The sequence below is a fragment of the Alexandromys fortis genome, unplaced genomic scaffold (assembly GCF_014885135.2).
Source record: "Alexandromys fortis isolate MF-2015 unplaced genomic scaffold, M_Fortis_MF-2015_v1.1 scaffold_1, whole genome shotgun sequence".
Lineage (NCBI taxonomy): Eukaryota > Metazoa > Chordata > Mammalia > Rodentia > Cricetidae > Alexandromys > Alexandromys fortis.
Genome location: NW_026067927.1, coordinates 27,589,938 through 27,734,116, shown reverse-complemented (window position 1 = coordinate 27,734,116; position 144,179 = coordinate 27,589,938). Strand labels below are relative to the sequence as shown.

At 43.5% G+C, this 144,179-nt stretch overlaps 4 long non-coding RNA genes across 4 annotated transcripts in view; 3 read left to right on the top strand and 1 right to left on the bottom strand.

Annotated features, from left to right (window-relative positions):
- Window positions 1-33,118: 33,118 nt before the first annotated feature.
- On the bottom strand, window positions 33,119-87,822 carry LOC126502780 (uncharacterized). The gene is made up of 2 exons (XR_007592057.1): window positions 87,770-87,822; window positions 33,119-33,286 (listed from the first exon to the last, which is right to left on the bottom strand). It is a non-coding gene; the product is annotated as an uncharacterized lncRNA (long non-coding RNA).
- On the top strand, window positions 75,500-81,049 carry LOC126502778 (uncharacterized). The gene is made up of 3 exons (XR_007592055.1): window positions 75,500-75,547; window positions 77,290-77,336; window positions 79,031-81,049. It is a non-coding gene; the product is annotated as an uncharacterized lncRNA (long non-coding RNA).
- On the top strand, window positions 81,299-94,452 carry LOC126502779 (uncharacterized). Its single transcript, XR_007592056.1, has 3 exons — window positions 81,299-82,102; window positions 92,043-92,238; window positions 93,639-94,452. It is a non-coding gene; the product is annotated as an uncharacterized lncRNA (long non-coding RNA).
- Window positions 94,453-116,805: 22,353 nt separating this feature from the next.
- The window catches only part of LOC126502776 (uncharacterized), a 51,625-nt gene continuing 24,251 nt past the window's right edge, over window positions 116,806-144,179 (top strand). The window contains exons 1-2 of the long non-coding RNA XR_007592053.1: window positions 116,806-117,343; window positions 143,384-143,474. This is a non-coding gene — a long non-coding RNA (uncharacterized lncRNA). The remainder of the gene's footprint in view (window positions 117,344-143,383; window positions 143,475-144,179) is intronic.

Genomic DNA, 144,179 nt, shown 5'->3' with positions numbered 1-144,179 from the left:
CAGACAGCCCAGAGTAGTAACAGTGCAGTTAAGAGCATGAGGTTTTGGGGGAAACTATCGGGTCCCTGAACTGGAACTGGAGAGGGATGGTACAGGTTGCTGCCCTGAGATTCCTGACACAGCGCACCATGCGAGAGCCACTTTAACCCTGCTCCAGAAAATAATATTGATCTTGATAAGATGTGTTAATTTCATTTAATTTTGTGTTGTTTTCACATTAAATGATCTGAATTATTAAAAAAAAAAAAAACTACCACCACCAACAAAACCCAAAAAACCCTCCAAACCACCCCCCCCCAAACAACCTTCCATTGACCATGGACTATGGAAACTATATTAAGTAAGAAGAGAAAGTATAAATTGGGGTTAGGCTCCATCTGGATGAAGGGCAGCCATGAGAGAGTGGAAAATAATAACATCCCAAATAAAAAATGACGCTAGAATTAAGAGGAGGCCACATGATTAGACCCAGCAGCTAAAAGTACTTGCCAGGCCCAGTACCTAGCTGGTGACGGTCTTGCTTGCACTGGGATTGAGGTCCAGGGATGCTGTTTCTGAACCTTCTGAGCTTTCCATAAACTGGTGCTGTGATTCGTTGAGGGAAAGAAGCCAAGGACTGAAAGATGAATCCTGCATGATCTCACTGCTATGTGAGACCTGAAGAGGCTGATCTCCTAGGAGCCGGGAGGAGAATGCTGGTCCCAGAGCTGAGGAGGAAAGAGCGGAAGGAGGATGGGGAATGGTATAGAGTCACCAGGTTCCAGCTGGATTGGAAGATTCCATTGTGGTGTTCTGCTGAGGAGTATGGTGACAATACTTAGCAGTATCCTGAGGATATTCCAGAACAGATAAACAAGCCTCTTTCAAACATTTTTACCATAAAGAAGCCACACGTGGAGGAGGTGATGGACAAGCTTATTCCTCAATTTGAATTATTACACAATGTTTACACATATGAAAAGACCACACTGTGGCCCACGTGTGTGTACAATGATTGTATACCTGTGTAAAATAGCAACAATGAAAGTAGCCATTGGTGTACCCACCGGTTGGAGGAAGGACACCTCTAGCAAATGTGAGGGGGGGGATCCTCATTTTGCTCAGTGTAACAAATGGGATTAGTTCTTGGAGTCACCTCCCTAGTGTCATATAATGGCTCCTGAATTCAAAGCAGAGGACTTTGGGGGGAGTATGAAGCTCTGTGTTTGGGGAACCCCAGAAGATGCTACCAGAGTCTGCAGGAGGTGGTGAGTGTTTGGGGGAGGCCCCTTCAACTTCGATGCTACCATGCCTTAAGACTGACTTTGTAGTGCCGCCTGAATTCTTTCTTCTCTAAGGCCGCTCGGCAAACGAAACAACACCAAAAACCTTGTTGCCTATTCTGATTTGATTAGTGTACCTTTTAAAATAACACCCAAGACTCTCGGCTGACCTGTTTTTTTCCTCCTTCAGCCTGGCTCATGAACTTGTGTCGAGGAAAGAGAGTGGCTGTTCAAAGCCTAAATCAAAGCCCCATTTCCCAGTTTGCCTGAGGCTCACCAGCGCTTGTTCCGCAGCATTGACTAGGGGACTGTCTCCAAGAGGAGCTTTGTGAGACAACTGCGTCTCAAATCATGCAAAATTGTTTAACTTTCTTTTTCAAGATGCCCTGTTCAACTGAAGGAGAGCTGCGCTTGCTGGCCTCCTGAGGAAGAGGAAGGATATCAGAAACTCCCACGGGTGAGCTCTAGAGTCTGCTGGCCTGGAATTATTGCTGAGAGTTGTAGGGAAGGGGGATTTAGAAGGTTTTAGAGTCCCTGGGGTCTCTTTCTGAAATGAGGAACACAAGTTTTTGATTTATTTTTCCTGAGTGAATGAATGAAAACCTTGCTCTAAATTAGCACTGTCTTCTTCAAGCCATTTCCTTTGGAGAAACTGACTGATGTCTCTTCAAGACATTTGCTATCCACTCTCCCCCATCCCACCCACCTGCACTTCCTATGACTCTTCAGTCAAGAGAAAAGGCCCAGGCAGCAAGGTCTGCAGGACTCCTAAAGGACTTGCACATAGACAGGAGCTAGCCAGGGGGTGAGCACCTGCGGATCTGAGCTGTGGCAGTGGCGGTCACAGCTGTGTGGCCTTACCTGAGTAGCTTAACTTCTCTTAAGTTTCTATATCTGGAAGTTGTGTGCGATGATTTCATGTTTTAACGATGCATTTCTTTTGGTTGTGTGTATACCTGTGCACCACATGTGTGCAGCGCCCATGAGGGCCAGAGCAGGGCACTGGATCTTTGGACCTGGAGTTACAGATGACTGAGAGCTGCCATTCCACTCAGAATGGAACCTGGACCCTTGCAAGAGCAACAACTGCTCTCAATCGCTGATCCATGGCTCCAGTTCCTTCTTTTCCTCCACCCACAAATAAAAGGGTTTCTAGTCTTCCTTCAGAATTTCCAGCTACATTCAGGAGATCCCAACTTAGAAGCTTAAAACTCATCCTGAGAGGAATGGCCTACACTCACGTGGCATCAGGATTCACTCAAAGAGGTCAAGACTGGATGATTGATGTGAATTAAAAGAAAAAGGGCTTCATCCCCAAAGTTGAGAAGTCAACCCATCAGCTCAGCAATTCGTGGTTGGAAGTCCATTCCCACGCTATTTCTCTTGTCTCATGATTCTCTAGTTTCATCTGAGACTCTCTTTTGCACACTCTTTAGTCAGCCCGCAGACCAGTGGATTCTCTACAGAAGCATACTCCCCCCCCCCCCCGCCCCCGTGTCACGTCTACCCTCGACCAGCAAGGAAAAACGCAACACCCGGAGCTCTTCTTGCAGCAGTTTTCAGGACTTTATTCACAGCAATCTATCTCCTTCTCCTTCTCTTTCTCTCTCTCTCTCTGGGCAAACCCTCTCTCTCCGGGCAAACCTCTCCCAGCCCTTAAGTAGGCATGGGCTTCCAATCCCGGATTGCCAGGTGGGCACTGCCCATAGGCCCACGCATATGCAAGCAGCTGATGATCATTGCGTTATCACAGCATAAGTCAGGTCTTAGCCATCTCAGGAGTTGATTATACATCTCCATCAGGTGTGACACCACGCAGCTCGCTACACCCCCGCATCTAACAACAAAGCAGTGGTTATCTCAGGGAGTAGAGTTTGCTCTGCTTTAATGAACGCACTTAAACACACACAGAAAAGAACGTGTCATCTGTATCTTTGCCTTGGGGATGTGCTGATAAGGCTCCATGGCTGGTAGAGACAGAACCAACACAAAGCTCTAAATGGCTCTTCTCTATCAGGAGGAGAAATTGGGAACCCAGGGCTCTAATGAGCCAAGAGGGAGAAAATTTGATCACTTGATCTCATATGAGTTTTGAAGGCTGCTAGGTCCAGCGTGCTGGGAGTCAGATTTCAGGAAGTGAGAAGGAGGGAGAGCTCTGAACAGCAAGGAAGAGATGACAAGAGAGATGATGGACAGCTAGGTCAGAAGTGACACACTCCTACCAGGAGGGTCTGTGCTCCCCCTGCCCCTCCCACACCGCAGGAGGGGAAGAGGAAGAGGATGAAGAAGAGAAAGAATAGTACGAGTAATAAGAAGGAGAAGAGGAGGAAGAGGAAGAAATGGAAGAAGAGGGGCCTGGCCTGAGCTTAGCTTCAGCCCACACGAAGCCAGTGAGTTTGCATGTGGTGCGTTGGGGACTTTACTACTCAGAATCATAAAAGAGCTGGGCACCATTCCCAGAACATTGCTAACTTTTCCTCTTCCTTCTTTGGTCCACATATTATAATTGTATTTTTTCCCCAAAGCCATTTTCAACTCAAGAAATGGAGAGAATATGGAGTCCACGTGTTACCCGGGTTTAGAAAGAGTTTTCTCCCACCAGCGCTTTTCTGACAAATGGCTATGGGAAAAGCGGTGGTTTACAGGATGTATAAGGATGACCTGCCTCAGTCCAAGAGGAATGGGTGCCAGCTCTGTACCTGGAATGGGGTCCTATTCTACTCCAGGAGGTTTTAACCAAACTTGAAACCCAGTCCTGCCCCCGTCTTGCTCTTACCAAAGAATCACAGTAAGAAGTTAGCTGTGGTCTAATTCACCTTTCTTTCTCTGTACCCCCAAAGTCGTGGGAACCATCTCCATCAACACCCCCTTTCCTCCATCTCTATTTTCCTGTAACCCTCACCCAGGGTTTGCGTCCTGGGTACTATCTCTTCCTTTTCCAGTTCGCAGTGTGATTCATCATGTACTTGCGGGACTGACCCAGGGTTTTGGGATTCTGTTTCCTAACTCTCTCCTCTGTGGCCCGCGAACACCATGTTAGCTGGCTTTTCAGAATTGTTGCTTGAGTTTAGCAGCCCTTGCTGCAGTCACCTTCTCAGCTCTGTGCTTGGAGGCACCCACAGGGCAAAGCCAGGAAGGGAAAAACAGACACCTGGGAAATTCATTTCTTGCAAGTCACTTCTCCAAGTTTCAGTTTCTCTTTGCCGTCTGCAGGCTTTGACCTAGTTTTCAGATTTCTCTCTAGCGTAGCTTTCCTTCATCTCTGAGGGAAACAAGCCATCCTCATTTAACCTCTCCTCAGGGTCCTTGCTCATGGCCTTTAAGCAAATGGCCTCACCCACCCCTTTCTAGGGACATCCTTCTCTCTATCTTGATTCCTTACCAACTCACCATCTTGTGGGTTTTTTTGTTCCCTTTCCTTGGTAAAATCCTCAGAAATAAACTTTCCGTATGAGCTCAGACTCCACAACTGACATAAGCTAGCCCACCTTGCCTTCCTTTTGCACGGAGTTGAACTCTGAGCTCTAGACATAATGCAAAAATCAAGTTCTTTGGTTCCCTGAAAATTAAGCCGAAGAGGTTGAAGCTTGGAGAAATGACATATAAGACAATTGATTTTCCAATTGCCCTTTCTGTATTTTCTTATGGCTCTGCCTTGGGGGAGCTGCAAGCATAGCTTGAATAAGGTCAGATATTTAGGCTGCTAAGATCAAGGTAATATCCAACTTTCTGGACTAAAGGGAGGGGGAGGAGGGGCCTTATGTGCCAACAATTATGAAGAGGAGAGAGCAAAAGGAGAGAATCCCATGATGCTGTTTATGAAGCTACTAACCGCGAGTCCTAACCTACACAGCAGAGGCTGTGGAAGCTGAACTGATTCTAAACAGCTGGCCAGCTTGCAGTTAATCCTGGCAAGGCACCTGCCTGAGGCGTACCGAGGGCTTGCAAGGTTAAGTGCCTTAGAAACACCACCCACAAAAGAACTTTTCATGAGAACATAACTTAGTTGATTGTCTCATTAATCAAACAAACCCCAACGTTTCCCAGAGACATGTATATATTAGTGATAATCTATGAGCATTATTTTATAATGAACATTATTTTATAATTATATATTTTATAATCTATGCTCCAGATGTTGACAACGTCTAAGGCAGAGACTTTGCACTGTCTCTACCTAAAGCAGGCCAATTTTTGAGGAAAACAACAGTTATATGTGCCATTTGGAGATGACCCAGATGTTAAAATCCTCAGGCAAAGGTTATACAGCAGCCATTATCACCATTGTCCATGAGGCACAGTTCATCACCCCTTAGAAGGATGGAAGGAAAAGAGTTCTCTGCAGAGAGGCAGTAAGCATAGAAGGGACTCACTGGAGACAATACAACTGAAAAGCATACTTAAAATTTGAAAAACAAAACTATCGGGTAAGTCAAAGAGAAGAAGAGAAGCGCAAAAGAAAAACAGAGTATAGAGTTAAAGACAGGTCAATAGAGATTACACAATCTGAGGCCAGTGATCAAACACTGTAAATAAGACAGAGCCTTGGGAACTGTAGAAAACTGGCAAATGCTCTGACAGATTAGTCACTGGAGTTTCAGAAAAGTGTGAGAAGCAAACTGGAGCTGAAAACTTCTACAGGTGGGGAAAGATAACATAAACAAAATTAGCAATATTTTAATTTATTTTACATGCATGTTTGTGTATGCATAGGTGTGTGTGTGTGCATGGGCATTCGTATGTGCATGTCTGTGTGCATGGGTATGTGTGTGTGTGCATGGTCATGTGCATGTGTATATGAGCATGAGTGTGTGCATAGGCTGTTTATGTGCATGTGTGTGTGCATGGGCACGGGTGTGTGCATGAGTGTGTGCATGTGTGTGTGCATAGACATATGTGCATGCATTGGCACATGTGTATGCATTGGCACATGTGTGTGCATGGGCATGTGTGTGTGCATGGGCATGTGTGTGTGCATGGGCATGCGTGTGTGCATGGGCATGTGTGTGTGTGCATGGACATGTGTGTGTGTACATGGGCCTGGATGTGTGTGTACATGGGCATGTGTGTGTGCATGGGCATGTGTGTGTGTGCATGGGCATGTTTGTGTATATGAGCAGGTGCTTTCTGCAGAGCGCACACATAGGTCAGAAGCCAGTGTATAACAGTTGCATCTCTTCCCCTAAATGGGTCTTGGTGACTGAACTCAAGACTTCATAGTTGGAAGCAGGTTCTTTTACTCACTGAGCTATCTTGCAGCCCTGAAAAGGATAAATTAATGATTAAAGTGACTTTATAGATCATAGCAATTCAGTGAATGCCATTGGGTTAAGCAGAAAGGAAATCATGTCTGATATATGATAATCAAAGTGCTAGACCCCAAAGGTTAAAAGAGAGAGGCACACACACAGAGATACATACACAGATCCCCCCCCACACACACACACACACTGGGAGAGAGAGGGAGGGAGGGAGAGGGAGACCTTGAATTGAAACCTGCTAGATTGCATACAGGGGAATAATGAGTCAATGGGCTGTGACTCTTTTATCAGAATCCTTGGCGGTCAGGAGACTGTGAGTTAATGTATTCTGTGTCGAAAGCCCAAGAATAATTCAGGGCTAATATCTAAGAGACAACTTGGCATGGAGGAGGATTAGAGAGATAAGGTTCAGGACCAGGAAGTGGGGCAGAAATGCGGAGGGTAGGAAGGGGTTGTTACTGGAGGGTTGGCTGGCACTCTGAAAGTCAGATTGTCAAAACTGAGAAGGGACGCACACCCCACACACATGCACACACAGAGTCTGAGTGGCCAGCCTGAAATGGGGACAGCAGCCATCAGACAGCCATGGCTGGAGGAGAGCAGGGGGCCTGGGACTGTCAAACCTGGCTGAGCAGGAGCTCTCTCTCAAACATGTCCACAAAGTCTCCCTCACCTTTGTCCACACAGTTCCCTCGGCCTTTGCCTCCCCTTCCTACCCCCCTACCCACCCCGCTCTCTCGATTCAATATGATCAATTCCTATTTAAACTCAGGGCCTAGTCACATGGACCCTCACTTACTCGGCAGGAAAGAATGCATTGGCGCCCTCTGTTGTGCCCAGGAGCCGAGCCTACCCATACAGAGTTCCAGGATCTTCCCACTGAAAGTCTTAAAAGCCATTTACCCACTGAGTCTTCAAATCAGCTCATTCAACTCATTTAATTTGCATTCTTAGGCCATGGACCTGTGCACTCTGTATTACCTGAGAATATGAGCGTCTCATCTCTGGCTTACAGTGTCTACAAACCTACCTAAAGACATTCGTTTGGGGGCTGATGAGATGGCTAGGCCAGTAGGCTCTAACCTGCACAAGGTGACCTGAGTTACATCCCTGGGACAGACACGGTAGAAAGAGAGAACTAACTCCCAAGGGCTGTCCTTTGATCTCCACTCATGCACCAAGGCATTCAATAGCACCCTGTATCCCACGCAGTAAATATAGAGAGCAAAAAAAATTAAAGTCACTTGTTGTTTTAGAACATCTAGTGGAAAGAAATAAGAATCATTTTTCTCCTTCTAAAACTATTAGAATACTACCAATCATAAAGAGTAATATGAAGGGAATTGTTTGCAATTGTTTTAAAAAATCACCTACAAAAACAGTTCTTTTTTTTCTAATTAGCAAATGATAGAAAAATTCAAAAATAAATGCACCGATATTTCCCAGTCATCATTTTGGAATGTATTCATGCTCTGAAGAACCACTTAATGATGAGAACTCAGGAATGAGGGCTTAGCTTAATAGTAGATTAGTACCTCTCTAATACTCAGGAAGCCTTGGGTTTGAGCCCTAGCATAGCACAAACATAAAACTCAAGCCCTTATTTTCAAAGTAACACTGAGAGTTTAAGAATCTCCCCCTAAGATGACACTCACTGGACTCAGCTAGACTCCAGACCTTCCAGGTAGCCTGAAGTTCCCACTCCCCTTAACCTGGCACTGAGTATGAGGTGCAGATTGAGGTACAGTAGTACTGGAAACAGTCGTACCGGAAGCCTGGAGGACCAGAGTCCAATGGGGGAAACCTGGAGGGTGGCTGACATCACCAAAGATGCTGGCCATCTCCTCCCAGAAGATTAAGGCACTCTCCTGAGAGGGGCCTTGTCACTCAGCAAGTTCTTCCTGCGTGTCTGTGGCTGCACGCACCAGACACTCCTACCTCACCACCCACATATTCTATTCACAGTTTATAAACCCATCGCTTAAGAGACCGAAGAGTTCAGAGGGAACTGGTTATGAAACAAGAGGGAAAGCAGAGTTGGAAAGAAAAGTCTGTGTCTGATCTTAGTTCTATCAGAACCCGAGACAAGAACAAGGCAAAATGGTTTAGTACCTCTAGGACTTCAGTGTCTTCACTTGGAAAATGATGTCTGAAAATCTAGTCACCATGGATACGGAGGTAGGCCACAAATCAACTGGCTACAAGTAGCAGATTTTAGGTTCCAGTAGAAGCAAGAGTGTGTTGTGGGAGGGGGACTATAAGGAGTTTTATACAGAAAAGAAAGAAAGCTAAAAAGATGATCTTTAAGAAGTTGATTTTTTTTTCTTAGTCATCCCTAAAGAAAGAGGGCCAAGGTGATACTGTCAGCGTTTTCAACTCAGAATAGATAAAAGGCTCGAAAAAGAAGAAGGCAGATCTATTGGGGGGGGGGAGTCTGGAAATAACCCGCCACTGATGTTCAAAAGTCATGAGGTCATCATTCATCTTTATAAAAAGAGACAGAGGAACAAAGACAAGCAAGGAGAGAGCTTGCTTTTACATAACAGCAGCACAAGAGAGAAACAGCTCTGCTTCCTCAGGCCTGGAGCCCGGCAGCTACATGGAAAGCTTTGGGAAGGAGCGTATGAAATGCTGTTTCGAGTTTCAATAAATGCGTGGAAACATCATGAAAGTCTTTTTGATAAAAAGATAAGGTTTTATTTATCATTTTCTTCCAAATTCTTTAAAAAAAAAGTTTCCCCAATCCTGCATTCTAGTCTATGTTGTCCTAAGATCAACTCAAGGGAACAAATCACCATTGTGCAAGTTTGTAATTAATTTTTCTGCCCGGATGTCATTGATTTCTGAGCTGGCTCTCTTTGTATCTCAGACTGTCTTTGAACTGACAGTGATCCTCTGCCTTGGCCTCCCTGTTGCTGGAATTCTAGCTAGAAGCCACCACCCCATTTGCCTAGATTCTATTATTTGTTAACCTTCATACAAGGCAGTGTGTTATTCCAACAATAATCAACATGACCAATGCTCCAAGCTCCTTTTCTGGCTTTTGATCATGATTGCCTTCCAACTATTCCATTACACCTGCCTGTAAATACACATGGACATATTATTAAATAGAAAGAAAATTACTGAGCTCGTCTAGAAGTCCCTTGTCATGGAAGTACCACTAATCACATCAGTATTGTGTAAGAGATCCAGGTCATGGGGTCACAGAATCACCTGCGGCAAGGATAAAATACCTTCAAAAGCCTGCATCACCCAAACTCTGTGCCAAATTTAAATCATGCACCATTATCCTTGATCATTTAATATTGGAATAGTGTTTTCCCCTTGAATTTTCCTACTCAACTGGAGTTCAAGGCTTGAGAGATGGCTCAATGGTTAAAAACACTTGGTATTTTTCCAGAGCATCTGAGTTTGGTTCCCCGCACGCACATTGGGTGGATCACAATTGCCTGTAACTCTAGCTCCAGAGGACCCAACACTATCTTCTGACCTCTGCAGGCATCTGCACAATGTGGTATAGGTACACACACGCAAACACACACACACACACACACAAATGCATGCATGCCCTCATAGTAACAACAGAAATAAATCTTTAAAATGGCACCCTCCGGTGTAGCAAGACATGGAAAGAAAGAAAACAATAGTTTTGGTCTAATCTTCTGGCTCTTTGAAGGCAAATTTGTTTTGTTGTGTTCTCTTTTTTGAATTATCCTCCAAACTACTTATGTACTTTGCCGAAGTGTAATGTTACTAAGAAAATCTTATATTTTAAAAAATTACCTTGTGGGTTTTTCTGGGTCAGGGATGCCATTTAAGTATTCTTATTCTCAAAGGAAAACCCCAAAGAGGGGAATTTTTTCCTAAGGTTTCCATTGTAGCTTATGGTGAATGGAGAAATCACATCTCACTTAGATCTGCATGGCTGTTTGTGAGGGGAAAATGGCTTTAATTATTCTTTCTGCATAACAAAAATCCCAACTTAATCCTTTTCAATAAATGTGAGTTTGATCATCCATACGGGAAACTGGCCAGCTCGTATTTCCGCAGAGGTGATTAAAGTCCATTGTAGAAATGGCTCACTGCGGCATTATGGGTAACCGTAAAGAAATGGAAGCAAGCTAAATACTTCTAAGCATGTGTTTCCTTTACTTTTATGTTGCCCTTGTAAAACACTAACCAAAAGCAACTTGAAGAGGGAAGGATTTATTTGACTTCCACTTAACTTCTAGGTCAGGACCCACCGTTGAGAGAAGTCAAGCAGAAGCAGAAACAGAAACCATGAAGGAACAGTTCTCGCTGACTTCCTCCCAGGCCCAGGCTCAACTAGTATTTTTGTTATAGCCCAGGACCACCTTGTCAGGAATGGCACAGCTCATAGTGAGCTGGGCCCTTCCACATTAATCAGCAACAAGACAGTTCCTTGCCGACGTGGCCGCAGGCTATTCTGATCTGGGCCACACCCCAGTGGAGGTATTACCCCAGTTAGTGTTGGGGTATCTCAAGTTGACAAGCCAAAGCTAACTTAACTTATAAAATAGGGAAACAGCTTAAGAATCTTGGGTACATCTAAATCATGCCATTTCAGGCCTATCAGACTGATCTCTGTGGAAAGCGTCCAGGAGACACTGTTTGTTGAAAATATCAAGTCACAGATGTTCAGGGTGCTCTCAGTTGTGTCGTGACTGCAAAGGTTATACGGTCTATGTGAGTGATGGAGTCCATCCAGTGAATCACGAGACTTCAGGAGACTCCAGGTGATGATGTGGGCAAGCTGAGGCTGCAAGGGAACATGTCCCAAGTGCCCAGGATACGCCCCAAAATCCCTGGTCCGTACCAGAAGATACAGTAGACGAAAGCAAGCCAGTAGGACTTTTGGCTGTGTATAAAATTGGGTGAAAGGTTACTGCTCACTTTTCCCAGGATCAAAGGCTTTTGGGGCCTCAGCCAGTGGGGTTAATGTTGGTTTCCGGGGTTCTTCATGGTCACGAGAAGGAAGTCGTGTATCATCATCTTCTCTGCCGGGACATTATGACATTTCAGACAGATTTCCATCCAGCTACCCACAGAGGAAGTTGTTGGTTGTCTTAGAAAAGCTCCTGCATCCAGGAGTGGAGAACAAGAGGGAGGGGCCACGCTCGACCAGCGTGCTCCTAGGATGACCCAGCTTCTACTTTCTTCCATCACTTTCATTAATTATTTCATAAAGATTTCCAAAGTTAAGGTAAGGTGAGCTAAAACCTAATTAACTCTTAACTAGAAGTTTCTTTTTTATTTTTTTTTCACACTTGCTTGGAATGATGCATTATCCGTTAGTAAGTAGTATAAGTAATTATCTTTGGCGTGGAAGCGGTATATTTTAGGCAACCCCACTGAAATGGCGTAAACAACATTTCCTGTGTCAAAAGCAGAGATCCAAGTCTGTTTTAGAATGGTCCTTAATCTCCATCTCTTATAATTCCTACCAATAACTTGTCTTTTTATATACGCTGGCATCCGTGTGGATGACAGCATCCCACATTGACCAAGTCTCCATCTGGTGACAGACGGGGAAACAGGAACGTAGACTGTCACTTCATGCAGATGGATTTCTATTAATACAAGCAAGTGACCCTAAAAGAGAAACCGGCTATCTCCAGCATAGCTTGCAGGAGATGGTTCTGCATTTCCTGAAAACAGGTTATTTCTAAATACACGGTGCCTCCTTTCGAACACTGCCTGGGCATTTTGTCCTTCTAAGAGCAGATTCTTTCTCCCCTTAAGTGGGCCTGTGGTTCTGTCTCTTCATTTGGAATAGGAGGCAAAGGATAAGGAAGAAAGGAAGGAAGGAAGGAAGGAAGGAAGGAAGGAAGGAAGGAAGGAAGGAAAAGGAATGCAGGGGAGCAATGAAAACAACAGGTGTCTTGAGGGTAAAGCCCTACGTTTTCCTGGCTGCTGTTTTGCACCCACATATCAGAGGTAAGTATGGGTGTGAGAGGATGAAGATGGAGAGAAATGGATTGAGGTATCGTTTGTCTGTCTTCCCTTTCTTCACCACGAAGACAAGGAGCTTTAAATATAATTAAGGACACACATCAGGTAAATTTGCATTTTTAAAATGTATACAAGTGATCCCTTAGTATTATGGGTTGAGTATGAAATGATCCCATGGACTCATGTTTTGAATTCTTGGCTCACCATGTATTTAGGGGTTCTGGAAACTTTTGGAGGCAGGACCTACCTGGAGGAAGTAGGTTACTGGAGGTGGGTTCGTAGGGTTGTATTACTGCTGGCCACTTCCTGTCTCACTCTGCTTCCTGATTGTCTATGAAGTGAACAGCCCTCCTCTACCATACACTCCCATTACCATGTTCTACACAAGCACAGGGACCAGGAAGCTAGGGACTGGAGCCTCTGGATGTTTGGGCCAGAATGCAGCTTTCTTCCGTTAAGTCTTTTATTTTGCCACAGTGATGGGAAAAGTGGGCAAGGCATCTCTTAGTCAACACTAACAAGGCTCTAAGTGATGACTTCTTGAGCTTGCAGTGACCATTCATGGCTGATCAGGACCAGGAGGACACCAACTGAGATCTGCAGAGGCTTGACAGAGAATAATTCCTGATGACCAACAACCCAATGATCCATCAAGAGAGACAGAAGTATGGGGTATAGGGCTGGAGAGATGGCTCAGTGGTTAAGAGCGTTGCCTGCTCTTCCAAAGGTCCTGAGTTCAATTCCCAGCGACCACTTGGTGGCTCACAACCATCTGTAATGAGGTCTGGTGCCCTCTTCTGGCCTGCAGGCATACACACAGATAGAATATTGTATACATAATAAAGAAATATTAAAAAAAAAGAAGTATGGGGTATACATACAGCAACATACTGCCCTACCAGTAAGATAACCCAGAATGTAAAATCACTTTCCATGTGGACCCAAGGACTCAAGTTCCATCTCCAGATCCTACCCTTGAATAACATTTTGTCAACCTAACACAAGCTAGAGTCATTTGGGGAGAGGGGTTTTCAATTGAGAAAATGCCTCCATTAGATTGACCTGTAGGCAAGTCTGTGGTGGTATTGTCTTGATTAGCAATTGATGTGGGAGCCTGCTGTGAACAGGTTCTGTGTTAAGTAAGAAAGTAGGCTGAGAAATCCATAAGGAGCAAACCAGTAAGCAGTGTTCCTCCATGGCTTCTGCTTCAATTCCTGCCTCTAGTCTCCTGTCTTAAGTTCCTATCCTGACTTTTTTAGATGATGTGGGAGTGTAAGATCTCATTAACCCATTCCTCCCTGACTTGCTTTTGATCATGGTGCTGCATCACGGCAATAGAAACTTAAGCACCCATATGATATAACCCAGCTTCTTAGTATTCATTTTTATAGCGCTCAGTACTACCGAAAAAGATGTTAAGGTGTAGTACATCATCATAAATAGAATGTTTATATTATATATACCTTGACAGAATGAGTTTATATAATTTTAAATGGAAAAAAGGGGAATTTTTCAGGTTATAAAATCTCTCCTTCCTAGAACAAACTGTCCTTTAGAAAATCACTTTTCAGCCATGCGGTGGTGGTGCACAACTTTAATCCCTGCACCCGAGAGGCAGAGCAGTGGATCTCTGTGAGCTCGAGGCCAGCCTGGTCTACAGAGCTAGTTCTAGGACAGTCAAAGAAACCATAACAGAAGTGGGGCAGTGGTGGTGCACGCCTTTAATCCCAGCACTCGGGAGGCAGAGGCAGGCGGATCTCTGGGAGTTCGAGTATGGAGAAACCCTGTCTCAAAAATCAAAAAAAAAAAAAAAAAAAGAGAGAGAGAGAGAGAGAAACCATAAAAGAAATTCACTTTTCTAAATGGGTCAATGAGACGAAAGTACTCAGTGGTTAGTCCTAAGTCATTCCTACCTTATTAATAAAGCTCCTACTTACGTTTTGTTTATTTAGTGTGTGTCTGTGTGTGCATGTGTGTATGTGTGTACATGGGAGGGGCACTCTGTGTGCCATGGTGCATGCATGGAGGCCAAGAACAGCTTGTGGGAACCAGTGCTCTCCTTCCACCATGTAGGTCCTGCATGTTGAACTCAGATCATCAAGCTTGGTGGCAAGCGCCCTTATGCCCTAAGCCATCTCACCAGTCACTGCACTATTTTAAACTGTATATTGACGTTAAAATATCACTGTGACAATGACGTTCATGCATACGATGTATTTTAGCCATGTTTACCCCTCTCGGTTACTCTTTCTTACCCCGGCCTTCTACTTCGATCTCCCCGATCTACGTCTCTAGCGGTCTCTCTTTTAATTCCATGTCCTCTTAAGTTCCAGATGTGAGATAAAGCTTGAGGTGCCTCCCCCCAAGATTATGGAACTAGAATTACCATATCAAAATATTCAAAGTTTCTATCGTAAATTTCAGGGTTTGCTGTCACGCCCCACCCTCGACCAGAAAGGAAAACGCAACACCCGGAGCTCTTCTTGCAGCAGTTTTCAGGACTTTATTCACAGCAATCTATCTCCTTCTCCTTCTCCTTCTTCTCTTTCTCTCCTCTCTCCTTTCTCTGGGCAAACCTCTCCCAGCCCTTAAGTAGGCATGGGCTGCCAACCCCGAACTGCCAGGTGGGCACTGCCCATAGGTTCACGCATATGCAGGCAGCTGATAATCATTGTGTGATCATAGCATAGGTCAGGCCTTAGCCGTCTCAGGAGTTGATTATACATCTCCATCAGGTGTGACACCACGCAGCTCGCTACAGTTTGCAGTTGGTTGACACAGCTGTGCACTGCTAGGACTTTCTCCATCCCCAAGTTGTGTGACCATTATCAAATATTCTCCAGTGCTTCACCTGTTCCCTCCCATGGCTGAGAAATTATCAAACTTCTCTCTAACTCTGTAGATTTGCTTAAAATGGAATTTTCATAGAAAACAGAATCATACAAAACATGATCTTTGTGAGTGGCTCCCTGTGTTTAGCATAACTTGGGAAGGTTATGGCCTCTGCCGCTCACTTTATAAAGTGCCTCAGATCATAGCAGGCCATGAATAAGACATTACACATTTTGTCTGTGCATCTGTTGATGTGGGATGCCCCTCTAGATGCTGTACATATATTTTATTACCATTGGTAAATAAAGAAGCTACTTTGGTCTATGGCAGGCCAGAATACAGTTGGGTAGAAAATTCAAGCAGAGAGACAGGGAGAAATAAGACGGAGTCAAGAGAGTTGCCAGCAGCTGCCAGAGGAGTAAGATGCCGGAGCCTTACCAGTAAGCCACAGGGCATGTGGTGATATACAAGTGATTAAAGATGGGTTGATTTCTACGCAGAGATAGCCAGTAAGGAGTCTGAGCCATTGGTCAAACAATTATAATTAATAGTAAGCCTCTGAATGATTATTTTAGAAGTAGCTGTGGGGACTGGTGAGAGGGAGAGAAACCGGTCGAGCCAGACCCCACGAGTGAAACAGAGAAAAGTCTCCAATTACACGGGAATACAGGGCATCTGCATTTAGCTGAGCCTATTTGATTCTTCTAGCAATATCCTCTAGTTTTCAGTAAGTTTCATACTTCTTTCATTATATTTTATTCATCAGTATGTTATTATGTTGTCTCTATTGAAAATGGATTCAAACCTAGTCTCGTCTTTTTCTATAACTGCAGTTGGTTCACAATAAAAACCTAAGGCCCTAATAATTAGAAACCAAGGAAAATAATCATCTTAGTTTTGTGACAATCTGGGAATCCAGACATGCATCTTCTGAAGATGCTTTTCAATGTTTGGATTTGATTTCATTTGACTTTAACAGTGTAACCACCAATGAAGGTGAAGAAACTGGCCTCGCTCTTCACTTCCGTTTGACACCACTTAAAGTCAGGAAGGACAGATTTGTTATGCAGAACCTCTCAAGATAGGGCTTAATGGAAGTGATGCTTTATTGAAAATTTACTCAACAAATTTTTGCTTCCTAGCCTTGAGTCTACAAAACAAATCAGAAGGAAGACGTTTTTGTATCCATACAGTTGGGAGGTGTGGGAGATGGCTTCACTAAGAAGGGAAAACCACACACTTGTTTGTTTCAAATCATGGACACAGCTGTCTGAAAAGGAAGCGCAGCTGAATCAGGGGCCTGGATTCAGGTAGGCTATAACATACCTTACCATTGCGGGCTTGAACGTTGTCTATAAGACCTCACAGCCAGAATGCGCTAGTCATTATGTGCATCCTATGACTTCTATTTTGACTAGGCCGTGTGGTCATTGGTCTCGGGGAGTCAATGTTGTTCACAGTGCTGTTGGAACCCACCTAACAAATGCCAGCCTGAAAATCAATCCCTTCTCTCTAAACCTAACTTGAAGTCTCACATATTTGCATGCTTTCTTGCATCACTGTACAAAACAAACAAAAACCTTAGCTAGGATGGCAGTGCATCTTTAAGGCAGAGGCAGACATTGCCCGGGTACCACTCTTTGTAAAACACGCAGTCCTTCCTTATATAAACAAGACCCTAACCAGCAGGCTGAAGCTCTCTGAGGAATGCAGAGCTCACATCCAAGCAATGCTGAGCTCATGTCCCAAGAATGGAAACTGAGTCAATGTGATTGAAGAAGAGGTCAAAGTGTCCTGATGAAAGCAAGCCAAAGGCTTGAAGGAGAACAGAGCAAAACCAGTTGTGGCTGTAACCATAGTCTCTACAGATGACTCTCTGAGGTGAAGTCTTGCGTGATGACATTCTCAGCAGCAGAAACTCTGAGACAAATTGTTCAGCTGCTCATCCCTCCGCGAGAGGCATCACCAGAACCCTTAGCCATTCTATTTCTCAGCAGTCACTGAAAATAGCCAGATCTCATCTGGTGCGCCTCCTTTGCAAGCCTATCATTCCTTGCGTGGCTCCCGCAGACCCCGTGACTTCCTCTGAACAGGCATCTGTGGGCTGAGAACTTCAGGCCTCACCAGTCACAGGTCAACAACTAGCGAGCCATATGAGGCCAAGTCCTGAGGGAGAAGTTATTACCTTTCTTTTGTTTGATTTTATTTACCACTATCGAGTATGTAAGCACATACCAGGCAGAGAGGGTAACAGCCTGTCTTTTCTGGAATCTAGGCCAAGGGAGAGCACAAAGACAAACACATTCTGACTTCCAATGTTTTCCAGACTCTAACGTCACTCACTGAATGCATCCCAGGGCTTTAGAAAATGCTTCTTTCTCAAATGCCTGGTTTGTCTTACGTTCACACTTCAAGGCAAGAGGATCCTTGTGAAGGCAGGAGCTCCGGCTTCGTCGGATGTTGTCTTTGTTAGAGGGTCGGATTGTGAGATATGAGGTAAAGTGATGCCATCCACTCTGCTTTCGAGAGTTAACCCTCTCTCACGGCTCAGCATCTTGCTGGGCTCCTGCTGGTCTGTCATGTTCCGGGAAGCCTACCTACTGATGGGAACACACATCCCTTTTATGTGTGGAAACACGTTCGACAGTTTTCAGCATATGCTCACTTACTGAACACTTGTTAGGGGAATTGAGTGACAGGCTTGGCAATGGTTCTGCTGGAATTTCATCTGTAGAAAATAAGAACCCTGATGGTTTCTCTTAGTGGCCATTTTATAATGAATGTCTGTGTGTATTGATGAATGAATATTCCGTGATTCCATGACGACATTTTGGGTGACTTTAGAGTCAATTTTACTTGGATCACCAATCAAGGGCAGCATTACTGATTTTTGAGAAATCCTCACCATTGGATATTACACTGTATTATTAATGTATAACCCTAGCTGGCCTGGAACTCATGGTGCAAACTAGGCTGCTCTCAGATTAACAGAGATCTGCCTGCTTCTGCCTCCTAAGGGCTAATAAATGGCATATACCACCACAGTCAACCCTTTAAATTAATATTTTAAGATGATTTAAATATCATTAGTCTTCCCCTTAAAATTACCCCGATCACAGAAGCATCCACTTACTAATAATTTTTAAATGTTAATTGAATGAATAAGTGAATCACAAAAATGGAATTATCTTTAAAGCACAATGTGAGGAATGTAGAGTTTAAACTGTAGCTTTTATTTAATCAATTTGTAATATATGTGTGTGCATTAAAGCGTCAATTTTACCCGATAAGCATATGCAATAAAATTTGAAGATAAAATTATAGCTATAATATTGCTGTAAATATAGAAAAAGTAAATGTGCATATTGACAGTGTTAAAATATGCCACAAATACATGGAAACGTTGACTTAGTTGTGCAATCAAACTGAAAGGAATGCTCCAACAGATCCATCTAAAGTTCAGCCCAACAAAAGACAGCTTAAAACTGAATCATCCAATTATGCACAGAACAAGATAGTTAAGATTATGAGCTAAGGGACAGAGCTGGAGTTCAGTGGTTAGTTAGCATACCTGAGGACATAGGTTCAATCCTCAGCACTGGCTTTTAAAAAGGAGAAAAGAAAAAAAGATTAGGTAAGAAAACAAAATAGCTAGAAACAATCCAAAGACTGGACATTTGCTCTGAAGATCGCTACCTCCATCAGTATAGCCAAAACCTATAAATAAGTGGATCCCACCTGGGCTGTTCTCTTTGGGTAACCAACCCATGCTATGTCATAGACTTTTAATAGTGTAAAGTAAGGGAAGATGGATGTGGTTTAAAAATAAAGCACCTGGATTATGTGCAGTTCAAGCATAAGACATAACTGCCAAGATTAAAAAGAAAGGAGAGGAAGTTGTAATCACCTCCAACATGATTCCTCCCAAAAAGGTAACAAGTGTTAATCAGTTACAGAAAATAAGAGGGTCTAATCGTAAAAATAATAAGCTAAATACTGGAAATTTTTGATAAAAATAGACATGCCAGGTTTTCTTGACAATTTATGAATTCCTTCGCTTTATTTTTAAGTCTCTCATACTCTTTTAACATTTGTGAATCCCAGTTTTGACTCTGGAAAAAATAATCTATCGTAAGCATCTGCTCTATCATCGAAAGCTGAGAACATTCCAGAAATAAGTCAGAACTACTGTAGTCCCATCAGATCTGGGTGGTCCCCAATTTAGTGATCTTGACAGTTTTGATGAGTGCTGTCACAATTTTCTCTCCGTGTCATTTTTTTTTTTGGTCTTTTTTTGGAATTTTATTGAGATAATTGTGGGTTCGTACTCAGCTGTAAGACACGATCTGGAGAGATTCTGTCTCAGCCTCATTCCCACGACTGAGAACGAAATCCCACAGCCTGGGTGTGTTACGAAGAAAAGTGGTTCATTTGGGCTCCCTCTGACCTAAGGTGGAAAGACCATATCTGATGTTGACCTCCTAGCTCACAGAGATGGGAGGCAAAATACCGTCTGTAAAGATGGCAAAGAGGAGAACACAAGAAACCAATCTTTATAACAGGCTCTCTCTCAGCCTAGGAACAGCTTAATCCTTTAATCACAGAAATGTGTTAATCCATTAATGAGGTCAGTCAGAATCGAAGCTGTTTCTAAGGGAACAAGCTAGTCCTGCCCTGTCATATCTTACTGTAACACACACTGTACTGGTAAGTTGTCACGTGCCACTACAAATGTCTGGACATCGTGAACTAAAATAAATAGTTCTTCCTTTGAAGTTGTTTTGGGTATCTTGGTCACACTCTACTCACGTCCAGGGGTCAACACTGGCTTTCTTTTCAACATGACAAAAGACAAAAATCTCTGGACTTTCTGACTGAGCATGAGTCAGCTGGACTAATAAGGTCCATCTGCATGCAACCAGATTTTTCATGGTTTATTTCTTCACTCAAAATAATATTTCCTGTTGGTTACTGAGCCCTTAAAGAAGTTTCTTAAGAAAGAAACCAAACAGGGTCTCTGCTCTCAGGAGACTAACAGTCCACCGGACAGCCAAGGTGGGGCTGACCACGAAATTGCTACAATTGAGTAAATGCAAACATCGGCTCTGTTCTTAAGAAATTCAAAGCAGTTTCCTTACTTGGCTTTCCAAGTAAATGACCTTAATTTGCTCCCTCTGCAGATGTAGCCGAAGGAAGATTGGAATGTATCACACACACACAATTCAAAGAGAAACACAGTTGCAGCCCTCAGTCGCCAACAGAAAGATCATGTAGAGAAGTATAAGGCAAGTGATCCAAGGTGTCATCTTCAAAAACTCCCCAGGCTGGCCTGGAACTCGTGATCCTCCTGCCTCTGCTTCCTTCAGCAAATCCTGCTGGCGTGTGCTACCACAACCTATAAACAAAGGATATCGAGCCTATAGTTCATGATCCTAGAAAAGCTAAGTAACAAGGTGAACCTTAAGAAAAACATATAGATCCACATGGAAAGTCAAAATAGACAAGATTGCTTGGCAAAATTGGAAGCATGGGGGTGGGGGGGGGAGGGACAGCAGATGGGGGAGAAGAGGGGGAAAGGGGAGTGGGGAAGAGAACTTGAGGGAATGGGATAGTCAAGATGGAGGAAGGACAGGGATGAGAGCAAGGAAAGAGATATCTTGATTGAAGGAGCCATTATTGGGCTAGCAAGAAACCTGGCTCTAGAGAAATTCCCAGGAATCCACAAGGATGACCCCAGGTAAGACCCTAAGCAATAGAGGAGAGGGTGCCTGGACTGGCCTTGCCCTGTAGTCAGACTGATGAATATCTTAAATATCACCATGGAACCTTCATCCAGCAACTGATGGAAACAGAGGCAGAGACCCACATCGGAGAACTGGACTGAACTCCCAAAGTCCAGCTGAAGAGTGGGAGGAGTGAGTGAGAATATGAACAAAGAGGTCAAGACCATGATGGGTTCATCCACTGAAACAGTCTACCTGAGCTAATGGGAGCTCACCAACTCCAGATGGACAAGGAAGGAACCAGCAGAGGTCCAAACTAGTCCCTCTGAATGTGGTTGACAGTTGTGTGGCTGGGGCAGACTGAGGGGCCACTGGCAGTGGCACCAGGATTTATCCCAACTGCTTGTACTGGCATTTTGGGAACCCATTCTCTTTGTATGGATACCTTGCTCAGCTAGATATAGTAGAGAGGGCCTTGGGCCTTCCCCAAAGCAATGTGCCTTATCCTCTCTGTGGAGTGTATGGGGGAAGGGGCAGTAAGTGGAGGGAATGGGAGGAGGGAAGGGAGTGGGAACTTGGATTGGTATGTATAAAGAAAAAAAGATAGTTTGTTTTCTTTTAAAAAAATAAATAAAATACCCACTCCTTGCACATGCTTTCCCTTGGCCCTTAGTGGTTGTGTTTGGTGAGAGACTCCAGTTACAGAGTTCTCCCTGGATGCTCTGTGGTGGACTAATTTTATAGGGAGAACCTGTTAGGGAAAGAGTGGCGAATTCATATATTTTCTCTCTGTGTGTGTGGTCTATGCATGTATGTGTATATGCATGTGTACGTGTATATACATGTTTCTGGGTTTGGGTAGCACATGTGACACACGTGTAGAGATCAGAGGACAGTCTCTGATGTTGGTCCTCACCTTCCACTTTATTTGAGACATGGTCTCTTTGTTGTTAACCACTGTGTATACACTAGGCTAGGTGAACCAAGCTTCAACAGATTCTCCAATCACTGCCTCCCATCTTCCTACAGGAACACTGGGATTATAGGCAAGCATCATGGCACCCAGCTTTATGTGGGTGCTGGGGGATTTGAAGACAGATTCTCATGCTTGTATGGCAAGCACTTTACCCAATGACCCCAATAATTTATATCATACATCAACATTAACAGTCTGAGTGAAATTTGTTATCTGGCTAGTAAGAATTGATTAGTAAAAAGTATTGTTACTACAGGCAGGCTCAAGTAAATCTTTAGACTCAGACTGACTTATTCTAAATCTTGGAATATATTTATCAGCTTATTGATCCGAAACATCCCTTTTATAAAAAGCATTATTCAACTTAGACTGTCCTTAGGTTGTTTTACGATAGGAAACATTGAGCTGTTTTAAAACTCTTGCACATTCTTGGGGGCAAGGTTTGGAACCAGTTTGTTCATGAAAGGGCTGACCTGACCCAAAGTTCATTATTTTTTCAGTTTTCCCTTGCTTATATTCTTCGTTTCTTTTCTTTTTTCTTTTTCTCCCTTTTCTTTTTTTCTTTTCTTTTTTTGTGAAATCTGGCTTTGTACGCATGCGCAGTTATTGACTGCTGTGCACAAACAGAATAGCCCTCTCTGGGCTGGCATACAAGTCAGGATACTAAATTTGTACAACAGAATGTCGGCTCTGCCACCTGCACACCTGTTATCGCAAGCATATGGCGCCTTCTTTAATCAACAACACAAAATATAGGCATCTCAGGCTCTCCTCAGAGACGGCAGGCCTGCCTCCCATCTAGCGCTTGGCAAAAGCTAACTTACAACATCTGATATTTGAAGGAGAAATTATAATACAAACTAACTTCTCATCCCTTTAGGTACCTAAGTTAAATGTTTTTTGCTTAAATGTAAATATTTCAACAACAAGGGATCTCTGCGAGCCTCTCCCAGAGACTCTGGTGCAGAGATGAGCTACAATCAAGGTAAACACATGCTCACCTGGGGGCTGTTTTGACATCGCTTGTAATTAAACATGTGATAATCGTGTTTCAAATTAAGAAGTGAAATACAGAGAACTGGCAGGGCCTTAATTCCTCTAAAAAAATTAGGGAGCTACTCAGTAGCCCTCAATTTTCTTATCACCAAACTTTTTTATTTTTTTAGTAAGAAATAAACTTCAGACCTCTTATTTTGAGTAACGTAGAATCCTGATCAATAGTAATTCTAATAGTCATTGTCTTGTTTACTTTATGAAATAGATAATCTGTGTCACCATTATATGTTGAACATTGTACTAAACACAGATAGATAGGTTGTATGACTCCTCAAAGAACGAGGAATTGATTTTTAAAAATTAGGCAAGATGCATGCACCGTTATTATTTGTAAAGTAGCCACAGCTACCAACAATCAATGACAATAGGTAAGCGTATTTAGGTATGTGTTACTTTACCCATTAGATAAAAATAAGAGCTGAGCTCTCCAACCAACTCCCCATGTCACTTGCCTTTTGTTTAGGGATCAAGCTGCTCTTGATTTCTGTGCAATGTGTAAAGTATGGCTCAATTCTGTATAACTTAACTGCATCTCTTCTGAGATGATCTTCCTTCCTCACAGCCCCACCCCCAGCCATTGCTAACAGCTTGAATGTCCTTATACTTATTGTTGTTTCTATTTCTGTGTTTGATCCATTGGTCTAGCATAGAACCACAGGGCTTATTTAATAGTTTCTTATAGTAAGATATTTGATAGAGACAGGATTCTCGATATTTTCTTCTCCAAAAGAGTTCCATTATTCTTAATCTCTGTCGTGTCTATATGAAGTTAGCTGATTTTTTTTCTCTGAAAAAGACTGCAGGAGAGAGTTGGAAAAGTCCAAACTTTTAAAAATGATGATGATGAAGAAAAGCATCTGTGTATGCTGTGGATGTCTTAGTTAGGGTTACTGTTGCTCTGATGAAATACCACGACCAAAAGCAAGTTGGGGAGGAAAGGGTTAATTCCTCTTACACTTCCACACCAAGGTCCCTCCCTGAAGGAAATCAGGGCAAGAATTCAAGCAGGGCATAAACCTGGAGGCAGGAGCTGATGCAGAGGTCATGGAGAGGCTCTGCTTACTGACTTGCTCTTCATGTCTTGCTCAGCTAGCTTTGTTAGAGAATCTAGGACCATCAGTCCAGGTATAACACCACCTGCAATACACTGCCCCCCCCCCCCTGCATCCACCATTAATTAAGAAAATGCTCCACAACCCGATCTTTTGGAGGTTTTCTCCTTTCAGGTGACTCTAGTTTGTGTCAAGCTGGCATGAAATGAGGCGGAACAGAGAGTGTGTATGTGCCAGTGTGTGCGGAATTCTGAGGACAGCCCTGTAGAGTCACGTCTCTCCTTCCATTTATATAGGCTCCGGGCATCAAACTCAGGTTATAAGATTTGTGCAGGAATCACTGTTCCCACTTGCCCAGCCTTCAGGTTTTTAGCTGGCATTGAGCTGCTTTCTAGATCATTACGAAGAACATTGACATTTTTTTAAAAATTTATTTTAGTTGTCTGTGTGTGTGTGTGTGTGTGTGTGTATGTGTGTTAGCATTTGTGTGTAGATGCTCACAGGTATCCCTGGATCTGGAGTTACATTTGATTAGTAGCAGCCTGACATGGTTCTGAAAATTGAACCCAGTTCCTCTGCAAGAACAGTACCCATTCTTAACCATCTCTATAGCCTCGGACATTGACATTTTATCATAGATAACTCTATCATCTGTGTACACTGTGAAAATTTCATATTTTAAGATTCTCATTCAAGAACTGTATTTTAAATTTTTCCATATTTTTAAATTGTATTTCTAAATCTAAATATAGCATCCCCTGGTGTCATGAGTAGTATTTTAAAAATTGCATTATTTGTTTATAGCCTGTTGTAGGAGGCTGCTTGTTTGTTCCCGGCTGCCCAGACCACAAAATAATCACAGAGAAACCATATTATTTGCAATACTGTTTTGCCAATAGCTTAAGCATATTTCTAGCTTGCTCTTGTAGTCTAACCCATCTCCATTAATTTGTGTATTGCTACATGGCTGTGGCTTACCGGCAAGGTTCCAGCCTGCATCTCTCCCTGGGTGGGGGCTACATGGCTTCGCCTTACTCCACCTTCTTTCTCCCAGCATTCAGTATAGTTTTCCTCACCTAGTTCTACTCTGCCCTATCAACAGTCCAAAGTACTTTCTTTATTCATTAACCAATAAAAGCAACACATATACACAAGGACCTCCCACACCAATAGCCTACATAGTTAAATATAGTTGTTTTTTTAAATGTAATTTGTAGCTCCAATAATTAATCCACAGGTCTTTTGCATATAAAACATATAAAATTAATTATGACACTTGTGATCAAATAACAGTTTGTTCTCCCCTCTCTACACATACAAGACTCTGTCCTTACTGACTGACCCAGACTTGTTCATCATCTTCATCCTTTCTTCCATACCCCTTTTCACTCTGAATTTTGATATCTTTATGCATTATGTTTAACAACTTTTTCCTTTCTGAGAAGCTCTACGCCATTTGCATTCAGTGTTAATACTCATGGACTTGAGTTTGATTGAAATTTACATTTGAATTATGTTCTTCCTATTTGTCTCAAGTCTTTAGTGTTTTATTTTCTCTCCCATGGTTTTAACTATTTCCCTAGAAATCACATTAAGATTTTACTGTCTACAAAAATCCAATGTTTCATAATTAACAGGTTTCTCTTGAAGGCACACAAGAATGCTGACACTCCAGCTTCTCCTGTCCTCCCCAATACATGCCACTTCACTCCGGAATTAATTTTATGTCTAGGGTGATTGTGTGTGGAACTTCCACAAAGCAAAGCTCACAGCACTTTGTTGTAGATCAGCGATGACTTTGGAGTCGAAGTGTGTTTTGCTGGTACACCTACTTCCCTGTATCTCTGCATTTTTGCCTTCTTGTGGTCTTGATCTAAAGTTTTACCAACCTTCTCACTGATTTTTAATGTCTTGAAGTATTTCCTGAACACATAAATAAAATGCAATTTGTAGGTGATTGATCAATTTAAAACTAACCTAAGTTAACGTGACAAGACCTGTAGCTGGAAAGATGACTTGGGAGTTAAGAGCAAGGACTGCCCTTGCAGAGGACCCAGGTTTGGGTCCCAGATCCCAGGTTGGGCAGATCCCAACCACCTGGAGCTTCGGCTTCAGCAGCTCCAACAGCCTCTAGCTTCCTTGGGCACCTGCGGGTACACAGCACGCATAAACGAATGCAGGTGCACACAAATACATTTACACTTCAGCAAGTCTCTTGTGTGGAATGACACAACAATACTAAAGAAACCTTTGAAAGGATTAGTTTGGATCTCTGAATTCATATGAATTATGGGCAATAAGCGGTTACTTTATAATAATATAAACCTTAAATACTTCTGGGAAACTTAATGCCAAGAAAATTTTATCTACCTACCATAATTTCTGTTCTTCTTTCCCCCAAGTTAAAATAATAGTGAGTTGTCTTTCTGTGGATAGCCAGGGCACAAATCAATGCTCAGTTTAGCTCTGCTTTTATATTTTAATAGGCAATGTTCAGCTGCCAGATAATACCTAATATGGTTTACATATTTCCAAGGTAAGGTTTCATATTTTTAATGTTTGAACATTCTGTGAATTATTTTCAAAAACAAACATGAAAAGTAGCAAATAATAAGTTTTGAGATAGGTCTGCTGACATAATTCAAACATGAGTTTCAAATATTCATTGCTAGATGGCTCATGCTAAGGACTTGTTCAAACAAAATATACACTATGTAAAAATAGATGCATGAGTCTGAAGGAACCGGGTTGTGGTTCTGTATTTCATTTTCATTTTAGCCCAGCTCCACAATGACCCTCATGAGAGTTCTTCCCACCTGGGTAAGTGAGAACATTCACAAGTCTTGACTTTGCCAGTGTGCTTATAAGGAACAGGTCCACAAGGCTTTTCATGACTTTTGTTTAACTATCCTGGCCTTTAGCTTGTGAAGATCACACTTGGTTCTCTTACACATCTGTCTTACAGACACATAAATACAATGCTTCCTCCTCCATCCTCTTCCAGTATTTGTGTTTTGATAATATAATAATTGATCCTTGTTGTGAAATACTAAAGGTGAGACCAGTTGGAGACTTTAAAAGATGAGGCCATCATCTTTATTGTCGTAAATCAGTAATTTCATGGCTATTGATTATCCCAAAATTAGGTGTATAGTAACAACAAGTTTGCCTCTGCCAGACTCCTCACAGTAAGAAAATTCTCAGCAGAGCCAATCCCCTAACTTTGCCTTCCTATTACTTAGAGCATTGAGGTTAATAAACTTTTATAATGATAAATTGCCCAGTCTCTGATATTTCGCTACAATACTAAAACTAGGAATCAGAGGCACACAATTGTGTTAAAATTGCTCAAACTGAGATACAGAACTTGATGCTTATTCTTTTGAACAACTTTTTGTTTCTGTTAAAGTTTGTAGTTACCTTGATTTCTTTATTAAATGGCTTTATTTTTGAGAATTTTATTCAATATATTTTATAATAATGCCTTGTTATTTTCATGCTCTTATCTAAACACCATATTTTATCCCTTAGCACTCCTATATAAAATGTAAAATAAATGTTTTTTGCATGAATAAACTATAAGGAATTATAATCAATCCATTGTTTTTCTTGAGGTAATTGCTCTTGAAAGCAAAGTTCTTCCTGATTGGATCTGAACTTCAGGCCTCTTAAGCCCTAGTGCAGCTTCTATCTGGGGTGGTCTCTACCTCATGATCATACTGGCACCATAAACTTTCTATTCTGTGTTGACCTTTTTGGCCTGGAGCCACTGCAGTCCTGGCCTGGATGACTGAACGGCTCGACTTTGGTTTACTTTCTTATCCAGAATGGCCACATCTTGTAGCACCGTTATAGGAAATACATAAAAGTAGAACTTGAGTATTTGCCTCTCCCCAAGGGTCTATTTCTTTTGCAACTTGATCAGCAATAGCTTCATTCTCTGGGAGTCTAGGCTGAACCAATCCTTCCTCGGACCTGTTAGGTATCATCGTGTTGTATCTAGCTTTCAGTTTTGCTCAGCTCTGTGATAGTACAAACGTCCCCACTGTTCGGCTTTGCCTGCTCTCTAGAAGTTCACTCTCTAATCAAGTTCTGAGATTTCAAAGTAATTTGATTTGCTATGTGTTTCTCCCCCTCTTGATAGGTCTTTTTAGCCTGAAGATATATGTTCTTTGATATTTAACATTTTTTCTTGTACAACTTGATTGGCAGTGCAATCTATTTCTTTCTCTTGTCTTCCCTTTATTACTGGAATGTTTTTGCTCTTTAAATGTAATTTTTCTCTTTATTTACATATTTATGTTCTTTATGATCCACTCTGAGAGGTTTACTCAAATTTACTTTCCATATTTACTTTTCCAAATGTATTTTTTATTCCGTATTTTAGTTCTTTAATATCATTTCCAAAGCTATTCAATCCAATTCAATTCTACAAAAGTTTATGAAGCATTTATCAAATGTTACTTACTATATGTAGGCTGTTCTTGGGGCGAGAAACAAATACATTTGTCGGTTTAAAAGTTTATAATCTGCTAATTTATGAATAAGTATCTAGAAAACAAAACCCGTGTTATTTAAGTCAACAAATCTTAAAAGAAGAGAAGAAAAAATTTTATCACTCTCATTTTAATTTCTAAACCAGAAATTCATTTAGTGAGATCAACAAATTAATTTTAAAATATTGCTAGTGGCCATATGCTCAAAATCAACAAATTTGCTATCCATATTGACTCAACTCAGATAAATCTTTGATTGAAACTGGTTGAGTGATTCTAATATATCTTAGAGCCCATGATGGACAGGACATAAAATTTAGTTNAATCATTATTATTGACCCCTATGGCTGTGTCCGTCAGCAAGGTGACAGGTGTTTCGATCTTCAAAGTATGAAGACAGGCTCTCCACCTGCATGCAACTCAGTGCTAGGACTGCTTCCCATACACCCAAGGCACTTGGAAAACATCCAAACCCAGCTAGGGACTACCTACCCCAGTGGGTACCACCAAGGAGATGCAAGAGCATGAACATGCCCAGCTCATAAACTACATAGCAAAACTTGGCCAGCAGAGGCCCCTGGAATGAAAAGAAGAAAAATGACTGAAGTCAAGCTCAGATGGATGTCACACGCATGCCTAATACAAGGTTAACAGCAGTACCACAGGAAAGATTACAAAAGCCGGCAGGTTCAACCATCACCTGCCACCCTTCTCCAATGTGTATACTGAAGGTTTATGCTTTTTTAGCTAAGAAAGAGCCGACTCTACAGTTTCATTTATTTTTGCCTCTTATGCTCACCCACCCTTAGAAATTTTTGGCAGCATCTTAGAGTATATTGTGCTTAAAAATCATATTTTAATTTTTATTTCCCTTTCATAAATTCCTCTAATTTTGTTTACACCATTCATTATTGAGTAATTATTATTTTTTATTATTTTTGCTTGTGTCTCTGGGTTCTCCCCTCCTGTCTGTCTTTATTTCTCCCATATGTTTAATGGCATTTCGGCTTACTGGAATGAGTTTATAAATAAATTTGCTTTTTAACTTGATGTTCACAAAATACAATTTTGTGGTTTATTTTTAATTTCCCTTTTTATGTTTATTTAATTTTGTATTTAGACTTTATGATTACTGGAAAAATCTCTTTTTTTGTTTTAAAAATGTCTTTTTAAATCTCTTGTTATCCCTTCCCCTAACATGGCTCGCTACTCTTTTACTCTATTCAGCTTTTTATCCTCTCCATTTCCCTTTTCTCTGCCTCTTTCCTTTAGTTAGTTCCGCATTTGCATGACGTAATTTTTAATTTCATGTCACATTTTGCACTAGCTTCCCAGTGTCTGGTTTATGGCCATTGGTGGCTTTAGTCAGTTCTGAGTGGACTTCTACATCTTCGGGCTTTGAAGGGCCTGCTGTTGTGGCATTCGTTTTTTTCCTCACTAAGTGGTGCTTAGGAGTGAAGCCTCAAGAATAAGTTGCTAAATAAAAGATCTCCAAATAAAACAAGAAGCGGCATTCAAGCAGCAGACATGCACGCTGCATCACTGAAGTCCAAGAGCTCTGGAAAGACAAGGAAAGCAAGCCCTGCAAACAATCTCTGTCACTACTGAGTTCAAAATAAGTAAAGCCCCAGATGACTATTTCAAAGGCTTAACTAGTAAAAATGACCAAAGACCTCAAAGAGGGCACAGAGAATGATCATCATTTCAATCCAGACCTTAGAGAAGAAAGTCAGCAGTGTGGGGTGGAAATGTCAGCAAAACGGATGAAAATGCTAGCAAGTTAGAACAAAGTTGCAGCAAAGGAATTTGAGTTGGGAAAAGCAGTAGAAATGATACTCAACAAACCAGATGAAATACAATAGAAAACATCACCAGGGGCTTAACCAGGCAGAAGAACAAATGTCAGGGACATAGGACAAGTTGGAGAAATCCTAACCAATGGGTCTGACATATACACACATAGACACAGACACACTTACACACTCACGTGTGTGCATGTGTTTATATTGTGTTTTTGGAGGTGTGTGATGACCACATCCTTTCATGTCCTTTAGACACGGAGGTGGCAACAGCTTCCCACTGTTGACAGCCTGCAAGTTGATCCCATGTTGCCTCTCACCGCGTCAACAACACAACAGTAAACAGACCCTCTATAAAACTCCTCCAGACCCCTCTTAAGGGTGCCATCTGCTTTCTGCAGGAAACCTAAAGGACATAGTTGCTCACAACCATCTCACTGGGCCAGCTGAGAGGACACAGGACTTCAGACACCTGACCTCAAAGGCACCTAAAGACCCATTTCTAAATGGCTAGGCTCCATGCTATGCTATCCACTAGTGTGTCCACCCCCCTTACCTTCATGAAGTCTAGTATGACTGGATGAAGAATGTGACTAGCTCTTTACAACACCTTATATGACGACATAAGAGAAACAACGGACATACTTTTATCTCATACAGTTTTTATTTTACTTTAACGTTGAGTGAGGTGAGCATAGAGACTTAATACTTAAAATCCCATTTCATGTAAAAGGATGAGGCAGGAGGATTGTCATGAATTTGAAGATAGTCTGGAATTCAGAGTGAGTAGGCCAGCCTGGATTAGAAAGTAAGAAACTTTTAAAAATAAATAAATAAATGAAAAGAGTTTAAAAACCAAAATAAATAAATGCAGCCAGAAGACAGGTTACTTGGGACTTACTACTGTAACATGAGGGCCAGCTTATTGGGGTTTCCATCCTGCCCAGTTCCCACAGCCGGTAGCCCCAAAGAAAATCACACAGAGAGTCTGCATTAATTATAAACTGATTGGCCCATTAGCTTGGGCTTCTTATTTACTCTTATAACTTATATTAGCCCATTATTCTTATCTATGTTAGCCACATTGCTTGGTATGTTTTTCAGTGGGGCAGGTCACATCCTGCTTCTTCTGTGGTCTGGGCAGAACTCCTGAGGAAGCTACCTGCTTCCCAGAATTCTCCTATTCTCCTTGCTCCACCTCTACTTCCTGTCTGGTTGTCCCACCTATACATCCTGCCTGGCTAATGGCCAATCAGTGTTTATTTAAAACATGATTGACAGAATACAGACAATTTTCCTGCACCAGACTACCCATATTTTAATCTTTTGTGAACTTCAAAAAGACAGTTAGATATAAAACAAACAAAAAACAAAAACGTTAAGTAGAGAATCCTCTTCTTCAGTTTTAGTTGCAATATGGGTTCAACAGACTTTATATTACAGCCAGTTCAATAGTGTTATTTTTAATGTAAATGCATTTTTGGTTGCAAACAACTGGCTTTCACACTTTTAATGTGCTCTCTTTGAGGTTACAACTGTTTATATAGGGAGAATAGGATACTCAGCTCCACAGGGCAACGCCTTAATCCCATTTATTTCATATCTGAAACTCCAATTTTGCGTCTACCCAAGGGGCTATGAACATTTATTACATGGATGAAAGAATGAAGAAATGGCAATGAAGCATAGGATGTGACCGTTTGCACTGAGAGCAGTCGGAGCTAACCTTGGGCCCTTGGGCGGCACGAGAGGAAAAGCCACCGGCTTCTTCCCTCTTCACTGTGCAGCTCTGCCCCTCTTTCTTTCCAGCCCACTTCCTGTCAATTACATGGTAAATTTCCTTTAAACCGGGTATCGGTCTGTGAAATGATTCAGAAATGCAGTGGCAATGCTCATTCCCGCCCTTTGTTTGGCAGTCCACCTTTGACCTTTACAAGCCAAAGTTTTCTATCACCTTTTCTATAATTATGAATGGATGAATGGATGGGGAGGGGCTGAATGGAAGGACCAAGTGGGGAAGTGGAAGGAGACTGAGGAAGGAAATACGGAATTGTCGGCCTTTTGAGGTGTAGAATGGAAACTTAATACAGTAGACACTTCTTAAAATTTATACTTTTATAAAGGTGATCTAAATGAAATTTCCAAATAATGAGGGAGACAGTCTCACCTGGCTATCTCTAGTCACCAAAGACAGCTTTCAGTACCTGGATTAGATTACATCTAAGTGAGTTGTTAGCCAAAGAAGTGCCGTAGGAATCTCCAGACAACCCAGGCTATTGCCAGAACAATAGTTTGTTCTCAACAAACTGATAACACTCACACAACTTTTTGAACACGAAGAAGTTAAGCTTTTTCCTACATAGAGCCTTCAGCTATATGTCCTATTATCTTTGGTATTAGAAGGTACCCCGCATGCTACCAAAAGAGAGATGTAAATGACAAATCTTTGATCAACAGTAGTGTCCTACCTGCAAGATATACTAGGGCAATTTTGGCACCAAGCTTGTGGAATAACCAATCAATAAGTAACTTTACATAAGGGCCATTCCATGAAATGGAACCTATACATGATCCTGCTTGGGTGACCAAGAACCAGAGACTAGACAGCCCATGGACCTAGGGTAAAATCAAATACTATTACTATAAAAAAACAAATAATAACAAAAAACACAATTACAAGTGACCCCTTGTACCAATGCCTTGTTCATAATCAAAGAAGCTTCTTCCTGCAAAAGATGGGAACAAACACAGAAACTCACAATCAGACAGTATGCAGAGAGTGAGAGACCTTGAAACGCTCAGTCTTAAATGGAATGTCTTCATCAAATCTCTCCCCTTAGAACTCAGGGAATCCTGTGGAAGAAGAGGTAAAAAGAGTGTAGGAGTCAGAGAAGATGAAGGACACTAAGAAAACAAGTGTAATCAGAGATGCTTGTTCATTTCCTGGTCACCCAGACCCAAATAATCACACAGAAACTCTATTGATTACAACACTATTTGGTCAAAACTTAGGTGTATTTCTAGCTAACTCTTACATGTTAAATTAACCCATTTCTATTATCTTTGTATCACCATGAGGCTGTGATCTACCAGGAAATTCCAGCATCTTTCTCCTTCTACATGTGCCTCTCTGCCTTTGCCTTCTTTCCTCTTCTATCTCTACTTGAATTTCCCACCTAACTATATTCTGGACTGCCATAGGCCAAAGCAAGTTTTTATTGACCAATGGTTAAAAAACCATATTCACAACATACAGAGGGGAATCCCACATCATCTCCACTTTTCTGTCTAAATAAAATGGAATATTTTTAACTTTAACTAGTAAAATTACATATAACAAAACAGGTATCAAGCAAGAATTAGTTATAATATTTTTGTGAGTCTAAAATTTCATATCATTTATTTTTATCATAACTAAAGAAAGCTATAACTATCTGTTTTCAATTCTATCAAAAACCCCAGAAGGATATAATGCTACCTAAGTAAACAGGAAGTGCCATGTAAGCAACTTCAAAAACTAGAATTGACAGAAATATCTCATTGCCTGGACAGTCAGCCAAAGTTTTTCTGTAAAGTTGGGGCATCTATCTTCAGACTAAAGGCCCATAGTATCTGTTAGACTTTTCCATGAAGTGGGAAATTTGAAAGACTGTTTTGCCTATACTGGCAGTTTGTCAGTCACTTTCTTCTGTGTCCTGCAGAATGTCTGGCAGACTCTTTGATGAAGCAGGAACCCTGAAGGATTATGTCATCGTCTTTCAGGAAGTTCAGCAGTCATTTTTCTGTGGGTCCTGCATGCCCAGTTTATAGAGCATACCGTCAAACAAGAGCAGCTTCTTGCCCAAATGGCTGGCCTTATCACATTGAAAGTAAATTCCATGAGTTTCTCCAATGCCCATCAACCTCTTGAAGTATACTGGTATAGGAGGGAGGCCACTTGCTGGTTCCCAGCCACTTAGCCCTGAATTAATCACACAGAAACTGTATTAATTAAATCACTTCTTGGTCCGATAGCTCTAGCTTCTTATTGGCTAACTCTTACATATTTAACCTATTTCTATTATTCTCTGTATCACCACATGGCTGTGGCTTACCAGCTAAAGGTCCCAGTGTCTGTCTCCAGTGAGCTTACTGTCAAAGTTTCAGCATGTCTGACTCTGGCAGCCCCATGGCATCTTTCTCCACCTTCCTTCTCCCAGAACTCAGTCCAGTTTCCCAACCTACCTAAGTTCTGCCCTATCAACAGGCCAAGGCAGTTTCTTTATTCATTAACCAATAAAAGCAACACATAGACAGAAGGATCTCCCACACCAACCCTGTAAATATTTGTCACTTGTACTGGTTTCATAAAATGCTGATTGGCCAGTAGCCAGTCAGCAAATATAGGTGGAGCGACCAAACTGGGAGAATTCTGGGAAGTGAAAGGACTCAATCTGCAGTCATCCACCAGATGCAGAGGAAGCAAGATGAGAACACCTCACTAATTAAAGGTACCATGCCACGTGACCAACATAGTCAAGAATTATGGTTTAATTTAAGATGTAAGAGTTAGTTAATAAGAATCCTAACCAGTTGAAAATTAATGTAGACCTTTGTGTGTTTCTTTGGGACTGAATGACTGAAGGACCAGGCAGGACAGAAACCTCTATCAACACACTGTGTCTTGTTTAGAGATCTTTTAAGTCTGAATTTATCCTTTTGTGTTTCTGAAATCCTTTTCTGACAAAGAGCATTTTAAAATGGTAAGCAGTGTGGTTTCAGCTGCCCTGGATGCTGGCTCTGCTTCTCTTGGTCTTTCAATATGACAGAGTTATGTTTATCACTAGCTCTGGGACCACTGGGTGGGAGCAACGCTCACCACCTCAACTCTGAGAAGCAGTTGGCCCATGCTGTCACCAAGTAATTTGAGCATGCTGCCCACAAACTCCATCCAAGTGCTCCATAACAGGACCTCTCAAAAGAGCCAGAGCCATGTATGCCACCAGCATGAACCAGGAAGCTATCTCTTAAAGGAGCCATGCATGTTTTGCTGCTAATGCTGAGTCAGGACACCATTTTTTAAAAGGAACTGCCAGCAATCAGAGCCTATCTAAAAATATAAGGCTACCAAGAAGCTCAAACTTCTGTGTCTGTGAGTCTAGGAACCCCCATTCCTTTTAAAGCTTTCTTTAGGTCTTATGTGGATCCATGCCCCATGTTGGGCACCATTTTGTAACCAGAGACCACTTGTTTGTTTCCCAGCCACCAAGACCCAAATAATCACACAGAAACTATATTAATTACAACACTATTAGGCCAGTAGCTTACAGGTATTCCTAGCTAACTCTTACATCTTAAATTAACAAGTTTCTATTAATCTCTGCATCACCATGAGTCTGTGGCCTACCTGTAAGGCTCCAACATCTTTCTCCTTCAGCAGCTATATGGGATGAAGTACCATGGAGTTGGAACCATAAGCAAACTGTAACATGGCATGGCTTAACTCAGCAGGAGCAGTTGCTAGCCACTAGCCAGTCCAATAATGGCTTTTTTAGAAGATGTGAAGATTTTCCACCAAGACAAGCCAGGGACATGGGCTACTTCCATAGCATGGCTCTCTCTTGCCACCAGAGTCCTGAGAGAGCATCCAGCACACTGGAGGCAAGTGTGGAGGGTACCACTGGAGAGATCCCAATTTACTTGGCTTTCTCACATCTTACTGGGAAGACTTCAAATATTTCAACTCAACAATGAAATTCAAAGAGTCTGGAACATGTGGGCCATGGGTAGGCAGGCAGACAACTTCCCGATAACAATTAAACAGTGCAAAAGAACACAGATTGTTTCTGAGAGCAGGAACTGACTCAGCCATGGAAGTATAGGCACATAGGACTGCAGATAGAATCCTTCTGTGATGCTGAATGAGAAAAGAAGCAGATATCAAACTTTGAAACAAAGAAGTGGTGGTCCCATCCACTTCTTGGCTTACAGCTTGGCTAAGTTCTCACATTCATGGTATTAACACTCAATTTATGGAAAGAACCAAGAGGTTCTGTCTCCCAAATTATGGGCTTATGCCCACGACTGCCAACCACCATGATGATTTGATTTAAGGATGGGGCTTTCCCATCACAAAGTCCACATGCATTATTCAGAAACTGTGATCCAGACTTTGAATTAGGACCTTTGCTGGCTTAGCAACGTATCCTCCAATCCTTCTTTTTGATGCTAAACAGAAGTAGTAAGACATAGCTTTCCATGTGCTCACAAGAAATAAAAAATTGACACTACAGCATGCTGTATTGCTAAGCTACATTTTGAGTTATCTAGGCACATACACACATTTTTGATTTACATGTTTTAATTTATGATAAATTATTGGGATGTAACCCCACAAATAAAGGCATGCCTGTGTTTTCATATGCATTTGGAATTCTCCATCCTTCCTTCTTAGAGAGCTGTATACTGTTTTATCTAATAAAGTCTGATGGTGTCAAGCCAGCTGAGTAGTCAGACTCCCATTTATTGTTTCTACCTCTGCTCACGGTTGAATAGTGTAAAAGCAGTTAGCATTAGGTAGAAACTAGACTCCAAGTTTTGAATTTAGAGTCTTTCAATGCTAGTGATATGCAGGGCAATGCCATTTCAGGACTGACAGCCACTGTGACACACAGCTCCAATCTGAAATGTGAACACAAGGGAAACAGCTGATACCACACTACACTGTGGGATCAGATATGATGTTCAGTAGGATTGGATCAAATACACTTCAGAATTAATGATAGTTTTAACTTCTAGAGGCATTTATTGTGATAGAAATCCCCTGTAATTTCAGAGGAATCAATATTCTTTCTTCCCTCCTCCTTGGAGCTCAATTACTTGTATTTCAAACTTCTTGATAATTTCCCACAGGTTACTGCTTCTCTGCTCACTTTCTTTGGGCTTATAAAAATGCCTATGTTTTATCTGGAGGAATTTCTCGCTATGATTCCAAACACTGCCATGTTTATTCTGCTTTAGTCTGGCTCACATCTAGTTATTTTCCCCTAGAGTTTTTTCTATAGGGTTTATTTTCTTACTCTTAAACTTTTCCTTTCTCTCTTCATCACGGACAGAATGTCCTTAAGATACTTGCCCATGTGTATAAAACTCACACATTAATAGTGGCTTCATGTCTTTTTCCAGTCATCCCACCACCTGTAGTTTCTGTAGCTCTTTCTATGAATGACATTTTCTTCTTGCTAAGGGACATGGTTCCCCGGAACTTTGAATCCTTGTTGATATTTTATGAGATACGGGGCACTGAGAACTTTATATTTCCAGATACCAGGCTGTATTCATTCCATGTTGTGAGGTTAAGTGACTTCAGTTCAGTTTGATCCTTTAGAAGCCTTGGATTTAGCCTTACTAGGACAAACCCAGAGATGCTGTATTCTCGCTACCCGGGGTGAACTCCTTCTGATCACGTGCTCATTCATTACAGCATTGCTCCCGCCTTACAGCTGGAAATGTGCTGTTCCCAGTTCTATATGAGCTCAGAAAATTTTCATCCTTCTTCCTTGTATTTCTTCCCATTTCCCTTCCTGCTGACATTAAGCTCACAGTTCCCAACCTGTAGGTTGCAACCCCTTTGGAGGATCTAACAAAGGGATTACATATCAGATATTTACATTATGATTCATAACAGTAGCAAAATTAGTGATGAAGAAGCAAGGAATATAGTTTTATGGTTGGAGGTCACAATGGGAGGAACTGTATTAAAGGATTATAGCATGAGGAAGGTTAATAACTACTGAATTAGGGGAACTTCTCTGGATATCTGTCTTTTCCCATCCTTACTGGTTTGTATTGCTAATATCATTCAACTTAGACTCAGCTGGGAGGAAGAAACTCAATTGGAGAATTGCCTAGATCAGATTGCCTTATGGGCATATCTGTGGGGCATCTTTATGATTTCTAATTGATGTAGGAGGACCATGCCCACCATGAGAAGTACCAGCCCTCGATAGGTATTCCTGGTGGCATGACAATGCAGGAGGAGGGACGCGGTCATCAGTGTTCCTTCATGATTTCTACTTCACGTTCCCCTCCCCGCTTCCCTTGGTGATGGACTGTAACCCAGAAGTGTTAAGATGACATAAACCCTTTCCTCCCCAACTTGCTTGTGGTCAGAGTGCTTTGTCTCGCACAAAAAATCAAATTAGAAAACCTCTCTTTCATCATCTGTCCCATAAATTGTATCTGCCTTGTCATCCCGAGTCTCCAACCTTTGGTTTTCTCAAGAGAACTGCAGGGTTGGGCTGCATTTCCCCTCCTGTATTCTGGCCAGTGAACTGCTCCAGGATATAAACTTCAGAAGCCATGGGACTCATTTACATCTGTGCTCTAGGGAGGTCACAGTCTGATACTCCCCGTAGCTCAACATCTAAAACCAGTTCTTCCGTCTCACCTAAGCTGAGGATTTTCTATTGGCCATGGTGGATGAGGACATCTTTACAAATTCCTCCTTCAGAAGCTCTGTACCCTGCTATTTATTGAGTTTTGCTATTGTGGGGACTGTTTTCTTCTGCATGCTCTCTCTCATTGCTTTCAGTTGTGTAATGACATTGCTCTGAAATTGCTATGATCTTCTTGTACTGATGAGCTGAGGAAGAAGGGAAAGACCTGTAAGTAAATTTTAGCTCAATTTGGATGAATCACTCCAATATATTAGTTTAAATGGCCTTCAAGCAACTCAAGCCGAGCCTGGATAAAAAAATAACATCCAGCCTTTCCGTTTGGCTACCCATGTAGGTGATAGGCTGGTGTGTTCATGTGTCTCAGTATGGGCACTAAAATTCCCACATCTTGACCATGACTCAGTGCCAGGCACACGGGGACAGTTGGTCGCTGTATCTTTCCAAGTCCACTCTAAGACAATGTCTGGGTTTATACTCTGTCCTTCATATTCTCATGAATATAAAGGCTGAGTAATAATCAGGTGACTTGTCAGGGCTAGTGGCCAATGACCCCAATGATGTTTCCTGGATACCGTTATGGCTGAAACACTATGCCCACCTGGCCTTAATGGTGGGGCTTTAACTCCCATTGGTCCAAGAAGACTAAGGATTCTGATAGGGACTCCCAATCTTTCTTCAGGATTAGCCATTAGCCCCAGACCCCACAAGAGCAGGCTACTGCACAAAGAAAGACCCTGCAAGGCAGGTTGCTTAGACAATACTCTTGGCTACCTATGATATTTCTCCCTAGGGAATGTTGGAAATTCCTTAGTCTGTCCATAACATATGAACTTTTATACAGCTAAACTAAGTTCCTTCATTTGCTTACCCACACAATGTGTCTGACTTCAGTTTCATGGGTCTCCTTTGGTTTGCTATGGAGACACAGTCTCAGTCCCTAACAGCTTATCAAGTCCTCTCCATCTCAGAACTCAGCCTGGGAATTAGGACACAGTTGTACCACCCATCTCTCCCTTCTTCACTACCCTTATTTTTTCTCCATCTTGGGGAAATGAGAGGAATGACTGTTTTGTTTTTCAATCCCTCTGTGTTGAATGCTTCTTCTTTGGGTTCTATGCACAATGCAAAAATGACCCACCAATTCTAACCTTTGTTGGGTTTAGGAAGGAAATTTATAGACAGTGCAATACTTTTCTGTAGCACAAATTCTAATTAGTATTAATAATAAAAACTCAGAGTCAGCTATCAGGGGTGGAAGCTTAAGGATCAGAGAAACAGAGCGGCCAGACTTTAAAGAGTTCTTACCTCTACCAATGCTCAGACCAAAGGGTTAGGCGATTCTGGTCCTCAGACTGACTGCCTCAGACTGCACTGCTCCTCAGACCACACTGAGCTCCTGTCTCCTTCAGCCTTACATTCCTCTCTCTGCCCAGCCATATTGTTCCTGTCTCCACCTCCCTAGTGCTGGGATTAAAGGCATGAGATCTCAAGTGCTGGGATCACCTTTGTATGAGCTGTTTCTCTTTTAGACTGGATAAATTTCGTGTAGCCCACAGTGGCCTTGAACTCACAGAGATCTGCCTGTCTCAGAGTCCCGGAATTAAAGGTGTGTGCCACCACTGCCTGGCCTCTAGTGGCTTAGCTCTGCACTCTGACCTTCACTTTTTCCTGGCAATATAGCTAAGATTTCTATAAGCAAATGTTAGAAATTCAGCATTAATTTTTCTCTTCCATTTCAACTATTGCCTTTTCGTATCTCCTCAATTATCTTAATGCCCAGGCAAAAACAAATTCCAAAGCAAGGAGCATTTGGTATACTTCCAAATGTAATCATTTACATGCTATTTCTAAAATAGTATTTTTTAAAAAATTTGAAATATGGTTCTCATTAACATTATTATTTTGGAATTAATTTTTAGCATCTTTTGTCTTTCTGTAGGGAGCTGTGTCCTTTATATTTTGACTTAACTAACTATGGAGCTTTCTAATTTTAGAGGGACCTTTGATATGATTTTTGCTTTATGAATTTTTGTTAGTTGTGATTTGTAAAGTGGAAAGCGCTATCTTGAACCTGTTAATATCATATTTCCCCAAGTCCCACAGCTATGAAGAGCTGTCATTCAGGACAAATTCTACCATGAAATACATTCTAGACAGTCAGGATGAATCAGGGTAAGTGGATCTTACACGGTAGTTCTTACATTTTGTCTAGCACGGATGAATGGTAGGCTCCAAACATAGGAAACACACCACAAGTCAAATTGATCTGCCTCATTTCCTCTGTACCTTTAGGGAGACAGTCACCCTAAATGGAGGAATCTATTGTTGGTGCTGGATGTCCTGAGGTTACTCCTGAGGTCCTCGTGGCTCAGAGACTGACCTCCAAGGATGTCAAGAGGGCTTCTCTAATCACAGGTTCCCCTTGCATCTAGCCACCGGCAGGCTGTGGCAGAACACGGAGAATGTGAAAAATGGGAGCTCAGCATGACCACTTTCTGTCCCACTTCCTGAAGGATCCCGAGTGTGTAGTACCTTATTCTTCCCCTAAAGATGGCTCCGAATGGGAGTGCTCTAGTGCATCTGTGGCTATAGCCATTGCTCCCATATTACAACAATTCCTCCCTTCTTCCTGGAGAACCTTTCCAACAGTGGTTCTCAACCTGTGGGCCATGACCCTTGTGAGTTTGAAAGACCCCTTTGCAAGGGTCACATATCAGATATTTACATTATGATTCGCAACCGTCACAAAATTGCAGTTATGAAGTAGCAATGAAAATTATTTTATAGTTGGAGGGGTCACCACATGAGGAACTGTAGTACTGATGGGTTTCAGCATTCGGGAGGTTGAGAATCACGGATTTAAGGCCTAGGGGTTAGCTGTAGTCACCTGTTGTGACCATGTCAAGGGTGTTTCATCATATTTTACTGAGTTCCATGTAACCCTAAGCATAGCTTCAAACTCTCACGAGTTACAGCACTGGAGTGAACTACCTCCTTCCCATCAAATCTGTGACTCCTGTAACCTCCCCACCAAATGCTGTGATTCATATATACTTTCTCACCCCCTTCCCCTTAAACTCCATTTGTGTGACTTAATATGGAATTTTATGTCATCGTTTAAAAACGGTATTGGTGCTACAAATGTTATTTCATGCTGAGGATATTTTAGGGCGCATTGATGACACCTTACATTCAATCCCCTCAAAAACACTTCAAAGTGATAGAGAAACTCTTGTTTAGGCAGTTTGAGGCTCACTCGAGGACTTTCGTGCCAAGAATGTCTGCGTTCTTGAGGGCTTGCATGCCTTCAGTCAGTCACTCAGGTGCCCAGAGTAGCTGTCAAAAAGAATACATGAGTTGTATGTTTTTTAAGTCATTGCGCAGCTTTAAAAAATTGCATTCTGTTCCCTTCACAGAACAATGATCTGGCTTCATATAGAATTCATGAATCACCATCCTCTCTGCAGCCTTTAGCTGTTGCTTCCAATAGCGCCTGTATTTTAAGAGCGTGAAGACAGAGTCTGGGGCCGACCCAGTTTTCCCTCAGGCCCAGTACGGCCAACCTGCTCCCCGCTGCCGTCAGCCAACAGTTTTGTAGTTCAGAAACCTCTCCTTCCCACACACATGCACTTTGAAAGCATGAAAATCTCCTCCTTTTTGAAGTTTCCTATGAGATTTAGCATTCAGCGATACTTCTAGTCTGTTCCAGTCTGCACCATAATGCTTACAAAACCATGATTTTCTGGAGTTTGCCAATTGGTCGTGAAGACTTGGCTATGGGCACGAATGCTTTTTTTCTCTTTCAATCACTTTTCCCCTTAAGATCAGCCTGGACGCAAGCTTTTGTAATCTTTCCCTAGTGATTTGTGATCTGTCACTTTGCTTTATTTTATTATTCAGATTTCCCAAGATCTGAATAGAGCAAATCCCTCTGCTCTGAGGTGCTGTCCTTAGAATCCTGCTGTCCATTTCCAAGATGACGAAGGGGCACAGAATCAAATGTCTGTTTTCAAAGGACCCAGCCATGAAATGATGTCATTTTCTCACAGTACGTATATAGCCGGGATGGCAATTAGGCAATTGCAGTATACAGAGTTGATTACATAGGTCTTCAATCACCCCTCGAGGACACATGCTTTTATACACTGAGAGTCAGTCATTAGGGTCTGGATTCAGCCATAAGTATATGCATATCTATGGACAAACTTTGGGGAGGGCTTAGGTAATCTGAAAGTAGGGCGTGATCTATTTATTATTGTAGTAGGGACCCAGGACCCTGGAGAGCTCCTAGGCTCACAGCCTTTTTGTAGCCACACTGAGCAACCAACCTTGACTTTAGAATGTCACTTTGATCCATCGCCAGATGAAGGTTCTAAGGTGATATGTAAGATATTTATCAGTATGGCTATAGGATAGGGTCCTTTCAGATTCCCTCCGCTCAGTTGCTCAAGGTACTCGCTGGGGACATCTCTGGCGATGGATCGAGATAGAGACAGAGACCCAAATTGGAGCACCGGACTAAGCTCTTAAGACCCAAATGAGGAGCAGAAGGAGAGAGAACATGAGCAAGGAAGTCAGGGCCACGAGGGGTGCTCCCACCCGCTGTGACAGTGGAACTGATCTATTGGGAGCTCATCAAGGCCAGCGGGACTGGGACTGAATAAGCATGGGATGAAACCGGACTCCCTGAATTTGGTGGACAATGAAGGCTGATGAGAAGCCAAGGACAATGGCACTAGGTTTCGATCCTAATACATGAACTGGCTGTGTGGGAGCCTAGCCCGTTCGGATGCTCACCTTCCTGGTCCTGGATAGAAGTGGGAGGACCTTGGACTTCCCGCAGGGCACAGAACCTGGACTGCTCATCATTCTCGAGAGGGAGGGGGAATGGAGTGGGGGGGAGGAGGAGAGGGGTAGGGGAATGGGAGGAGGGGGAGGGAAATGGAAACGGGGAGGAGGCGGTAATTTAAAAAAATAAATAAATAAAAACAAACAAAAAAAGAATGTCACTTTGATCCCTTCTGTCTAGAGTCTCGGAGTACTAACAAGCCTCTATCCCCCTCACCTCCATCTTACCTCTCTCTATAAGCAAGTAATCATTTCCATCCTTTTCAGAGCTTTTGTAGTTACTGTGCTGAGGGGGTGCGGCTCTCAAAGGCGACTCAAGTCTCTAGAGGGATCTGTAAAGACCAGAGTGGAGACCCTGGGATAACACATAGAAACCGGGGGGGGGGGGGGGGGGGGGGTTTTGGGGGGGGGGGGGGGGGGGAGGGGGGGGGGGGGGGGGGGGGGGGGGGGGGGGGGGGGGGGGGGGGGGGGGGGGGGGGGGGGGGGGGGGGGGGGAATGGTGTTTTCCTCTTTACCTTCATGTGCGTGTTGTCATTGGTGACCGCTCAGGGCACCTTTTTGAACGTGTCAGTAATGTGTGTGTAATGCACACGTGTCTCAAAGAGCTGTGCACAAGGACACACAAGCCCATACCTTAGCCCCATCCTGCCATTCAGCTTGTGACGCATGGTCGTCAGAGCTAGCACCCAGTGTCCCTGGGCTCTGCCTTCCCCACAAGGCTGCCACATGCCACCAAGAGACACAGTTCCCTTTCGCTCGTTTTGCATAATCAGTTTCTATTCTGTCGTGTTCTCTCGCACATGGTGCTCTGAGACTGTGCTGGAAGACACGGGGGGATTTTTCAGTTCAGACGAGTAGCATAATTTTACGTTGTTCTCAGCCTGTTTGGTAAATGAAGTCAATTACTCATGGATCTGTCAGAGGAAGAGAAGCCTCCCCCTCCCCCGTGGAGGCATGGCACCTGCTTTTAGATCCAGGCACCATCTCCTTTCTCCCGTCCCACTGAGAATCATTACAAATCAAAGCGTTGTCCTGAGAGTTAATATTTTCAGACGTCTGTCTTTACAATCCACGGCAGGGGTTTCTTCGGGCGCTGCTGACGAATCCCCCTACTTTGAATACACTAAGATTCTTCAAGCCACTTCTCGATCAGGTTTCTGCAAACACCGCTGAATTCGTTTCTATTCCTGTCGCTGCGATAAAATATCCCAGGAAAGGCACTTTAAGGAAGAAAGGTTGATTTTGGTTCAAAGTTGAAAGGTACAGTCCGCGTTGGTGTGGGAGTGCTGCTGGCGGGAGCTTGAGGCAGTTGGCTGTGCTGCATCTACAGTCAGGGTGGTGACTATCCATGCTTCCTTCTCTGTGCTGTGCCGTCCAGGACACAAGCCCAGTTTTACCATGGCCCTTCTCATCCCCATTAACTTCATCAAGGAAAGCCCCTCCTAGGCTTGCCCAGAGACTGAACCGATCTAAATCCTCCCTCACAAGTGGGCCTGGGGGACCTGACTCCTTGCTGATTTCAGATCCTGCCGAATTGAAAACCAATGCTAACCATCACAACCACGTACTATTTGGATCAGAGGTTTGGTTTTTGTCATTGAGAATACTCAGGATAGCAAAATCACACCTCCCTGAAGCCTGAAAAATAACAATGGAATAGCGACAACATCTCACCTTCCTTGAGAGATCATAAGAAAGACGAAGGACAGTACAGGAAGGACATCAGGCCATAAACCCCTCAGCAATGGTCCTTTACTTAACACAGTGTTCCTATGGTCCTGCAATTTCCTAAAGTTCACAGTCTGCTTACCAGAACCTTACAATCCAGACAAGCACATTTTTCCATTTATTTCTCCTCAGTATGGATTTCCTTTTTTAGTTGAGTACGGGTGTTTGCTTTCTCACTGAGTGTGGTCAGCATGGAATGGCAAAATCCAGAAAGCTCCTGACAATGAGGAAATCAGACAGGAGAGCCAGAAAGGTTAGCCAGCCTTGCATGTCAGTAAGTATTTCAGATGCAGGATTTTGTGTGTGTGTGTGTGTGTTTGTTTGTTTTAGTCAACCCAGGGTGGCCAAGTAGACAGGCTTATCCCTCTTCTGGAAAGGCTGACTATGGCTGTGTTATGTCTGTGACATTTCCCGGCTGGGTGACTCCAAGACTCTCCCTTATAAACACTTAGCAATTTCTTTTCGTTCACTGCAAAAACTTTCAAACTGACGAGGCAATTGAGAAATGCTCATGTGGCAACATGCATCTTTAAAAAGGTTCCAAAATGCTGAAGATTTGTGCAAATGTTAGCTCGTCTTGATGGAGCACTGTGAGGGACTAGCAAATCCATGGTACTTGCAAGACCTGCAAAGTCGACCTGATTCTCAAATCCTTGTGAGATCAATAGAAGTCTCCATTACCACCACAAATACATCTCTTCTCAAACGGCTCCGGCAGCAGAGCTCTAACAGGAGATGAAAAGTAAACAATCTAAAAATAGCCGCTCACTAATTTCCCTGTGTCGAGAGAGGCAGATCTGACCCTGGAAGGGAGTCTCTGGGCTGCCGGGAGCTGTGGGTGGTTGAAAGCTTTCACCATCCCCGGTGAGCTGGTGGTCATCTGGGGTCTGTTTAATCAATGTGGGGCTCTGGTTTTCTTCCTCTTCCTGCCCACGGCCTCCTTCTTGGTCACCCCACTTCCCATGAACATGCCACCAGGTGGAGGCACCAGGAAAACATAGATTGATTAACTCAAGCAGGTCAATCGAAGGACTTTCAGAAGCACCCTACACGGATGTAAGAGTGGGCTAAGTGGAGTGTGGTCTGTGAGCCCACTGTGAACTTCTCATCTCTGGCCATCTTTTCCCCTTTGCTACAGCCACAAATAACTAGGCGTGGACCAGACCAGAGTGTCTCTAACAAAAGTCAACCTTTTCTCTCCTTCTGTGTCTGCATGTGTGTATGTGTGTGTGTGCAGGTGTGTGAGTGTGTGTGTATGTGTGTAGGTGTGTGCATGTGGGGGTGTGTATAGGTTTTGTATGTGTGTGTGTGTGTGTGTACAATCTGAGGCTTCCCATATCCACTGGAGTTCTAATATGTAGATGACAAGACGCTGTCCTGTCTATAGGACAGGGGATAGCAGATACAAAGGACGCTGCTCCTTGGAAGCAACCGCTCCAAACAGAATGGGGCAGGACTGAAGGTGAGGAGGACCTCCTTCAGTCGCCTCCTAGCTGGGATGGTGCACTCTTCACCTGAATTGCATTCGGGAAGCGTCCTTCCACTCCCCTGAAAACAAGCTGCTTCAAACATCTGCGGGGAGACAAAGGCAAGCATGAGGAAGGGACCCAGAGATGAATATTTCAGCAGAAACGTGGGAAGAAATACGCTGCAACTTGCAAGCAGCCTTCTGTACCACATGCCATAAATTAGCACAATATAAATTTATACATATTTACACCACAAAGTCTCTAACTATATAAATCTTCAATACTCAAACTTGTGGAGTAGGTGTAAGGGAACAGTCCATATGCTTATTCATGTTCCGTGGAGCTCTAGGGAACTTTATCATTGCCTTCTCTCGCCTTGTATAATTGGACATATATTACATAGATTGTGTTTGGATAGATACACAAATGATATATATTTCACAATTACATATAATCATATATTAATTATACAATTATAGGTGCAATTGTGTAAATAATTGTACATGGGTGCAATTTGAGAGAAATATAAATATACAAGACATGTTGGTTCTAGTGTTTAAACTAATACCTAAAGGCAAAACTATTTTAGAAAGCATTACCCTTTTTATCCTAAGGCCTTCACGGGCAAAGAAAAAGGTAGCTTGCTTCAACTGAGCACTTACCTAGATGACTTGAATATTCTAACACTGTCCATCATGGCTCATCTACCCAGAGATGGCGTTGAGTAAACGTTTCATAAAAGGAAAAGATAGTGAGGGGGTAAAAAGGGGATGCTGGAGAGATGGCTCAGCGCTTAAGAGCATTGCCTGCCCTTCCAAAGGTTCTGAGTTCAATTCCCAGCAACCACATGGTGACTCACAATTATCTGTAATGAGGTCTGGTGCCCTCTTCTGGCCTACAGGCACACATACAGACAGAATATTGTATACATATTANTATATCATGAGGGGACTGTTTCATCCCTTATCCCCCAAAAAGCAAATAAGGTATTAGTGGCAGGCTTCAGAGCTGCTGCTTGAAATCTCTTTGCTGGGGAGAGAGACCTTGTAGGTACTGGGGCAAGGCAATGGCTGAACTCGGAATCAGAAGAGTTGGGTTTTGTGCCTGAATCTGCCATTTCCTTAGTCCCCTGATCTCCCTGAGGCTAGGCGGAAGGGACTATCAGTTCTGATATCTAAAATATGGTACAAAGGCACGACACAGCATTGATAGGAGAGGCTTTGGCAACTGCCTTGTCTTTATATGTACTTTCGAATCATTGTTATGGTTTCTCTTCTAGTTTGTTCAGCAAACAAAACACATTCAGTTTCTTTTACACTTACAGCTTTCTTGAAAGCAAAGCTACAGCTGGGTTGCTGCTGACACTGTTTCAGACGGAAGCTAGCCAGGGGCTGGAGAGATGACTTAGCACACACTATTCTTGCAGAGGCCCTGAGTTCAGGTGTTAGCTCTATGCTCATAACTGTCTGGAACTCTAGCTCCTGAGGATCTTCTGTCTTCTGGCCTTTATCAGCAACTGCACACGCATGCACATACATGCACATACATGTGCATATACACACACGCACACACATGCACACACACATGTACTTACACACTGACAACAACAACAGTCTCTATGCAGTTCTGCACCCTGATTCACTATGGCTTATCTTTCCTCCTTTGCTCATGAGAGGATACTGCTAACAGCTCATATGATAATCAGACAGGAAACACTCCCTCTTCTGCCCACATCCTTATAGTCACGGAGCGAGGCTCTACCTCACAGAGATGCCTTTAAACAACATGTGCTGGTCATGATACAATCTATGGTCATGGAAAAACTGGGGGCAGCTAGGTCCTCATGGACACCACCCATGCACCCTGCCAGCCTCAATGCCACCGTATCCAGCACAGCAGAGAGTGCAGCACAATCCCTCAGACCCCTGCTCAGTAAACTGATCGGTAACCATGGCATTCCTCTGAGGACTAGGCTTTGTATGGGTAAGGAAGAACAGTGTCTAAAGGGCACAGAGGAACACCATCTTAGAGGAAACCTCACCCAGCCTCCTCCTCATGTCTGTAGGAAGGATCACCAACAAAGGACAGCGACTCTTCTCTTTTTCGCCTGTTTCTTTCTTTATCCTCCATCACACTCTGCTGGGGATAAAGCAGGAAGTTGAGAGTGCCCAGTCAAGACTGACATTTCCAATGCTGAGATCATAGATCGCTTTCAGCGGCTCATATGGATCCTTTCCCAGAAAAAAAAAATGTATATGACGTAAAACTGTAAATACAGTTTTAGAAAGCTGATTGACACATGTGCTGGATAGCTTTGTGTAAGTTTGACACAAGCAAGTGTCATTTGAGAGGAGGAAACCTCAATTAAGAAAATGCTTTCATAAGATCTGACTGTGATGTGTTTTCTTAATTAGTATTGATGAGAGAGGACCTAACCCATATGGGAAGTGTCGCCCCTAGGTTGGTGATACTGGGTTTTTATAAGAAAGTGGGTTGAGCAAATCATGAATAGCAAGCCAGTAAGCAGCATCCCTCTATGGCTTCGGCATCAGCTCCTGCCTCCAAGTTCCTGCCCTATTTGATGGAATTCTTGTCCTGACTTCAATGATGTACTATGATGTGGAAGTGTGAGCCAAATAAACCCTTTCCTCCCCAACTTACTTTGGTTATGATGTTTCACCACAGCAGTAGTGACCCTAAGACAACACTGTAGTCCAATTGAAGGGTATAGTCATTACACTCTTTAAGGGTATATAGTCAGCTAAAGTTACAGAATGGGTAGAGAGTAGCAAACAGAAGCCAAGAGATAGAAAGCATCTCAAACCAGGTGCTCTGAAAAACCAGCATCCTACAACATGCAGCAAAGGTGACTGGAGCAGCTCAGCTGAGCAAGCAGGCAAAGGGTACCATCAAACCAGGGTGATGTAGAAATGGTGGAGAAAAGAGTAGGTTACTGAACTATTTTAATCTAAAAAACAACTACTAATCTTACATATTTTATATTGGAATGGATTTTGGTTTATTGATACAATTTTAAAGTTAATTTTGTTATACTGTATGTAAATTTCTACTCTTGTTTAGGGTATTGTGCTTATGCAGTTCATTTTAAAATGTAATGTAAAAAAAAAAACAAAAAAATGTAATGTATAACTAAGAACTCCAGATTACTAGTCATCTATAATAGAAGGTTTTTCAAGCTCATATAAAACTGTATTCCAGGTAGAAAGGCAATCTTCAAACACTTACTTCAAAGACCTACAGAATATGGCATTTGAAATATTTTAAAAACTTAGACTTTTCTTGACAGTGAGACACTTCTGCTCCTGGCAGCACCAATTACTTCAAAGAAAATGATGGTCACAGAAAAAAAAAAACTCCATATAGAGTTTGTTTTCTTTATGGCAAAAGCTAGCCATGTGGGTAAAGAAATTGTCCCTGCCTCAATTGCTGACAGTTACTCTCTAAACTGGACCAAAAGGATGCAAGAAATGTGACTACTGAACTTAGCCAAGATAAGGTAGGATAGTCTTGCAAAATTCCCACTTTCATAGAAAAGTCTTTTAGATATTCCAGGGCTGTAGGCCATAGTTAGGTGCTTGAACATTGCAGAGGAACTTTGGTTGATTGCCTAGACAGCTTGAGGTCCCTATTGTTAGGTAACATTTCACCCTTCTTGGGTCTTTGATGGAGTTGAAGACTAAATAGTTATAATTATAGTTTTCTTTAGTTATAATAGAAAGTAAATTAGATACAAAACCTTAGACTCAACAAGATAAGAATAATAATCAAGTCTTTTCTCTAATTTTGTCAAATGCAAAATTGGATCAGATATTGTTGCTGCAATTCTTGCTTAGTATCTTTTGTTGTATATAGTTTTACTATATTAAGGTCAAAACCTTCCTTTTTAATTAGCAAAAAGGGGAAAAGTGGTGGTATAATCCTCTTGTACATTGTAAAAATTTGCCACTCAAATTAGTTTAATAAAATGGTGATTAGCCAGTAGCTAGACAAGAAGTATAGGTAAGACAACCAAACTAAGAATGCTGGGAAGAAGAAGGGTAGAGTCTGGAGATGCCAGCCAGCTACTGAAGAACAAGACGTATTACAACACAGGTAAAGCCACTGGACATGTGGCAAAACATAGATTAGTAGAAATGGGTTCATTTAAGTTGTAAGAGCTAGTTAGTAGTAGGCCTGAGTTATAAGCCAAACAGTTTGTAATTAATATTACACCTCTGAGTGATTATTTAGAAGCAGCCATGGAACAAGGTGAGACAGAGAAACCTCTGTTTACATCAGGGCTGGGGTACCAATGTGCAAAAGAGATCCACTGGGAAGTCCCACTGAAGAAGTCAGCAGAGTGCCTCCTCCCTCCATGCTGCTTCCAGGGGAAAGAACAAATGGCAGCAGATAGATGACATCATCAAATCAGGCACCCATGATGTTGAGCAGAAACCAGCCTGTAGAGTGGTGTTTCTTGTCCCAACTGCCTGGTCCCAAACAACCAACTCAGAGGGGGAATATGAATTATAAACGCTTGGCTGATAACTCAGACTTGTTACCAGCTAACCCTTACATTTAAATTAACACAGATTTCTATTTATGCTTTGTCATATGACTCATAGCTTGTTACCTCATTTTGTGCATGTCCTGCTTGTTCAGCGGCTGGCTGGCATCTCCCTGACTTGGCCCTTCTTCTTCCCAGCAATTTCAGTCTGGCTTTCCTGCCTAGCTGTATTCTACCTTGCTATAGGACTATCAGCTTTTCTTTTAAATTAATCAATGAGAATAATGCATATTCACGCATACAGAAGGATTATTCCACAGCACGAACCAGAGTAGTCGAGCTGAGGTTCCTAGTCGAGCTTTCTTTCCATGGGTGAGAGTCTCATGACAGGACTTCCAGGTTTCTGCTTTACTGCACGAATTCTTATATTTTGGAATAAAATTCCAACATCTAGGTTATAAATCGCTGACCTTCTAGTTGTTCTCAAATAATTTCAATACTCTTAGCAGTTTGCTGTCTTCCCTTCTCCTTGTTACAGAGTTAGGGTGCCAGCCTGCTTAAAGACAGGGACTTTCGGCAAAGGCAAGTGGGGACCTCTTTACTCCTCAAATCCACTTTCAACAACCTTAAAACAGCATACGATGGTTTACCAAAATAATATACCTTGTACTGAGAAGGGACAAGATTTCAAAGCAGAAAAACTGACTGAAAAATGGAAGTGGCTTCTTAATTGACACATCTCTTTCAGAGTATTTTATTACACTGTGTGAAGATATGTCACTGTAAGTAGCTTTATAAAGAACTGAATGGCCAATAGCTAGGCAGGAAGAGGTTAGGCAGGACTTCTGGGGACAGAGAGGACCCTGAGAAGAACGGTGGAGTTGTCGGACAGACACAGATAAAAAACAGGAGGTGCAGGATGGAAGAGAGGTAATGTGACCTAGCAGAACATAGATTCATATAAATGGGTTGATTTAAGTGGGACAAGCCTAAGCTAATAGCCAAACTCTTATAATTAATAAGAAATCTCTTTGTTGTTATTTGTGTGCTGGTGGCCAGTGAAAAAACATGCTAGACACATTTCCAACGCTTCTGTTGTTGAACGTAAGGAAAGTGACGAAATAGTAAGAAAACAGAGCTCTGTGCTTGAGAAGAGCATAGTAGTCTTTCAGTCCCAGAGGGAAAACTCAGTGGGCTCACTATATATACAATGCTGCTTTTAAGACCTAGGTAACTGATAACTTCAGAGGGTAACAGCAATGGAGATAAGAGGATTAACAAGCAAATGGAGCCTGTATGCTAATCAAAATACATCCAGGGCTGGAGAGATGGCTCAGTGCTTAAGAGTGTATAGGTCTCCTGGTCAGGACCATACTCCTAAAGAATTACCAGCACCTATACTGGACCATTCACAGTTGCCTGTAACACCAGATCCAGGGGATCTGATGCCCTCTTCTGATCCCCACAGGTACCTGCACACATGGGCACCCACACAGACATTTTTAAAACTTACATCATTTTTCCCACAATTTTCTGGATACATAGAAGCCATTTGAAATTCTAAATTATTCAGATTTCCTTATCTATCTTCTGCTGTGGGATAATGCTCCTGTATATTGTAAAGATTTGTCATGCATATTGGTTTAATAAAATGCTGATTGACCAGTAGCCAGGAAGGAAGTATAGGTGGGGCAACCAGACTAGGAGAATTCTGGGAAGAGGAAAGGCAGAGACACAGTCTCAAGCCAGACACAAGAGGAAGCAAGATGAGAATGACTTACTGAGAAAAGGTATCAAGCCATGTGACTAAACATAGATAAGAATTATGGGTTGATTTAAGTTGTAAGAGCTAGTTAGTAATAAACCTGAGCAATAGGCCAAACGGTCCGTAATTAATGTAAGCCTCTGTGTGTTTCTTTAGGACTGAATGACTGTGGGACTGAGTGGGACAGAAACTTCCATCTACAATCCTCTTAGATAAAAATATCTACAGTATATTCAAGCAAGTGAACATGTATTAAGACTTTACAGTTCTTAAAACTTTTGTAGGTTTCAGAGACTGCTAAAAAGCCACAATCTTAACAAAATCCACACTGGGTATGCTGTTTCAATATGAACTCAATATTTGAGGAAAAGGAAATTAAATCAGCACTTAAGTTGTTGTTTTCTTTTTTTGATCTACACCAGACTGGTGCGTCTGGATCCTGCGATCAAGATAGAATGTCATTATCCTGGTTTTTAGTCTGTGACCTGTCAGAGCGGACGCTGGGGTTTGAATAGAAGGCAACACATGCTTCTGAGATGCCTAATTGCGGCAACACTGAAATGTTGAATAAGCTTCGCATTGAAAATGTTGTCAGTTCTCTGTCTAAGCCTTTAGTGTTAAAAAACGGGCAGAAAATAGATGGTCGGGCAAAGGCTGTTATTTCCCTGGTGTGCTCACAAGGCAAGTCCCTGCTCTCCACTTTGCCTTGCTGCTGGTTCTGAACTGAGACTGGAAAGCAGATGAATATCACCTGTCACACACACACACACACACACACACACACACACACACACACACACACACACGACCCCAATGGTAGGCTCTAAATTTTGCTAGAGTTTGCCCTGGAGCTCTTCTCCCACGCCTTTAAGTGGAAAGCCCTCCAGGGGAGTTTTGTATACTATAAACAAGATCTCCGTAGGATCAGATAATAGGGTCCACGTGAGTACAATACAAAGCAGAGAGGGAGCAGGAAGCCAGCATGTTAATGCTGATGAGAAATTATTCAACAGAGACTTGTATTTACAGAGGTTCATAATGATAAAATGCCACTCTCAACTGCCATTTCCTCCAACGATTGAAACCCAAACTGACTTAATTCTCAAGAAGTATTATCTAGACGCAGAACCTAATGTGTCTTTGCCACAGATAACTCATCTGTAATGTCTGTATACTTGAACTGAGCTTGTGTGAATGCAGCGTTGAGGTGAAGAATGAGGATATCATTCTGACTGGTTTTACTTGGGTAACCAAGAAAGGTCTCGTTTTAAAAGAGAGTCACCTGAAGAAGAAGAAAAAATAAAATGGAGGAGATAGCTCAGAAGGACCTGAGTTCAAGCCCCAGAACCCACATAAGTGAAACAAATGTGGTAACACATTTTTATAAACCCAGCACTGAGGTGACAGTGACTGGAGGAACCCTGGGGCTTGATGACCACCCAGCCAAGCCTATCAGATAGCCCCAGGCCACTCTGCTAGAAGCACACCATTTTAGAGCACCCCATTTAGCTGCACCCCATGATATATGACACAGTAGCTTTTGCTTTAGGGGAGGAGAATGGAAGTCACTGGAATGATGAATGATGCTTGTCGCCAGAAACATAGGCACGATTAAAAAAATAAAATCTGGGAACGAGAAGACAATATCACAACTTCACTGGTGAGATATATTATCTAAGATATGCAGTTCATCAACAGCAAGTCATTAGATCTGTAAAGAAGTAGTAACTCATAAACCATAGACTAGAGAAATACATGGGCAACATAAACATGCTTTAGGAGCAATGAATTGTTGGGGTTAACAAAGACTTCCAATACTCACTGCAAAAGAAATTAGAGGAATAGGTAAATATGAAATCGCAAGGAATATAGAAAGTTAGTAAAGAGATGGAAAATATAGTCAAATGAAAAGTGTGTACCTGAGAAAATGGCCTAGTATCCCTCAAATGTGTTTTTAAAAAGCTGTTTTCTATATACTCAGGAAAATTGACAGACTCCTAGTAACACAAATACCATGCAATCCACAAATACATGTTATACTGGAATGCTGAAAGCTAAATGTGGATGAACTCTCTAGAGCAGCAAGAGCAAATGGCTTATTTCTTATCAAGGAACCCCAATGAGATCAATGGATGATCCAGCAAAATGAGGTGAGAGAACCAAAATGGAGCAAGGAAAAGTTTGCTGCTGGGTGTGGTGGTGCACATCTATGTTCCCATGAGATAGAGAGCAGAGGTTGGAGACCCGGAGTTCAGAGTTCAAGGCCAACCCAGGTTGCACAGAAAGACTCTGTCTCGAGATACACACATGCATGCATGCATATATACATACATATTAATGTGTGTGAGAAAGAGAGGGAAAGAATAAAAAATTCTATAATCAGCAAAGTTCTCATTTCAAAAGAAGATGGAAGGCGAAGAAATTCTGAAATGAACAAACATGGAAATAAGTTTTTCCAGCGAGCAAAACAGCGAAAGCAGTTTAGTGTTCATTTTGTACAAGAGGAAAACGTATGAAAGAAATTGCTGCAGGTTGAAAGCGGGAGACCCCAGAAAATAACTCAAGTTCTTACCAGTAAACAAAACCTCAAATAAAGGTAGCAGCGTGTTTGCAAAGACAAAGGTCTCCTTTCTTCTCTCCACTGGTTTAAAAGCAGTTGCCCAGCACAGTATAGAATGCCTTGCTGGGCCTTCACCATTACTGGAATGTATTAACTTTGCCAATAAGAGCAAAAAGGATGTGGGTGGAAACAAAACTACATTGGGCTAAGGAAATGGTGCCAGATGGTAACTTGAATCCACAGGAACAAATGAAAAGAATCAGAAATTATAAATAAGATGTTTAATATTGAAGAAGCCACAACCACGTAATTGTTATCTTTGATTTTCTTTTTTTTTAAAATATTTATTTATTATGTATACAATATTCCATCTGTGTGTATGCCTGCAGGCCAGAAGAGGGCACCAGACCCCATTACAGATGGTTGTGAGCCACCATGTGGTTGCTGGGAATCGAACTCAGGACCTTTGGAAGAGCAGGCAATGCTCTTAACCACTGAGCCATCTCTCGAGCCCCCATCTTTGATTTTCTTAACTTCTTTAAAAGATATAAGACTATGCGAAGCAATCATCATAGCAAAGTGTGTCTGACTGTACAGCATTTCTAGACATGCTATGTCAATAGTAATACATTAAAAGTGAGGGAAGGAAGTAGAAATATGTAGGAATCACATTTTTATAACCCAATTGTATTAAGTTAATTTGAATTTCAAGCTGATTTGGCCAAGTTTAGATTCGAATAGAAAGGCTTGAAGGAAGCAGAAGGAAATAATGCAGAGTGAAAGAACTACCAGGGATTAAAATGTAAAATTGCAAAATATTTACTTAACCCAAAAGGGACCAGCTAAAGAGAGAAGAGGTATGAAAAGTGGTATGAGAACTATAAAAATATAAAATAAAGGGCCATATGGGGGCATTAACTTAATACAAATTAATTAAATGATTCTATTAAAAGCAGAGGTTGTTACCGAGACTAGAGACTACAAAATTTCACAACATGCAGTTTACCGAAAGCATAATTTAAATTCAATGATAAATATATCTCTGTGAGTTCAAGGCCACCCTGGGTGACACAAGATTGAATCTGTCTAAAAGAGAAACAGAACTCACATAAAGGTGATCCCAGCACTTGGGATCCCATGCCTTTAGTCCCAGCACCAGGGAGGTGGAGACAGAAGTGATGTGGCTGGGTGGAGAGAGGAATATAATAAGGCAGGAGGAGACAGAAGCTCGGATGCAGTCTGAGATGGCAGGCTGAGGTCTCATAGAGATAAGATCTCTCCCATTTGGTCTGAGCATTGGTAGAGGTAAGAACTCTCTAGTGGCTGGCTGCTCTGCTTCTCTGATCCTGCAACTTTCTCTCCTTAATATCTAACTCCAGGTTTTTATTATTAAGAACAATTAGAAGTCATGCAACACCCAAACATATGAATATGTGCATATGTGTATTTAGGTGCACATTCAGGGGTGTGTGTGTGTGTGTGTGTGTGTGTGTGTGTGTGTGTGCATATATGTACAGAGGCCATAAGTTGACATCAGATATCTTCCTCAGTGGTCCTCCACATATTTAGTGAGGCAGGGTCTCTCCCTGAACTCAGAATTCACAGTCATCAGGTTTAGCTAGCCAGCTTCCCCCAGTATCACTGTCTCTGTCTCCCAAGTGGAGTTGAGGGCTGAGATTCCATGGGGATGCCACACCTGTCTGGCTCGTATGTGGGGACTGAGGATCTGAACTCTCATCCTCATATCTATCCAGTTAGAGCTTTATCCACTGAACTACCTCCCCGTCCCTAACAGGGAGAGTTTTTCACAAGGACATAAAAGGAGAAAATGCCATAGTGTGTGAGCAAAATTGTCAACATCGGCTAGCAACCTTTGAGTGAGGGATTGGTTGTTAACAACATCAGAGAAACAGGGAGGCATTAAACCTTTGTCTCTCCCAAAATTTCATCTTTAATTTTAGTTCTATACTGTCTATGCATTTAAAAAAATGATCTCTCTCTCTCTCTCTCTCGTGTGTGTGTGTGTGTGTGTGTGTGTGTGTGTGTGTGTGTGTGTGAATGTGCAGGTGCCCACAGCAGCCAGAAGATGGTTTTGGATCCCCTAGAGCAGGAGTTACAGGCAGGAAAGACCTGCTATGTGTGTCCTAGGAACTAAAAGGTCCTCTGTAAAGACAATATGTTCTCTTAACCTCTGAGTCCCTTCCAGTACTAACTGTCTTGCCTTAAAGGCCTGGAGAGGTTCTTCTCTTTTGCAGTGTGCTCTGAGGATCTTACATGGCTCCATTGAACATTACACTCACACTGTGGTTTCCTCTGACTTTCTATCTTCCAACATTCCTCCTGTGAATTCCCTCACTTCCCACCTCTTTCCCTTCTCACATTATGTGTATTTTAGCTGCCTTTCCCATCACTCGCTCTCCTAGACTTTATTTACTCCATTCCCAACCACTTCTTCTTCTTCCTTGGAATTTATTTTAAATATCTGATGTTGATTAAACAAATAAAAATAAATAAAGCACACACATATAGACTCTCTTATAACTTTCTTATTTCCCTGGCAACTGATCTCACTGACAACTTTTTTACTTCCTTGGAGTGAAGACTATGTCTTAGACTTCTGCTCTGACATTATGCATTCATTTAACAAAATCGTACCATGTATCCAACAGCACAGGACAGTAGGTATAGTCTGTTAAGTCCTTTATTTCCCAGCTGTGCGGCAGATGTGGCAGATTCAAGGTCGTGTAAGACAGAGTCCTTATTCTTGACATACACTCAGCCCGACGGGAGACATGGGTAATTGCACAAATGTTACAGCAGAGTGGAGGGCCATTTCCTTCCAATTGAAGTCTAGGAAGTATGTGTCACAGGTGGAGAAAGAGTCTAGTGGGCCACACACCTACTTGTCACCCCTGACAGTCCTAATCCTATGGCTAGAAAGAGAATTGTTGTAGAGTCTAGGTAATGGCCCCATTCATGTTGCCAAAGTGTTGTTTTAAGGCTTTCAAAGGTAACTCAAATTTCACTTAAGTTCAAGGGAACAAGAATTAAGACCAAATGCAATGTCTGTTGCTTTATGCTCACATTACACAAACAAACAACAAACCACTTAAAAGCAGTCATCAGTAATTATTACTCAGCCATGATAGCAGCATAACTACATGGTAATATCTGCCTACAAGCCCACAATCATCCCACTCTTTAAATTCCATTCTCTATAGTTCTTGCTCGGAAAGACATTGGTGTTGTTGTTGTTTGTTTGTTGTTATATAAACAGGTGTTGCATTTTAGCAAATGCTTTTAATGTATCTTTTGAGATACACGTGGTTTTAGTTTTCTATTATTTGAATGGGGTTCATTATCCTCATTGGTTTGGGGTAATAGAACCTGATGTCGTTACTATTCTGTTGCTGTGAAGAGACACCATGAACAAGGCACATTATAAGAAAGAGCACTTAGTTAGGGGCTTGCTCACAATTTCAGAGGGTAAGTTCACAACCATCATGTTGAGGGGCAAAACAGCAGACAGGCATGGCACTGGAGCAATAGCCAAAAGATTGTATCCATATCTGCAGGTAAGAGGCAGAAAGAAAACTAGTCTTGCTTGGTATGGGCTTTTGAAACCTCAAAGTACATCCCCAAGTGAAACATCTCCTCCAACAAGGCCACACTTCCCAATCCTTCCCAAACAGTTCAACAATTAGGAACCAAATATCAAAATATATGAACCTAACGAGGCCATTCTCATTCAAACCACCATATAACCCATCTTGTATTACTGGAAAAAAATCCTCCTGGGTTGTGATGTATAGCCCTTTTTATATCCTGTTAGATTTGGTTTGCTAGAATTTGGGTAAGGATTGTTGAGTCCTGAGTTGTAGACATATTATATGTGGTTGACTTTTATTGAACTAGCTTTGTCTGGCATTGGTAATTTTGTCTCATAGGCAATTGCAAAGTGATGTTTCTCTTTTTAGTTTGGGGAATTATCCCTAGTGGATTGATATAAAATCTTAATGAAACACTTGGAAAATGATCCCATGATGACATCTTGGTGTAGACTTCTTTGTGGATAGCTTTTGATTGCTAATTATTATTTTGCTTGTTTTAAGTCCATGGCACCCTTTTCCTCTTAAGTTTTAAAAGTTTGTATCATTTTGGGAATTTTTCCAATTGATGTAAATTATTTAATAATATGTAATTTGCTATATAATTGCTCATTGTTTTATAGCATTTTTTATCCTGTTATGTTGGTGGTCATGGTCCCTCTTTCATTTCAGATTCTGATCACTTTCTTTTCTCTTTCCTCTTTGTCAGTTCTGGTTTTTCTTGCAAAGACTCAGCTCCAGTTTTTATTCATATTCACTATAAATTTTCTATTTTCATTATAGTTTTTCTTTTTTCATTTGTTATTGAACTATATTTTTCTCTACATTTCTCCACCTCTTTCTGGTCCCATACATGTGTGTTCTGACTAAGGGAATCTGAGCAGCCTGGTGGGTTGGAATGTTGAAGACATAGGTGTTCCAGCTAGATAAGGCAGCAACAAAGCCTAAGAAGACGGCATGTTGGGCTTCCATGGGTGATACATAAACTTCATAATACCTAAGCCACTGTTCAGCACGGTCTAGCCACCCTAACAGACACAGTGTGAGCAGAAATCAGAAAAGGCTTCTCTAAAGAGGCAGTCCCAATGAAGTCCAATGAAGTGGAAGAAAATGAAAGAAGCCAATCAAGGCATAGGCTAGGCGAGGGGACAGCAGGCGTGAGAATTGTGAGCCAGGAAAGGGGGACAGAGTGTCAGGCCATGAGAAAAAAGAAGCTGCTGGACAACACAAAGGACACGGATAGATGGGATTGAAACGAGGCGAGGTAGAAGACGACCCCAGATGCATGCTCATTCTCAGCCCCTTTCTCCTCCAGGAAGCCACCATCTCGGTCCTTCCTTCCAGAGCAACACCATGTCCAGCCTGGTGACCATTGCTGAGCTTCCACATCAAGTGAGTCTGTTGCTTACCCCCGCCCCCTCACTTCATCATTGTTGTGTGACGGGTGGGGCACTGCTGTGGTTTTGGTGGGAAATGTTCTCTTTGGGTTCATGAGTTTGAACACATAGTCCCCAGAGGGTGGAGCTGTCTGGGGAGGGCTGTAGAACTTTCAGGAGGAGGAGGAGCCTTGCCGGGGTCTGTAGAGGTGAGCCTTGAGGTTTACAGCTCACTCCATTTGCTGTTCCTTGTTCTGTCAAGACAGAAGGAGATGGAACGAGCCAATTGCATGCTCCTGCCACCACGGAGGCACTTGCTGCCCTGTCTTGCCTTCCCTGGTGGGCTGCACACCTCACAGTGAACCAACTCCCGTAGGTTGCTTTGTCGGGTACTTGGTTACAATAACAAGAAGAGCAACTCATAGAAGTACCCTCTACACAGTGATGTTTCTGATTTTAGAAACTATTTCAGCATGCACGCAAGCTTGTTTCGGGTTTTGATGGTGATATTACAGGTCTCTATGTCACAGTGGCTGGGACTGGCATGATGACAATTGTGTCAGGGAGCAAAGAAGGATTCTTGGAGACACGCCATCTCCCTAGTCACTGGGACTTTGATTGTTAACAGTGTAAAGTGACCTCCTTTTAGAGACTCCTTCACTTTCTCAACCTGCTCCCCTCCCCCAATTCTTTCTAAGGATGACCCATTTCTAACTAAGATTTCTTCCTGATAACAGGTTGTGGCGAGCCTTCATTAAGGAAGGAAGTTTCTCCTTCAATGGAAAGGACTAGAAACTGTGAAAAGACACAGTTTGAAGCCAAGGCCCCCTGCCAGTACGATGACCCAGTTAAGAACCAAAACAAAGAACAGATAAACCAGGGGAATACGGGGCTCCCCACCAACCCCTCCTCCCAGCGTCTGCAGGTTATGTCTGCAGGTTACGAAGGGTCTATGAAGCTTTAAACATGATAAGCTAATTCCACTCTGCAGAATTGGAAAATGTCAGGCTCTACCACAAGGGTCTTCCCCAAGAAGTCAGGTGCGGCATGATTTGCACTAAGATGAGGGGTTTCTATGTCTGGCTGTTGAAGACAGACTTCCCCACTGTGTCGCATCCCTCTCTCCCATTCATGGTAGGAAAAAAGCCATGCCCGCTGCTGTCATCCCCACCACTCTGCCATGATTCTCTCCCTGCTAACACGGGGATGAGTAGGTGTTTCCGCCACAAGAAAGATGGATGCAGTGGCCGGAGGAAAAGCGCTTTTCAGGGAAGTGTGTTGGTTGGTTGGTTGGTTGGTTGGTTGGTTGGTTGGTTGGTTGGTTTGGACTAGTTTGGTTGCTGTTGTGTTTTAATTTCTTCTGACTTATGCCCTAATGACTAATGAGAATAAAGAATAAATATTAACTTTCTGTTTCTGTGACAAAATGCACTGTGAAGAGGTGGTGCTCTCATTGGTTTAATAAAGAGCTAAAGGGCCAATAGCTAAGCAGGAAATGGTTGGGCGGGACATGCGGACAAAGCAAAAGCACTGGGATGAAGGGCAGAGTCACTGGGAGATACAAGGAGAAACAAGATGAACATACTGTGTTGAACTGAGCCACATGGTGGGACATAGGTAAGAAATATGAATTAATTTAAGTTGTAAGTGCTAGTTAGTAACAAGCCTAAGCTATTGGCTGAACATTTATAATTAATAACAAGTTCTAGGTGGTTATTTGAGAGCTGACAGAAAACTATGCACACAAGTACCTGAGGCAATTAATGCAAAAGAATAAAGATTTATTCTGGCTCACAGTTTCTGGCCATTGGCCTGTTACTTTGGGTCTGTGGTAGCAAGTAGTTCATGACTAGAGTATGTGGCAGGGGCAATCTGGTCACTTAACATAACCAAGATGCAAAAAAATGAAAAGACTTGTTATCCCTTTCAAACCAGGTACCCACTAACCCAACTTCCTTTTCCTAAACCTCACTCCTTAAAAATGGTCCATCTTTCCTAAACCACCAAGTTGGTGACCAAGCCTTCAACACATGTCTCTGGCAGGGACATTTAAGACCAAAACTATAGAAAATCTCTCTCACAGTCTGAGGTCAGAGCTTAAAGCAGGCAGAGGAAGCCATGATTTTTTTTTTTTTTTGTAGCTTCTTATTTCATCTTCCAAATTCCTGCCATGAATTGGAGATGCCCGGTGGGTAGAAATTTACCACCCTTAATTGTTCCAGGTGAGAATATCTCAGTAGAATCCCCATCTCAACTTGTGGGGGCACAGGCAGAACTGTCATGTTCAATGACATTTTTAGTGTATTTTTGTATCTTTCTTGAGGATTGTATACATGTATATGATCAAATCCACCTCCTGCTCCATCCTCCAACTCCTCCCAAGCTCCTCCTACTAGATCCCTGTACCAACTTCGTGTTCTTTATTTTTAACCCACTGAGTTCAATTAGTGCTATGTGTGCACACATGCGTGCATGTACCCATGCGCTTGTGGTGTGTGTGTGCGTGTGTGTGTGTGTGTGTGTGTGTGACCATTCACTGGAGCACAGACCACCCACCAGGAGCCACAGCTCTGAAGAACACTGACACTTCCTCCCTTAGCAGCCATCAACTGCCAATAGCTCCACAGCAAAGGGCAGGATAAATTCAGTATTTCATCATTTCCATTTCTCTTTCAATTTGGTTTTCCTTCCAGTATTTTTATCTTACGATATGCCAGCCTGTCAACTCTTAGTCCCATGCTTCAGGCTATTTCTTCTCTAGACTGCGCCATGAAGGGCTTTCTCTTTAGTCACAGGTGCTGGGGACAATGTGTCTGCCTGTGAAATATGTTCCTTTGTGCCACAAAATAATGGCAGAGGGGCTTTGTGTTTCTCAGTGGGATCACGTCAGCCCCCACCGCACACACACAACACCCTGAGTTCTAGCACTTAATGCCTCACTATTTTGTTCTTACTTTAAATGTGGAAAAGCACCTGCAGGTTGTAGAATTGTAGTGAGCTGAACGACGCCATTACCGGTCCAAAATGTCATTCACTAGAAAGACTTCCAAAAAGCCTGACAGAATACCAATGTTCCAGGAAAGCCTGCTTCGTTTTAAATACCATTTGCTTTGTAATTCCTTGACAATAGTATCCATTTCTGTGGCTCTGTAGCAGAAGACAGATACTACAATACACTGGGTCATGTAATATAATTCTGACAAACGCTCGAATAAAATCAATAGATGAAAACATTAGCTTCGCCATACTGGTGCAGAACGCTATTTGTGCTATTTCTGCTTTAATTAGGGAAATAAACGGGCAGCTCTTTTTCAATCTCAAAGGGTAGGAAATTTCTTGAAATATCCTATAGTCTCTTAGTAACTTTGTACATTGAGAGACTATTTTATAGTCATGTTGTATCCTGTGTTACTCTGTGAGTGCAACTTTGATATCAACTTAGTATTCCTTGTATTACTGTAACCTAAGTCTAGACAGCTTACCATTAAACTCAAGTTATAGCTTATGTCTCTGGAGAATCAAGAAGGTCTTGAGAAATGTCTTTTATCAGTGTCACTGACTACTTGGGCAAAAGTTACTATGAAAAAGATGAAGATGAAGAAGAAGGTGGAAGGTGGAGAGAAGGCGGAAGAAGGCGAAGGAACAGGAGGAAGCAGTAGATAAAAGAAGGGAGGGAAAACCATAAATTGTCCCCTAGGTTTGATTTTCAAATAGAGCTTTCAGAATCCATTTCATGGACTTTTTTGAGAAGGTCAGTTTCCCACAAGAACACACATCAGAGACTTTTCTCTGGGAAATACAGCAGTCAGTGACCAAGTTGGGGCTCAATGATTTCCAACTGACCAGGAAGAAAGAAGGGTTAAAGAAAGGAAGAAAAGAGACAGAATTTGGCACTTTTTTCATAATGGGAACACTTTCTATTTTACAAATACTATGACATAATCCCCTGGTTTCCATGGGGTTCAGTTCTAGGGCCTTTCTAACAAATACCAAAACCCAAGGCTCTCCAAGTCCCCATGGTAAGTTGCTGACTGCTTGCAAGTCAATTGCACACATTGTCCGTGTTCTCTAAACCATCTCTAGAAGACTTGCCACATCCACAACAGTGCATGGGCCCTGGAAATGGCTGTCATCTATTTTTAGCTCAGAATAATGAAATGAGAAGAAAATCTGTGCATATTCAGTATAGAAGCAATCTTCTCGGTTCTTGTCAGTCTATGAGTGTCTGGATTCATGGGTGCAAAAGTCAAAGAGGTAAACAAAAGACTATTGGTATATAGTTGAGTTCCCAAGGCTGAAAAGAGTTGCCATAAATCATATAATGCACAGGAATCCAAGCTGGTTGTGTTCCATGGTTTGTGTTATTTTTATCACATCTGGGTGTGTCTCACAGAAAACCTTTGGTGTGCCCAGCAGAGACAAGAGCCATAGAATTAAAGAGAAAATGTTTTAGGTACTCTTGCATCTGGAAGTTGCCCACACATGGCAACTGAGTCAAATCAGAGTACTCGGGACTGAATATTCCTGTGGGCTAAGAGATGAGAACCCCATAGATCCTGAGAGCCCCTTTAAGAGCTATGGGCACTTTGGCTGAACACTCCTGTGGGCTAAGATATGAGAACCCCACAGATCCTGGGAGCCCCTCTAAGAGCTATGGGCACTCTTTTGCTGAAATATCTTCCAACACTCTGTGCCATTTAGGTATAAGGGAAGCAAAGTCATTAACCACAGTCTTCTTGTTGTCTGGTATCTTAGGCAGAGAAAATGCAAAGAAGAAAGGCAAAGAATCTCTTCCTATGCTGGAGGTTGAGACAAGAGAACTATAATTTTGAGATGAAGCTGGGCCACACAATAAGTTCTCATTCAACCTGGGCTACATAGAAAGACTGTTTCAAAAGTGAACAATAATTATTCAGTAAATAAGGATGGTGTGTGACTTTACCTGGGGAGACATGATTAAATATATTAAATGATTAAATGTATATTCATTCTAGAGAAGGAACCAATGGCAGATCAAAGAAATTATTCCACCCAAGTCCAATGTGGTGGATGAAGTAATGGTTTATTCTGAAGTTTGCTATTTTGAGCTTTAAGGATTTAGGGGTGGGGGGTGAGGAGCTCTTTACCTGTATATGGTATGTGTTTACTTTCTCCAGGTAAATCGCCTTCTCATTTCATCTACTCAAACCAAGAAATTCTAAGAATTTCAGTCAGGCCTCATGCACACAGCATCAGGACCAGCCCTTATAGTTGGTCCCCATGCTCATCCATTACTCCGTTTAGCTGCTCTGGATGGAGTAGCCTCAACACATCAGGATCCACACCTTAATGTTCCATCACAAGGGACTAGGGCAATAACTGGCAGGCAAGTGCTGTCTCTAGTCTTGTTGGATTGCATTTGATTTTTAACAGCAGCGTGTAATTGGAAAGAAGCCAAGTAGATTTCCCATTAATAGGCAGAAAATGAATAGCTCAGACAGTGCTTAAAGCCAAGCAGGGCCCATCACTCTTCCACACTGCTTCAAAATGTAAGTGGGTTCAGTATCATTGAGAATTGTCTCTGATCAACTGTGACTTGTACTCTGGCTTGCTAGTGACGAAATCATGATGGCATTGGTGGAGCTCCTCTGGGAATGTCGATGATGGTGTTTCCAGAGACAATCAGACTGTGAGGACTATAATCAAATGAATGGATTACTTATTATCATTATTGTGAGAGTACTGAGAAGCAGGAAGTTGGGGTCTAGTTAAAGGAAGTTAAACACTAGAGTCATGTCCTGGGGGTTATGGCTTCTCTCACCTCTTTCTATGTCTCCATTTCCTCCAGCCTCTCCCCAGTTCTTCCTCCTTAAGCTAACAGTGAAAAGAAATGATGCTACTGGGCTTTTGCTCTGTCCTCTAAAAGGTCCAGAGCAAGAGAAGGCTGTCTTCTGCCCCTCTCTGTGGAGCACAAATAGCATTCTCATGAGCTTAAATGGGTCATGAGCCTCTTCAATACCCCCATCTTAACGAATGCTGCATATGAATGGAATTACAATGATTGTCTCAAACCTATTAGGGTGCACACCTGGTGGGGGGAGAGAACCAGGATGTCCGACAGCAAAAGGATGCTATAAATGTTAAAGAGGCGATCTCAGAGAGCTGCAAGTATGTAGGACCAAATTTTACTTTATCTGCACAAGTGTTTATGAAGCAGAAATACAGCTCATGGAAGCATAGGGTTTCAGAGTTGGAAGCTTCAGAGGTCCAACTCCCATGTGATGGAGTTGCCATATTTAGGATAGTCGTCCATCCCTGGAGAGATGCCCTAACATGCCTGAGGGAACCTGCTCTATCAACAGTGGCCTTCATCTGGCTTCTTGTCTCTGAATTCTCCTCCTGACAGAGCCCCAGCCCCCTTTCTTCCTCTCATCCCACCCCAACTCTGCTTTGTCTTCACCTCCCAAACACCATCACTGTTTACACAGAGACTTGAGCCCATCTGGAAAACAGCATGGTGTCTGCCCTCACATCAGTTTTGCTTCTACTCTCATCATGCATTTGTTTCTGTTTCAGTCCAGATTTGCCCCTTATCCTAGCTCCTAACTTGCTAATGGGATGAACTGTCTGTGCTTGGTATCTTCTGGGGTCTATCTCAGGACACCTCCAGCCCTGCTATACCAAAACCCAAAGATACTCAAGGCTATTCTATAAAAAAAAAAAAAGTGTAGAAAAGGATTTGCATATAACCTTTGCATGTCCCTCTGTACAATTTAATATCTAGATGACTTCTAATATCTAATATTAAAGGCTGTGCTAACTGTTATCCTGAATTAGTTAGAGAATAGCAACAAGAATATACCTGCTCAAAACAGGTGTAAATTTTCCAAATACCTCTGATCTGAGGTTGATTGAATCTACAGGTGTGGTATCCCTGGATATGGTGGAACACCAACTGTCAGGATTATGGGTCTCCATGTCTTCCTTTCCCAGGGCAAAAGCCATGGCTATAAATTCTCTGTCCTTTCTCCCTTTTCTGAATCTACAAACCTGACTCCTCTGGATAACCTTTACCCATGGCAACTGCTTGTCTTCTCTGCTTGGAATTTTCCAACCATAGCCAACTGTGGTGATATTTTGTTTGTGCTTTAACAAATCAAGCTTACCTGAAGATCAGAGTGTGGAGTTAGACACACTAATTAACAATAGCGGTCAGGCAGTGGTGGCACACACATTTAATCCCAGCACTTGGAGGACAAAGGCAGATAGGTCCCTGTGAGTTCATGGCCATCCTGAGCTACAGGAGACTGAATTGATCTAAAAGAGAAATAGAGCAAAGTGGTGGTAGCTCACACCTTTAATCCTAACTCTAGGAAGGTGAAGACAGGAGTGATATGGCTGGGAAGAGAGGAATATAAGGCAGAAGGAGACAGGAACTCAGGATTCAGTCTGAGGTTTCGTAGAGACAGCATCCAGTCTGAGGATGGGATAGGATTGCCCCTTTTATCTGAGGATTCAGTAGAGGTAAGAACTGGTGGCTGGCTGTTCTGCTTCTCTGATCTTCAGACAAGATTTATTTGTTAAAGCACAAACAAAATATCACCACAGCCAGCACCTGGATGTTTTGCAGTCTTAGATCCGTGTTCTAACATTTACCTTGATGGCGAGCGGCACTTCCCAGCCCGGCTCCCTTCCCCTCTTGGAAACCTAATGTCATTTCCTATTAACCTCCTCTCAGCTCTATCGAACAGTTTGTAGGATTCACTGGCACACCTCATTCCTAATTGGATCCATATACTCACTGTTTCTGAAGACAGCCGGTGGGAAAGAATAAAACAGCTGTCTCAGTAGAATAAAGTTTAAATAGGATCTCCAAGTCAGGGAAAGCTGCCAAAAGAGCTTTGTGAAGAATTCCAAACCCTCATCTATTATTACATCTTTCTGTTCTTATTTACTGACCATAAGTTCAAAGGGGGCTGGGGTTCTAGCAAATGGATCCTCTACTTGGAGACGCTGTCTTGAACATGTACTAAAAATTGGGATGAATGAACTAGAGGGCCAGACTCAAGACAAAGGTCGTCTGAAGTCCAGGTGAGCAATGGCTGCCAGCTGAGTAAGGGCAGAATGGAGACTGGGAATCAGACTTTTGAGTTTTCTGAATTACAATAGTAGATGAATAGGATAGATAGATAGATAGATAGATAGATAGATAGATAAACATGATGAGCAATAGATACAGATGGTGACTAGATAAAAAGATGATAAATAGATAAAGAGAAATAGATAATAGAGACAGATGGCAGATATAGATAGATATGCATACAGATATAAATAACAGATAAAAGATAGAGATGTTAGATGATAGATATAGAGATGATAGATAGAAGATAGATAGATACATACATACATACATACACCAATGCATAAATGATGATGATAGGAAGGCGATAGATGATAGATGATAGATGGATGGATACATAGAGGTAAAAGGATAAATGATAGACAATAGCTAGATGTAGATGTAGGTTTTAAATTACATGTAGTTTATAAAATGGTTTTATTGTTTTGTCTTTAGATTACGCCTCCCTCCTTCATCGTTCACATTCTAATGGAGGTGAAATTGTTAAAAGAAAAAACTGGTCCCGAAAGTCCTCTGTACCTGCAGCTCCACGTTGCTGGAGTCAACCAACTATGGCTGAAACTTATTTAGGGGAAAGATGGTGCCTGACCTAGAATTCTACAAATTTTTCTTTATAATGTTTTCACGAAGCCATGCAATATGATGCCTATTTACACAGCATTTTTATTGTCTTAGTCTAACTAGTCCATAGGTGCAGGGGGTAAGCATGGTTTCTACCACTGGACTTTTTAACTGAAGGGTCACTGAGATAAAACACAGAACAGAGTCACTTTTTACATGGCTCCGCCAGCTTCAAATTTCCCCGAACTTTCCCGACTACCAGCTAAATGTCCTGATTTTCACTTCGAGGCAAAGAAAATGCTTCTGATTTTGTCAACGGCAAAGAAAACATGGTTAACTACTTTGCAGGCAGTTCCTGTGTTCAGCTCACAGTATCCATTATGAATGCATCATGAGTCAGGCTATACTTGGCATATCTGTGAAAGACTGTGTGAAGCTCTCATGCAGAACAAAAACACAATAACACCCATATTCGTGGATGGTGATATTCTGGGATAACCATATGTGACGAGTGTATCTTCAAAATATTTTATTCTGTTGATGTGTGTAAGGCTTTGAGAATGCTGTTTTTCCGGCCTCTGGTGTTCTAGGAGGCTAAGCTAGCGGCTTAGATTGTCCTTCGTTCTGTATTCATATGCAGAAATTACAACAGAGACAGCCTTCCAGTAGAACATGCTAACTGAGCCTTCAAAAACAACAATAAGTGCCCTTAAAAAATTTTTTTTTGCTTTACACATATGTATATCTTATAACATGTATGTTTTCTAGTAACCATGAAGGCCAGAAGAAGACATCAGATGCCCTGGAACTGGGGTTACAGATAGCTTCGTGTGGGAGCTGGGAACCAAATCCGGTCCTTGGCAAGAGCAATGAGTACTCTTTGTTTGTTTGCTTGCTTTTCGAGACAGGGTTTCTCTGGGTAGCTTTGGAACCTGTCCTGGAACTAGCTCTTGTAGACCAGGCTGGCCTTGAACTCACAGAGATCCGCTTGCCTCTGCCTCCCGAGTGCTGGGATTAAAGGTGTGCACTACCATCAACCGGCATGGTATAAACCTTTTAATGGAACTAAACAGGATTCTTTGTCATCTAGAATTGTATACTAACATGAAGGTGACATCCCAGAGATATGGTGTGTGGTGTATGTTTTATGTATGAACTGGTATGCTATCTAGTTATAGAAAGGACTTAGGGCAGCTTAGACTGAGACTTGGTATATAAGAAGTAAGTTTCTCACTGAACTAAGTGAGAAGGCTAAAGGCAAAGGAAAATGAGTAACACATCTCAAGATTCTGTGGAATTCAAGATGCAAGCAAAGTCGTAAGCCAGTCCTAGGAGTTTTCCTCTGTGAAATATGCATGTGTATATCATATTTTATAGAACCAAACATACACAAATCTGGACTTTGAAGGCAGAGAACTTAGGAGGCTGACATTTACATTTCAAATGTATTTTTCAGTTTACAAAACAATTCATCATTATATTTCTTTAAGTGGTGGGGCTCTTGCATTTAGAATACACGCATGCTGTCATAGATAAACTCCAGATTCAGATTTGCTAAATGGGGCACTTTCCAACCTCCCGGCTATAAGAGCACAAATAAATATTTTCTGTTGTGTGATATGTGAGTGTGCAATTGTCATGTCAGGATATGACATCAGCAACTCGACTCCAGGTAGTCTGTCAGAGACATAGAGGGTCCCGGGAGCTAGCTCAGCTTTAGAGAAGTGTTCGTCTCTCAAGCATAAGGACCTAGGTTCGATCCCCAGAGCCCATGTAGAAAAGTTGGGCATGGCGGTGCATATTTGCAATTCAAGCACTGGAGAGGCGGAGGCAAGTGAAGGTCCCTGGGGGCACACCAGCAGTCAGCCTATTCTTCTTGGTGGTTGTTGCCTGAAGACTGATGCCCAAGGTTGTCCTCTAGACTCCACACGCATGCATACATGTGTGGATGAGCACACACACACAACATGAGAAAGGATTTAGATCCAACTGGAGAAGACAGAGTATTCTGCAACCAGGCCAGAATTCAACTATTTCCAAAGGTGCATGCTTATTTGACTGGTTGCATGTTCTGAATCTTGCTCACGGAAAGAAATGAGCAAATTCCTTATTGAACGAATCCCTTATTGGTTGAACAAATTCCTCATTGATTCCAAATAAACAAAATTCCTTTTTGATTCTGAATTCATACAGATTTAATCAACAGAGTGGCCTCAGGGCCCATACTGAAGCTGTGGTTGGGTGCCCCGGGCAGTATAGAAGTGGACAGGCAAGCTGAGAGGACAGAGAGATGGGGCAAAAAGAAGAGAGAGAATCCTGGATGACATGGAGGGGACACAGCTGGTCCTGAAATTAAATACACGAGGGTCAGACAAGCACAATAAATGATAGCCACACAGGGACCTAGAATGGGCTCCAGGCAAAGAGAAGGACTGTTTGACCTTTGCTCTTTCTGTATTTATCTCCCAAGCAGAGAGATTCCTTTGCAAGACTGCCCTTGGCATCCCTTTAATCACCAGGGTTTGGGATGCTAAAGATGAATAACCTGCCCCTCACTGGGGGGATCCCAGGGCATCTCAGACACAGAAACTTTCCAACTTCCTTCGGCAGTCTTTCTTACTCTGTCTTCATGCTATTTTTCCTTAATAATTTACAGCTAATCCCGTGTATGTGTGTTTATGTGTATGTGTGTGCATGTGTGCATGTGCATGCGTGCGTGTATGTGTGTGTGTGTGTGTGTGTGTGTGAAACAGTAACAGATTTGGATTAAAGCAAGCTTCTATTTTGTAATTTTACAAAAGTAAAATAAATTCTATAGTTTAGATTTATAGCGTTCAGTTCTCTGAGCTATCCTTCAGCGAGAATTCTTATATCAAACACCATGTGGCTATGGGGGAGGAGGCAGAGAAGGTTGGATGCCAAGACCTTGCAGGTCACCAGCCTATTGAAAACAGAGAGCTTCTAACCCAAGACAAGATGGAAGAGAGTGGCAGGGGAAGACACCAGAGGTCCTGCTCCATATTCCCCATGCTTACATAGTTACACAAACATGGACACAACCACACACTCGCGTGCATACAGCACACACATACACACATACATACACCACAAATACTGTGAGTAGTATTTTTTCACGCTAAAATTTTGCTTCTGAAATAACCAGCATGGTATAGGTCCACCCCCTTTCATATAAAATCTTCCAGCAGCTAGAGTTGAAGAAAACTGTGCCTTTAAATTTTTGTTTCCTGTTGAAAAATTGGAGAGGGTTTTTTTTTGTTAAATTATTTTTGCATTTATTGTTGGGTAATGGTGCACTACCGAAACATATAAAACACAAGCTGTCTCTTATTCTGTTGGGTGACAAGTTGCTCAGTTAAAAACAGGTTACGTTACATGCCCTTAGCCCCTCCGAGCTGATACTGTATTGTTCAGAATAGCACATGTCTCCCTAGCTTATTTCCCATGCATCTGGTACATTAGTAGGTGCTAATTAAACATGCGTTTGTGGAATGACTTTACATGAGACCATTTTGCAGTTCCCTGGATTATTTATGCAACACTTGGGGATCTGTGGGTCACAAATCCTACTATAAGCTTTGCTTCCTAAAATTATTAATGGAAAGCGAAGTCCCTCTAACAGAGCTTTTACAAATGTGCTCAGAAAATATCCAAACCCAAATATTAAAGCAAACAAAAATGTATTATTTATGCACACCATGTCCTGTATTTCCCAGAAATGGGATAAACCAGCAGAAAGGTTCATTATGGGAGGCCATGCCTTAACTGAAGGTCCTCACAATTTTCCTTCTGGGGAACCAACCTGCCTGTGGGAAGATGGCAGATGTCAAGATTCTTTAGTGGCTGGGGGATCGGTATGGCCTGGTAGGTCCCACATCCTGATCCAGTGTGGTGATGGCACTCTGTGGTGTTCCCATGCCTCCTTGTCAAATGCACCTCAAAACCTCAAATCTGGAGCTAGAGACCTAGCTTAGTTAGCAGACTGCTTGCCCGTGCGCAAAGCCCTAAGCTTGAGTCCCAGCACCATATCCAATTGGATTTGGTGTGATGCATCTGTAATCCCAGCCCTCAGGAAGTAGAGGCAGGCAGATCATAAATTCAAGGTCAACTTTGGTTACACAGTAAGTCTGAGACCAAACTTGGATGCATGAGACCATGTATAAAGAGCAAAACCAAAAACCAAACAAGCAAAACATAACCTCAAATCTGAACATGAAATGAGGAACCCAGTACTCTTTTCAGATTCCCTGAATGGCCCTGGAGCACTGTGGTGCGCCCTCACTGGAAAAGGATCCCCTACTTAACTATGGCAGCTTCCTTACCTTAATCTTTTCCCTGCTCTGGATCTCTCTTCCTTCCTTCTCAGAATGCCTTGTCTACGCGATGAGAAACAGGGCTTGGTGAGTTAAGCCAAGGGTCTCTCGAGTCTTAACCCAAAGTCAGGTACGGAAGTCGCTGCCAAGCTTTGGGTAGAGACAGTTTGTCTCAACTTAACTTGCTGCCTTCCAAGTTATTTGATCTCAGAAACTATCTCCTGGTGGTATATTGGCACCTCTCAGAACTAGCGGGAAAATGTTCTGAGCGTGTTACAGTATAACATCTTTAAAAGACTGTTCTAACTCAAATGGCCATGGGGGTCCTCTCCCCTTATCTCCCCAAATCTTGCTGTCCTCACACAAAGGATGTCTGGACATCCAGCTCTCACAGCAGATTGCCTCATCAAAGACTTCACATCGTCAATAAGTAAACAGAAAAGGGTACTTGGGTGGCCGAAGAGACGGCTTCCATCAATGCTCATTTTACAGAGACCAGGCTTCAGTTCCTAGCACCCACATGGCAGCTCATAGCCACCTATAACTCCTATTCCAGGGAATCCAACACCCTCTTCTGGCTTCCCTGGGTACCAGGCACCCATGTGGTGCACAGACATACATGCAGGCAAAACACTCGTGCAACAAGATGAAACAATTTGTAAAAAGTTCCTTGTGTCTGGGTGTTTTCTCTGCCTGCCAGTCGCATAGTTCATGGCATTTAACACAGAGCCCAGAGTACAGTAAGCTAAAGAAAGCTGTAAGGCTGACTAATGCTCGCTGGGATAGGACAGACGCGTGGGGCTTCAGCCAAATCTTGTAAATTTAGCAAAGAATATCAGAGCAACTCCTTCTGTTACCCTAAATGTCAGGGGCTCTTGCATTTTCATGAAGAACACACAGGTCTTGGTTTTTAAAGGTCTTCTATGAGCATGCTCGTGGAAAATCACAAGCTCGTCTGCACCGAGACGATGTAGGCAACAATTAGAGACGTGAGGAAAGTTGATCTAGAAATTCCAGGGGGCCTTTGTGTTAATTAGATCAAGGCCCAGCACTCTAAGCGAGCTCCCGTTGACCTGCCTTGGGACCAGTAGGACCGAGTCCTCCCGACCTAAGCCAAGTTTCAAACAAGATGAATCATGTGTTTTCCTGCTCTGCCATCTGAAATTTTACTAGACAAACAATGTTCTATTTAAAATCACACTCAATAGAAAGACTAGATAGGACTTCTTATTAAAAGAATAATGTGTGTGTGCGTGCGATGTTGCGTGTACATGTGTGTGTGTGTGTGTGTGTGTGCTTATCTGTGTCTATGCATGTGTGTGAGCGCTGCATAGCGCAGGGAATGTGGAGAGGTTAGAGAACAACTTCAGGTGTCTGTCCTATGAGACAAGGTGCTGTGTGCTAGGCTAGCAGCTTGAGAGCTTCGCTGATTCTCCTGTTCGGTTGTAGGAACACTGGCAGTACAGATGCCGCAGGCCACACCCAGTTTTATGGAGATCCACCTCCGGGCCTCACTTTAGAGGCGAGTGTTTAATATACTGGGCCATTGTTCCAACCACCAACCTTGAAGTATTTCCTTTTTTAACATTAATTATTTTTTCTGTTATGCGTATGAGTGCTTGCCTGCACGTAAGCACGTGTGCTGTTCTCCTTCCGCTCCTCAGCCAATAGCCACTGAGATACCAGCCCATTGGGGCGTGGTCTCTCTTTAAAAAAGCCACAACTGCCCTGCGGGCTCTCTTGCTTCCGGCTCTGCTTCCAGCGTCTAGGCTCCTTTCCTGATTGTGCAGCCCGACGGTGATCTGTAAGTTTTCCCCTTTAAATAAATAACTATTCTATTAATCATAATTCTGAACCGGTGTGGGACTGTTTATGACTTACGCCTTCAGTGTGCTATGTGCGTTCAGTGCTCTTGGAGCCCAGAAGAGTGCATTGGATGGATCCTTTAGAACTAGAGTTATTCTGTTGTGAGCCACCATGTGGGTATTATGAACCAAACCCCAAATCTTTACAAGAGCAGGAAGTGTTCTTACAGTGGAGACGCTGCTCCAGCATCACACCGTGGTTCTCATTATAATCTTGTCACAATTGTCCTTGAATCCTTAGGAAATGAAAGTTTCTTGTAGGAAATGATTTGGAATTTTCACAAGGCCCATCCTTGCTTGATCACTTATAATTTCCAATGTAAAATCTATGTAAATAGTTATTGTACTGTGTTATCTAGTAATAAAAATCCATTATTCAGATATATTCAGGGCAGACATATTCTTCCAAAAATTTATCCTGCTCTTTTAATAAATATGTGTAATTTATATGTATCTGGGTGCACGTGTATGAGTTTTTCCGTGCCACATGTGTGCAGGAGCCCACAGAGACCACAAGGGGACAGTAAATCCCTGAAATGGCAGTGACAAATGGTTGAGGTTCTGGGAACCAAACCCAGGTGAGCACACACACTACACACTGTAAGCAGTGTGAGCAGTCCACACAGGGAGCCATCTTTCTAAACAATATTTCTAGCTGCAGTTTATCAAACTCACGGAAGCAAGAGCCGCAGCTCCAGGGGCCAATTCTGCTTCCTCTCCAGCGTGGCTTGCCGTTCTCTATTTTATAACTTGGTTGATCCAGCTCTTCCTAGGCTCTAGTCCACCCTGAAGTCCATATGTGGTTTGTGGAAGATGAACTCTGTTCTGAGGTGTCTGGCTGCCCATCATCTCATAGTTAGGAGATTGCTAGTTCTCAAAGCAGGGACTGTCATTCTCCCCTTTCTGTTTCCTGACTTTGCGGGGTGCCAAACACCTCAACTGCCTCCACATTTCCTTTCTCGTCAATGTTTCTATCTCGCTTTGATTCACCTGGCTTTGACTTCCCCACTGGAAGCCACCTACAATTACAGCCAATTCTCATTTATACAAAACGGGTCCATTTCCGTGTAGTGGGCCACAGAGGAGCAACAAAGACAGCTGAATATGCGCTGTAAACAAAGCACAGGGCTGCCGGGCTGTGCCATTTTGCAACTAAATGGCTGTATTTTGAGTGTGCTGGGTTCACAAGCCACTCAGGAGTACCTTTCTTGGGTCTGCCTTCTGTATGACCTCTTAGCAGTGGCTCAGTTCAATTCTTGTCTTTAAGGAACACTTTCCTTGACTGCGTGAGCCCGTGTAGTCTGTGAGTTTATATGTATAGCTCCTGTTGTCTGTACTAAGTTCCAAGCATTGCCAGAGGCTGGTAAAAAAATGAATGTGTAATACTTATGAGTCTCTCTGCCCCTCTGACAGACAGGCCACGACAATACTCATGAGCCATCTAGCATGGTCTTGAAATAAAATCAAAGAAAAAGAAAAGAATTAACTCTGTCTCAAACTCATAGTAAATGGGAGGTATACAGACAAGTTAGAGGGAAAGCCCATAGGGGTCAAATTACCTGCGGCTCAAGGATTATGGGAACCAGGGTAATGGGAAGGGAGTGCAGAGTTTGCCAGTGTCTTATACAGAGTACACACTTCTCTGACAATTATTTATGTGTCTGTGTTTTTATATATACAGAGGTCTCCTGATGCCACCGGGAGACAGAAGACCAAAGGGATGTACAGGTGAGCCTGCCCTAAGCCTGATTGGTGAATTTGAAAGCTGTGGGACACCTCTCTGGGTCCCAGGTTCCTCTTCTGAAAAATGAAGGTGTGAGTGCTCTCCCTAGAGTCCCAGATGGCCGGCCTCTGTCCACCCCTTCAGCCCCCTTGCTCTGTGACTGCTCTGTGATGCCTCAGGCTCAGCTACAGATTGCTTTTGATAAGGCTTTCGCTGTCCCTCCGCCTCCTCTTTCAACAGGATCTTTTCCAGATAATTTTAGAAACCCTCAAGATTTATTTAAAACAAGAATATAGTATCTACTTCCCTTTTAGATCCCTCCCCAAGATCCCTAGATCACATCCATCCACAGTGTGCCCAGCCCCTTCACCAAGGGTTCCTCTCAGGTAGAGACGGAGCCTCAATTTCAGAAGGTCAGGAAGTATTCAAGGCAAGAATTGGGAAGATGGTATCAAGTGTAAAATTCTGTTCTCTTGTGAAGTAGATCCCACAAAAGTCATATCAGCCAATAATCACCCTTCTGGCGCTTAAATGCCCTTTACAGTTTATGCAGCAGAGGGGGCGGGGTTCAGTTGTCTTTCAAGGAACTCATTATACCTCTGAATTGCCACTGCCACAACAGCACTGGGAGCTAAACCCCTCTCACGTGTCCCTCTCTGACCCAAATGCCACCCTGTTTCCATTTAGAAGTTCAATCCCCGTTCCACATAATGATTACATAACTATTTGCAGAAATATTTTAGACCAAACCATCTTTTCTGTCGATTCTCATAGCATGCCAGTGTCTATCAACTCATCACGCTCTTTCTCCCTCTCTGAACATTTCTAGTTAATAATTAATACCAGTGCCTAGTATTTAGTCTCAGCAAATAATTTACAGTTTTTCCCACAAGGATATTAGAGGTAACTTTGGTTTTTTTTTTTAATTTCAGATTTATTTATTTTATGTGTATAACTATTTTGCCTGCATATATGTCATATATGTCTATGTATCATGAGAATGCAATGCCCACAGTGGTCCTAAGAAGGCACTGGGATCCCCTGAAACTGTATGGTTGTGAGCCCCTGTGTGGGTGCTGGGAACCGAGCCCTGGTCCTCTGCAGGGGAGACAGACACTTTTAACTGTCAAATCATCTTTCCAGTCCCACCTTGTGAGACTCTTAATCAAAGCCCGAATGTAAACTAAGAGCAAAGGCCCAAGGTCTAGCTTCTTTCCGAGTCTGTAACCATGGTGACAATGCCAGGGAAAGAAAGGAAGTGTGTCTGTCAGGACTTGTTCCTGCGAACCAGGACGAGTTCTACCACGTCACCATCTTTCTGTGTAACTATTTGAGAAAGAAAGTCATGGATATGACACACAGAGACACAAGCAAAAGGAAACTATCTCACCAAGACAACTTCTATTTTTGGAAGAAGACTGTGCAATGACCCAAACTGGACCAGCAAACATACTAGGGCTGTAAGTTCATTTGCTTTCATGACTATGTCTTTCCCCACTGATGGAATCTTAATCTCACAATATGATGAAATTAGCCAATTCATAATGAGCGTGACAGGGCAAGAATGTAATAGAATCCAGTCTTGGGGACCTCTGATGTGTGGGGGTTGGGCAAACAGGCACAGACAGAGTGTCACAGGGTGAGAGAGGTTTGTAGAAACTGGCCCTCAATGGCCCTTGTTCAACTTGCATCCTCACAGGTATAAGCGATTATAGCCTCTGGGCCAGGACTCAACTTCAGCCATCTGATAATCAGAGTTTGGAGCAACTTCCTTGTTCTCTACAAGATTCCCAACAATGACTCAGCAATGTCTCCCCCAGGATTTCTGGATTCCTTCCTTCCTTCCTTCCTTCCTTCCTTCCTTCCTTCCTTCCTTCCTTCCTTCCTTCCTTCCTTTCTTTCTTTCTTTCTTTCTTTCTTTCTTTCTTCTCTTTCCTGATAAAAGATGAACCAGCCCAATCAAAGCGAAATGGGACATTAAGAAGACAGGAACCAAGGTGAAGTCTCTCAGCAAGAATTCCAGCTTGATTAACATTTGCAGTGGCATTAGCCTGCATGGGGACAATATTCTTGTTTTTTTTTTTTTTTCTCAAAGAGATTTAAATAAGAATGACAAACAACAATGGATACTTATGCCCAAGCAGATACATGGCTTCAAGCCTTGCTCAGTTGAAAACCTGTGATCTCCTGGGAGTCTCACAAACAGTACTTCATCTGTAGCAAAAGTGCAACTTAACTCCTGCAGACCCCCGGTGACACACTTCATCCAGCAAGGCTGTACCATGGAAACCTCCCTAAACAGCGCCACTCACTGAGGACCACATATTCAAACGCTGCCACTCACTGGGGACACTTATTCAAATGCTGGAGACTATGGGGACATTTTTCACTCAAACCGCTGCAACAAAGGTCTCATAAAAGAACTACTCTGGCTGCTATAGATGGCAGCAAGGAGCTGCTATGGCCTCACTGCTGCTAACAGAGCTAAAAATCACTGGGCCTGGTGGCCAAGCCTTGAAATTCCAACTACTTGTGAGGCTGAAGCAGAAGGATGCTATTTTGAGGCCAGCCTGGGTATCCCACCAGACTTTGTGACAAAATAAAACAGGGTACGGGTGTGCTTGGTGGTGGACCCTCGATTCCAACTCCCAGCACCATGGTAGAGCATCAGTGCCTGGTGTGAACCCTCCTCTCTTTAACCCCGTTATTTCTGAGGTACCAGAATTCATTTTAGAGATGGGTGTTACGGCGGCAGCCTATGATCTTGAGAACTCGGAATCCACCACGTTGTTCTTTTGGACCAAATAATCAAATAGAGTTGAGGCCCAGAGCAAGCACACTCCACAGCAGCCACAGGTAGCTGAATAAACAATTACACGGATGACAACCGGAACCTGTTTGAATCCTTCCCAGCATGCATCGCGTCACCCCCAGGAAAGAAAGGGAACTATATTTATTTTCTGCGCCCTGGCTGGGTGTAATCAGCAGATCTCTCCTCTGAGAAGGGAGAGGATGTCTGCTGGTCTGGATTAAAACACATTAGCAGGGGAAGCATACGGTCATTTACACCGCGCCTGCTCCCACACTGAGCCAAGGTTAACACATTAATGAAAAGGAAGAGCGCGGTATAAATGTTGAGCCTTATTAAACATGAGATCATCGCTTCCGGCTATCTTTATTAGGGAACGTCTCCCTCCTCCTGTGCCTGCACACTGACTATCGTTCTTCTGAGAGCTAATTGTGTTTTGGAGGAAGAACGGCAGCAGTTCGCCGTGTGACTGCGAGGACGGACGCTGCTCCAGATGGGTTTCGTTGAGATGATACGGGAAGAAAATGGCACTATTTACTTAAGGACAGCCTTGCATTTTCTTTTGTTCCTTCAACAGGTTACTAATCACAGGAGTGGTAATTAGCCTCGACAGAGCGTACACAGAAAACGATAAATGGAGGCTGTGTGCACGGAGGGGCCTCTGCCTTGCCAGGCTTATTATTTCCAGTCCCGCTAATTGTCCTTATTATGCCGCGTGACTCTTTTTTGCTTGAATTATGAGCGAAAAAGTGCTGAATAGAATTATTTTTTTTTTCCAAAGTGCCCTGAACTATAGAGGGAAATGAAAATCACAAACAATGAAAAGCTTGTTAAACAATGAGAGTGATCATCTATAACGGCATCCTGAAGGGACATCCCTCTTCCTGCGCCATAAAAATGTAAAGTGCTTCTCAGAAAATGAACACGAGCAGGATTTTTGTTTTTTTTGTTTTGTTTTTGTTTTTTGTTTTTGCTCACAAATGATGAGTTAAAAAAAAAAAAAAAAAAAGAACTGGTCCTAGCCCAGCTCTAGGCAGTGGCAAAAGAAAGTCATGAACTTTTACAAAAGAACAGAAGCTGGGGCCACGATTCTTTACTTGGTTTCATTCATTCATTCATTCATTCATTCATTCATTCATTTTGCCTTGCTGGGAAATGGAATCTGGAACCTCCTGAATGTCAGGCCTGTGCTCTACCAATGAGCTATACCCCAACCCACCCCTACTCTTAGGCCTAATAGAGATGGGATTTTGAATCTGTGTAATTAAAGCGTCCGTGGACAGACTCTTCTAAGTGAGGAAAGATGATGGCCTGCCCGGCTCACACATTACCTACAGACCACCAGGGCAGGGAGATGCTTCAGCCTGGAAAGAGTTACCACGTGATCCTTTCCTCTCACGCTGCTCGGCCGTCTCTTCCCAGTGAGGCCTAGGAACGCAGCCCTGCCGATGGGGTCCGCTTTTACCAACTCTGTCCCGAAATTTGGTTTGAAATGTCCCCCCATTGCCCTTTGTGCTTCTTTTTCTCTGTGCAACAGATGTGCTTAAATGTTAGCCATGTCTTTGCCACCTGGACTCCAACCCAATGTGAAGCGGGGAGAGGTGGAGACCGGATGCTTAGCCACCGACAGCAGGACCGGTGGTGATTCCGGTTAGCTGGCTGCAGCAGGTGGGGCTGGCCTCTGGGCACAAGGCAGCGTCCCTTCCTCTGCCAGCTCCAGTCTGTCCCATGAGTTAGACATTCAACCCATGGATTATCAAGGAGGAGCTCTGCTTTCTTTAGCCTTCTGGGCTTCTGATGCCAATACAAACACACACCATTTTCAGTAGCGGAGATGGAGCAGCTGTCCAGATTCCAGAGGGACAGGACGGAGATGCTCCCAGAAGTTCAGGAAGAGGTAGATTCGTCTTAAGGACACCCAGGCCTTAAAGCACCAGCTAAGAATGCAGCCTTGGTTGTAAGGTAAAGTGACTCAGCCCTGTCATTTAGTGTGTCGACGGTTATGTACTCAGGGAGTTGGGGTGACGTAGTCTTAAACCAAAAGTTTTGGGCTCTCTGCACGGACTTAGAAATGTCAGCCTGAAAAGACAGGCAGTTAATTATTGCTCAGTGCTATCTCCCTCTTGCCCTCTGTCACACGTGAGCTTAGGGAGACAGGTCATCCTCCCAGTGAGGATGTTCAATAGTAAAATCTACTTAAGGGAGGTAGTAGGCATTGAAGAAACAAATCTGGTTGTTTAGCAAGAATACAATTCCATTTCTGTTTGTGATAATGTTGCATAGGTCATCTATATCCATGGCCCAGGCATCTAGAGGTCTTGAAAAGGTCCTAGAAAATTATTGTTGTGCCCTGTGCTGTGAAGCCCCGTGCTCTCCCACCCAGCTTTGGCTCACTCTTTCCTAGTCTTGTTAAGATGAAGACATTCTAGTATCTCTGCTTCTAGAGTCTTACTAGCACTTCCCGGAGTTTAATGTGAAATTCCTGAAGCCATTGCACCAAAATATGACATTGACCCATTCGGCCAGGGACAAACTTGGTGTCCACTTGCTCTGTTCACCCGGATTGGCTCATGGTGTCCACAACCAAGCTTAAACTGTAACGGCTTGGCTGATGCAAACAGACTTTTTTGCAAACTAAATCAATCATTCTGGTGAAAACGCTTCACAGTTAATTCTGGGGAATATTTCTGATTTACTTTTTCTGTCTGAAAGTGGCAGAAGGGTTGCACAAAAAGGGTGGTGTAGCCCGGGTTTTCCATCTAGACTGCTGAATAGCTCTGTCCTGCCAGCGGCTCCCCAAATCACCACACGGAGACTTAAAGTCAATTGTAACTGCTCAGATGATAGCTTGGGCTTGTTTTTAGCTAGCTCTTGCAGCTTAGACGAATCTATTTCTATTGATCTATGTGCCGTCCCAAGGCCTGTTTCCCTCGTATACTTACTTCCCCTCTCACTCACTCTGCATTTCATGGAGTTCCCTCTCACTCTGCCCTTCTCCCCAGTGTTCTCTCTGCCCCTCAAGTCCTGCCTAACCATCGGCCAGTCAGCTTTATATTAACAATGAGAGCACCCATCTTCACAGGGTACAAAAGGTTTATCCTACAGCAGGGTGGCCTTGAGAGCTGCTCTTCAGAGGTGGATCTGTGGTGCCCAGGATCATATATCTCTGGTGAGGAGAACAGTTGTCAAGACTGCAGTCTTGAGAGGACTCTTTCCTTCCTGTAGGCCTGGAGAGAGGGATTTGCACCTTTTTGGGTGGTGTAGGGATTATTTCAAAGGGGTTAAACTAGATCGATTTTTCAAAGCTTAGCCGGTTCCTGTCTCCAGCAAGCACTCCATTTCTGTGTGTTTGCTATTGTCATTATCATTTCATAGGCAATGTAGGCACTTAAAACGAGACAGTATGCCTTGGCATATTAGAAGCAGTGGTATTCGTACAGCGAGAAAGACAGCAATGCACCCTTTCAGGGCGGCCATGCTTTGCCAATGGAAGGCAGTTCACATCTGTGGGAAATTAGCTTCGAGTGCAGAATGGTTTAGAAGTTCAGACTCCATCACTCACTGACCTTTTTAAAAAGCATTTTTTAAACATTTAACTTTATTTTATGTGCACTGGCATCAGGTCTCCTGGAACTGGAGTTTACAGACAAGTGTGAGCTGCCACATGGATGCTGGGAATTGAACCCGGGTCCTCTGGAGGAGCAGTCAATGCTCTCAACCACTGGGCCATCTCTCCAGCCCCTTAAAAAGCATTTTTGCTAATTCTTCGAGAATGTCTTACGATGTGTGAATACATATCATATTCACCACCAACTTCTCCCCCAATTCTTCCCAGATCTACCCTATCTCCCACCCATCGCTGAGTTCTCTTAAAACACACACAAACACCCCACCCCCACATACACACACACATACACACTTTTTAAGAATTTACAAACCCATGGGCTTCAATTTGTGCTGCCATACCCTTCTGGATGTGGGCTCATCTACTGGGGTCAACATCCAGGAATCTCGCTCACCCTTAAAACTGACTCTCCCTCCTCCAGAAGGCATCAGCTCTTCAGAGCTCCTCAGTTAGGGGTGGGGGCTCCTGACCCCTCCCACTCCATGCTGGAATGTCTGCTAGCTTGGTCTTGTGCAGGTGACCACAGCTGTGTGAATTCACGGGGACAGCAGTCCTGTTGTGTCCAGAGGACACTGCTCCCCTCCCTCTTCTAGCTCTCACCGTATCTCTGTTCTCTCTTCTGATATGGCCTCTGAACCTTGGAGAGTGGGCGTGATACAGACGGCCCATTTGGGACTGCATACCCCCCCCCCATTCACACTTGCTCTTCATGTTTTGACCAGTTGTGGGTCTGCCTTAACCACCATCCACTGAGCAAAGAATCTTCTCTGATGGGGTCTGAGGACTGCATTAGCCTAAGGGCAGAGAAACATGAATGAAGAGGCCAGAGAGCTACTATGTCCATTCAGCAGAGCAATAGCAGCAGGTTCACCCTGGGCTCTGTCACTGATCTCGAATCTCCATGGCCCTTAATGCTCATTAGTAGAAGGCCAAGTCCTGTGTTCTTGACTTTGCAATGCCCTTTGTGGTTGTGGCTTGCATGACATTGACCTCCAAGTCCACACGTTGCTCTATCTGGAATATTTCCCACACACCTAACTCATTGACAATATCTACACGTGCTTCGGGATCTGGCTTCTGGAGGCTTCCCTGGAAGTTCTCACACGCTCTACATGCCTGATACACCTGACTGTGTAGCCCTTGGGTCTGATACTCTAGCTTTATTCCTTCTTTATTTTTTGTTTCTTGTTTTTGACACAAAACACAGCTCTTGCTCAAAAGGAGTAAGAGAGTTTATTCTGAGCTGAATATGAGTAACTGTGGCTAGGGTGCACGTATTCAGCCCAGTGACAGACTCCCCCGGGGAAGCTGTTACACAAGCTTTACAGTCATGGGACAAACTGAAGTTAGAAATCAAGGTACTTGGCAAATGTGTGGGTAAGGACATTGGGCAGAAGTCTAGCAGAGCAGGGGAGTCTCTACTATCGGTTTCAGGTGCAAGCTATTGCCATTTCTGAGATTTGGGTTAGCTGAAGCTAATCTTCTCCTAAGTTAACACCTTCCATAGGACGTCAGGTCAGGTGATTAGGTAGGTAAATTAAGGAGACTAAAGATAGCCCATGATAATCTTGGTTCCTTATCTGCAACTGTCCAACTTCCCGTAGTCACTAATTTTTATTGGTCTGCATAATCCTCAACATAGGTAAAAAGGCTTTTTTACAAAAGGAACTTCCCTTAACTCTGCCAAAAGAAAAAAAAAAAAAGCCTTAGAATTCCTTCCTTCTCCCGCAATAGCCTGGGAACTCCTGGAGGGTGAGTCTGTGAGTTTCGACTTCACTACAGTTGCACACAGCTTGCACACAGTTCGTTTCTAGAATAAATGGTGTCGAGCCCATACAAAGGCAAGGCTCCATTCTCCATCCTCCTGCATGCAAACTTCACAGCTCAGATGAATTAATAATTTAAAATTAGATTTCACCTCTGACTAGTGCATAGGATATGGCTGGGTCTAGCTTATCCTGTAGTTATATGTCATTAGGAAGTTCGAAGAGGAGGTTAAGGTTCAGGTCATCTGCCAAGAGTTGCACAGGTAGCAGACTTTCGCCAGGGAACACCTTTGTGGGTGGGGCTGAGGAGCTGCAGAGCAGGAGGAGACCTTGTCCTCTTCATTTGCATAATAGGCACGGGATTTGTCACTCACCTGAGATGGGGAGGGAAGGGAAAATGAAGCCCCTCCCATCAGGCCAGGAAAGATGCCCTGCATGTTCACAGGCAATCAAAAACATGCCTCCTTTTCTGCCAGCTTGTGCTGCTATCAGGCCCCCTGTAAATGTGGGAAGCAGCTACGCAGACATTCTAGAACACAGGGACGAAGCACTGACAAGCCTGTTTATACTCTGCAAGGCTAGCAGGTGGCTCCCTAGTGAACTTAAACACCTGAAATTCAAATTTCCTGGCTAAGGGAGTAGGGTGCTGTGTTATTTGCTGACAGTTGTGAGCCATAATTGTGCTTAAATGATACTGCAGACTGTACCTGTTCTGCCCCCATGACTGTGCCTGGCTTGACAGCCTGCCCTGAGAAGTCACTCCAATGCTATTAGATTTTTTTTTAAATAGCCAAATGTGGAGCTTAGTGATTTATGCCTGTGGAAATTTATAGATTTTGCTAAATATATCCTTCAACTTTAAAAACGATAGCGACCAATTTTGTTTATGCACCTCAGTGTGTTGTTTGTGTGACTAAAAGTCAGGTTGCCATCAACTGCGAGAATTAAACATGAGTCAATGGCTAAGAAAACTTTCAAAGATTCAGATATAGATAGCTGCCTTTAGCTGGCTGAGTGACGGGTGCCGAGTTAAAGTGACAGATGCATTAATATCTCTGCAGTGGTACACAAAGACTGCAGTGGAAAGCTAACATTAGATTTCTTTAGCTGTGTGTGTGTGTGTGTGTGTGTGTGTGTGTATGCAGGCATGTGCGCATACATGTGCATAAATACCAGAGGTCAACCCTGGGTATTTTTCCTCAGGAGCCTTTATTATTATTATTATTATTATTATTATTATTATTATTATTATCCCAGGTCCCTCACTGAAACCTGGGGCTTACAGATTAGGCTAGATTGGCTGGCCAGGAATTTCCCCTGTCTCCGTCTCTCCAGTACTAGAATGACAAACATGTGTCACTGCACTGACTGTTGACTTGTCATTGGGGATTAAACTCTGGTCCCCACGCTTGCGAAGTCAGCACTTTGCAAAGGAGCCCTGTCACCAGCCTTACCAGTTCTGGTTCACTTAGGACCCACTGCTGTGAATGCTAAGATCTGCTGCCAGCTTTTTACTATGATTGTTTTGCTGCTGTGGTTGAGGGCGGTGGAAAGAGGGAGGGAGGCCTTCCTTTTTATCTCAATACAAGGCATCTGCTCTTTTCTCCATGGGGACAGTTTAATTACCTCAGTGCATCAACATAACTATGCCAAAGCTGAGAAGGAAAGAAATGGGCAAGGGGAAAACATCTTTGCCTATGACACCGTAGGGGTTGGCCCTTGAGAGGAAAAGGTCATGTGTCTGTGCTTTTTAAGTCTCCAACCATGGCAACAGTAAGGTGATATCATGATGCTAAGATACTGTTCATCTTCTAAACAGACAGAGGGCGTATGTGTACCCCAGAATGCCTCAGTCAAAGGAGACTGAGACAAAGCCAATACTGAGTTAGTATTCCCCTACTGCAGGAAAGGTCAGAGAAACCTTGGTAAAGTAGGAGGGCTACAAGGGTGTGAGATTTTCAGTCATCCTTTTTGGTCTCTCTCTCTCATCATCCTCCAAAAGCACAGCCTGTGCCCCAGCCTAGAGCCACCACACAGAACATGGAGTGTGGATGGATCAAAGTGCTCCTGCTCTCAAACAGTAGGATGCAGACGCCTTCTTGCCGAGATTGTAGACAGAGGCGAGTAAGTATCTGCATTCTAGAGACGCCAGCACTCACCTTGACCTCACTCAGGTGATTCCAACTCTCTGAAGGGAGGTACAGGCAATTCTCCAGCAACACAGTAGGTACCACCTACCTCTACATCCTCCCATGCCTTCATGATGAGACATGCCACTCAATCAGTTTCTCTGACATCTTTGCTCTTCATCCTGTGCATCTTCCTTGTGACTCAACAGTGGCCTTAAGACCAGGAGAGGCAGTAACCACTGGGAAGCTGAGTTCAGCACACAACAGAGCTGTGAGGCTATACCAGCAGTTGGGTTTTTCAGGACATCAGGACATCACTTGCTGAAGCAGTTAAGGCTGAAAGCATACAGATTCTCGCTGGCCCACAGTTCCACCATGACTGAAGAATCTTTGGATCTTAAAAACGAGGTCATCCATGAAATTATTAAAGGCCTCCAAGATGGAAACAATATCTTTCATTCTTCAATTTTTTCTGCTTTATTAAAGAGATAAAATAGCTCAGTGATGGATCTAAGTGTTGGGTCAAAGGCATTTCTCTTCAAGTAAATCAAAGCAGATGTTGACTTGGAGGCTTAATAGTTTAATTGAATATTCTGAAGAAGCAGGGTTTATGCTGCTGCTTGTTTTGTTTTTTAACTGAGCAAAAGCTTTTGCATGAGGCTCCAGGTTTTCAGGCATGTTGTTATTGAACAACAGTGATGCATGTGTGATGTGAGATTCCTCTTTGAATGCTATGAATATGTTTTATTACCACTGGTTATTAAAGAAGCTGTTTTGGCCAATGGCTTAGTAGAGTAAAGCCAGGCAGGAAATCCGAACAGAGATATAGAGAGAAAGTAGGCAGAGTCAAGAAGAACACCATGTAGCTGCTTAAGGAGAAAGATACAAGCTCCCAGCCAGAACCTTACTGGTAGGTCACAGCCTTGTGGTGATACACAGATTAATAAAATGGGTTAATTTAAGATGTAAGAGCTAGCTAGGCATATACTAGAGTCATTGGTCAAACAGAGGTGTAATTAAGATAGTTTCTGTGTTATTATTTGGGTCTGAGCGGCCAGGAAACAAACAAGCAGTCTCTATCTACACATGTGCAATGAAGGGGGGTTTGCAATTAAGCTTATATTATTTTGGCCAGTGCAGGCCACCTAAAATGCATACACATTTATAGCTACCAGGTGATATTTCAATTCATGAATAAGTTAAATCCAGTTAAGCAGAATTTTGCTTTTGTCTTCTCATTTTAAGTCACAGTGAATCTTCTTTACTGGCCCATGGACAGGACAGCTTCAAGTTCCCATGGCTGTTGCCCTGTGTGTTAGAGGATACGGGTGGGAAGTTGTTAGGCTTTTACTCTCTCTGTATCTTACTAAACTCACAATAAATAGCTAGAAACATGCTGAAAAGTGTGTGTGTGTGTGTGTGTGTGTGTGTGTGTAGGGGTTATGGGCAGTTGTGAACTGCCAGGCTTGGATGGTGGGGTGGGATCCAAACTCCAGCCCTCATGACTAAGTACAGGTGCTGTTGTTAACTGCTTGTCCATTGCTCCAGCCCCAGTGGAGAAACTGCATTTTAAACTACAGTATTCTGAGAGTTAAAAGGATTTATGTGTAAAGCATACATATTGTCAAAAATTCAAACTACCTTTACCAACTTTACTTTTTCTATGATCTGTGCAAATTGTTGACTATTACATTATTACATAATGCTGGCGACTGGAAACACTGATAAGCTAAATGATTGCTATAAGAGGAACACAGTGTTTATGTATATTTTAAGCACTGTAGTCCATAATCATCACAGAGAAGCAGTGAAGTCCCTGAGGGGACTGTTATCACCGGTTCCTTCCCATTTGGTACACCCTTGGATATTAGCCAAGGGGGTATCGCTAATGGTCATTAGAAGCAATTAACCATTTCTACAAAGATCTTGGCCTGTGGATTACTTATTAAGGGGTTGAGCATTTCTTAAAGGGTTCTGGGTATTCTTTAGAGGCTCATCCAGAACTTTTAGCTGCCCTTTAAAGCTCTCTCTCTCTCTCTCTCTCTCTCTCTCTCTCTCTCTCTCTCTCTGTGTGTGTGTGTGTGAGAGAGAGAGAGAGAGAGAGAGAGAGAGAGAGAGAGAGAGTAAATTTTAAGATATTGAAAAGCACTGGAAACAAAGTTTTCTGAGAAATGAATGGACATTCAGAAAATTCATTGTGTACATGTAGTCATAGCGAGGGAACAGGACAGAGAGCCAAGAAAAGTAAGCGTGGATCTTTGCTCTATCGGTGTGTGCGACAAGTGTGTGACAAGTGGGCCACCTCAGTTCTGGAAGCCTTGTTTTCTTTATCTGGAAGACCAAAGGACATCTTCTGAAGACCGCTACAAAGATAAAGTGAGGGAGTTGGCAAGAAGCATTTTAAATAATGGGACTCATCTCTTATTATAGATATAATCCAGATTCGTAAATGTCAAGGTCATTGAAAAATAAATATTAGATTTTCTGTCAAGCTGGGCCTAAAGTGGCCAGATGACATGTTCTATGACTGGACATGTTCCCTGTTTAAACCACCACTTTTCTACTTGCGGTATCATAATTGTTATGGTAGCTGAGTGGTTTCCTGGTCCCTCCTCAAGTTTCTGAGGTGAACTTCAGTGAGGTCTTTAATTGCACAACATGTTCATGTAGAGTTTAAAATTATTAACCATAACCTTTTCCTAGAAGTCCCACTGACAGGACACATTCTAATTCTAAAGCTGCCTTCTGGTCTTCTTATTTCTAGTTAATTTTCATTAAAATTACCTAAGCAATGAGTGATTAGCTTAGAAATTTGAAAAACGGAAAGTCAGATTGAATATAAAATTATATAATGCCATCATTTTTAAAAAAATTATCTAATCAAAGGGTAAAAGACTCCTATGCCACTGGACACAATTCTCAGAGACCGTCCCTATTTCCCCTGGAGCAGGTATTATATCCTTTCTTCCTTCTCCACCCTTATTTAGCTCATCCAGGAAACCCCATATGTGACCAATCATTACAGCACACTGCTTGATAGTCTTCCAATTTACCACCACATAAACCCATAACTTTGCACAGTTTTTAACTTAGTCCATTTAAAGCTGTATTTTCACTTTATCATTTATTAATTTGATTTATGCCTTTTGTTTATTTCAGGCAATAGTAAGTGGCCTCAGTGTGTGCTTTGTATTGAATCTACTATCCCTAGAAGTAGTTCCAATAGTCAGCCTCTCCAGCAGGTGCAGTCCCAAGAATCCCTCAACTGGCATTTTGTCCCCAACCTGGACCTTTTCCTGGAAATTCTGATGTGGAGGAAGGAAAAGGATAGGATAGAAGGCTTTTAAAAAGGACCAAACCTCTTGTGTGTTTTACTTTTGCCATAATGGTCAACATGCTTGTTAATGAAGCCTTCATTTTTGTTCTTCCTGCAATACACTCTGAGCCTTGAGGGTACTGGGCCCATCATGTCCTAAGCATGGAACAGACACACAATAGCTAGTTGTCGAGGTGGGAAGGATGAATGAACAGTCCTAGGACCCGGGCTACGTCATTTCAGAGGCATACTTCCTGGTACATTTATGGAAATCTAAGTGTCCTCAGTTGACAGTCAGGTGGCAATTTAATATGACTTCTAAGATGGAAAGTTCTAGTGGAAGTTGTCACTCACATTTTAAAGGCAATATACCTTGTATATAGCTGAGAGAAAGCTTGTCTTGGCATATTAGATATAAAACAGACCCCCTTCTCTATGTGGGGTGCTTCCCAAGTCCCCAGTTGAGGCCTGAAAGATACAGCTGATACTGATTCCCGTATCTGCTTTGTTTTATCCTAAATACACACAAACTCCTGATAAACCTCAATCAAGAACTAGACACAGTAATAAGTTAACAATAGCTAGTATTTAGGGGTATACTGAAATATAGTTAGACCATCTCATTGGTGTATTCCTAAGAATACTATAGAACAGCCATGAAGTCCTATGGTAAACTGGTCTCTGGACCAGTCACAAATTTCTCTACAATGTGACCATGATAAAGGCTAGCTCCTGACTATGTGACTGCTCTCTTTCAGTTTCCGTAAGCAATGCTTTGCTTCCTGTAGCTATCCAGAACTGCTTTTCAGTACACATCACAGTTGTGCTCTTTGCCCTTAACAACTCGAATCAACTGGAGGTTGAGGCTACTTGGGACAGTCTTGCCAGCGGATATAAAGTCTCCTCTCTACCTACTTACACTTTTCTGGACTTTTTTCTCTTCAGGTACCCCCTCCCATAATAAGTAATAAAGGAAAATGATGTGGTCTCTTTCGCAAAATAGTTAGGTGTACTGTATACATATATAATGTGTTTGCTTTACCGAGTGCTTTCATCTTTACCCTAGAGGAAGCACATCAAGGCATCCACATCACCATCATCAACACTGGTCCACTTCAAGACCATATAAACCCAGGCAAGGACTACTTGAATGCCATCATTGTGATACTATGATGGTTTCTCTTGACAGTTGAGGAGGCTACTAAGCGACTCAAAGATAATCGTGTGGATAAGCAAGGCAAAGACGATGCCTCCTGTCCCAGGTAGGATACAGTTAGTCATGCATAATCTCATCATGTTACCAAGAATGGTTGAAAGTTGAAACAGGAATCCTTAGTTTCTGAAATTTTCCATATTTTGGATCAAAGATGACCAGGAGTCACCAAGAGCATCAAACTGACTCTGTGATCAAATTCACTATTTGCTCTTTAGTTTGATCCGATATCAGCCCCGAATTATAATTCTGACTCTGTGAAACAATAGTACAGTAAGGACCTGAAAGGCCATAAATTCAAGGTAAGTGAAGATCTATGTGTCTTAGAGACAAGTAAGACTCTCTGTCACCAAGCCTGCCCCCTTCAGAGTAAGTTTCCTGGTGTTTACAAAATGGCAGCCGAAATCTAGAAAGACTGTCTGTTGCTAGAATCAAAGAGCTGGATACTCTATCTCTAGTGTCAATGTTTACATAATATAAAAACCTCTTAACCAAATCATAAGCATTGCTTAAATACATAGGTCACTTTCTCATTTACCTATCTTGGGTAGCCATGCCAATAATGTTGCACTTTCTAAGGAAATAATCAGGGATATATGCAAATATTGAAAGAAATTATATTTATCCCTAACATCGTACATATTAGTAGAACACCAAAAACAATTCTAGCATCCTGTTCTCAGAGACTGAGCAAGTGCAATGTGGCGTAGCCACCGGACAGCACATTATGACACCATTGAAAGGCAAGTCACAGAAGGACTTCAAATTATGTAGGGCAAGAATCACAGGGCATCTCACTGCCTACTGTTTAACAAAAAGAATGGTTTGTAAACGAGTACAGCTGTAGATCTCTCCATCTCTAGAGTAGGTTAAGTCTAATAAGACCCTACAGATATCAAAACAGACAGATGGTCAAGTCCCTTATATAAAATGACACAGTGTTTTTAATATAATTTACCACACCTCCATTGTCTTAGTCAATATTCTATTGCTATGAAGAGACATCATGACCAAAGGCCACCTTATAAAAGAAAGCATTTAATTGAAGGCTTCTGCGTGCACGTGTGTGTGTGTGTGTGTGTGTGTGTGTGTGTGTGTGTTGCTGGGGATCAAACCCAGGGTCCCATGTCCTAAGTAAATGCTCTATCCCTAAACTGTATTCCTAGCCCTCCAGTGTGTGTGTGTGTGTGTGTGTGTGTGTGTGTGTTGCTGGGGATCAAACCCAGGGTCTCATGTCCTAGGTGAATGTTCTGCCCTGAACTATATTCCTAGCCCTCCTGTGGATGTTAACTAATCTCTAAGTTTCACACAACAGCTAGTACAGTGTAAATGCTATGCAAACACTTGTCATACTACATTGTTTGGTGATGACAAGGGTGGCGTGGCGGGGGGGAGGTCTGTGCATGTTCAGTGTGCCGACACGATTTCTTTCCCAACACTTCCTTCCAGGGTTGGTGAAATCTGTTGATGCAAACTCACAGATTCTGAATACCGACTATACAAAGGGATCCTTTTACATTCATAGGGTGCCCAAGGATCACCTTCAGTGATCAAGAGCAATGGGTCCCAGCGGCATCGCTGAGTCACATCGAAGTGACGTCGACATTCACCTTCGTGCCCGTCTCTGCTTTATACTTACTACAATGCAAATGTAATTAAAAAGAAAATATGGTACTCTAAGACAGCAAACCAAACCAACCAAAGAAGCCAGCCAGTGCCTGCTATCAGCATTCTGATCTGGGCTGCAAAAGACTGCCGGCTTTTCTACTCGTGGCCCACTCTACAGAGACTGTCCAGTGCCCTCTTACCCTGCTATACCATTTGGGCATTGCTTGCTGTACTGCCCAGCACAGGCGAGGTGCTTCCATGTGCATTTCTTCTTAGCTTCCATATACATATACCCAGTATGAAAGAGATAGAAAAGTCTTAAAACCATCCTAGGTTTATCCACAGATCCGGGAAAACATCAGCCTAGACATATCCTGAAATCTATGCTCACCCTGAACACATTCCTCATCCTCTCATCTGGTTGGGTATATTGAATAGCCAGGATGCTCAAAATATCTTCATAAACCAGATATGGTAGTACACACCTACAAACCCAACACTAAGGAGGCAGAGGCAGGATGATCAACAGGCCATTCTTGGCTACGTAGGGGACTCTCTAAAAACAAACAAACAACAAGAATAGTCCCCCCAAAACCAAAATTCCTAGTAGGTTCAATGTGACAGGTCCCCAGCAGACCAGGCTAACTGACACGCCCTTAGCAAATAAACGCAGTCTTTCTCACTGTGTACGCATACTGCCTGGGTTTAAATAATTAAACATAGCACCGGTCCTTTCAATCAATCACAGAATGTGAGTCCTTTGTTAGAAGACTATCCTTATCATTACATTTCATCAAAGGGAAATATCAAATAAAATGTTTGCTCAGGAAGTTTTCTCAGTTGATAAATGAAAGACTTACTCTCAGAAATGGGGAATCCCATCTCCTTCCCTCAGAAGGAAGAAGAGTGTGGTCTCCAGCTGACCTCTCTCTGAGCCCTGGATTGGTCTTGCCTGTGAAGACCTCATTGGAACATGCCTGCAGGGGATTTACTCCATCTAATTGGAACGAGGGTACCAAGGGTGTTCCTTGGAATGCCTGCTGCTGTAGTAGACAACCAGAGCACATAACCGTCTGCAGGTAATTAGGGGACAATATGAACTAGTCTAGACTTCGGATTCATTCTGGTTCCAGCATGCCCAGCCAATCAATAGGCATTAATCATTCCATGCTTATTGCTAACGTGATTCAGCCTCTGTGACTCATCGGCATCACACACAGGGAAGTCTGTTGTGACTGGAGATGGGCAGGAGAACTAGTCGAGAAACGAGCTTTGCCTGAAGGTGCAGAATTTCCAGCGGGCCAGTGATGAGAGGGCCCAGGTGGGGTGGGGAACAAATGCTAGCCCGTGAGGAGCTCTGAACAGCGCGTTTGGAAGGTGCCTATCTAGCGTTGTCTGCGCCGTTAGGGAGCCCAGAGCTCGCACTGTTTCGATTTCCAAATATTTTTCATTTATGGATGCCTTATCCTTCCAACTCCCTCATATGCTCCAGAAGGGTAGGAGCCACGTGGGTTCCATCTCCATCCCTGGTGCCTAACTTGGGTTAGAGGGAGGTGGCCACCTAGGAGCGGTGGCCTGCGCTGCTTGTCTCCTTGGGGATAGTTTTGTTGAGGCTTCTGGCAATAAAAAAAGAAAAGAAAAGAAAGAAAAATTTCTTAGGCTGACCCAATAAAGGTGAAGATTTCCGAGGTGTCGTCAAGCTTGGGTGCCCAGGGAAACTTCTCTGGCCTGCTAATCACTGCAAAACAGGCTCTCTCACTCGGAGAGAGTTCCCCTCCTTCCTGTTCTCAGCTAGAAATACCATGAGAACAGACTGTCTCACAGTGTTTTCAGACTTCCACTCCTAGTCCCTGCCAAAAGCAGGAAGTGCAGAAGTGGGCGATGATTCTTTTTTTTTTTTTCTTTTTAGAACACTTTATTAAAGAGTTTTGGTTGCTTCTTGTTTTCCTCCCTCCGCCTGAACCTCATTAGAATTAATTTGAGCAATACTTTCAGTTTACTTGATGATTTTTTTTTAACAAGGCATAGAAAGGATTTTAGTTAGTAATGTCGCTTCCTGGTAAGGTAAAGTAGAAGGAGGCACCAAGGACTCGGGACGTCAGAGAGTGGGAGCACCCTGAGGTTTCTCTGCTTCCTCCACCCCCCTTTTTTTAAAGCTGATGAGAAAATTGAGATGGAACAATATTACGTGGGGCACTTCTTACTCTACATAGGCAGGGCTCTAATCCAATGGGGAGGATACGCTGCTTCCCCACGGTAGTGGAACACACCACGTCTCTTGTCCCGCAGTGAAGTGACCCGCACCTCCTCACCAACACCCCACCCCAGTTGAGTCTGCCCTCTTTGCCCTCCTGTTCTTAATCCCATGGGTCAGCCCTTTTAATCTGTGAAAGCCAAATGCAGACAGTGCATTAAGAGGACCAGGGAGGGACCCCTGTGTCTAAGTATTCCATCGAAGGTGGAGAAGGGAAAGGTGGAAGGGAGAGGGGGGAGGGAACGTATGGAGGGAGGAGAGAGGAGAAGGGAGAGGAAGAGAAGAGTCGGGTGAGAGGGAGGGAAGAAGGAAGGAAGCAAACAGAGAAGCAAAGTGAGGTTGAGAAAGGGAAAGAAGGAAGGAGGGGAGAAGGAAGGAGGGGAAAAGGATGGATGGAGGGAGGGAAGGAGGATGAGGGAAAGAGGGCTAGGAAGCATTTCCTTGCAGTAGGCTCAGCTTCCTAAGCTCAAGTGAAACTATTTGAACAGCAGGTCATTTGAATGTAAACTATATGAAATGGGGTCACAGAGATGGTAGGGCCCGGATCCATAGGGCTGGTGACCTCAGAAGAAGAGGGACAGAAAGTGATCTTTCCAATGTTGGGCATACAGAATAAAGGGTGCCTGAGGACACCAGGAGAAATTGGCCACAGATCTTACACTTCCAAGCCTCGAGAACGCTGGGGAATGAGTAAATGATTTTTAAATCAGCCAGGCTGTGAAATTTGGTTATCACAGCCTCAGAAGACTAACGGATAGATCGTTACTGATAAAACTGCGGTTCTAGGCTTTTCCTACAACGTGAAAAGTTTCCTGATGAACCATTCCACACTATCTGGACACACCTTGCGGGACACACCTTGAGGTGCTCCATATCTCAAGCAGCAGATCTAAGGTTAATTAGCACAGGACTTGAACGTGGGTGCAGGACTGAACCACAGATTGAAGCTAGTTCAGCTCAAGGTCACAGTAAAGGGCAGGCTAATGTTCATTAGCAATGACTCAGGGTCCTGCTCACTTCCCCAGATAAAACTGAGTGTAGTCTAAAGCCCCTGAAGTTTGGCCTTTGGGATGCCAATTGCCCCTGCCAAGCTCTGTACAAAATTTTGTATTGAGTTCTAAGAAAAATTTAAACAGAGACTGCAAAATTATGCAAGCCTCTCACCCCTACATCTCACTCTTGCACCCCTTAAGTATGTATGATATTATCTTATCTGTGGTAGCAACAAAGATGGTAGGAGAAAAAAAAAAGCCAAGACATTCAGAACAAATAGTTGACTGACTAAATAAAGTAGGGACAATTTAAGCAGAACCATACAAGGCAGATGAAAAGAGAAAAAGCAAAGACTCAGTGGATACAAGACAGATCCACTGCACCTCCCCAGTATCCCCAAAGACTCAGTGGCCACATACCAAATCCACTGCCCCTCCCCAGTGTCCCTAAAGACTCCTAACAGTGCACATTTTCCACCTGAAGAAAAACATGATTCGCTGAGGTACCTCTTGTTTCTGGGCAGAGTCCTCAGGGATTAGCATGAACCTGCTCAATCATTTCTTGCAAGAGTCAAGTGCTGTGAGCATGGCTCTCTCTACTTACTGAGAACATGAAAGGTCCACGTCATTAACATGAACCAGACCCGCCTGAGTCCAAAGCCGGAAGATCGTTAGTTTGATAGAACTGATAACGCTTACTGCGAGCGAGCAGCAGCAGGGGATGGCTGGAGAAGGGGTGGGGACAGTGACACTCTGCCTCCTGCAGCATAACTTCAGCGATTTCCCTATGGCATTCTCTCCTCCTTGCCTCTCTGCAGGTCCCAATTTTGATTTTAGAATAGTCTTGTCCGTGAATGAGCTCGGTGCTGCAGGCAATCCCAGGCATTGGAGTTCTCTGCTCTCCTGCCTTTCTGTTTCTTTAAAGACTTTGAGCTCTGTAAAATTAGTAGCTTTGAATGTAAAAGCCATTAGTGATTGAGCCAAGCTTTGGACATGTAATTCTATGAGAACAAGAAATCATGGGGATTTTGAAAAACTTGGAATTGAATTAATCTTGTCTGGCTACAAAATTTTTCACCCTGCTTAGCTCTTACATAATGTCTTTGTGGAGGCTTCTGCGTGTGTATGTGTGTGTTTATGTGTGTGTACATGGGTAATATATATATGTGTGTGTATTATATGTGCATATATATGGGTAAAATATATCATGTGGGTAATTTGTGTAGGAAATATATAATATATCATATATGGGTAAAATATATAAAAACATGTGTATATATATGTATGTGTGTGTGTGTGTATGCATGTTTGTGTCAGGGCAATGAATGATTACAAGCTACTTTCTCCTTTGCCTGTGAGTGTAACAAGAACAAATAGCAAGACATGTTGTTTTTCTTCTTTTATCTTCCGAAAAGATCAACCAGAAACCCAATATGAAAAAAGCTAATGTGGTACGAAGTTTGCAAATTTAAATTGAGTCCTGCAGTCAAGGCATGCACCGTTTCCATAGCAACATCAGCTCTCATCTTGAGGATTTTCAGTCCTATTAAAGGCATTAGATTCAGACAGTTATGTATACCAGTGTGCACACAGTGTGGCTGAACTTGAGGCGGAAGCTTATTTTCCATGTTTTAATTATAAGTAATTGTGGGTGGGTATGCCTGTCATGGGGTCAAGGGGAGGAGCCTTGGATAAATGGATGGTATAAAGTACCAGGTTGGTTTATTTTGTCCTCCTCTTGATTTTTCTCCCTTTATGCTCCATTTCCTCACTACCCTGGATTCTGAAAGTGAGAAGGGTAATGATGTGGCTGCTGCGACCTACTCGAGAAAGCTACCTTGCTGTGTAATCCATGGTGCTACCTCCGAGAATATACAAAGCCGGTTTTCCCACGTGGCAAGCTGGGAAAGGCAGAGATGGCCGTAGGGTGGCACAGTTGTGTAGCTGAGTCTACACTGGGCATCTGCATCACTTTTCTTAGAAAGTCTTGTGTATGTGTCTAGTAATGTATGTGTCTAGTAGATAGGGTGTGGGTTTGTGAGCATGACCACATGTGATGTGTTTGGAGGCATGCACAAGTGCCACTGCACATGCGTGGAGATCAAAGACCAACTGTAGGTCAATTTCCCACCTTGTTGGACACCAAGCTAGTGGGCCTATGGGCTCCCAGGGATCTCTGTCTCCTCCTCCCACTCCCCGGAGGAGGACAAGGATTACAGGTCCACGTTGCTGCGTCTTGTTATTTATTTCTTTGTTGGTTTCTTCCTAAAACAGGGCTTCTGGTAATTCGAACTCGGGTCCTTACACTTTCAAGGCAAGTGCTTTAGACACGGAGTCACCCCCCCCCCAGTCCCTGTATCACATTTAGTTGTTGGCACAGAAATAGGAATAGGCACCGCCTCAAAGAAAGCCGATCGTTGCAGGGAAAAGACGGTGGGTGCATGTGTCTCTCCCTCGTGAAGTTGGGGTGGAAAACTTAGTAAAACCCCAAGGCAGCTGGAAAGGGGAGTAGTGCTTGGTTTTTCATGAGCCATCCATGAAAAAGAAAGAAAAGGACGTGTGTAATGAATATTTCCTTGGTGGAAACAAGAGTAATAATTGTCGATCCCGGCTAGCAGCGCGGATGGTGTTCAAACGACTGAAGCAGATGGGGATGGCAAAGGTGCAGGAAGATTTGCTGAGTCTCTCCAGCACACGATGCCGCGGGACAGTCATGGAGAGCCAGAGAGAGAGTAGGGGGGGGGGGAGGCAGGAAAACGCGGCTTCAATGCACTTTTAGTCTGAAATAGTACCAGGGTGTCACAGACATACAGAAACTCTGAATGAAACAGACAAATGGATGTGGCAGAAGGCTCATAGCAAAACCAGCCTGTGAGGATGGGGCTATTTTTAGGCGCCTAATGAAGAAAGCAGCTGTATTCAGAGAGGCTGTCACTCGCAGCTTGTGGGACCAATTTGTTCTGTTCCAGGGTTCCAGCATTGATCAGCAGTCGGCCTCCTCTCGGATGCCCAGGAAGGGGCTCCACATAGTAATTACTGCTGCTTTGGGGTTTTCTTTCAGAGTTTAGAGAAGATTCTTAGTTAATAGACCCATTAGAATCAGGGAATATAAGAGAAACAATGAGCTATTCCTGGGCCCTTCTGGAGCAAGCCTGGCCCCATAGAAACCCGTTTCAAAGCCTTAAGGTGCAAAGGACAATACTCCAGCATGCTCGCTCTATGACCTAAGTAGCCAGGCTCCGTCTCTTTTGTTCTCTTTGACCTAAGCTGCTAAGCAAGAGTATAGAAGGCAAGCGACATTCCCCGGGAACTGAAAGGCAAGCTGGAGAGTGACCCACTTTTGGAAACAAAAGCAGGCAAGAGAGAATGCCTTCAGGTCACGTGTGGAGCACTGAGGGGGTCTAGGTATGGAACGGGGAGAAAGTTGCTCCCTCAGTTCCTGGGGCGGTGGGGTTGCATCATGCTAGGTGGGATAACAGTGTGTCTCCTGTTCTTGTCACACAATGCAGTGTTGTTTGTGACTCAACCCTTTCTGAGTTTCTACAGAGAGCCACAGACTCCAGATGCCCCCTGCACCAGATTGCTCTGGTTTTCAGTGGAGGATTCCTTTGCATTTCTTGTCTTTAAACTTTATTTATTATTATTGTATAGGGAGGAGAGTGGGTATGGGTCGGCCTCTGTGCAAGTGTGGAGTTCAGAGGTCAACTTCGTAGAGCCAGTTCTCTTCTTCCACCTTTACATGGGCTCTGGGAATTGAACTCTTGTCAGGTTTATGCACCCAGACACCTTGACTGAGCTATCTTGCTGACTTGTCAGTTTTAAACATTTAACTTTTCTTTTGCCAGAAGCTATGCAGTGTAGTGGCAAGAGCATGCGGAAAAAAAAAAAATCATGAAAATACAGTAGTCCTGCAGTGAGGGCCAGAAATCCTGCCCACAGATCTAAATCCTTTCCTACCTTAAGAAAAGTGGAAGAATGGTCTCGAATGGGGATTTGGGAAAGCTCCCTGAAAAGCAGCAATGAAATCAGGGTTATCAGAGACCAGGACTCCCCATTCCAAGCACCCCTTGGCTCCTCACAGTGCAGAAGTATCCAGGTGGGGCATGGGACTCCTCAGCACCTTCTCCCAAGTTCAACCCAGGCTGAGATGTGTTTGCAGATCCCTTCGGTACTAAGAAAAGATGAGCCAGAGGGAGCCAGGGGGAGTGGATGCTTGTAGACAGACAGTGTTTGCTGACACAACAGCATACACACAGTCGCACACATGAACTCAGTGGCTGGGACCGAATGCACAAGACCTGCACAAGATCAAGCCATCTAAAGCCCTAGCACATATTGGGGAGGGGCTTGTGAAGTCCTGCCCCATCCCTATCCGATGGCAGATGATGGCTGCTAGAGGAGGGTGATTCAGTTTTCTTCACGGTTGTGAGTCCTCTGTGGTTATTAAAGTGTGTGGGTCGGTGTGTCTGTAGGGGGGAAGAAGGGAGGGAAAAAGGGGGAGAGAGAGAGAGAGAGAGAGAGAGAGAGAGAGAGAGAGAGAGAATATAAATAGATGGAAGGGAGAGAGGAGGACTGAGGGACATAAATAAGAAATCACTGTCTTCTGTGAGGCCAGGGTCTTCTTGGGAGTACCCAATCCTGAACTTCCATGACTATAAGGCAAATTAGAGTTTATGATACAAATTCCTTTCTGTTCTGACACTTGGATACAGAAGATGACAGCCCTTCCTAAAGCTTCTGTGAGCTTTAGAAAAACACCAAAGTCCATACCCATGCTCAGACTGCTCTGGAAGGCTCTAAGGAGATGATCCAAGCCTTCATTGTTTTTTTCTCAAAACTGTCACAACTCAACTTAAGTTCCTTCTTGTATTCCCTGCCTGACCCCTCAGGTCAGTTGTCCAATTCAAAATGTCCATTCAATAGCAAATAAACACTAATTTAGTATAAACATAGCATCAATTTATAAATATAAATATAAAATAGTTAGTATAAATGTAAGTGAAAAGGGAACAGAGGGCCAAGGAGGTTGCTCAACAGGTGAAGGAGTTTTCGTCCAAGAATAAGTACCTAAGTTTGGGGCCTGGAACCTACATAGTGTAGAAAGAGAGAACTGGTTCTCATAACATGCCTCTGACCACCACTTGTTCACTGTGTTAATCACACACACACACACACACACACACACACACACACACACACTGCAATTACGGAAGAAAAAGAAAAATCAAAACAAATATAAACTCTCATTAAAATCATTTTAGTTGACTTTATATTGAAATAACATTTCGGAGCTGTTGAGTGAAATAACATGTATTGATAGAGTAGTTTTCCTGTTGCCATGCGCTCGGCTCCTGTGGCTAGTTTCCGTTCAGATGTGACCATTTCTACCAGACAGATGTTGTGCTGGACATGGTTCAAACTCCTGGAGCTCTTCCCTCTCTAGTATTCTTTTCTATAGTCTCAGGAAGCTTGGTGCATTTAACTTTTTCTTCTAAACTATTTTCCAATACTGGGAACACTGCTTTTCGCTGAAATGCTTCCATGGTGGGGTTTAGGGCAGATCAGAAGTGTCTAGACAGAGAATCTGCTCAACTTAGACCACAACTTAGATCTTGGTTGGCCCCAAAAGGCCTGTACTGAAGGCTTGGCCCCAGGATTGCAGTGCCTGCAGATGGAGAAGGCTTTAGGAAGTGGGACCTATTGGAGATCTTGTAGTCATTAGGAGTTCACTCTTGAGGAGAATTGTGGGTTCTTAGCCTCTCCCAACACCCCCAGTTTGCTCTATCATGTGATCCCTCTGCCTCTTTCATAGGTCTAAAATCTTGGGGCCAACAAGTCATTAGGAAATAGAAACTCCAAGATAATCCTTTCCTCTTTATAAGTTCATTGTCTGAAGGTTGTTGTCATAGTAACAGAAAAGCACGCATGGTTTTAAGTTCTCCAATAGCTATGCAGGCCAAGGGCAAAGCAGGGGTTAAAGGTGTACTGAATGTCTCAGAAAACACCCCAAACTAAAGTTTCTCCCAACCCTTTACTGTAGGACTACTGGAAACATTTTGTGGGGCTTGAATATATCAGATGACCTCAAGTCTTTACCTAATGCTTGTTTGTTTTTAAATTCTTAATTCTCTACACACTCTTAGTGCCTGTACAAAGATCATTAAGCGAGACATTAGGATTCAGAATGGTAAATTCTTGTTTTTAGCTTTGAGTTTTGCGTGTAGGATTTGCACAGACCAGGGAAGCGATGATGCCGTGGACACATAAGGCCTTACTTTGGATCCATAAAATCCGTGCACGGAGGCATTCTCACCAACCTAGTCCTTGTCAAGGAAGAGAATGATGACCACCAATGCTCTCTGACCAGCTCCTCTAGCCAGTGGGTTAAATCCCAGCGTCTGGGAGAGAATCTGTTCTCAAAACTAAGGTGAAGAGTAACTGAGGAAGTCTCGGGAAATCAATCTCTGGCTGCTGCAAGTGGGTATACACACATGCACATGCACGCACATATACTCACGGACAAGGACGTGCAACACAACACATATGCACACCCACCCTTAAAAACACACACTCCACCATCACACATTCTTTTTTTGATTTTGATTTTTTAATTGATTTTTATTGAGCTCTACATTTTCCTCTGCTCCCCTCACAGCCTCTCCCCTCCCTTTCAACCCTCTCAGTCTCTATGCTCCCAATTTACTCAAGAGATTTTGTCTTTTACTACTTCCCATGTAGATTATATCTATGTATGTCCCTCTTAGTGTCCTCATTTTTGTCTAAGTTCTCTGGGATTGTGATTTGTAGGCTGGTTTTCTTTGATTTATGTTTAAAAACAACTTATGAGTGAGTACATGTGATAATTGTCTTTCTGGGACTGGGTTACCTCACTCGAAATGACGTTTTCTAGCTCCATCTATTTGCCTGCAAATTTCAAGATGTCATTATTTTTTTCTGCTGTGTAGTACTCCATTGTGTAAATATACCACATTTTCCTTATCCATTCTTCAGTTGAAGGGCATTTAGGTTGTTTCCAGGTTCTGGCTATGACAAACAATGCTGCTATGAACATAGTTGAACACATGTTCTTGTGGCACAATTGAGCATCCTTTGAATATATACCCAAAAGTGCTATTACTGGGTCTTGAGGAAGGTTATTTCCTAATTTTCTGAGAAATTGCCACACTGACATCCAAAGGGGCCGTACCAGCTTGCATTCCCACCAGCAATGCAGAAGTGTTCCCTTTACCCCACAACCTTTCCAGCCTAAGTTGTCATCAATGTTTTTTATCTTGGCCATTCCTACAGGTGTAAGATGGAATCTCAGAGTTTTTTCGATTTGAATTTCTCTGATTACTAAGGATGTTGAACATTTCCTTAAGTGTCTTTCAGCCATTTTAGATTCCTCTGTTGAGAGTTCTCTGTTTAGGTTTGTACTCCAATTTTTTTTATTGGATTATTTGTTCCTTTGATGACCAATTTCTTGAGTTCTTTGTATATTTTGGAGATCAGACCTCTGTTTGATGTGGGGGTTATTGAAGATCTTTTCCCATTCTGTAGGCTGTTGTTTTGTCTTGTTGACTGTGTCCTTTGCTTTATGGAAGCTTTTCAGTTTTAGGTGGTCCCATTTATTAATTGTTTCTCTCAGTGTCTGTGCTACTGGGGTTTTATTTAGGAAGTGGTCTCCTGTGCCAATGCGTTCAAGTGTACTTCCCACTTTCTTTTCTATGAGGTTCATGTGGCTGGCTTTAAGTTGAGGTCTTTGATCCATTTGGACTTGAGTTTTGTGCATGGTAATAGATATAGACCTAATTTCATTCTTTTACATGTTGATATCCAGTTATGCCAGCATCAGTTGTTAAATATGCTTTCTTTTTTCCATTTGATAATTTTTGCTTCTTTATCAAAACTTAGGTGTTCAAAGTTGTGTGGATTAACATTGTGGTCTTTGATTTGGTTCCATTGGTCCTCCTGTCTGTTTTTATGCCAATACCAGGCTGTTTTCAGTACTGTAGCTCTATAGTAGAGTTTGAAGTCAGGGATTGTGGTGCCTCCAGAAGTTCTTTTATTGAACAGGATTGTTTTGGCTATCCTGGGTTTTTTGCTTTTCCATATGAAGTTGAGTATCATTCTTTTGAGGTCTGTGAAGATTTTTCTGGGATTTTGATGGACATTGCATTGAATCTGTAGATTATTTTTGGTAAGATTGACATTTTTACTATGTTAATTCTACCTACCCAAGAACATGGGAGATATTTCCACTTTCTGGTGTCTTTTTCAATTTCTTTATTCAAAGATTTAAAGTTCTTGTCATACAAGTCTTCCATTTGTTTGATTAGAGTTACTCTGAGATATTTTATGCTGTTTATGGATATTGTGAAGGGTGATGTTTCTCTTATTTCTTTCTCGGCCCATCACACACACATACATTCTTAAAAACACACACTCACCCATACACTGTGGTGATTTGAAAGAAAATGGCCCCCAAAAGGAGTTGCATTATTGGGAGATGAGGCTTTGTTGGAGTAGGTTTGGCCTTGTGGGTTAGAGGAAGCGTGTCACTGTGGAGGCAGGCTCTGAGGTCTCATATATGCTCAAACTATGCCGGTGAGACAGATCATCTCCTGTTGCCTGTGAGATGTAGGCCTTTCAACCTATTTCTCCAGCACCATGTCTGCTTACATGGCACCATGACCCACCATGATGGTAATGGACTGAACCTCTGAACTGTAAGCCACCCAATTAAATGTTTTCCTTTTTAAGAGTTGACATGGTCACTGTATCTCTTCACAGCAGCAAAAGGCCTAAGAAGGACACACACATACACACACTCACTCTCTTACACACACACCCATAAACACACGCAAGCACTCACATACTCACACACTCATGCACTCACACACAGACATTTGCACACACACAGGTTTATAGATCAGGAAAGGCATATTGAGGGGAGAAGCTGGAAAAAGGGATGAAAATAGTTGAGGCACCCACAAATATATGTACTGGACATCTAGAAACTCATAAGCATATTGAGTTCTCCCAGGCAACTAGAGAAAGCTGATACTCAAGAATGATTTTCTATTGAAGAATTCTGATGAAAGAAAATTAGTCCTTTTAATAACTGTGAAGTTCTGCCTTTAAATAATAACTCCTCTGGGTATGTTTTAGAGAGAATTTTATCTACATAAATTTGACTTAATTGCATCCACGATATGGGCTGAAGCATCTTGTTTCCCAGAAAGGGCTGAAAATTTTTGGGAGTAATGACAGACTTGCTTTGTTGAGGCCTTCACCCCTAGCCTGCACAACTTGGGAGTTTCAACCGTTTTCCAGCCTCTCTGTGAGTGCTGATGCTTGGTACTTACTATAATGAACTGCGGGTGGCCAGTACTTAACTCAAGCCTGGGCACTGGGCCTGTTTTTCACTCAGGGCAATAGCAAATCTGATCAATTCTGTGTGCTTCTGACATTCCCTCTGCTGACAATAGTACCTTGAAGTGCTAGTACCTTTATCTACGGTTGACACGGTCACCCTGAGGGTCTCTTTTCTGTGTGGGGCCAACATAAGGGTTTCTGGATATTCTCCTTCCCCAATCCATGTGACCTCAGAAGACAAACGGTAGTGAGGTTGTAGTCAACCTTTTTGTTGATGTGACCAACTACCCAAGGCAACAAGTTAAAGGAAGAAGTTTCAGCCCACGCTTCCTTTGCATTGATAGCCAGCTCATTTAGGGCCCAAATTGAGCTGTTCGATGAGAGCAGCAGGAAGTGGAGAGACAGACGGGGTGGGGGGGGGGGAGGCTAGAGGTAAGACAGACCCTTCAAAATCCTACCTCTGGGGACCAACTTCCTCCACTGGATCTCACATCCAGATAATCTATCCAGCTATGAACTCACCAGTGGGCAAGTTGAAGAAGTTAAAGTTTACAGGAGCCAATCACCTGTCACTAGCTCTCAACTGGAGCCAATCACCTGTCACTGGCTCTCAACTGGAGCCAATCACCTGTCACAAGTCCTCAGCTGGCAATAAAATCTTGAACACATGGTGTAAAGGATGTTTTCATATTTAAGCCGTAACAGGGGGACACACATGCTCAGAAAGGAGCCCTTCTGTAAAGTTATAGTGAACTCAGCCCACAGCTTCTGGAAGGTCCCTCCCCAACTGGCCCACCCTGTTTCCCCCTCTGAAGCCAGTTCTTTGTGTTGTACTTAAACTTGAAAATACCTCTATTTCTTTCTTCTTTTCTTCCTTCCTCCCTCCCTTTCTTCGCCTTTGTTTTTGTTTTTTGTTTGTTTTTTGGGGGGACAGGATCTCAGTCTGTAGTGCAGGCTGACCTGAATTCACTCTATAGCCCAGGCTGGTCTACTGACTCAGACTCCTAAGTGCTAGAATGGCAGGTGTATGTTTCTGTACTTTGATCCCCTTACTTCACACTCAACATATGGAATCCCGTGTGTGTGTGTGTGTGTGTGTGTGTGTGTGTGTGTGCCTGCACATAAAAAGGTCAGAATAGCATGTCAGCCTCTTCCCCTATAGCTCTTTACCTTATTGCCTTGAGACAGGGTCACTCACTGAACTGAAAGTAAGCCACTCAGCAAGTTGGCTAGCCAACAAATTCCTGGGATCCGGCCTTCTCCATGCCCTAGTGCCTGGGTTTTTGTTTCGGTGCTTGGGTTTCAAATTTGAATTGTCATGTTTTCACAGCAAGTGTTCTTAGCCACTGAGCTGTCACCTCGGGCCTGAAGTGCCTCGTGCTGAAGATACTACATAAATGGCATTTAATTCATCTTTGAATTCTTTTTTCCTTCCTTTTCTTCTGCCTCCTTGTTCACTGGTGCCTTGGTTTCTAAAAACACAACAGAAAACCCCAGCAAACCTTACTAGGGTAGCAGAAATCTGAAACAGCGCTACACACTAGCCAGAGATCTGCAAGACCTAAGTAGACAGCCCTTTCAAAGGTACGTTAACTTTAAATCAATTCAGCATGCATTCAGACTAGAAAACCAGAATCATTTCTATCTGTTAGTTTGCTGATTTTGAGTATTAAAAAAAAAGGAAGCCAGACATAATATCCATGCCTCTAATCCCAGCACGCAGGAAGCTAAGGCAAGAGAGTGTGGAGTTCAAGGCTACCTTAGGCTACATAGTATTTCTGGGCAAGCCTAGAAAACATGCGTGAGACCCTGTCTCAGAAAAAATAGGGAGAAGATCAAAGACAGATCATAAAACCATCATGTTTTTGAAATTTTTTTTGTGTATATATATATGTCCAAGCTCCAAATAAAACCTTGGTGGATATTAAACAAATCTCTCTATATATCTATATCTGTATTCACATACATATATATTCATATATACATATGTGTGTTTATAATTTTATCTTTAAGTGGGTGTGAATAATGTGAATGCAAGTGACCTAGAGTGTGGAAGAGAGCGTTGGGTCTGCTGCAGCTAGAGCTGTGGGCATTACAAGCTGCCCAAGGTAGGTGCTGGGAACAGAACTCCAGTCCTCCGCAAGAGCAGCGTGTGCTCTTAACTGAAGACCCATCTCTCTCCTTAACTCTGTACTTTCATGTGAAAGTTACCAGTGAGCTGCGAGAGAACAAAGCCATTTCATGAAAGAGAAACTTGAACAAAGGGGCAGCTTGGAATGTGTCTTGGCATGAGACAGACAAGGCATGAAGGGAAAAAAAAAAAAAACCCTACACCTGGCACTCTCCCTCCTTGGAGCAAAGCTTCATTTTACGGGAGGCATAATTAGCTCCGAAGTTCTCCAGTCCTGTCTGTCTAGCTAATTCTATAGAGGCAGGCTATTTAGGTATTCCACAATTACCAAGCTGAGTGCTTCTGGATGAAAACTCAAGGCCTCCCAAAGATTTTCCAGGGTGGCGGGAGCTGCAGTGCGTACGGCACAGTATGGGGCGAGTAACTTGTGCCTCTGGCTTTGTTGCAATCCCTTGCCACAATCAGAGGTTCTGAACATTCGTTTCTTAGGCAAAGGTTCTGTCAAGGTTGCAGCAAGGGCTCAGGCTGACCTCTGAAACAAGAAGTATATGACAGAAAACTCATGGTGCTCGTATACCTGTAGTGCAGGGCTTTGGTTACAAGGAATGGTAGATACAGAAAGCCACGTTCAGAGAAGCCTTCAGTAATGCCGACTCCTACAGGGAGGCAGCCTCCATGCATGGCTTTGAGTTCCCATATCATCCATCACCATGTGTCATTTCCCAGCTGACCAGGTGCATGGGAGGTGCAGGGAAGAACCTTAGCACAATCTTATGGTAAAATGCAGGTCTACGACTTCCTTTAGACAGAACCAATGATGCTACATGGAAAGCCATAGTGCAAGCCAATCTTCCCAGATGGTTGTAAGCTAATGGCAGGTCCATAAGAAAGTCTTCATGGTAGGTGCAAAGCTTTCTGTGATTTTATCTCCTTTTTATGTACTACTTTTAAATGTAGTAAACCACCAACCTGCTGAGCAATGAGATTTACTCAGCTACCATTTCCTGGTCTTATCATTATGTACCAAAGGCCGGTGTCGGTGTATGCCTTTAATCTCAACACTTGTGAGACAGATGCAGGTGGATCTCTGTGAGTTCAAGGCCAGCCTGGTCTACAAGGGCTAGTTCCAGGACAGCTAAGGCAGTTACACAGAGAAACCCTGTCTCAACAAACAAGTAAACAAACAAAAATATATGTACCAAGAGTCCCAAGAGAAGGCAGGGGAGATATTTTAATTTGTTAAGTTCTTGCCTTGCAAGCATGAGGGCTTGGGTTGGATCACCCCGTATATATCTATAAAGTCTGGCTGTTTTGAGCTTGTAATATGAAAGCTAGGGGAGGCAAGGAGCAAAGTGGGTCCCTGAGTTTGATGGCCAGCCAGCCTTGCCTACTTGGAGAACTCCAGGTCAGTGAGAGACCATATCCCTCCTCCCACAAACCCCCGTCGCCCAAAAAGAAATCAAGGTGGGTGGACCCAAGAAACATCTAACATATGCAGATACAACCAAGGGTCCCATGAAAGGCCTCCAGTTCCCTGTAAAGAACTTGTTAGGGAAGGGGAGATAACGTGCTAGATGTGGGGTTGAAAGGAGGATATAGGGTTGAAAGGGGGATGTAGGGCGAGGGGTGGTGTAGACAGAAAGAAATATATCCTTTTAAGAACTTGGAAATCTCTGAGAAATGGTGTGAGAATCAGCCCCAAGGAGGGTCTTTGTTCATGCCAGTTCTTTCTGACAAAGTGAACCCATGCTTTTTCTTGTCACCCCCACTGAGTTCCAAAGCATCTTCCACTGCTCAGTATCGATGGTGACGCTGGATGCATCTGCATCCGAGAAGCTCTTTCATTTCAGAGAGATCTAAAGCGCCAAGTGTAGCAGCTCCATCCTCCCCTCATCAGAGATCCAACCTCCAGGATTTTCTTAATGCTAAAAATAGGCCCAGCAGACGCTAGGCCCACACTGCCTGGTCACTTCCTGGGTGGATTTCCCTCCCCTCTCTCTGCACAGCCCACACCTTGCTGTCTTTTCCAGCTTTGAGTAGCAGAGAAGAGCACAAACCAGGTTGCCAGGGCTGTGGCACTCAGCGTGTTCAACCAGACTTTAGCTACAAAATGAGGATATCGGGAGGTGGGGGCGTAGCTCACTTGTAGAGTGTGTGTGAGGCCCTGGGATCAACTTCCAGCATCCCAAATCAATAAAACTAAATAAGATGTAGAGAACATACTAGTTACACAGGCATGGTTATGGCATAAACTGTATTAATGCATGGGCAATGTGTGGATCATTTCCTGGTAAGTAGTAAACACCCAGTAAATGTTAATGGTGACTTTATTCCTATAATGAAGAATCCATCATGGCTGACCAGTTTGGGAATAATCACATGTACTTACTTTCTTTTAGACAGAGTCTCATTTATCTCAGGATAGCATTGAAATCCCTATGTATCTACAATGGCCTTGAACTCATGATTTTCCTGTTCTTCCAAGGCGCTGGTCTCACAGGAGGGCACCACCACATTCTAGTTGTGCCACGCTGGGGATCAAACCCAGAATTTTGTGTATGTTAAGTAAGCTCCTTACTCACTGAGCCATATCTCCCGCCCAGCCTTAGTAAAGAAGACTCGAGTTTGACCAATCATCTGCCTGGGGAATCTTTGGCATTATCAAGGTGAGAATTGCAAATAGACGAAGCCTATTTGAATTAGAGTCAGTAGTTCTGGGCTCTCGAGTGTTAAGGGCTCATACATGGACTGGACCAGAGGCTTGTGACTCAGGATCCTGAATTGGATGCCACAAGGCGGAGAGACTGGCTGCTCAGGTGTCCATACCTCTTTGTAGACTCAAACGGTTTGCTGTATATAAAGACCCTTAGCTCCTAAAAGTGGAGCCATTCCAATTCCCATACCTCGGGTGTCTTGACTTTTGACTCTTATGGCTCTTAGGTCTAGGCAGCTCCCTGAAGCCCTTTAGTGGGCCTGAAGCTGCAGCTACTTGTCCTCAGCTCTTCAGAGCTTTCCACAGCTTTGACTTCCTGCTTCCTCTCACCTTGTTTCAGCGTCTCAATTCCTTCTGCTTGGCTCTCTGCCCTTCAGCGGCCATCTCCTGGCTACCAAGGCTGCTGCACCATCCAGACAGCTGCTGCTGCCTCTTCTGCTGACTCCACCCCCACCTCCTCTTTGTATCACCAGCTTAGGTGGCTCTACTCATAACAGAAGTCTCAAGCAGGCAAGGGAAGGCCATCCTGAAAGAGCTTTTGCAGGGCTTAATGTTACCCCACTGGAGGGCACCACGTGAGAGTTATTGTCTAGCTGGTTCAGAAAGTGAACTCAACAGCCTGGTTACATAATGGGGGGGGGGGTGTTTGTGGCATTGGTGTGGCATGCAAAGGGAGGATTGCATTTGCATCAGTGAAAGCACATTTACAATTCCACCAATCATGGGCCGCACAGAGGGACCAATAGCAAGTCCTGCATAGCACCAGTCACTGCTGAGTTACTGGGGAGGTGACAGAGTGACCGAGTGACCGAGCAGATCTGGGGGGGTTATCTGGAGTCTTGCCTAAACAGCTGCCTTCCAACGCTGAGATGGGCTGTCTGGAGTAGTCTTGACCGCGGCTTTAGCTTCAGAATTCCTTGCACCTGGAGTCTCCTAAGGTGTCCATGGAGAAACGGCCAGCCTGTGGTTGTGATAGCCTAGCCAGTCGCTCCAGGGATGAAAGCTAACCTCTCAGGGCTTCCAGGCAGAAGAATGATCTGTCAAAGATCTATTCCAACAGCTTTATTCAAAGAAAAAGTAATAAATAACCCAACCAGCACTCTCAACAACATTTACCAGTGATCAAGAATATTTAATAGTGTTTAACCTCTGTCCCCATGACCTAGGAAGGCATACATCTGATCTGTCTCGCTAAGAGAGTTATCGACAAACTTTCTTCAGAAAGGGTCAGGAAGTCAATATTTTAGACCTCACAGATCATATGATCCCTGCCAGTGCTACTCAACTTTGTTGCCATAGGCAAAATGCAAATGAATAAATATGGCTCTGTTCCAATAAAGCTTTATTTACAAAACAGAGGCTATCATTTACCAACCCCTGTCCTTGATGGCAAGTTCTGAGAGACAAGGACCAAACCACGATGTGCCTGTCCGTGTCTACTGCGCAGCACTTACCTAGCCTCGAGTTTGTGCTCTGGTGACAGTCCTTTGTGAGAGCATGGGTAACACCTCAAGAGGAAGTGGTTTTTCACTCCTTTAAGCACTGGACTTTGACACTCTTTTCAGATCATGAAATTCGTGATCCGATGTCCTGCCAAAAGACACGTCAAAAGAGTTCCCAGGAATTATGCAACATGCCCATCTAAGGCTTCGGGCTTTTTAGGCAAATAAGTATTCTGTCCTAAATAAAGCAAAGACTTAAAACTACAAACAGTGCCAACGGCTCAGACGTGACATTGGGACAGCCACCATGATCTCAGGCAGCTGGCATTAGCTCAGTGCTGAAGTGCCTGCCTCCAACACACTGTGGACTTGTGCATGTCAAGAGCAGTAGGCCATGCTCTGCCCTGGGCTGGGAAGCCGAATCTCTTGCTGCATTGCTCCCGGGATCATGGGAGAGGCAGTTCAGAAACATGTTGGGGGGTCTAGATCTGGAGGCAGACAGTGCGTGGGCCACGAGAACTAAAGCAAGTGACTTCTATCTTTCCCATTTCAGTTCTTTCCCCACAGTTTGGAAAGAGTAATATGATTGACCTCCATGGTTTGTGTGCAGATGAAAAGGGATGGTGCCCAGCGTGTTTCTTATTTAACAATCACACAAGAATTGGCTTTGCTATTTTCTATGCCAGTGCACCGCTCGGCTGAAGTAATTGCCCAGTGCCGCGTTGGTCTGGGTCTGAGTGGACGGTGAAGCGGATGTCTAAGGACAGCACCTGCCACGACTCTGCAGGAACAAGAGCAACAGACAAGCAAGGCGTCCTCCAGCATTTCTCTTCCTCCAGGCTCTTTCCCCTACCTTGCTTGGAGTTTTCCATGTCAACAGTAGGGGGCGTCTGCAGTTCCGGAAACTGGGGCATCTTCTAGAACCTAAGGTGCGGGCTCCCAAGTCTTACACACAGGAGAGGCAGAAACTGCCTCTCAAGCGCCTGAGAACAGGCGGTTTCAGCCAGGAAAAGAATCTGGGCACCTTTTCACGTGAGCTACATGGAGCAGCTTTCATTCCCACTTTACAGTGAGTAGCTGCCGAAGCATCGGCCAATCAAGGCCTGGGACGCCTCTGACTACTCACGGGATAGCAGGAGGTCACCCTGTGAGAACCATGGAGGGCATAACTTAAATGAGGGTCAAGGAACCTGGCAGAAATAAAGCATGATATGTGTAGGGCGGCATTGCTTAATGGGAATGATGATAGGGGTACAGGATAGCAGTATCAGCCGCCATGGATCTAAAATGGCTTTAAGTACAGCTCTGCCCAGAGGCTACATGACCTCAGAGCACCTTCCAACGCTCTGGTTCTCCATGACGACGGAACAGGCTCATCAATTTCAGAATAATAGGGCAGGAGTTAGCGGCAGAGCCCATGTGAACTAAGGAAGAGGCAGGCTTTATTGCAACCAGAACACCAAAGCCAACCCTGTTAGGGAGAAGGAATTTAAATAACCTTAAGTCTTTATGAGATATCTGCTTGAAAACCTACCGGAGGGTGTGGCAGCTCATTCAGGAGGCTGAAGCAGAAGGCTCAGGAGTTCAAGGTGAGTCTAAAAAGACCCCGTTACCACTCCTGCACACAAATACACATGACCAAATTTAGGAGTCAGGGAAAGGAAGAAAGAAGAGAAAGCCACGTGTAAAGAAATAGAAATAAAGGTAGGCAGAGTAGCACATGCCTATAATTCCAGTATTCAGGAGGCAGAGGCAGAAGTGCAGCCAGTGAGTTCTAGACCAGCCTGTTCTACATAGTGAGTTTGGGGGGCATCTAGGGTAACATAGGGAGACTGCCCTAAAAGTCTGAAAAAGAAAAAGAAAGAGATGCAAGCGATTGTTCACTGTGTACAGTTGAGTAGGTGTTGACAGAGGGTCCCTAGTTTTTGGAAGCCTGTATTCTCTTCATCGATAGGCATGTTTCAGCAGTTTGGGGTTCCCCTGCTTCTGGACAAGCACAGCGCTGCCTTCTATTTGAAGAAATATCTTCAAAGATATTTCAAATGCAAACTTCAGTCCTATCCAAGTTCCAGCAATCTCTACTCTAGTTTCTCCATCCTGCATTCCTACAGGCTATAGGTCCCTATACTAGACACTCTCCAAGAATGCTGAGGCCGGGGACTTCCAGTCTGTGGAAGGGTCTAATCTATCTGTGTACTGTGACCTCTTACTCACTACCCCTTCACCCCAACCAGAGTGCAACTGACCGCTGAACTCCTAACGAATCCCTGTAATCAAACTGACCACGAGGAAAGCAAATAAACCCGACTGAACCACTGGCATCGACTATGGAGCAATGCCTGCAGGAACTTTAGGCGAGGTCCAGGTCTTTTGTCCCTGGTTGCTGGGTTGGTTGGCAGCCAGCGGGTTGTGAGCACAGGCACGTAGCTGGTATAGTCAACCGGGGTTGTCCCAAAATGACCTTTGTATTGTCAGGCCTGGGGTTTGCAGGTAGCAGAGATAAGCACAGGGTGGAGGTTCAAGTGTCATCATGTGATTCCTGCTGACCCAGAGAAGTGTCCTGGAGAAGGGATATTGGGCTGAAAGGTCTGGGCTCCGCCAAAGGTTTGCTCACTGCTGCCACTCTGTGTCCCTGACTTCAAGCGCAGGAATTGCATTTAGGAAAGCCCTTGATAACGCGGAAGAGTGGAGGAAAGAATGATATTGACTTGTTGAGCAAACAAGAAAAGTCTAGAGCACACAGGCATGTATTGAGAAGTCTAGGCCAAAGGGCATTTGCAAAGGTAACGTAAAGGAAGTACGTAGGGAAGTTTGTATTTGTAGGGAACTTTGCCTCTGAGTTCACATGCCACATACCCAGTGTCCACCCATCATCCAAGAGGTAGCCCACTATGTTTCTCCTCGGACCCCACAGCAATGCGATGCTTGCCAGGTCTCTTTATGTCTGATTGCTTTTCAGTTCTATGGCACTGGAAGAGCAGCTCAGGTTTGCTGAAAGCCACCTACAGCATCTGGGAGGTGACTCCTGGATGGTTCTTGAATGTCTCTTGGAGCTTCAGGGGGGATTTTTAACTCATCTCAACCTCAAAAAGAGGAAGAACCGTGCCACCACGGGCTGGCATGTGATCCAGGATGTTAGTATTTGGCTTTAAACAACACTCAAACTAACCAGAGCCTCCTAATTTCATAACGAAATTGGGGGAAAGAATTTTCATGAAAACCTACAGCACCTGAGCTCATTCTGCACTCGGAGGAGTCCAGGAAGAAATAAGGTCACAGGGCCTTGTTTAGCATGAGGCTGGTATGCAGTAGCTTCTCTCTCTCTCTCTCTCTCTCTCTCTCTCTCTCTCTCTCTCTCTCCTATTAAACACGCCATCTGGAAGCAAACTTACCATCTGGAAGAACTTCAGCTGGGTTCCAGATGAATCTCCCTTTGATCCGATCGATACGGATAGAAGAATACTCAGAACAAACTCTAGTCCAGATTCTGAGTTGGCTGAGGCAGTGTGAGTATGTCCACACACGGGCTCCAGCCAAGCCTTGTACGAATGGCTCAGGAAGAGTTTCCTCTCCAAGAAAGATTCAACCAAGCGAAAGAGAAAAGCACCCTGAGGAGGACTGGGCAACATACTACAGGAGAATCCCCGCTCACGTACAGCCCTCGGGTGACTGCCTGGGAGTGGTGCCGATCCGGGTTTTCACAAAGAGGTCACGGTCTGTTCTCATTGTCTAGCACATCTGAGGAGAGTACGAGAAAAAAAAAAGTTAAAGATTAGCTCGATTTTTTTTTTCTCACTGTGTGGCTGCCAAGCCACTATGTGCGCAGTGCCACCGAGATGGGAGAAAGAAAGCCAAGTGCAAAGGTGGCTGACGTTTTCGCAGCCACCTTAGCAGCCTGGAAGCTGAGATCCGAGGACTGGGCGGCTTTACCAGGCATCATGCAGGCCCAGGAAAGCTGGAGAAACGCAAGGGGGAGGTGCCGTGTTCCGTGTGTGCAGCGAGAGAGTGGGGGTGGGGAACCGGCTCCACGACACCGGTGGATCCCCAAATCCACAGATGCTCAGCTCTTTTATGCAAATGGAATATGCAATATTTGCATATTTTCTAGGCACATTCTCTCCTAGGCTTCACTTTTTGTTTTATTTACTTTGTACATTTGGGTGGGTGGTGGTGGGTGAGGGTGTACCACAGTCAGTGTGGGGAAGTCAGAGGACAACTCAGGGCAGTCAGTTTTCTCCTTCTACCAAGCGTGTCCTGGGAACCAAACTCGGGTGCTCAGGCTTAGGGGCAGGCTTTTTTTTACCCACTAACTAACTCTCATATACGTTAAAACATCCATAGTTTATGGGGCTAGAGATATAACTTGCTGAAGAATAACACCATTTGCTGAAGAAGCCTGAGGAACTGGTTTCAACCCCCCTGTACCCATGTAAAAAGTGGGGAGGCCACACATGCCTGTGGTGTAGGGGGTTCTTCTATCTATGTGTTGCTTTCATTGGTTGAATAAAGAAACTGCCTTGGCCTTTTGATAGGGCACCACTTAGGTAGGCGGAGTAGACAGAACTGAATGCTGGGAAGAAGGGCAGAGGGAGAACCGCCATGGAGCTGCCAGGTCAAACATGCTGAATCTTCTCCGGTAAGCCATGACCTCGTGGTGATATACAGATTATTAGAAATGGGTTGAATGAAGATGTGAGAGTTAGCCAATACGAGGCTCGAGCTAATGGCCAAGCAGTGTTTTAATTAATACAATTTCTGTGTGGTTATTTCGGGTGTAAGCTAGCTGGGCTGACAGGACGACAAGCAGCCCGCTCCTCCTGTTACACGCCTGTAAGCCCAGGGCTGTCGGAATCAGAAAAAGGAGGCTTTCTGAGACGTGGTGGTCACCATTCTAGCTCCGAGTTCACTGAAAGGCCCTGTCTTAAAGGAATACAGTAGAGGGAAGTGGAGCAGGACACCAGATAGCATCTGCCTCGCTGGTTCAACACATACAGGCACAACATGCACACACACAAACACACACACACACAGAGAAGAGAGAGAGAGAGAGAGAGAGAGAGAGAGAGAGAGAGAGAGAGAGAGAGACAGAGAGAATCTGTGAATTATTTCTAATACAACTTAAGTGCTGTGTAAACAAATTTAATAATACAGCATTGTGCCAGGGACAATGAGAAAAGATTTGTTCATGTTTCTTATAGATGCAAGTTGTTTTTCAAACGTTTTTAATCCATTGTCCTTGAATCTGCAAGTGCAGAACCACAGACATGGGGGGCCTGTACTGTACCAACCGGTGCTGTGAGGAGGGACATATACAAAGCACTCAGACTGACCCCTGACACTCAGCAGATGTTCCTAAACTGTTGGGTTAAATTTTGACTTTTTTAAATGCCTTCTTGTTGTGGAATATTAAGCACCACAACGGTATTCCTGTACTTGGGTGTCACAGGACTCAGCACGATAAGAGGGAACTGTATCTTAATATTGTATTGTTGGGATAAAAATGGTGATTAGAGAGGTGCAGTGAATTTCCCAAATCTCGTGTCTACAAAGATGGCCATCCTGAACTTGAAAGAGATGCCAGTGGGCTTTTAGCTTCAGGGACTCTTTCCTCTGTATGAACCACTTCTTTCTTTTCACAACCTCCAAGCCTTTCCTCCCTTTCTCCTGGAACCTGCTATAGCGCTGTCTTCATGTGCCTAGAACAGCGGTATACTGAGATTCTCGAATTTTCTTTCAAAGGAGCCATATTTGCGATACACACTGACTTGTTATGTTTTCTGCTGCTGTGATAAGATTCTCTGACAAAATCAACTTAAGGAAGGAAGTTTTATCTCTTTGTGGTGGCTCGTGGTTTGGGGAGTCTGTCATGGTGGGTGAGTCCTGGCAGAGGGAGCTCAGGACAATTGGTCAGGCTGCATTTGCAGTCAAGGGACAGAGAACAAGGAATGCTGCTGTTCAGTTGGCTTTTGTCTTTTTATGAAGTTCAAGGCCAAAGCCTAGGGAACAGCGCTGCCCACGGTGGACCTGTCTTCCTACTCATTTAAGCTAACAAACAATCCCTCATGGCAAAGCCTGGAGGCTTGTGTCCCTGGGGATTCCAGATCTCATCAAGTTGACAAGTGAGATTAACTATTACACATACACACGCACGTACGCACAACATACTTTTATGCATTTTATGTATATAAATTTTATGTATATATTATAGCTATATTAATTAAGCCCTTCAGATCACTTGGGGATAAGATTATCTATGTTCAAATACAATGTTTCTACTCTTCAATAAACTATTGGCAATAGCAAGAAGCAGAGAATCATAATTTGTTGGCTTTATATTTCATAAATTACATAAACACACTCACAATATTTAGTATGACTGTGCAATGGTTTCATAGGACCCAAGTTAGAAAAAGATACAGGAAATCTCTTGCAAAGCAGAGGTCTTTTTCTTTTCTTGTTTAGAGACCGCCAACGTCAAGAAAGAAGATTCCAGTGTGAAGCTGCAGCCTCAGTTAAGGCCTCTGGAAATCACCCCCAAAGGCCCTGTTTAAGAACAGCTGTAGCAATTTTGATAAACTGAACCCTTCGCAAGGGAAAATGTTCTGTATTTAGCTGTCTAAAAAGATGTTTCTTCCCCAGCCCACCCCCGGCCACTTTAGCTATTGGCGCGAACCTGTATGCCTTAGCCTTAAAGGGTTATTTTATCATAAAACGTCATGAAATTTGTATAACTACTCCATGCCCAGAAGGTTTGCATTGACTGATGGACTCATTCCTTCACTTTGTTTTTACATGTGTGTCCATGTTTGTGCGCACACGGGCGTGTGTGTGTGTGTGTGTGTGTGTGTGTGTGTGTGTGTGTGTACAGTTTAGCAAATTGAAAACATCCTGGGGTGGAGCCAGAGGCAGCTGGCTTATGACAGTCACTGTGTATCTGCGCTCAGAGGCAAAGAGAGACCAATGCTAGATGAAGGCTGATACTCCTCTGCCTGTCTCCTTTGTATTAGTCCAGACCTTCCCGACCAGCCCTGGCGACCATGCTACCCACACTCACGTCTTCCCTCCTCAGCTAAAACTTTTTGGAAATAACCTGGCAGACATACCCAGAGGTGTATTTCCATGGTGCTCCTAAAGCCAGACAAGTGGACGGTGAGAACTGTGTGTCTCACCTTGCTATCCCAGCATCAGGGACCCCTGCTTCATCTGTGTGGGCTGCCAGAATCCTTGGCTGATGGGCGGTAAAACACCATCCTCGCCTCTGTTTTCCCCTGAACTTGAGTGGGTCAGTGTATTCTAAAACAACTTGCAAAAGCTAACAGAAACAAATTCAGTAGCAACACAGCTCCTTAATTCCACTACCTGAGAAAAAGACTAATTTAAATCAACAGCAGTCTTAATCACAGCTTCGGGATTTCAAAGCTCTGATTTAATGAGGGGCTCCTGACTGGGCTGAGAGTACTGCTCCTCCCTTCATCCTCTTTGGCTGAGACCATCAACCTCCCAGTCTTCCTGGTGTGTAAAATGAAAGATTCCAGTGGTTCTCTTCCAAGGACCCCTCCGTCTCTGCATTTCCATTGTTCAATATGCTTATATATAGCCTGCAGTGAGTGGATTGTCATCTTAACTAAGAAGCCCACTGGCTATGCCCTGGTGCAAGACCATCACAGAAACTGCCAGAAGGATGTGATGATAAAAATAACAAAATGTTCCACTCCCTAATCAGCTCAGCAGTGGCCTACAGGAATGTATAGAGCTCTAAGTGGGCTTGAACGAAGAGTGATTCTTTAAATAGTAAATGCTGGGTTCATACTGTTTGCTTGAGCTTGGAGGAGAAAGGGAGTTGGGTAGAGGAGGCCAGTATGGTCCCTGCTCTCAGAGCTCAGACCTGAAAGGAGATGAGGACTCCAATACAGCTGCTCTGTAGTCAAGTTTGAAGTGGGTTATTATGAGAACCTCACGAACAACACACAAAAGATGGAGTGGTTAATTCTGCCTACAAAGTAAAGGGTTAAAGAAGGGTCTCATCCCAGGGGAAGAGAGGGTGTGATGTCAAAATCAGGCCCCCAAGAATAATATAAAAAGACAATAGGGCTGAAGCTTGCAGTTGGGTGGTCTGGAACCTGGGGGTCGAGTGAATTAAAGGGGAGACGCCCTGAGATGTGGCTTGATGAGAACAGAAAATAAATGGCTTGTAAATAATATCCAAAGCTCATTGTATGTATGTGTGGTGGGAAGGCCCATTTCTGTGCCTGTACAAACCAGAGGTCAGTGTTCAGTGTTTCTTACTTTGATTGTCCTGCTTTTAAAAAAAATATCTTTTATTAATTCTTTGACAGTTTGGTAGCTGTGTATAATATAACTTGATCAGATTGGAGCCCAGTTCCCCTTTCCACTTCCCCAGATACCCTTCGACATGTCCCCTTCCACCTTCATGTCTTTGGGTGGGGGCTGTGACCCACTGAGTCCCATTAGTGCTGGGGGAATGCTGCTGCCTGATCCCATTGGTGCGATCTTGTGCAGGCCTTGTAAAGGCAACCATCCACAGCTGCTGTGGTCCAGAAGACAGCATTTCCCAGAATCCTCTGGCTCGTGTGCTCTTTCTGCCATCTCTTTAAGTATGGGTAAACACAGACCTCACACCAAAGGCCTTGATGCTTCATTGTCTTTCAATGGCCAGCCTTCTCTAAAGAAATGATAAGGCATGGCAAAATGCAATATGCACGGTATGAAGACACAAGGACAACCTAGGACCAGACTCACAGGTGACAGAGTCCTGAGAACGGCCTGACCCGGCCTTCAAATATAACTCTGCCATAGCAGACAAGTGGAAACTGGAAGAAAGAATCATAGGAAATATGGAAATCAAAAACACCGTGACAGAAATGGAGAAGGCCTTTGATGGACTTATCAGTACGCCAGACTCAACTGTGGAAAGAACCAGTCAGCTTGAAGACATCAATGAACACTTCCAAGACTAAAATGCAAAGGAAAGAGCCTGTGGCTATTTAAACACTAAGAACATGGGGTTGGCCTTGACCTTTGTCTCTAAAAGAGGACACAAAATCCACCTGTCCCAGCTGGGAGGTATTCATTCTGCACTATTTACTCATGGTCTCCAGTGGATAGTCTGTAATGTTCAAAATCAAATTATAAGTTAACGGTCAAACAAATTGGGTAGACTGTAGACAGAAGTTTCTGTCCCAGCTGGTTCTACATTCATTCAGTCCCAAAGAAACACACAGAAACTTATATTAATTATAAACTGTTCCACCTATTAGCTTAGGGTCATTATTAATTAGCTCCTACAACTTAAATTAACCCATAATTATTGTTTATGTTTAGCCACGTGGCTTGGTACCTTTCCTCAGTGAGACATTCTCATCTTGCTTCCTCTGTATCCAGCCTTTCCTCTTCCCAGAATTCTAGTCTGGTTGCCCTGCCCATACTTCCTGCCTGGCTACTAGCCAATCAGTGTTTTATTAAACCAGCAGGAGTGACAAATCCTTACAATGTACAAAAGCATTGTTGTCCCACAGCAGTAGACTTGTAGTTAGATTGCACAAGAAAAGAGAGGGGATTAGATCAGCCATCTATATTCTTCTTTTTAGAATTCATTACATTTTTCATATATTTTGATTATATCATCTCCTCTCTCCCAGCTTCTTCTAGATCTCCACTACCTCCTTACTCACCCAACTTCATATTCTCTCTCTTTTAAAAAACAAAATAGCAAAGTCAAGACAAACAAAAAACCAAGTATCACACACACACTTAACAAAGACCAAAAAAAATTCACACACAAAAGCCATGGAGTCCGTTTTGTGTTAGTCAGCTGCTCCCTGGCATGGGGGCTACACTAGCATGTGGTTGGTGTGCATTCTGACACCCCACTGAAGAAAACCGATTTTTCTCTTTTCCAGCAGATAAACATATTTGCATTTTAGTTTTAGATTGAAAATATCTTTAGTTTCAATAGAAAAAAAAAACCTTCTTGGTTAAGGGCAGGACTTTGTGTCCACTTCCCTTTCTCACTGCTGGGACCTTATCTGGCTCAAACATGTCTAGGTCTTGTGTGGGTGGTCACAGTCTCTGTGAGTTCACATGTGTATCAGAACTACTGTGTCTAGAAGACACTTTTCTTGGAGTAACCTACCCCTTCTGGCTCTTACAACTGTCTATATTCTTTATACGGAATAGAAAAAAAAAAGTACAAAAAGAATAATAACTGATTCTTAAAAAGAAGAATAACACCCACACTTATATATCAAGTGTTACAGAAAAACTTGTCAGGAAGTCAAAACCCTTATTATCTCTCAAAATGACCGTGTTGCTGTATAGGCTATATACAAAAATAATCGGGCAAAAGGAGGCTCTGGTAGATGAGTTAATGTTCCCAGTCCAATGTGTGACATCCGTGTAAGGAGATAACTGAAGACGGTAGACATACATAGAAGGTAGAAGCCTCATGATAACAGTAGCTGAAACCAGAGTGAAGCATCTACAAACCAAGTATTGCCACTGATGGCCAGAAGCCACCAGATTCCGAGACAGCCAGAGGAGGGCTGTTTTCTAGAGCCTGAAGGCCTGCCAAGGCTTTGAGTTAAGATTCTTGTCCTGCACTGTCAACAAATAAGTTCTGTTGTTTTAAGGAAGAACATGTTTATTGCCTTATCATTTTTTTCCTTTAGTCTTTATGAGGTATGAGAGGAAAGTGGCATCTTTTGACTCTCACTGTGAATAGGTTTACAAGGAAACCTAAAGCCACCTCTCAAAAGCCTCTCAGGTGGCAGACATATTAATTTTGGGGGATATGAATGACTGGGTTTCTGTCTATAGTAAAGATTAATATCCTTCCAAAATCAGAAGACCTTGTCCATATCTGCCCCCTCTTCCAGCTTTCTCAGCAGCATCTCAAACTGGTGAATGCCGCTGGCGAATGGTTCAATACCACCCGTCCAGTCCTTCTTTGCTCTCCTGGTAGGGGAGGGAAGTGATGCTGGAGGAGGACGCAGGGTGAGAACGATGCCATGGGAGCAGGGACATGGGGAAATAGATGCAGGAAGGAGGGGCGCAGGAGGAGAGAGATGCCATAGGAGCAGGGATGTGGGAGGAACCCAGATGTTCTTGGACCACTGAGCTGTCTGCTTTGGTGAGGATTAATTTGGAGCCTGTTTCGCAAGGACCAAATTATCCTTTTAAATCACCTAATAATGTATAACTTCCTTGATAGCAATTGACTCCTCAAATATGCATTTTGTTTTTAAGCAAATGTTTAGCCGTTGTGATATTTAGAAATTTAGATGAAAATATTCAAATGATTGTTAAGAATATTCAATTCTCTCTATGCCTTTGTTTGAAACCACTTCTTTCCTTTCTTTTATTTTTCTTTTGGTTTCAACACACACACACACACGTTAAGCCACAGTGGGACACAGGTGACACGTGAAAATCAGGCTAACTTGAGGACTGGTAGAGGAAGAATAAAGCATGAATCGAGTCCTTGCACCCACTGCCACAGGGCCATTCCCACCCTGGAACCTAGGACAGATGCTATGTAAACATTGGGATGGATCTTAAAACAGATATTGGGATGCTGCTATGTCATAGAATAGCCCACTTTGGGTACATCGATAGAATAGCGTAGGACCCACTCCTGCCCATCAAAGGAATGTTACAGACGAAGGTGGTTTTTCCATTTCCCGAAACTGAGTGGCACACACACTCAACCAATGTTTTCCACGGTGCTGTTCTGGATCCCAGAAGACAGGCATTTCAGAAGTCGGATTTACTCACAAACACTGAGGGAGGGGATGCAGAGTTAAATTTGGGATGAAGTGATGGTTGCTTTCCCTCCAGAAATCTGTTTTTTTTTTTTTTCTGATTGCCATCTGCCAGGGCATGTGAAATAAAAAGATGCAATTACTCGGAACAACATCACATCAGTACAGAGCAAACATTGTTTCTGGTTTGTCTGGGTTCGAAGGATGAGCTGTGAAACCAGCCTGCCTGAATGTCAGCCCACACTACCTCGTAGCTGCGTGTCCTTAGGCAAGTCCCTTGGTCCTTCTGTGCCCCACTTTGCTATGTAGAGGGAGAATATAAGATAGCACCTAATTCGTGCCTGTGTTGTGGTTTGGGGAATGAAATAGGAATACAGAAAAAGCATGTCAAAGGCTTCCCAGGCATAGAATTAACACTCAGCAAATGTCACTATTTTTTAATTACATACAAATGTCATGGAGCATATAAAAGGGGCTCCCTCCCCCCCTTAAGTCTGAAATGATTTTCTCTTTAAAGCAGTCCCATTTCTTGGTTCATAACAGTGGCTGATGTTTATGGGTTCATAATAATTATGTAACGCCAACATGATTCTGAAGGAAATGTCTCTTGCATGGGCTCTTGGTTGGGTTTATTATACAGAATAATAAGACTCTGTCTCATTAATATTAAACTGCTTTCTGATACAGTCAGGGTAATGTACTTTTGAAAGCGTTTAAGGCTAGGAACACAAAAGCCCATCGTGTGTAATTGTCTTTGTTTTCCACATCATTAGAAGCATGACTAAACATATGTGAGGTGCATCTACAGGCGTCCTCGTTATCCCTCCCTGTCACCCCCCTCTGGAAGCGTTTCTCCTGTGCTCTTCCCTACTCACTCTCCTGTCCCCATAACGGGACGTGTCCACCACAGGTGTTCGAACATTCGCGTGCATTTATCGCCGAAGCTCGTGGAGGTTAAAAGATACTCTTTAGCTCGCTAGTTAGGATGCCTGTTCTCTTCCCCCAAGCTGCAAACCAAGGTCCTCATCTGCGAGTTTCATAAATCATTTTCCAAGCAGCCCCTGACAGGCACAAATCAAAGAACAAGTTGCCACAGAACCGATTAAGATCACAAGAGGCGACAACAGCCCTATTGTTTCCTCTGTAATGCATCCCCCCCCCCCACCAAAGCCTGCACTGCTGTGCACGGCTGATCATTCCCATCCTTGTTGATGGGATTATTTTTAGAAAGCGATGCTTCCCCATTTGTAAAGCTCAGAGAGAGGCGACATGGCGTAGGCGGTTGTTCTCAGCCCTGCTGCGCAGCATCACCTGTGTGGAGCTTTCGGGACTGCAGATGCTGTCTGACCTCACTCCGGACAGATGGTCCGGGCAGGAACTGCCCATGTGGATGGTGAGGGCAGTTTCTGCAAGCTCCATCCCAAAACCAACTGTATCAGAATCTCTGTAGGCAGGGGCAGAGAGAGGTACTGACTGCTGAATTGCCTGTCCAGGGGACTCTAACGCTGAGTTGGGCCCGAGAAACACTGTACCAAACAGACTGAAAGCATTTACTTGTTTCGCAATACTGGCAATTATTCTAGGCATGGCCTGGTCCACAGCAGAGCAGAGCAGTTAATGCAATGAATACTTTTTGATCCTCCGAGCTTCGAAACCTGAATCAAACTCTTCAAGGGCAAAGCTTAGTATGAGAAGTGTTTTTGTGTTGTCTTGTGTTAAGATCTCAGAATGTAGCCCTGGCTGGCCTGGAAATTGATATGTAGATGAGGCTACCTTGAACTCATGGTGATCCTCCTGCATTTGCTTCTTGAGTGCTGGGATTCCGGGCATGCACCATCACATCTGACTGGTATTGGTTAGTATGTGCATCCGTGCGTGCGTGCGTGCGTGCGTGCATGCGTGTGTGTGTGTTCATATATATTTTACACATTGGTGTAGGTATGCATGTATTTGCATGTATGTGTGTGAGCATGTGTGGAGGCCAAAGGTTGACATCATGTGTGGTCCCTCCATCATTTCCACCTTATTATATTTTAAGACAGGATTAACTGAACCTGGAACTTGCCAATTCAGCTAGACTGCATGGCCAGCAAACCTGAGGGGTCCGCCTGTCTCAGCCTTCCCAGTGCTGGGATTACAGACATAACACTACATCTGGCATTTAAAGTTGGGCTGGTGATCCAAACTTGGCTCTTCATGCTTTTGTGGCAAGCGATTCATCTACTGAGCCGCGTCTCCCAGCCCTGCAGTGGACACTTTAAAAAAACCTCACCAGGCAAAGCTGACAACAGTAGAGTAGAGAACCAGACACAGAGTGTTTGCTTTGGGGTGAGTTATGTAACTGTCCTAACCCTGTTTCCTTATCTTTGAGACAGCAGAGAGCAAATCTTCTATCCCAGAGCTGTTATGAGTTTTAAATTAAAAAAGAAAAAAAATCAATAGAAAACTTGGCGCAATAGCTCAGATCCTACCTGGTAGGCATTCAGTAAAGGTTTATTTTCTTTCCTTTCCCTCTCCTTTGTTTCTCCCGCTGTCCTTAAAGCAATATGTCGGGCTAACTATGTGTGATGGATGCTTGAAGCATGAGACATAAGACGGAGCCTGTGCTTTCCAGGAGCTGTTGTACAGCAGCACAGAGGCAGCCACCTCCTAAGAAAACTACTCCGGGGTGTGTGCCACTGGCTGCTCTTCCTGCTGCAGGGATCTGACTGGAGAGATGACCGCTGAGAACAGGGAGCCGGACGTGGTTTCCAAAAGGGAAAAGCTAAGAGGACTCTTAGAAGGTGACTAGGTTGTACCAGAAGAGAAAGAGGCTCTAAGAGACTGGGGGTAAAAGCAGTATAGCAAAGGCCACTTCTATAAAACGCTCGTAGGCAGGCTGTGTTTAAGACGAGTCTTTTTTCAAGTCTTTATTTCCCTTGTGTCTTTGCATCTCCTTAATCAAGAAAGTGGAATTTCCATTTTGGCTGACATCTGCATGAATAATAATAGTGCGAGGTTTATGTTTGAGAGCAGGTAGGGGGTATATAATTTGTTTTCTACGTATCGTCCTCTTTTTATTTTTTAGGGCAATTTCGTATGCACCTAGGTAGCTTTAATTGCGTGCTTCAGGTGAGGGCAGAGAGCCGGTATGCCTCACTAGCAAACCCTCATTAATGGAATGGGCTTTCTGAACACACAGAGCAAAAAGCTGAATAAGGATGACGTCAGCTTCCTTGGAGTGCATGTTCATTCAGGGTTATCCTCCGAGTCCTGCTGGAGCCTTGGGCAGGCAGCGCAGTTGATTTCCTGACCAGCTCTGGACGCCTCCAGACTGGATCTGCTACAGGCTGTCACTTAAGGGGCCCCTGGCATCAGCTGTCTCTTTCTGTACCCCATTCCCTCCACTGCAGGGACTGGGCCTCCTCCAGCTCTGTAGGTCCGTCCTGACATCCTGCCCCTCCTCTGCCTGATGTGACTTCCACTGACCTACTTTGCAAATGGTTTGAGCTTGGCTAAATGCCAAGGAGTCCAGGCTGCTATGGTGCCTGCCCAGAGGGCTCCTGGTAGAAGACACCGGGCTCCCTGTGGGTCCCTGCTGAAGCTGTGTGCATGGTTTTTGTCTTGGCTGTGTTCACCCTGTTTTTCTTTCTGTCTCCCCTCACTCAGACCCTCAAGAGCCTTGCTGGTTTCAATTCATCCTTCTGCTCTTGGAGTCCCAGCTATTGATTTGCTGGAGTGAGCCGTTAAGTCAGAGAAAGGCAGCCAATCAGAGCAGGAGTCTGCCCTGTCTCCCCGTGGAAACCTCTGAAGAAGTAATGAATGCTTGGGAAGGAGAGGTTGCAGTCTGAGCTCCCAGTGGCCGTCCTAGAGTGCTCTTTCCAGAGCGAAGTGGGGAGGGCAACAGAGCCAAATTCCAGATCAGCCACCCTTGACCAAGCCTGTCCCTGGCTCTCACATGCAGCCTTTGTGAGCCTGGCTTCTGCCCAGCTCATGTGTCTCCCACGCCTAGCTTTCAAAACCCACATGGATGTCCACGGGAGCGAGAAATGGAGAAGGGAGAAGAGAGGAGGGCAAAAATATTGGAAATCACATGACGTTTGCACTGTAGGTCACGGTGAGCCTAGATAACCCTTTCCTCCCTATCTTCAGGGCTGCCCACCTTAAAAGGAAGTCAGCTTTGAGTCCAGGGGAATATCTGAACTTTTACATGGACTTTTAAGTGACTCTTTCCTGGAGTAACTGCGCTGAATTTGGAACAGGTACGATTTTCAGCATCCAGCATCTTATTCTTCCCAGGGTGCTGCAGTATTTGCTTATCCAAGCTCCAGGAGAAGAGAAGAGGGCCTGTCGGGTTTCTCCCTGGGACAGTAATCCCTGCCTGCTGTATGCTGTATGCTAACCCCTGCCTGCTGGATCTGTTTGGCCTGAAATGAGGGTGTAGCTCAGTGGTAGAGTATATATATATATATATGCCTCAGCATATACAAGGCTATCAGTTCAACCCCAACTCTGAAATAATAATAGTGGCAGTAGTAGCCGTTTGGCCCTGTTATCAAATATGAAGGAAAAGGGTGATTATATTTTCACTCATGTTTGAGTCTGAAATAGGATGTTCAAAATTCGTCTGAAAGACTCACTAAAAAACATGTGACTTACTGCTCAGAGAACATCTCATTGCTTGTTTGGGTCTTTGAGACTTAAATGAGATTCTCTTCATGGGTGTCCATTCCAGCTTCCTTTCTGTTGCCAAGGACTCCTATGAAACCCCTCTCATTTCCAGTCCTAGGTTCTGATCATCTTAGCTCCTGGCCTGTGGAATACGATCAATTTGAGAACCTTAGGACACTGTCTGAGAGAGGGAGAGAGAGAGACCCAATGGAATGTTGAGTATGGCATGGTCACCCTAAAATGTGATGTCGTGTTTCACACTGAGTCACGGTTGGTAGCATCAGTGAATGCAGGCAAAAATGTGGAAACAGGAACAGATCATGGTGTCCGTGAAAAGCTGGGTGGGATCTCGTCCATGTTACAGCAGCTCAGTATCATTGACCTCCACCCTGCTGCTTCCCCAGATAAATTACAGGAGGCAAACAGAGGAAGAGGAGAGGGATAGAGGGATCACAGCACAAGCTCCTCGCACAGCAGTTCTTGGCTGTACTCGGGGATATGGGCTGATCCAGACCTTTGCGTCATCTTTGGCAAACCAGTATTTCTTTCTTTCTTTTTTTTTTTTTCCAACCCAGAGTCCTGCAACTTTCTGGCTAACAGATGTCAGAATGGAGGCAACCCTGGAGCCAACAATTTATAGCAGCAGGATCTCTTGCACATCTGGCAACAGGCTTCTGTTTAGAAAGCTGAATGGGGGCCTGAGAGGATGGCTCCTCTCAGGAGCTCGCTGGGTGAGCCTAGATAGCAGAGTTCAGACCCTCAGCATCCACAAACAAGGCTTTGTGGGGTGGAACACACTTAAAATCCTAGAACTGGGTAGGGTGGTGACAGGGAGATACTGAGAGCCAATTGGCTAGCAATTTAGAGGAAATGGCTCTCGGTTGGGTGAGAAACTCTGCCTCATAAGGTGTAGAACAATAGAGGACATCAACCAAAAGTGACCCCTGACCTCCACATGCATGTGCATAGGTGAATAAATAAACACACAGGTGTGCACGCACACACATTAATGCATGCATACACAGACCAACAACTCAACAACTGAGCGAAGGCTGTTGTGTCTAAGACCTATGAACATCAACAGAAAGACCCAAATGCCTCTTAGGAAGCGACAATGGAGAGGAGAACCAAGCCCAGGAAGGGAATAGCCTTTTGGCTAGAGGAGTAACGACAACAATTAAGAAACCAGCTAGTTTAGTAAAGTAAAAAGAACCAGTCATGAATGACAGTTAGCAGTGCATGTGTCTGCCGATGTACCAAACTGGGCATTAGTCACCACAACAGACAAGGCTCTGTAGGATGCACAACTAGCTGGGATAGAAAAGGGACTGTAGCTAAGAAAAAAAATCATGTTTCCTCCAAAGAGCCTTCTGTGCCAACCATCTTTGTGTTGCATGACAAATTAATTACCTAAGAAGAATAACTTACAGGAAGAAAGATTTACTTTGGCTCATGGTTTTAGAGGTTTTGGTCCATAGTGGGTAGGATTCGTCATTGTCAGCTTGTGATGAAGCACAACACAGGGGCAGAAGAGAAGAGCAGAGCAGAGATGCTTCCTTTCTGGTGGCCAGGAAGCAGAAAGACAGCAAAGGGGCTGGAGGCAAGATGCATCTCCCCCAGTGACTTACTTCCTTGGCATAGGTCTCATTTCCTAGTTTCCATTACCTCTTGTTGATGCCATCAGACTTTGTGCTGTCAATGGGATGGATAATCCATTGCTTAGGTCAGATCCCTCATGAGCTAGCCAAGCCTTGCCTCTGAACATTGCATTGAAGATCATGCCTTAGCCATGTGAGCCTTTCGGAGAGATCCTCCATATCCAAACCATGACACCTGCTGTCTCAGTTTTCTAGGCTGAGCACATGCTGGGCTTTGAGTGTTTGCTGATGCTCACCGACTTCTGGATGCATACAAAACTGTACGATGTGTCCCTCAAAAGAGGTGGGCAGTTCTAGTGGGATTTGTCAAAATCAACAAGGGGGAGAAAGCCATGCCATTCATGGTTGAGCCACCTCCTCTTCCTCCTGTCCCCAGTGAAGCCTTATATGCACATTTCCATTAAGAGGGTTTGCTTTCACTCTTGTACAGTTACCCAGGAGAATAATGGATGCAAAGGAGGGAAAAGATTGGGAGCCATGCTTGATACATCACACACCCACCCTTTTCCTGATGAAAAGACAACCCCTGCCCCACCCCCATCCTTCCTGCCACCCATTCTTCTGCTTTTTCCCTGTCTTGAAATTTTCCAAAATGCTGAAGAAAGACAGCAGGGCTGGGGGGGTCATTGACAATCCATGGGGCCTGTTGCTCTGCTTCCCTGGTGTCCTCCGCCATCTCTGTTCCTCACACCGTCTATTTAAAGAATCATATTCAGGGCTGGAGTGATGACTCAGTGGGCAAATCGCTTTCCATGCAAGTGGGAAGATCTGCGTCTGGCCCTCCAGCACACACACAGAGAAGCCAGGCACGTAGACAGGAGGATCCTCCAGCTCACTGGCCAGCCAATCGAACCAATTGGTAGGTTCTAGGTCGAGGAAGAGACCCTGCCTCAGAAAGCAAGGTGGCAAGGATTAGATGAAGACATCTGGCAGCCATCTTTGGCCTCCACATGTGTGCACGTACCTGCTCATGTACACATGACACCGCCATACCCAAAAAGCAAAGGATTAATTCTTGCAACAAGACACCCATGGAACAGCCACTATTATCATCAGAGACCGTAGTAATTGGACAAGTGCAGGTCCCAGAAAGGGTCACCTTGCCAACCCTTATGGCAGGCTTCTATTCTAACAAAACACCATGATAAGGAAAAAAAAATGATTCTAATTTAATATCTACGGTGTAATCCCATGAAAGCCTCCCCCAGCAATAGGAGAACACTGAATATGCCGGAATTCAGTGTTGATTTGTGGTCTTCCATAGAAGGAAGCTCATTTAGTGCAGAGAACCTAATGCTGTCAACCCTTTACAGGGATGTACACCAATAACACCCCATGATGTCTGCCTCCCCAGGGCTATGAATCAGCTATGGCAGTAAGCTAGAACCAGCGCATCTGGGTGGGGAAGCATGTCCACCTTGGGAGGGCTCCTTTACAGGAAGAACGAGGGAAGGGAGAGTCAAATATCAACTAATGCTCAGGAGAGAGTTCATGTGCACAGGCAAGAGAGCCCTGGCTTAGCAGAGAATCAGGTTTGCCGGTGGCTTGGAGCAGCAGAGATCTATACTGAGTGCATTATTAGCAGGGAGGGATGCTCACTCCTTGGAGAGAATAGAAAGGAACTCACATTTGGTCACCAGATACTCGAACTGCGTGCTGCTTTCCTTTTGATTTGTGCTGACTTCTGCCAGCACCCTGCATGAATATGAAACTGACAACACACGGCTCGCACAGAACTTCGTATCTAAAAAAAGCCCACATTATGCTGTAAGCCTTTTATTCCCAAACAATAGAAGTTATGAGGTTAAAGTTTGCTCACACGGTTTTCCCCGGAACAGCTGTACAATTTGGGGGGGGGGGTGGGGGATGAAAGTAGATACCGTATGAATCTTCGTCACTAGAAAACACTGAAAGAACTAGTAGTCAAGCTGCCCTCCCTGGCCCCACCCAGTCACGTGTGGATGCTTCCCTACTTGCAGGCCTTCCAGAGAAACGCTCCTGATATTTATATTCATTGCTATTACTACTTGCAGTGTGTATCAAGGGGATGACTCATCCCACCGAAAGGCTCAAGGAGAACCAAGAAGGAAGGCAGAGGAGAGCAAGCTCCATTTAATAAATTCCTGATGAGCACTCACTACGTCTGGCATCATAAGGCCAGAGTCTCCAAAGAGTGAGCTGGCTGCTAGAAGTGTCAAGCAGATATGCAAATATATATAAATTATGGCATGCAGCATAAATGTCTTACAAAGCTTGGTTAGAGTGTGGTGTCGTGGGTGGATTGGGAGTTAGAGAGACACATCATAGTTTCCTGGAGAAGGTGGTAGAGGGAAGGGGGGCATGCAAGACAGTTGTTAGCCAGGCCTAGGAAGTCTGGCCCAGATGCCAGCTTTAGATTCTCTGGAACAGTCAGTACTCCCCTGATATGGTTTGACTATATCCTTCAAAGGTGGTGTGTTGGGAGTGTGGAAATGTGGTAATGCTGAGAGGTGCAGGTACCTTTAAGAGGAAACAGAACCACCATATGGCCCAGCTATACTACTCCTGAGCCCAGTCCCAGGGGACTGAGTATGCTACCGCAGAGACAATTGTACATCCATGTTCATGGCCACTCTACTCAGAGCAGCTAAGAAATCAGCTGGGATCAGCCTAGATGTCTGCCTATAGCGGCATGGATAAGGAGAATGTGGTACATACACACAATAGAATGTTATTCAGCCATAAAGAAAAATGAGCCCATAGCATATGGAAGGAAATGGATGCAAGTTGAAATAATTCTGTTAAGAAAAATGAGCCACATGTTTTCTTTCATTTGTGGACCCTAGATTTTCATTTTTTTATATGTGTATAAGAGGAAATTTAAAGAGGTTAAGCTTGGGATATAGAGATGGCTCAGTGGTTAAGAGTGCTTGGTGCTCTTGCAAAAGACCTGAGCTGGATTCCCAAGAGCAGGTAAATCCTGCTCCAAAGGATCCAATGCCAGGAGTAGGCAAGCATGTGCATGTGTGAAAGTACACGTACACATACACACACACAAAAATACAATTTTCAAGAATCATATATATATATATATATATACACACATATATTATATGGAGCTAAGATTGTTCACCAGGGGTCAAAGGTTTTTATTCTTTGGATGGGTGCATGATGCAGGTCATGTACCCAACTAGTAAGGGGACTGTGAGAGCAGAAAAGAGGTTTTAGGGGAGCTAGGGAGGGAAAAAAGAACAAAAGAGTAAGAACACACATGACATGAGAACAGAAGAGGGGTGAGCAGAGGAAAGAGGGGAGCCAGCAAGAGTGGGACAGGGGGATGAGGGAGGAGAACACAGAAGGATAAAAACAAAAGTACGTATGGAAAAAGCACAATAAAATATACTACTATGTTAAAAAAAAAATAAGAATGAAGAGAAAGAACCTAATGCAGGGAAGGTGGCCCTACTCTGGGAAGTGATTCAGTAGCTCTCATGACATCAGGTTGTCATTTAGTGGGTCTAATCCCTGAACGGTTCTCGGCTTCCTGTTCGACAGGGTGACTTCTCCCTCTCTCTGTGGGCTCCCCTGTGATGTCATCAACTGCTGGAACTCCAGCAAATGTTGATGTTGCATTTTCCTCTGTAAAGCTAGAGGCAAAATGAACTCATTTGAGAAGTAAGGTCAGTCGGTGTCTGTTCCTTTATCTTAGCAACGAGACGTGAATTTATATGCATCTCCAGCCTTCCCAGGAAGAGAAGACATAGCTTTAACATGGGGGAGTGCAGGATATCCAGGCGGGATGCCTAAGGCATTTAAAAAAAAAAAAAAGCAAAGACTTTTGTTCACTTTTGAGATGCACATGTAGCCAGACTGCAACCCTATGCCTTCAGCGCCTGTAACAGCAATTGTGACTCAGAAAGCTGTGCCAGTTGGTCATAATGGAAACAAGGAGGTTGGCTTTCAGTGATGGGAATAATTGAATGGGGAAAGATGCAGGGTGGAAGAGAGAGAATGATGAGAACAGGGTGAGGTTAACACTCAGAGCAATGGTTCTCAACCTTCCTAATGCTGCAACCCCTTAATACAGCTCCTCCTGTCGTGGTGACCCTGACCATAAAATTATTTCATTGCTACTTCCTAACTGTAATTTTGCTACGAATTTCCTAACAGAATTGTAATGTAAATATCTGATAGGCAGGATATGAGTCCCCCTTGGGGGTCATGACCCACAGGTTGAGAACTGATGTCCTAGAGGAAAACTAGACTTTTTTTTGAAAATCCCATTTGTCATTTCCCGGATAAGAAGTGGAGGCACAGATTGACTCATACATCCATGGCCAAGGTAGGAGAGGCTATGCATGTGTGTGTCATTATGTGCCTGTAGAGGTCAGAGGGCAATTTGTGGGAACTGGTTCTCCCCTTCCACATGTGGTCCCAGGCATCAACTCAAGTCATCAGGCTTGACCCCTTTGCCCTGATCTGATGGACCATCTTGAGGGTCCTGGTGCTTCATGCTCCTTTTATTTTTATCACACTGAAGGCATTGTCATGATAAGCCGCAATGGGAAAGTAAGAATTAAGAGGGTAAAATCTTGTCAGCGTGATGGGATTTGGAATCACCCAGGAACCAAACTCCTCCGCATATTGTTGATGGTGCTTCCAGGGACCTTTGGCTGAAGTGGGAAGACTCACCCTGAATGTGGGTGGCACTGTCTAAAGGGTGGGGATGGAAAGGCGAGAGGCATATGAGCACCCGCATCCATTGCTCTCTGCTTGCTGACTGTAGATGGGATGGTAATGTGATCAGCCACCCCATACTCACACTTAGCACTCCTTTTCTGCCAGGACCGATGATACCCTCTGAAACTGTGAGCCAAAGAAACCATGCTTATTCCCCTAAGTCCTCATATTTTGCAAAACAATAGTGCATTATCAAAACCAAGAGTTGTTTTACAATCAAAACAGATTCCCATCACCCCAGGATCCCTCATGATGGCATTTCTATAGCATGTCAGCTTCTCTTCCTCCTCCAAACTTTCTTAATATTGGTTGTCAGTCTGCTGGGATCTGGAGCCAGCGAAGAAACAAGCCTTTGGGACGGTGTGTGAGTGGCTAGGCTGATGACATCAACTGAAGGAGTCGCCAGGCCCACTCTATAAATACAGAGGGCAGCTTCCCTGTACTGGGGTTCTGACTTGCATTTTAAGAAGCGGATATAGTCAAGAATTGGGGTTCACCTTCCCCTGCTTCTCACTGCAGACGCCATGTGTCCAAAGGAGAATAAGGACTCTATCAGGAACCGAGCGAGGGACCACCTGTGCAATATTTTGTCTCAAAATCTGACTTCATTCTGCCCATAGCCTGAGAACTTGAGTGAAACTGAATTTAAAATAGTAGACCACTTTGGCAGGGAAATCTCCAAACAGGAGTCCTCCAGCTGTGGCGAGGCTGATTTATTGCACTTACCCATGTTCACAGTGAAAATATTGAGCAAAAGGATATAAAAGATGCACGGTTCATTGAGAGAGAAAACATCTTGAGCAAATTCGTTTGCACCCAAGGCACAAGCTGAACAAGAAGCTTCGACTGTGAAAGGGAAGACCCCACTTTGTTCTGGAGGAATAAAGACCTATCTCCACAGCAAGTGTCTGCCATGAAAGTCTTTAGCTTGTGAAAATGTAAACTTATTTGATAAGCTAAGAATACAACTGAAGGGGCTCTCTCAGTCTTGTGTAGTTTTCTCTATTTTTTTATTCTGAACTCTAGATTACCTGATATCAATATACCATTTCTTCTTTCATTTGATTAGTGTCCCTATCTTTTACTTTCATTTTGAAGTGGGTTTTTCATAGATAGTATGCGGTCTGGTTATGGGTTTAATCTGCTATACCAATTGATACTAATTTCATTTATAGTTAGTGTAGTTACTGATCTGATACATTAGAGCCTTGTTTTATTTTGTTTTCTAATCGACTTGTCTATTAACTTTCTTTTTTTCTGCCCTTCTCCTGGTTATGTAACATTCTTTTAGAATTATTCTTTTATTCATTTGTAGAATTTTTGGAAAAAAAATCTTTGAATATTGCAGTGATTATTTATTATAATAACTCTCATAGTCTTTAATGCAATTGTTTTTGACAGTTCAATTACCGTAGACTATGAACAGCCCTATGCTGGCTAATTTTATGTCAGTGTAACACAAACTGGAAACATCTGGGGAGAGAAAACCCCAACTGAGGAAATTCTTCTACCTGACTGGATCCAGGCAAAGTCTATGGTATATGTTCTTGGTATATGGTATATTGTAGTACCAGTATGTTTTCTTGGTATATGGCATATTTTTTTTTTTTTTGGTATATGGTCTATGGTAGTAAAAGCCCTGGGCTCCTGGTCCTGGATGCTATAAGAAAACAGGCTCAGAAAGCCATGAAGGGCAAAGCCAGGTTGATATGGATCTTGAGATGGGGTTAGTTTTAGCTGTCAGTTTAGCACGCTCTAGACTCGCCTGTGGAGAGTGTCTTACATGAGGAGATGTTTAGATCACTTAGCTTGTGGACACGTCTGTGGCAGATTGTCTTGATTACATTCATTGACGTGGGGAAGACCCAGCCCATGAAGGATGCAGCGTTTCTGAGATTTGAGTCATAGACTGTGTAAGAGTAGGCAAAGTGAGCTGAGTAGGCAGCATGGATTCACTCCTTCTCTCTGGTCTGGGCTATCGATGTAATGAGCTGCTCAACCCTCCAGCCCCTGTGGCTTCCCTGCCATCCGTGATGGAGTAGGGCTCAGAACTGTGAGCTGAAATAAACTCCTTTCTTCCCTAAGGGTTTCCTGCAGAGTATTGCATCTCTGAGCATCTGGAATGGAAACGAGGGCATGATTGAACAATAGCCCTGACTAATCAACCAGATACACATCCATCCCATCCTTGATTCCTCCTTCAGTTTTCTCCCTGCCTAATAGACCACAGTCCCACTTCACGTTCACTGTTTTTCAGTGTGTGGTTCCACAGTAAAGCGCCACAGTTATCTAGTTTAAAAACAGTGTATTTCCTCGTGGTTCCGGGGCTAGGAGCACAAGGTCAAGGACCCAGAGTGGGTGGTTTCTGATGTGGGCTTTCCTCCTGGCTTGCAGATAGATGACCTGTGGGCATAGCCTTTCGTAACAAGAAAACAAAGAGATGGTTCAGTTTTGTGTTCTGGTTGCCCAGACAAAAGCAAACTTGAGAGTAAAAGAATTTATTTGACTCATGGTATCACGCTACAGCCCATTGTTGTGGGGAAGTCAAGGATCCAGGAACATGAAGCAACTAGTTGCACCACAGCCGTAGTCATGATCAGAGAGCAGTGAGTTAATATATTCATGTTACTGTTCGTCTCGCCTTCTGCATACCTATCCAGCCCAAGATCTCCTTCCCAGAATGGTGCCGCCCACAGTTCCACAGGCCTCGGGTCTTCCCATCTCAATAAAGGTAACTGAGGTATGCTGGTAGGCCCACCTACTCTAGACAACCCTTCACTGAGACTCTTCCCAGGTGATTCTAGATTGTGTCAAACTGACAGTAAAAACTGTCACAGACGATAAGCCTGTGATGTCTCTTCTTAGAACAGTAATGCCATCATGAGAGCATTTGCTCTCATCAAAAATCTAATCATCTCCAAAGGCCCATTGGAAATACATTCACTAGTGGGACTTACTTGAATATATGAGTCTGTAACATGAAATAGCTCAATAGTCTATAATACACTTCTCTGAAATTCTTAGGACTTTTTCACCTCCACTGCCGTTTTTTCTAACACGAATTAATTCAATTCTTTCCCAGATGGACTCAGTGTCCCTAGCACAGCCATTATCCACGATGTAGCAGGACTTGCTATCATTGTCTTGCAAAAGATACTTCAGAAGTTCCTGATTGACATTGACTCAGGTCATTAGTCTGTATTCTGTCTGACTGTATTAAGTCTAGATGCCTGAGCATAGCAAAAAAACCTGCTGCTTGTCTGGGCTTCAAGACTGATCTCTTCTCCTGCCCCCTTGTGTTCAGCGATGCCTTCTTTAGTTTATCCTTTAGATTTTGTTGAATCCAAAATGCTTACTAAACGTTCCTCATTCTTGTGATTCAACTGAGACATTGCCCTCGCTAACAAGCCCTCCATGGCCCTTGAGGCCTTAACTGGTATCTTTTTAAAATGTTGCCAGCTGTCTTTTCCTACCGTGTAGCCTTATTATAACTTTATTTATTTTTTCCTTTCTAGTGCCTGTTCCTGAACCTGGCCACAGGCTCTCTGAGAGCAATAGCTGGTCCCAACTCTTCTCTTTCTCAGAGTGCAGGGTTTCATTCTTAGCATGGGAAGGTTCTTTGTGATTATTAGGTAGAGCCAACTTTTGTATTTTTTTTTTACTTAGTGATGGGAAAACTAGTAGGGAGAACCTAGGCTGTCACTCAAAGCCAAGTCAGCAAGGAGCCCAGAAAGCAGAACATGTCTGTACCGGTGAGTCAAGCCCCGCTTTCCAGGCCCCACACTACTACAAAAAGGGGTGAATTTAGTCAAATTACTAAGCTTCTTATGGTCTTTGTGATCGTTACTATTGCTATCTGGACAGGATCTACCATCATCTAGGAGACAAACCACTGAGCATGTCTGTGAAGGAATTTCTACATTGGGTTAATTGAGGTTAGAAACACTACCCTGAGATGGGTGACATCTTTTCATGGAGTTCTAGATAAATAAAGGGAGGAAAGTGAGCTGGGTGTCAACATTCATTGTTCCCTTCCCTCTGAATGTGACGGGCCTCCTCCAACACTGCTTGGGCCTTCCTACCACAACAGACAGTATCTCCCGAAACTGAGCCGAAATCAACCCGTCCCTGAGGTAATTTCTCTTAGGTGTTTTGTTACAGCGACAATAAGTCATGAATGCAGCCTTCCTAAATGAAAATAAGAGATGCTTCTAAATCACTCCCTAAATATCTGATACTAGGATTTTATAGTTTCATGTATAAAGGGTCTGAAAGAAATGTCTTCTAAATCACAAACATGGCGTATTGCTTGCTTATTCTAGCCGAGAAGGATTTGGGAATGGCCAGATTTATAAAGAGTTTATGCAATTTGTATTTCTGTTCACCGATCACTTATTTGCTGATGAGCTCAATAATTATTGATCACCTGATGTGCAATAAGCCCCGAGTGGCTTTCATTTTAGATATATCCTAGGTGTTGATAAACAGGAAGGGATGAGGTCTCCATAATTTGACATGATTTTCCAGAGCTCAGACAGAAGCGGCGTGTTCATAAAGAAAAATATATAGAAGGGACAAGAACTGTTCCCTCAAATGTACTTAGATGGAGTTATGTAACTACTCCATTGAAGAAGCATGACTCAGAGGATGCAGTCAATCACAGAGCAGCCCATCCGATTCAGCCTATGGACTCAATACTCGCTCGGCTCTTAAAGAAAATTTAGAATAAATTTTGTTCTTCCGGTCACTTGCAGGTAATGAGATGTCCTAAGCAAAATGTCAGAAGCTGAGGCACAAAGCTCCATGTGATAATGCAGCATCAGCTCAGTTTTGGAGAGAGGTGGCTTCTCTCTCCTCCCTGTATCTCTTGCCTTTTAGCTCTTGGGGGCGGGGGGTGGGGGGGAGTCTTCACACTTTCTTGAGCGGAGTCCTGGGGGACTGAGGGAGAAGAGAAGCAGGCCCCTGCTTACTTGCTTGCTGGGCCTATGGAGAGCTTCGCTGTTCTCTGGCCTTGGTTGGTATTTCCAAGCTCCTCTCTCATTGGTGGTCTTTGGAAGCACTTGAGGGTGGGGCATTTTTCACGTCTGTTTTTCTATGAGGGTGTGAGAATGTCTTCATGTGACTGGTCATTGGCCTTTTCCTCAGCCTTCTGGACTGTCCACCACCTCAGACCTCTGCTTTTTGAGTTCTGTTCCCTCTATCCAGGTAACCCTTGTCTGAGCCAAGCGGTCTACTCAGTGCTTTCTTTGCCCCTAGTAATCTTGAAAAGAGAAATACCCCAAATATGTGCTTTTTCTAGAAATCAACACTACCCTCTCATCTAGTTCCCACATTTTAATGCATGTTTGGTTTATGTGAGGGCTGTGAATGGCACGGAATCAGATTTTGACAATCTCCTTTGCATTTGCTGGGTGCGTACGCTGGGGATTGAACCCGGGAATGCAAGCGTGCTAGGACTTTCTACCACTAAGCTGTACTTCCAGCCCCAGCTCGCTCCTTTGCAAACCTTTTAAAGTGAGGATCTCATATGTTACTCTAAAACGTGATGCCTGAGACTAGATATGGTGATTTATACCTACAATGCCACCTCTTGGGAAGCCTTAGGCACGGGAGCATGAATCTTGGCCAGCCTAGGTTCCATAGTAAGACCCTACCTCAGATGAACAAATAAATAGGCGAAACAAAGATGAGGTGAATATTTACACTTTGACTGAACCTTCGTTCCTGCCTTCTTGGGACAAAATGACCCATTTCTAATCGGCTTTGGCACATGATTGACATGTCTTGGTGGCAAGTAGGCTTTTCCTTCTTGTGTTTTGTAGTCTAAGGAATTGCTGGTATCAGGTCTCTGGGGTTTTTGTTTTAGTTTGGTTTTGGTAGTACTGGAGGCTGAATCTAGGATCTTTCATGTATTAGGCAACCCCTCCAATACAGAGTTGTATCCCCAGCTTTCTTTTTACTCTTTAATTGAGACACGGTCCCATTAAGTTATCCGGTCTATCCTTGGACTTACTCTGTAACCCAGTCTGGTTTTGAGCTTGCTATCTTCCTGCCTCAGTTTCCCAAATAACTCTTAATACAGGCCTGTACCCCCCACTAAGCGGTATTTACTTTCATGTCTGGATACTAGACATTGCTTTTGTTTCCAGGACTGGTATAATATACTACAAACCAGCAAGCTTAAGATAACAAGACTGTATTTTTTTCCAAATTCTAGAAACAGGAATCTGGAATTAGGGTCACACTTCCTGGGGGGGGGGGGGGAACTGACACTGTTTCAACACTGTCCCAGCCTCAGGTAGGCAGAATATTATAGACCAGGTGGTTTAGGCAACAAACACTGATTCTCAAGGTTCTGGAAGCGCAGGGTCCAGGTCTACCAGACCAGGAGGTGACCAATACCTACTTCCTGATTTGCACCTGGCTATCTTCTTCTATCATTACATGAAGAAGATAAAAATACCCTCCCTTAGGTCACTTCTAACACTGGAACTGATTTTTTTCATGAGATTCACCCTGTCGTGATGTAAATACCTTCCAATGGCCTCCATCCTAATATCATTTCATTGGGAACGTTAAGATTTTAAGATATTAATTTTAGGAAAACACTAACATAAGTGTTGACATAACATTATCACCCACTGAATTGTTTGGGATTGTTATCAGTCCAATTTTTTTTCTTCTAGTGTGTACGTATAAATGTTCACATGTTCATAGAAGTACATGTATGTAAAAGTCAAAAGTTGACATCAGTGCACTCCACTTTTTAAAAATAATTTATGTTTATTTTATGTGCATTGGTGTTCTGCCTGCACCTATGTCCATGTAAGGGTGTTAGGTCCCCTGGGACTGGAACCACAGACAGCCATGAGCTTCCACGAGGGTGCTGGGAATTGAACCCGGGTCCTCTGGAAGAGCAGTCAGTGCTCTCAACCACTGAGCCATCTGTCCAACCCCCTCCACTTTATTTTTTGAGACAGGGTCTATTCTTGAACCTAGAGCTCACTGACTTGCCTAGGCTAGTGGGCCAGCAAGGTCTAACAATCTGTCCCTAACAATCTGCCTCCCAAGTGCTGAGATTCAACAACAACAAAAATCAAATATAAATGTTGGGCGTTCAGTCTCAGGTCCTCTTGCTTGCACAGTAAGCTCTTTACCAGCCATCCCTCCAGGCCACTCTAATTTCTGTCTCTCTTCCCTGCCAATCTTCTGTGTGTTTCTACAGCGTCCTACTATAAATACACCACTGTATTTATAATACTGATTTAGCTCTTACCCGTATTCAGTATGACATCACCTTAGCTGCCTAGGTACAAAGGCGCTCTTTCCAAATAAGGGCATAAGTGCAGGTGCTCATTTGGAATGCATTTTGGTGGGGGGGGTGAGGGAGGTCCAGTTTAGGCATCACAACGTTTTCTGTATATAAAGGTTTGATGTCTTTGCAAATATGAAAGTGCACGCCATCCTGTCACGTTCTGCCTCGACCCGCAAGGATGACGCGACACCGGAGCTCTTCCAGCTAGCAGTTTATTCAGGACCTTTTTTAACAATTGTATCTCTCTCTCTCTCTCTCTCTCTCTCTCTCTCTCTCTCTCTCTCTCTCTCTCTCTCTTCTCTCTCCCTCCTTCTCTTTTCCCCTCTCTCTCCGGGCAAACCTCTCCTAGCCCTTATAAAGGCACGGGCCGCCAACCCCGGATTGCCAGGTGGGCACTGCCCCTAGGTCCACGCATATGCAAGCAGCTGACAATCATTGCGTGATCAGGCCCCAGCCAATATTAGGAGCTGATTATCAGGTGTGGCTCCACACAGACCTCTACACCATCCTACCCAAATAATGTTCTAATGCCCTTGTCCCTTTAATTTTGGAAGGGCTCGTGCCAATGGGCACCTGCTGGCTTCGCTGGAGCACAGAGCACGGCAGCACTCATTCGTGGACGGATGCGACAGAGGGAGTGTGCAGGTTAGTGAGCATGGCTATGCAGCCTATGAGGGGATCAGAGCCAGCTAATAATAGCTGCTCTCGAGAGGAGAGACCTGGTGCTTTCTTCCACTGCTGAATCCTCAGAGCACCGATGTGCTGATTGTACCGTGTGACTTGTGAACCAAAGAAGACAAATGACATCATAATTCTGAGTATTTTGGCCACTGCCATACACCCTAAAGCTGTAGTGGCTCGCTACTTAAGAACACCCGCTGCTCTTCAAGAAGAGCCAGGTTTGGTTCCCAGCACCCACATGAGGCAGCTTGCAACTGCTTATAACTCCAATTCCAGGGGATCCAACACCCTCTCCTGGCCTCTGCAGGTATTATTAGGCATGCACGTGATGCACATGCGTGCATGCAGGAACTCACACACGTCTATAAAATAAATAAGTCTTTAGCGTTGTAGTAGCACCGTTAACATTACTCTACAAAATGATAACGTCTTAAGCTTCTTTAACATTTTTGTAATTGCCCTGGGAGCATCTCATAGAAAAAGTCCCTTTTTCTAAAAGCTTGAATGGTTGGATGGAGGCTTACTCAATTGACGTAGGCGCACACTGAGAACTGAAAGCAACCGAAGGTGAGCTGGCACGATAACCCTCCCCAAAATCTGCGATTTTAACCAACTTCAAACATAGTTTCCTTTTCATTTACAGCTACTGTCTGTCCTGAACTTAGACCT